The sequence below is a fragment of the Thalassophryne amazonica genome, chromosome 3 (genome assembly GCF_902500255.1).
Source record: "Thalassophryne amazonica chromosome 3, fThaAma1.1, whole genome shotgun sequence".
In the NCBI taxonomy this organism is placed as follows: Eukaryota; Metazoa; Chordata; class Actinopteri; order Batrachoidiformes; family Batrachoididae; genus Thalassophryne; species Thalassophryne amazonica.
Window position 1 is genome coordinate 34,819,302 of NC_047105.1, and position 134,924 is coordinate 34,954,225.

The following is a 134,924-nucleotide window of genomic DNA, read 5'->3' on the forward strand; positions in this document are numbered from 1 at the left end:
CTAGCTTGGCTAACAGGGAGTTCCCCTTTGGCTGACCTGGTAGAGGAACGGTCTTTTGTGCGAGCCGCATGGGTTTGATCCCCCACCGTCGTTCCGGCCACGAAGGTCCTGCTGCTTCAATCTGGTGTCACGAACAGGATGTGGGTCACAGAGTATGCTAACATGCACCTGTGACTTCGGGACGAAGTCAAAAATGGTGGGGAGATGTGTAGCGGGATGAAAGTCCCGGGTCCCAATTGAAAAGACGTTCCCACTAGCTTGGCTAACAGGGAGTTACCCTTTGGCTGACCTGGTAGAGGAACGGTCTTTTGTGCGAGCTGCGTGGGTTCGATCCCCACCGTCGTCCCGGCCGCGAAGGTCCTGCTGCTTCATACCCATCACCTTGTAAATCCGCAGAAATAGAAATGAATGTAAATAAAAACAAGTCAATAATTCAGCTGCACTGGCACACATTAGAACGTTTGATGATGAGCAGAACAGGGAAAAAGGCACGGACACTCGGGCTGACTACGTCTCTGCTGTGTCCCCACTCCATATTTACACAAAGACATGACAGCTGGTTTGTTTTAAACTGAAGCATGATCTCAGTCTGCGGAGTGGCTCCGATATGTATGAATACATACATACAACTAGTGCTCAGTGCAGTGCATACCTCTGCCTTTTATGCTGATTTTTTTATCCTAATCTTGACTTTGATTATGATGTTGACATTTTGTTTTATTACATCTGACAATGAAATCGGATGACGTTATGTTATCGCTCCTGTTTGTTTTCTTCTTTGTCTGTCTGTTTTGTCTGATTCATATCCTGATTGGCAAGAACTGATTCAATTTTCAAGGTCGTAGGGAAGGGAAAAATCAGGAAAAATCTTGGGAAATTGGAAAAATTCCGATCTTTAACCCTGAACGAATTTTCAAAAATGCATAACTTGTTGTGAAAGTGTAGGAACACGGACTCACAACAGGGGGCGCAAATGAACGGACAATGGAGGAGTCAAATAACACTGCTTTTACTGTTGTGAAACAGGCACAACAAACACAACAGACTACAATCTCGAAATTGAGTCCAATTACAGCGGTGTCGTGTGGGCAGGCTCGACGATAGGAGACCTCTGTCCAAGTCGAACCGGAACCAACCCGATTTCCTCTGCCACTGAACCCCGGGAATACTGGAGCCGCCAAGTCCCGAACTCCCAGGTGGCCACTGCCTCCGCTCGTCGGATCCGGTACTGCTGGCGAGGAACAGAAACAGTCAGGTGTGGGCGCGGCTGCACCCAGCAACACGTAAGGTGGAAACACCACCTCCACCTCTAATCACAAAACAACACTGAAGTGTAGGAATATGTGTACTTATCCAAACACGTCCAATATGGTCTTCAGTGTTCTAAGCACAAGCAACAAAGTATTACGTCTCTGAATGAAACAACTGGCTGAGTTCGTTACCTCTTTGATTGAGCGATATCTCGGCAATGAGGTGGAGATGCCATCCAGCTGATATACCCCTCCGCTGATGGATGACAGCTGTCTCAGTTGATAGGTGACAGCTGTCACCTTGGCTGCTCCTGTCAGGCAGCAGCGCCCTCTGGTGCCTGGAGCCCGCACTCCAGGCAGGGCACCCTCTGGTGGTGGTGGGCCAGCAGTACCTCCTCTTCAGCGGCCCACACAACATAACTCTGACAAAAAATATGACATTTTTTTCATATTTGACAGCATTATGTAGGATGGTATCTTTTATTGATTGACAAAGTTTGATCTGGATCTGATCCAGATTACAGATTTTTTTTTTTACACATTTGAATTTAACATTGAAAACCCAATTTAATGTATATTTTACATTATATCTTAATCAGATGTGCCCCAATCACTCTAATATTTGAAACTGAGGTGCAGACTGGCACTCACTATCACCTGACGCAGCCCAGTCTCAAAGTTTGATCCGGATCTGATCTAGATTGAGGATTTTGTGGACACTTGAATTTAATACTAAAAAGCCCATTTGATGTACATTTTGCATTATATCTCAAACAAAACTGTTTCAATCACTCTCATTTGTGAAAATGAGACCAGGCTACTAATTTACTTATTTATTAATTTTCATGGATAATCTTTGATTCTGAGTGCAGAACTTTGATCCAGAGCATTGACCTTTAATCCTGATGGAATGATCCTTATATTTTAAGGAAATTTTACTTTTTATGTGATCGTGTTTTAGCAGTCAGGGTCAAAGTCCAACATTAAGGTCAAAGTCATGATCCATCCTTTGATTCAGATCCACACCAAAATGACATTGCCTATGCTCCACCCCTCCACTATGTTCAGACTGGTTCAGTAGTTTTTTTCATAATCCTGTCAATGAACAAACAAATAAACAAACAATCAAACAAACAAACAGCTGCTAAAGTTTGCAGTCTTGTAATAAGAACAAATACGTAATATAATATTCACCATCTAAATTATATAAATATGTGCGATGCCGGCCTTCACATGTGAACATTGCTGGTTTGAATTTAGAAGAGGGGCAGTTTATACTGGCTATTCCAGAACATGTTCTCCAGAAACCCTGTTTATGTAAAGGACAAGACCAGAAATGTTCTTTAGAAAGAAGCTGTAACACCCATCTATTTGCATAAAATTTTGTTACTTATCATTTTATGTTTTTCCATCTCTACGGGATGATTATTAATATGCTGGTAATAATAATAATAATAATAATAATAATAAGTATACAGATATGAATACTGCGGCTCAGTTCTTCAATAATCATATACATATGCAATTCTGATTTGGGTACTTCAACATCTGTTTGTTTTTTTTTTTTTAATCTATTTAGTTTATCTCATATTTTCGAGAATGAAATTCCTAACGTGCAGTCGTCTGCTTAACATCCAGAAAGTCTCATTCTGAAAATTCTCCAGTAATAACAGAAAGACTTCCAAAGCAGCACGTGAGATTTCAGCAGCAGTCGTCGTACCTTTATCCCCCGTAAACCCAACAAAAACCTCCTTATCGTCATCCACCCCCGTCTGCTCCGTCTACACCATTTATTCTACTCCAACACCCTCATCTTGACCCCGGCTCACTCTGCCCCACTCCCCTAATCCTGACATCTTCCTCCCCTCCTCCCCTGCACCCCCCCCCCTTCCCAGGGTCACATCAGCATAACGAATGCACCCCAATCCTAAAACCCAGCATGCAGCCGAGCCGTGATGGATGTGCACATCACAGTCCCAGTTTACAAAGCCTCCGTGAATGCGCTGCAGCCACCCCAGATCCTGTCAGCTCGGTCCCCATGCTCACCCCTTAACGCTGCACACAGTGGGGCTCCGTGCTTGTAACAACTCTTAAAACCTGATAGTGGAGATGGTGGAAAACCTCATCCATAAATGTCAGCTCTTTCTCTCTCTTTCCTCGTCTCCCTCATACCCCCACCACTAACACCAACAGCAACCATGCAGAGCTGTAGTTCAGTCTCACTCCACTTTATGGGGTCCAAAGCTCTGGAGTGAAACTGAAGATGAATTGTCGTCACTTAAAAATGTGCTGCACAGAGGCACACAGAGTGATTACACATTTAGTTTGTGCTGTAAAATGCCACTTTCCCCTCAAACAGCATTATTTATCTTGCAAAGAAATAGGTTCACACATTTAAACTATAAAATAGGAATTTTGAGAATTTAAGAAACGCTCGTAACTTGCTACCTTTCTACAGCTCAGAGGAAAGTGCCGTCACTTGCAAACTGCTGATGCCTGTTTGAGCTACAACATGCAGGACAGGGCATGTTCTGCACCTGCACAATGCTGTGCTACATTTGCCACGACTGTTGGGGAAGGGTTCTAAGTTTGTGAAACTTGGGTCTGAGGTTGCTGTGACACAGTATATACATACACACATAGATAGATAGATAGATAGATAGATAGATAGATAGATAGATAGATAGATAGATAGATAGATAGATAGATAGATAGATAGATAGATAGATAGATAGATAGATAGATAGATAGATAGATAGATAGATAGATAGATAGATAGATAGATAGATAGATAGATAGGTAGGTAGGTAGGTAGGTAGGTAGGTAGGTAGGTAGGTAGGTAGGTAGGTAGGTAGGTAGATAGATAGATAGATAGATAGATAGATAGATAGATAGATAGATAGATAGATAGATAGATAGATAGATAGATAGATAGATAGATAGATAGATAGATAGATAGATAGATAGATAGATAGATAGATAGATAGATAGATAGATAGATAGATAGATTTTATTGTCATTACAACAATGAGATTTTCACACTCACATTCCACATACAAACAGCAATTGATCTACAATTATTACTTGTTTACCGTAATAATGGCACACATCAGAATTAGGACAACACATATATATTTGACATTGTTTATGTGCACTAAACTTGAAACAGTCTATTTTCCAAATTGAGGTGATGTGAGTGTGTTGGTAGCCGCTGCAACTGTGAAGTCGCGCCGCCTGCCAGAGGGGGGGAGGGGCAGGAAGAGAGGTAAAAGGAGAAACTGGAGCATGCTTCAGTCCATGTGTAAGTCAGTTATTGTCTTTGTGTGTGTCTATTAGACCCCATTCCTACCAGGCTGCTCAAGGAAGCCCTACCATTATTTAATGCTTCGATCTTAAATATGATCAATCTATCTTTGTTAGTTGGCTATGTACCACAGGCTTTTAAGGTGGCAGTAATTAAACCATTACTTAAAAAGCCATCACTTGACCCAGCTATCTTAGCTAATTATAGGCCAATCTCCAACCTTCCTTTTCTCTCATAAATTCTTGAAAGGGTAGTTGTAAAACAGCTAACTGATCATCTGCAGAGGAATGGTCTATTTGAAGAGTTTCAGTCAGGTTTTAGAATTCATCATAGTACAGAAACAGCATTAGTGAAGGTTACAAATGATCTTCTTATGGCCTCAGACAGTGGACTTATCTCTGTGCTTGTTCTGTTAGACCTCAGTGCTGCTTTTGATACTGTTGACCATAAAATTTTATTACAGAGATTAGAGCATGCCATAGGTATTAAAGGCACTGCGCTGCGGTGGTTTGAATCATATTTATCTAATAGATTACAATTTGTTCATGTAAATGGGGAATCTTCTTCACAGACTAAGGTTAATTATGGAGTTCCACAAGGTTCCGTGCTAGGACCAATTTTATTCACCTCATACATGTTTCCCTTGGGCAGTATTATTAGACGGCATTGCTTACATTTTCATTGTTACGCAGATGATACCCAGCTTTATCTATCCATGAAGCCGGAGGACACACACCAATTAGCTAAACTGCAGGATTGTCTTACAGACATAAAGACATGGATGACCTCTAATTTCCTGCTTTTAAACTCAGATAAAACTGAAGTTATTGTACTTGGCCCCACAAATCTTAGAAACATGGTGTCTAACCAGATCCTTACTCTGGATGGCATTACCCTGACCTCTAGTAATACTGTGAGAAATCTTGGAGTCATTTTTGATCAGGATATGTCATTCAATGCACATATTAAACAAATATGTAGGACTGCTTTTTTGCATTTGCGCAATATCTCTAAAATTAGAAAGGTCTTGTCTCAGAGTGATGCTGAAAAACTAATTCATGCATTTATTTCCTCTAGGCTGGACTATTGTAATTCATTATTATGAGGTTGTCCTAAAAGTTCCCTGAAAAGCCTTCAGTTAATTCAAAATGCTGCAGCTAGAGTACTGACAGGGACTAGAAGGAGAGAGCGTATCTCACCCATATTGGCCTCTCTTCATTGGCTTCCTGTTAATTCTAGAATAGAATTTAAAATTCTTCTTCTTACTTATAAGGTTGCTACTATAGACTTAGACTGCTGGGGGGTTCCCATGATGCACTGAGTGTTTCTTTCTCTTTTTGCTCTGTATGCACCACTCTGCATTTAATCATTAGTGATTGATCTCTGCTCCCCTCCACAGCATGTCTTTTTCCTGGTTTTCTCCCTTAGCCCCAACCAGTCCCAGCAGAAGACTGCCCCTCCCTGAGCCTGGTTCTGCTGGAGGTTTCTTCCTGTTAAAAGGGAGTTTTTCCTTCCCACTGTCGCCAAGTGCTTGCTCACAGGGGGTCGTTTTGACCGTTGGGGTTTTCCCGTAATTATTGTATGGCCTTGCCTTACAATGTAAAGCGCCTTGGGGCAACTGTTTGTTGTGATTTGGCGCTATATAAATAAAATTGATTTGATTTGATTTGTGGGTTGAGATAAGAATGGAGCCGAATTAAGGAGATTTTTTTAATGAAAGACACTCCGCCACAGGAAAAACACCTCTGTTGGAAGCCTTAAGGACAAGTTGGAACATGTCCAGCTGTTAAACAATTTCTCATATACTCACTCCACTGAAAGCCATCAAAAGCCACCTGGATTTTACAAATGGTTATCAACACGGAGGTGTTTTTCCTGTGCCGCCGCTCCGCGCCGGCTGCGTCCCGATGCGCGGGCCCGTCTGCACGGGCCCGTCTGCACGTCTTTCATTAAAAAAAATCTCCTTTAACAGTGGCATATCCGGATAAAATGCTGAAACCGACTTCTTCTGAAACTTCTCTGTTCTCTCACGACGTCCTGGATCAATAGAGCCTGAAATGTGGAGGTTTTCAGCTTGAAACAGGCTGATGACGCCGTCTGAGAGCGCTGCACGACGTCTCGCACCGTGGGAAGTCCTTAAAGCGACAGTGTCACCTCAAAATCTCTCATCAGCCGTTACAATTTTCACTGAAAACCAGCTTAATTTTTCGAACCATGTCCACTTCGATGTGTCTCACAGGTTTAGAAAAAATTTTGATCAAACAAAGCGCCAGTCTCTCAGCAACTTCTCAGACAAAGGAATACCGACGAGGGGCTGGACGACTCCTCCCACAAGGAGTGCTCACAGGCGAATGACGTCACCGACAGGCGTGGAAAAACTCACGCATGCGCACGAGGGTTCATGCATGTCTGACGTAAAAACATGAATGAAATCCATATAGTTTTTGAAAAAAATAAAAAGGACCTATACTTTATGGACAGCCCTCGTGTATGTATATATATACTCAACAAAAATATAAACGCAACACTTTTGGTTTTGCTCCCATTTTGTATGAGATGAACTCAAAGATCTAAAACTTTTTCCACATACACAATATCACCATTTCCCTCAAATATTGTTCACAAACCAGTCTAAATCTGTGATAGTGAGCACTTCTCCTTTGCTGAGATAATCCATCCCACCTCACAGGTGTGACATACCAAGATGCTGATTAGACACCATGATTAGTGCACAGGTGTGCCTTAGACTGCCCACAATAAAAGGCCACTCTGAAAGGTGCAGTTTTATCACACAGCACAATGCCACAGATGTCGCAAGATTTGAGGGAGCGTGCAATTGGCATGCTGACAGCAGGAATGTCAACCAGAGCTGTTGCTCGTGTATTGAATGTTCATGTCTCTACCATAAGCTGTCTCCAAAGTCGTTTCAGAGAATTTGGCAGTACATCCAACCAGCCTCACAACCGCAGACCACGTGTAACCACACCAGCCCAGGACCTCCACATCCAGCATGTTCACCTCCAAGATCGTCTGAGACCAGCCACTCGGACAACTGTTGAAACAATCGGTTTGCATAACCAAAGAATTTCTGCACAAACTGTCAGAAACCGTCTCAGGGAAGCTCATCTGCATGCTCGTCGTCCTCATCGGGGTCTCGACCTGACTCCAGTTCGTCGTCGTAACTGACTTGAGTGGGCAAATGCTCACATTCGCTGGCGTTTGGCACGTTGGAGATGTGTTCTCTTCACGGATGATGCGAAGGAGATGTGTTGCACTGCATGAGGCAAATGGTGGTCACACCAAATACTGACTGGTATCCCCCCCAATAAAACAAAACTGCACCTTTCAGAGTGGCCTTTTATTGTGGGCAGTCTAAGGCACACCTGTGCACTAATCATGGTGTCTAATCAGCATCTTGATATGGCACACCTGTGAGGTGGGATGGATTATCTCAGCAAAGGAGAAGTGCTCACTATCACAGATTTCGACTGGTTTTTGAACAATATTTGAGGGAAATGGTGATATTGTGTATGTGGAAAAAGTTTTAGATCTTTGAGTTCATCTCATACAAAATGGGAGCAAAACCAAAAGTGTTGCATTTATATTTTTGTTGAGTATATATATATATATATATATATATATATATATATATATATATATATATATATATATATATACACACACACATAAATTTCAGCGATGGAACAGTGCTTCAAATTAACCTACAAATTTGGGGAATTTTTCAAATTGGATCTAGTTTGGACTGTTTTTTATCTTCACTTTACTGCATTTGTATTTTATTTTGTTTTAACAATTCTTAATTACAACAAAATTATTCTAACAAACTTCATTAGAATAGTTTCTAACTGCCATTCTAACTAACCTAGTTAGTTAGAATGGCCTAAGAAGTGGGTCACCCCTCTGAGTCTGGTCTGCTTGATGTTTCTTCTTCAGAAAACACCAGAGGGAATTTTTCCTGTCCACTGTCACTGATGTGCTTGCTCAAGGGGTTGGTAAGGGTAGACCTTACCCATGTGGCATCTCTTGTGGTGACCTTGTTGTGATCTGGCTCTATATAAATAAACTGAGTTGAATTATTTGATGCGACAGTATTTGTATATATCTTTTTGACATAATTAAGTCAGTTCTGTGTGTAAGTCATTGTGACATCAGTTACATAGATATTTGTAACGTCAAAGTAATTTCTTCAAATAACAGCAGATGATGAATAGAAAAAAGAATGAGATGACAGGTGATTGTGACATCATTTATGTAGAACTCTGTGGTAACATGAGTCAGTTATTTGTAATTATGTGCCAAAATAATAAGAGGTGTGTTTTTACATTATGCAACTAATTAAACAACAACAAAAAAAATTATGAAACAAGCAACAACATTTCAATCTGCAACCCGGGGCTGTGCACGCTGGCAGTCACCTGAACTCTGTCATTATATTGTAATGTTCCATATATGAGGTGTGTTTGTGTAGTTGTGTGTGCACACGTGCATTATGTGTACAGAGCAGGAAGTAGGAGATTGTGGACCAGCGTCAGAACCAAAGCCCCAAGATCAGCCACATGACTGTTATCAAGGGCAGGCTGATAATCCTCTGTGTCCGGTATCTGCCCTTTGACTCCCACAGTCCCTACTGTTTGATCTCATGTTGCCAGTGTAGCTTTCAACAAAACATCTCTGCAGCTCACGGATGGACACACATCGCCAATGACCGACGCAACTATCAGGAGGTCCCCCCGAAGCAAAATCTGTTTTTGTCGTTTTTGCAATCGACATATATTTCTTGAGCGAATTTGAAGTTCAAAACTCGCCACTCCAGGCAGCAGAGAAAATAAACCCGTTTCATGTCTGATGAAGGGGAATTTCTCCACCCGCAAATCCGAAGGGAAGCAGGGAGCAGGTGAAGGCATCAAGATGCAAATCAAGAGAATATGAACCTTGCTGAAGGCTATAATTTCATCATCAAGAAGAAAGACGCAGTGTCACGAGAACTACTTCATTCCAAACCACAGCTCAACAGGTAATTAGACATCATTTAACCAAACCTACAGCAGAGTGTATTACAGACAAAACACAGGAGCCAACATGTCAGCCACCCGCTGCATCCACATGCACCTCCACACCGCATTTTTTTTTAAGCTTGCTCTCCCTTGACCTGTTTTTACCATTTACTCCTGCAGCCGTTCCCAACTGGGGAACTCTATTGCTTAAACGTAGGTAAACCTATCCAACAAGGGAGCCCATTCTTTTGAAGGATCACTAAATTTCAGGTGTAATTTAATTCCCACATGCCTCCTGTCCCATAGCTTGGCTGCGTGTCTCCAAGGGATAACGCCACAGTAAATAATGGCTGGGGCTCCACCTCTATTCACCAGGCTATTATTCCTTTACAGTAGAGAAATCATAAAGAGACTCTAGCCATAAATAAACATTGCCCAACAGCTCTATAAAGACTCCACAGATTGGAATTACAGCCGTGCTGAGGTGTCTGCATAAATTAAACACCATGGAGCCTTGAAAAATGGGATTCCCCATTGTTACAGTGAATTATTACATTCTACAGTAGGGTGGCTAGAATAAACATAGACTGACTAGTCAGCTGGAAGTTCAAGATACAGCACTGGTGGACAAAGCAGAAATATAACAACGCACTTCACGTGAACTTGTGAGTAATCACCGACAGAGTTCAACCGAAGGACAAATATGGTGGACAAGTGGTTAATGTTTTCAAAGTAGAGGCTTCCCACTTCAAGACTCCAGAAATCAGGAAGAGGATCTGGTGTGAAACTTATGTCAAATCGATCGGATCTGCTGTGGCGGCACAGAGTGTAAACATGAGAAGCCGAAAGGACTTACTAGGAAAGAACTACTTGGCTGTTCAGTATAGTGGAGTAGATATCAATTTTAAGCAAAATCATGCAAATGCTGGTACAAGCACAAAATTTGGCACTATGATTCCAAGATAGCACTTTAAACAGTGGTGGGCACACTTCCGATAATCCGATAACAGATAATTATCGAAGATAATGTTTTCATTATCGGATTATCTTTTTAGATAACTTTTTTTTTTGATTTTTGCAAATTTATCAATAATAATAATAATAAACTACTCTGTTTGTGGCCCTGCGACGGACTGGCGTCCTGTCCTGGGTGTACCCCACCTCGCACCCTATGACTGCCGGGATAGGCTCCAGCCCCCCGCAACCCTTAATTGGACTAAGTGGTAGAAGATGAATGAATAAATGAATAAAAAAACAAAGAAATCACATGTACATAAGTATTCACACTTTTTGCCATGAATCTCAAAATTGATCTCAGGTGCATCTTGTTTCCACTGATCATCCTTGAGATGTTTCTACAGCTTAATTGGAGTCCACCTGGGATAAATTCAGTTGATTGAACATGATTTGGAAAGACACATACCTCTGTACATATAAGGTCCCACAGTTGGAGTGGCTTGAGGACAACTCTGTGAATGTCCTTGAGTGGCCCAGCCAGAGCCCAGACCTGAATCTGATTGAACATCTCTGGAGAGATCTGAAAATGGCTGTGCACCTATGCTCCCCATCTGATGGAGCTTGAGAGGTGCTGCAAAGAGGAATGGGTAAAACTGCCCAATGATAGGTGCACCAAGCTTGTGGCATCATATTCAAGAAGACTTGAGGCTGTAATTGCTGCCAAAGGTGCATCAACATAGTATTGAGCAAAGGGTGTGAATACTGATGTACATGTGATTTCTTAGTTTTTTCATTTTTATTAAATTTGCAAAAAAATTCAAAAAACTATTTTCATGTTGTCATTATGGGGTGTTCTGAGTAGAATTTTGAGGGGGAAATGAATTTGCTCCATTTTGGAATAAGGCTGTAACATAACAAAATGTGGAAAAAGTAAAGCGCTGTGAAAACTTTCTGGATGCACCGTATGCCTGGAGTAAGCAGCTCTCACAAGCTGAGTGTGTGTGTGATAAGTTTATTGAAGGAAGCCACCAACACTCTCAAAACAGCTGTGAAGGAGTTACTGGTTTCTCTGCCTGATTGGAGAAACGATGTTGTGTGCAAAGTTTGTCTGTTGCCTCACCATCACAGCTTCATGGTGGAGTGACACAAAGAAGGATTTTCTTACAAAGAAAGTGTGAAGTTTCAGGTACAGTTATATATAAATAAAAATGCGATGCTTACCGTTTACTGTTTCAGCAATGGCAAAATAATTTCCTTTGGGATTAATAAAGTCCTTTCTTATTCTTCTTATTCACACACCAACACACACACACACACACACACACAGCGGGTAAAATAAGTATTGAACACGTCACCATTTTTTCTCAATAAATATATTTCTAAAGGTGCTATTGACATGAACTTTTTACCACATGTTGGTAACAACCCAAGTAATCCATAGTTGCAAAGAAACTAAAACAACAACATAACAATAAGTACAGAAATTAAGTTATGTCTCATAAAACGGAATGACACAGGGAAAAAGTATTGAACACGCTTACTCCAAATTTAATACTTACTTGGTACAAAAGCCTTTGTTGGTAATGAAGCTTCAAGACACCTCCTGTGTGGAGAAACTAGTCTCATGCATTGCTCAGGTGTGATTTTGGCCCATTCTTCCACAAACACAGTCTTCAAATCTGGAAGGTTCTGTTGGCCTCTTCTGTGATCTCTGCTCTTTAGTTCGTTCCATAGAGTTTCTGTTGGATTCATGTCAGGTGATTGGCTGGACCATTCTAGCAGCTTTATTTTCATTCTCTGAACCCACTGAGAGTTTCCTTGGCTGTGTGTTTGAGATCATTGTCTTCCTGAAATGTCTACCTTCGTTTCATCTTCATCATCCTGGTACATATTGATCTAGAATGTCTCAGTACGTTTTTCCATTCGTCCTTCCTTCAATTATATGTCATTTGTCAGTGCAGGATGCAGAAACACATCCCCACACCATGATATTCCACCTCCAAACTTCACTGTTGGCATGTAGTTTTTTTGGGGTGATGTGCAGTGCCATTTGACCTCCAAACATAGTGTGTAATATGGTATCCAAAGAGTTCAATTTTGGTCTCATCTGACCAGACTGTATTTTCCCAGTATTTCACAAGCTTGCCTAAATGTTCTGTTGCAAATGTTGACAGAGCTTCAATATGCTTTTTCTTCTACAATGGAGTCTTGCGTGGTGAGTGTGCATACAGGCCATGGTCACTGAGTGCATTATTTATTGTTTTCTTTGAAACAATTGTATCTACTAATTCCAGGTCTTTCTGGAGCTCTCCACAATTGGTCCTTGGCTCTTCGATAACTGAAAAAATTCTTTCTACTTCTGGATTATGATTCCAACAATGCTCTCTGGAATATTCAGAAGATTAAAAATCCTTCTGTATCCAATGCAATCAGTATGTTTTGCAACAATAAGGTTGCAAAGATCTTGATAGAGCGCTTTGCTTTTACCTATCATGAGATGTTTCTTGTGTGACACCTTGATAAGATGAGACATCTTTTTATAGGTGATCAGTTGAGACTCAACCAGCTCATATTAATTTGGACTGACAAGGCGCAGGATTGCTTTGTAGTTACTGATAGAGCTCAGCTGGTGTCTTGGCTTTCCATTACTTTTTTGCGCCTCTCTGTCTTCAGGTGTTCAATACTTTTACCATGTCTCATTTCACTTCATTACACACCTTAATTTCTGGACATTTTTGGCTTGATTTCTTTGTATGTGTGGAATACTTGGGTTGTTACTGACACCTGGTGATAATTTCATGTCAATAGCACTTTTAGAAATATAATTTCTAAGAAAGTGGTGATGTTCAATACTTATTTTACCTACTTTGCATGTATATGTATGTGTGTGTGGGGGGGAGGTGGCATGCTCTTCTTTGATCCTGTCTGAAGGTCTTCCTCAGTCCCACCCTCCCTCCACCCATCACACTGAGGTTCTGCTCTGCCAAACACCTGTCTGCAGGTATGAAATGAAAGAGGGAGATTTGAGGCTTTTAAGTTGTGCAGTGATCTACTTGCAGATAATGTCTCTTGCTTTTTGTCTCCACTCCTTCCACTAACGCTCTCACTGCAGCTGTCAGCGTATAAAAGTAAGCATGCTTGGAGATGAGAAATAAATGTAATGGTGATTATAATCAGACAAGCAGCACTACAACCAAATCTTCAAGACTTTAGATCAAAGCAATAATCACAATTACTGTATTTTTCCAGAGTATTATTCACTCCAGAGTTTAAGTAACATCTGAAAAAAATGCATTGTGAAGAGGAGAAAAAAAACACAGATATGTGTTCCACTAGAATATGTCGCACCTTTTTTTCTCACCATTTTCCTGGAGGTGAGGTTAACAACAAACAGAAACACAGTGTAGCACATGTGCACACCTCAGCCTCTACTGTTACTTAACATAAGGACTTTTAATTTCCAAAAATAAACAAGATGGATAAATAAACATGCATTGGGCAACATATGATTTTATGAGGCTGTTTGGATGAAAATATCATCAGATGGACACAGAATGCTGGCCCACAGCAATTTGAACAGTGGATTTATGCAAGAAGCCCTCAGCTTGTGGTGTGTAACAAAATTCAATTCAATTCAATTTTATTTATATAGCGCCAAATCACAACAAACAGTTGCCCCAAGGCGCTTTATATTGTAAGGGAAGGCCATACAATAATTACGTAAAAACCCCAAAGGTCAAAACGACCCCCTGTGAGCAAGCACTTGGCGCCAGTGGGAAGGAAAAACTCCCTTTTAACAGGAAGAAACCTCCAGCAGAACCAGGCTCAGGGAGGGGCAGTCTTCTGCTGGGACTGGTTGGGGCTGAGGGAGAGAACCAGGAAAAAGACATGCTGTGGAGGGGAGCAGAGATCAGTCACTAATGATTAAATGCAGAGTGGTGCATACAGAGCAAAAAGAGAAAGAAACACTCAGTGCATTATGGGAACCCCCCAGCAGTCTAAGTCTATAGCAGCATAACTAAGGGATGGTTCAGGGTCACCTGATCCAGCCCTAACTATAAGCTTTAGCAAAAAGGAAAGTTTTAAGCCTAATCTTAAAAGTAGAGAGCGTGTCTGTCTCCCTGATCCGAATTGGGAGCTGGTTCCACAGGAGAGGAGCCTGAAAGCTGAAGGCTCTGCCTCCCATTCTACTCTTAGAAACCCTAGGAACTACAAGTAAGCCTGCAATCTGAGAGCGAAGCGCTCTATTGGGGTGATATGGTACTATGAGGTCCCTAAGATAAGAAGGGACCTGATTATTCAAAACCTTATAAGTAAGAAGAAGAATTTTAAATTCTATTCTAGAATTAACAGGAAGCCAACGAAGAGAGGCCAATATGGGTGAGATATGCTCTCTCCTTCTAGTCCCCGTCAGTACTCTAGCTGCAGCATTTTGAATTAACTGAAGGCTTTTCAGGGAACTTTTAGGACAACCTGATAATAATGAATTACAATAGTCCAGCCTAGAGGAAATAAATGCATGAATTAGTTTTTCAGCATCACTCTGAGACAAGACCTTTCTAATTTTAGAGATATTGCACAAATGCAAAAAAAAAGCAGTCCTACATATTTGTTTAATATGCGCATTGAATGACATATCCTGATCAAAAATGACTCCAAGATTTCTCACAGTATTACTAGAGGTCAGGGTAATGCCATCCAGAGTAAGGATCTGGTTAGACACCATGTTTCTAAGATTTGTGGGGCCAAGTACAATAACTTCAGTTTTATCTGAGTTTAAAAGCAGAAAATTAGAGGTCATCCATGTCCTTATGTCTGTAAGACAATCCTGCAGTTTAGCTAATTGGTGTGTGTCCTCTGGCTTCATGGATAGATAAAGCTGGGTATCATCTGCGTAACAATGAAAATTTAAGCAATGCCGTCTAATAATACTGCCTAAGGGAAGCCTGTATAAAGTGAATAAAATTGGTCCTAGCACAGAACCTTGTGGAACTCCATAATTAACCTTAGTCTGTGAAGAAGATTCCCCATTTACATAAACAAATTGTAATCTATTAGATAAATATGATTCAAACCACCGCAGCGCAGTGCCTTTAATACCTATGGCATGCTCTATTCTCTGTAATAAAATTTTATGGTCAACAGTATCAAAAGCAGCACTGAGGTCTAACAGAACAAGCACAGAGATGAGTCCACTGTCTGAGGCCATAAGAAGATCATTTATAACCTTCACTAATGCTGTTTCTGTACTATGATGAATTCTAAAACCTGACTGAAACTCTTCAAATAGACCATTCCTCTGCAGATGATCAGTTAGCTGTTTTACAACTACCCTTTCAAGAATTTCTGAGAGAAAAGGAAGGTTGGAAATTGGCCTATAATTAGCTAAGATAGCTGGGTCAAGTGATGGCTTTTTAAGTAATGGTTTAATTACTGCCACCTTAAAAGCCTGTGGTACATAGCCAACTAATAAAGATAGATTGATCATATTTAAGATCGAAGCATTAAATAATGGTAGGGCTTCCTTGAGCAGCCTGGTAGGAATGGGGTCCTACCAGGCTAGACATGTTGATGGTTTGGATGAAGTAACTAATGAAAATAACTCAGACAGAACAATCTGAGAGAAAGAGTCTAACCAAATACCGGCATCACTGAAAGCAGCCAAAGATAACGATACGTCTTTGGGATTGTTATGAGTAATTTTTTCTCTAATAGTTAAAATTTTATTAGCAAAGAAAATCATGAAGTCATTACTAGTTAAAGTTAAAGGAATACTCAGCTCAATAGAGCTCTGACTCTTTGTCAGCCTGGCTACAGTGCTGAAAAGAAACCTGGGGTTGTTCTTATTTTCTTCAATTAGTGATGAGTAGTAAGATGTCCTAGCTTTACGGAGGGCTTTTTTTTATAGAGCAACAGACTCTTTTTCCAGGCTAAGTGAAGATCTTCTAAATTAGTGAGATGCCATTTCCTCTCCAACTTACGGGTTATCTGCTTTAAGCTGTGAGTTTGTGAGTTATACCACGGAGTCAGGCACTTCTGATTTAAAACTCTCTTTTTCAGAGGAGCTACAGCATCCAAAGTTGTCTTCAATGAGGATGTAAAACTATTGACGAGATACTCTATCTCACTTACAGAGTTTAGGTAGCTACTCTGCACTGTGTTGGTATATGGCATTAGGGAACATAAAGAAGGAAACATATCCTTAAACCTAGTTACAGCGCTTTCTGAAAGACTTCTAGTGTAATGAAACTTATTCCCCACTGCTGGGTAGTCCATCAGAGTAAATGTAAATGTTATTAAGAAATGATCAGACAGAAGGGAGTTTTCAGGGAATACTGGGAATGCACAAATAAACATGCATTGGACAACATATTGAATGTTACTTGATGATGTTCGTACAAAAGAAATCTTCAGATGGACACAGATTGCAAACCTACTGTGTTGGAAATAGACAAAATGCCAAAATCCTATATGAGCAGTGATTTTTTTTCAGTACATAAGTAGCATTCGAGTATAAGTTGCAGGACCTCCTGAACGAGTAAAAAAAGAAGAAACAAAAAACAAGAAAAAGAAAAAAATTGACTTATGCTTTGTTTCATTGTGTGTCTCAGTGGCACATTTACTCTGGATAATCCTGAGGGTGTAGAGGCTCTGATTTGCATGGTGCTAGATCAGTTTGAACATTCCAGTTGTAGAATCGCTGCTCGCTGCATCTTCAAGAAAGAAATGTTCCTGCTAAGCCTCAACTGTCAAGTTTGTCACTAGGACCTAGGCTGGACATCAGGATAAGGGAAAAGTGAACAGACTAATTCAAAGATAAACACAAGAATCAGTGGCCTCTGCAGGTAGCAACAGTGTTTAACAAGCAAATCGATAGGCCCCTGTAGGGGGATGGGGTTCCTTCAAAGTTCAAGAATCATGATCAAATGACAGACTCTGTGTCTTGATCTAAATCCCCTAATCATGCAATCAGCTCAGAGAAACTTTTTGGACATAGTATTCAAAATTCAGAAATCAGGATCAAAATAGTTTTCAGGATCAAAGATTTGTATCAAATATCAGTGACCAGGATAAAAAGTCAGGAAGACAGATATGCGATCAAAGATGAGTGATCAGGAACAAGAAATGGGCATCGAATGTCAGCACCCAGGAATTAAAATGAGTGAACAGAATAAAAGATCAGGATCAAAGTTCAGCAATCAGGATCAAAGGTCAAGATCCACCCCTTGAGCCTGATTCCTTTGATTGCATAATCAGCTCAGACAGCAAAATAAATAAATAAAAACAGAAGCTACAAAATAATTATTCAAAGATCAGCAAAGAGGATCAAAGATGAGTGGTCATGAGCAAACACCAAGACCAACTGAGAACGACCATGTGAAAAATCAGGAGCAAAGATCTGAAATAAAAGATCAGTGATCAGGACCGAAGGCTGTGATCAGTATCAAAGGTCAGCAATCAGAATCTAATGATGTTTAAGAATCAGATCAAAGGAACAAACAACACTCTTAAAAAGAGATGAATGTAAAATGTAAACAGACATAAACAGAACACTGCTGAAAGCTGACGGTGGTATATACGCTCTATGTTTTATGGCTGCATAATTAATACTGTCACGTGGCTCATCAAAACTGCAAAGATCAAAGTTCTAGCATGCATCAATAACTTGGTAAAGGAAGTGAATAAATATTGGATTTATTGTTCCACACTGGGCCATCTGACAACTCAAATACTCAGTGACCATGTGCAGAGTTGGGCTCCAGCTACGCACTCAGATTCCGTACACTGTCACGGCCAAGTGGGCGGGCGGAGCAGACGCTGGACACCGGCATGGGAGCGGTGTGCACCGCTGATCCTCTAAATCTAAACAAAAATATTATTTGTAAGTCTGGCTGCAAATTTGAAGGATTAAAAGAATTTCATGTTGAACTGAATCTCTGATGGAATTTGGAGATACACTCGTCCAGCACATTAACTCCTCGAGTGTGAATTTAAACAAACGTTGATGTCTGTGTGTAAAACCTGCTGGTGGTGATGTTTGAGAAATGAAAATCACTCGGTGGCTCCCAGCCACCACTGCAGGTCATCAAACTGCTGTCGTTGCCCCTCACAGGTGCTGTCTGTGGTTGGGATCAGCTCTCACCTCTCCCAGCAATCACTGCCACTTTCTTTAATCTCTCATTCTGGGACCTGAAGCCCAAATAGAGACCTCCAGTGGAATGTGACGGGTCATGAGACCGCCATTGCTGCATCACTCCCTTTCCTTTATGCAAACTGTGTCCCGCCCCAATAATGTGGGGGGCATGAGACACAACAGCAGCTGACCTGGGGGTCACTTTCAAATACTTGAGGTGGTTCTGATTTTACCACACGAGGTGGCATTGCTGTAAATGTGAACTGCCTGTTTGCCAAGAGGAATAGCTCAAGAAAAAACAGATAAAACACATGTTCAGTCAATATTTATAAATGTGCTGCACGTATTACATAATGATGGACTTCTGCTGTTTCACGAGGAGCTGAACTTTAAAAGGAATGTGGTGATTTTGTGGCATATCACTCATTAATAATCAGCGGCAGCGGGTGGGTGGTATAAACATCTCAAGTTAGCCTGTAAAAGGTCGAGCTCAACTGTGGATATAATCCAACAGGTCTTTTGCATGTCATGATCCCATCCAGAGCCAAATCTATTCCGCTAGTTGAGGTCGGGTAAAATAATATACAGCCAGATTTGCAAATTGCAACTGATATGGATCCAAATGGCAGACGACAGCGGCGACACAACCCAAGGTTAATGTGTGCAAAGTGCATGCGGGCACATGTGTGTGTGTTTGTTTAAGTGTTCCCACACACACCTCATGCGTATGCATGTGTCTGCGCACGTGCAGCGGATCCATCATCTGGGTCATATTACAAAGCAGTGGGGATCCTCGGTCGATTCTGGCTGACGGATGAAAATAAGACAGAAGATGGCAGCTATGTCAATAACAGGCGTGGCTTTCCCCCCGACATCTGCCAGCCTCGAACCCTCACCCTCTCACCCCATTAGCTCCACTTTGAACACTATGCCAATCTCCCTGCAAACCAGATGTGACTCCTGCCCTCGTGATCTGGTTTGACCAGGTTTAATGAACGGCATCACTTTAACCAGAAAAAAAACTGCAATTTGATGGATGTCAGAGGCAGCCTTTACATTTGCAAAATGCTTCATGTTTGCAAAATATATCTCATCCCCCTATACACACACAGCACCACACGTTGTCTCACCTCCACCAGCCATGAAAATAGCTGCACTCTTCACCTGTACAGTATATTGGCCTGTTTAAATAACATTAGCCGAAATGTCTTATCTGAATTACAGTTTGGAAGCACATCATTGAGGCTTTTGTGCACAACTTGACTTGATTTTCCATTTTGGGGATGATGACATAGTGTAGAGTGTGTTCAAAGCAGTACAAATCAAGGAAACCTCACATAGTATAAATTGAAACACATGTTCGGTCCATGCAAGGACTCATTTAAACACAGAACTAATATGAAACACTTGTGTTCTGTGCGTGAACAGCACATACATGATAATGGATTATTATCTATAATGTAGCTATTTCACAGGGGCTTAATGAAAGTTGAAATATGACAGTTATATATTGGTTTTCTGAGAAAGAGCTGTGCAAGAACAAGCTGTGAGAGTTCACTGGGAGCTTTCAAAAGCACTATGTTACACACAAAAGAAGATTAAAGGAGTGAGAAGTGTCAAATGTCACAAGATAATCTAACTCTTTAGAATTGAGGACAAGGGCAGTTTACATAATGTTTTGCCAAATTGAGTACAGCTACAGCACATTGAGTAGTTATTAACATGGTTTGTAGTTAGCAATCAGAAATCACATGGCAGAGCAGCCCAGCCTCACAGTTTTTTTTTCATGCTCCCGTCACAAAATGATCCATATTTTCGTGGCGGGGTTTTTTTTTAATTCTCTATTACTAAACCTACTCCTTCCCCCAACCTTAACCATAACCACCACGACCCCTGCTTCACTTTTAATTTCGTGCAGCCATCACGGAATGAATTAGAAAGAATTTGTGCTACCGTGACAAAAATGTGGTGCTTTTTGTGACAATATCACGAATCAATAGATTAATGTATATTTCGTGCTGCTGAAATACGACATGCCATAAGACTGGGTTGGGCAGAGACATGGTCAAGAGAAGCTGATTAAGCATGAGGCTAGAGGTCTAAATGGCGTAGTTCAAAATTAGAAGTATTCCACCTTGCGTGGCGTGATGCTATCTTAGACTATAAGCATGCATTACAAAGCGGACCTATTACTCTGATTTGATCAACAAAAACAAGCATAATTCAAAGTTCTTGTTCGACACGGTGGCAACACTTATTCATGGACAACCACCTGTAAGTCGCTCTCCTTTACAGGTTAAACATATCCCAGCATGCTTTAACCCAGCCACTACACCCTACTATTGAGGTGGGCGCCATTACTGAGGCATTACCTAGATTTACAGAATTTGATAGTATCTCACTTGGCGTGCTGACAAAACTCGTCTACAAAAAACACAATCTGCTTATTTGATCCTATACCAACAAAACTGTTTAAGGACCTGTGGCCCACTCTTGGGCCGACTCTGCTGGAAATGATTACTCTTTCATTAACTTCTTGATCTGTTCCTAACTGTTTCAAATCTGCAGTGATTAAACCATTACTTAAGAAATCTAATCTTGACCCAAGTGTATTGAAAAACTATAAGCCAATATCAAATTTATCATTTTGCTCTAAAATTCTGGAAAAAGTGGTTTCACAGCAGCTCGTGGACCACCTTACTGAGAATAATCTTTCTGAGCCACTGCAGTCTGCTTTTAGAAAATATCATTCCACAGAGACAGCCCTCACTGAAGTGGTGAAAGATCTTCTGCTTGCAATGGATTTGGACACCACTGCGGTTCTGGTGCTATTAGATCTCAGTGCTGCGTTTGATACCATGGATCATCATATTCTACTTGATAGGATGGGAGTGCCCTTGCATGGTTGACATCATACCTGACCAGTCGTTTTCACTGTGTTTTGTACAATAACATGACCTGTAACCTTAGTGACATGAAATTCAGGGGTCCATCTTAGGCCCCCTGCTTTTCTCCCTTTATATAGCACCCCTTGGGCACATATTGCATCACTTTGGGATCACCTTTCACTGCTATGCTGATGATTCACACTTATACATGCTGATAACTGCTGGTAATCTCATTCACATAAAATCCTTAGAAGATTGCCTTGCATCAGTGTATATATATATATATATATATATATATATATATATATATATATATATATATATATATATACATATATATATATATATATATACATATATATATATATATATATATATATATATATATATATATATATATATATATATATATATATATATATATATGCAGTATATGCAATAATATCTGGAAGGGAGTTTGACTGGTATAGTATATCGTAAATTTAGAAACTTTGTGGTGAAAGAAAACAAGAAAAAGAAAAGTTTATACTATTATGAGAAATTTAAAACTTATGTTATATGTTATGTTGTGTTAGAAAGTTATGGAAAAGTCTCAATTCCCTCCTGTATGGTAATACATCAACTCCACTGATCTTGGAAACAAATGAGAGATTTTTAACTAAATCTGACGAAATTGCAAATTATTTAAATAATTATTTTATAGAAAAGATAGACACATTCAGAAATAAGTTAAAATCAAAAAATGAAAATCAGTCATTTGAGATCATAAAAGAAAATCAATCAATCAATCAATTTTATTTATATAGCGCCAAATCACAACAAACAGTTGCCCCAAGGTGCTTTATATTGTAAGGCAAGGCCATACAATAATTACGTAAAAACCCCAACGGTCAAAACGACCCCTGTGAGCAAGCACTTGGCGACAGTGGGAAGGAAAAACTCCCTTTTAACAGGAAGAAACCTCCAGCAGAACCAGGCTCAGGGAGGGGCAGTCTTCTGCTGGGACTGGTTGGGGCTGAGGGAGAGAACCAGGAAAAAGACATGCTGTGGAGGGGAGCAGAGATCAATCACTAATGATTAAATGCAGAGTGGTGCATACAGAGCAAAAAGAGAAAGAAACACTCAGTGCATCATGGGAACCCCCCATCAGTCTAAGTCTATAGCAGCATAACTAAGGGATGGTTCAGGGTCACCTGATCCAGCCCTAACTATAAGCTTTATCAAAAAGGAAAGTTTTAAGCCTAATCTTAAAAGTAGAGAGGGTGTCTGTCTCCCTGATCCGAATTGGGAGCTGGTTCCACAGGAGAGGAGCCTGAAAGCTGAAGGCTCTGCCTCCCATTCTACTCTTACAAACCCTAGGAACTACAAGTAAGCCTGCAGTCTGAGAGCGAAGCGCTCTATTGGGGTGATATGGTACTATGAGGTCCCTAAGATAAGATGGGACCTGATTATTCAAAACCTTATAAGTAAGAAGAAGAATTTTAAATTCTATTCTAGAATTAACAGGAAGCCAATGAAGAGAGGCCAATATGGGTGAGATATGCTCTCTCCTTCTAGTCCCCGTTAGTACTCTAGCTGCAGCATTTTTAATTAACTGAAGGCTTTTCAGGGACTTTTAGGACAACCTGATAATAATGAATTACAATAGTCCAGCCTAGAGGAAATAAATGCATGAATTAGTTTTTCAGCATCACTCTGAGACAAGACCTTTCTAATTTTTAGAGATATTGCGTAAATGCAAAAAAGCAGTCCTACATATTTGTTTAATATGCGCTTTGAATGACATATCCTGATCAAAAAATGACTCCAAGATTTCTCACAGTATTACTAGAGGTCAGGGTAATGCCATCCAGAGTAAGGATCTGGTTAGACACCATGTTTCTAAGATTTGTGGGGCCAAGTACAATAACTTCAGTTTTATCTGAGTTTAAAAGCAGGAAATTAGAGGTCATCCATGTCCTTATGTCTGTAGACAATCCTGCAGTTTAGCTAATTGGTGTGTGTCCTCTGGCTTCATGGATAGATAAAGCTGGGTATCATCTGCGTAACAATGAAAATTTAAGCAATGCCGTCTAATAATACTGCCTAAGGGAAGCTGTATAAAGTGAATAAAATTGGTCCTAGCACAGAACCTTGTGGAACTCCATAATTAACCTTAGTCTGTGAAGAAGATTCCCAATTTACATGAACAAATTGTAATCTATTAGATAAATATGATTCAAACCACCGCAGCGCAGTGCCTTTAATACCTATGGCATGCTCTAATCTCTGTAATAAAATTTTATGGTCAACAGTATCAAAAGCAGCACTGAGGTCTAACAGAACAAGCACAGAGATGAGTCCACTGTCTGAGGCCATAAGAAGATCATTTGTAACCTTCACTAATGCTGTTTCTGTACTATGATGAATTCTAAAACCTGACTGAAACTCTTCAAATAGACCATTCCTCTGCAGATGATCAGTTAGCTGTTTTACAACTACCCTTTGAAGAATTTTTGAGAGAAAAGGAAGGTTGGAGATTGGCCTATAATTAGCTAAGATAGCTGGGTCAAGTGATGGCTTTTTATTTAAGATCGAAGCATTAAATAATGGTAGGGCTTCCTTGAGCAGCCTGGTAGGAATGGGGTCTAATAGACATGTTGATGGTTTGGATGAAGTAACTAATGAAAATAACTCAGACAGAACAATCTGAGAGAAAGAGTCTAACCAAATATCGGCATCACTGAAAGCAGCCAAAGATAACGATACATCTTTGGGATGGTTATGAGTAATTTTTTCTCTAATAGTTAAAATTTTATTAGCAAAAAAAGTCATGAAGTCATTACTAGTTAAAGTTAAAGGAATACTCGGCTCAATAGAGCTCTGACTCTTTGTCAGCCTGGCTACAGTGCTGAAAAGAAACCTGGGGTTGTTCTTATTTTCTTCAATTAGTGATGAGTAGTAAGATGTCCTAGCTTTACGGAGGGCTTTTTTATAGAGCAACAGACTCTTTTTCCAGGCTAAGTGAAGATCTTCTAAATTAGTGAGACGCCATTTCCTCTCCAACTTACGGGTTATCTGCTTTAAGCTGCGAGTTTGTGAGTTATACCACGGAGTCAGGCACTTCTGATTTAAAACTCTCTTTTTCAGCGGAGCCACAGCATCCAAAGTTGTCTTCAATGAGTATGTAAAACTATTGACGAGATACTCTATCTCACTTACAGAGTTTAGGTAGCTACTCTGCACTGTGTTGGTATATGGCATTAGAGAACATAAAGAAGGAATCATATCCTTAAACCTAGTTACAGCGCTTTCTGAAAGACTTCTAGTGTAATGAAACTTATTCCCCACTGTTGGGTAGTCCATCAGAGTAAATGTAAATGTTATTAAGAAATGATCAGACAGAAGGGAGTTTTCAGGGAATACTGTTAAGTCTTCAATTTCCATACCATAAGTCAGACAAGATCTAAGACATGATTAAAGTGGTGGGTGGACTCATTTACATTTTGAGCAAAGCCAATTGAGTCTAATAATAGATTAAATGCAGTGTTGAGGCTGTCATTCTCAGCATCTGTGTGGATGTTAAAATCGCCCACTATAATTATTTTATCTGAGCTAAGTACTAAGTCAGACAAAAGGTCTGAAAATTCACAGAGAAACTCACAGTAACGACCAGGAGGACGATAGATAACAACAAATAAAACTGGTTTTTGGGACTTCCAATTTGGATGGACAAGACTAAGAGTCAAGCTTTCAAATGAATTAAAGCTCTGTCTGGGTTTTTGATTAATTAATAAGTTGGAGTGGAAGATTGCTGCTAATCCTCCGCCTCGGCCCGTGCTACAAGCATTCTGGCAGTTAGTGTGACTCGGGGGTGTTGACTCATTTAAACTAACATATTCATCCTGCTGTAACCAGGTTTCTGTAAGGCAGAATAAATCAATATGTTGATCAATTATTATATCATTTACTAACAGGGACTTAGAAGAGAGAGACCTAATGTTTACTAGACCACATTTAACTGTTTTAGTCTGTGGTGCAGTTGAAGGTGCTATATTATTTTATTTTTTTATTTTTATGCTTAAATAGATTTTTGCTGGTTATTGGTGGTCTGGGAGCAGGCACCGTCTCTACGGGGATGGGGTGATGAGGGGATGGAAGGGGGAGAGAAGCTGCAGAGAGGTGTGTAAGACTACAACTCTGCTTCCTGGTCCCAACCCTGGATAGTCACGGTTTGGAGGATTTAAGAAAATTGGCCAGATTTCTAGAAATGAGAGCTGCTCCATCCAAAGTGGGATGGATGCCGTCTCTCCTAACAAGACCAGGTTTTCCCCAGAAGCTTTGCCAATTATCTATGAAGCCCACCTCATTTTTTGGACACCACTCAGACAGCCAGCAATTCAGGGAGAACATGTGGCTAAACATGTCACTAAACAAATATGAAATCAAAAAAGTGTAATTTTTGCCTTAAGGTTCTAAGTATAAATGAAGTTGAACAATATTTGAAGACACTAAAAGACAAAGCTCCAGGAGTAGATGAACTAGATGGGCGCCTCCTAAAACCTGTAGCCTCAATAATTGCACCAGCCATAACCCATATAACTAATCAATGTTTTAATGAAAATAAATTTTTGTCGGCTTGGAAAATATCAAAAATTATAGCATTGCCAAAAAATAAAAAAGTGTCATTTTCTGCAACGAATAGTAGACCTATCAGTTTACTTCCAGTATTGAGTAAATTAATGGAAAAAATTATGTATGATCAGATTAATGCTTATTTTAGAGAGAATAATTTAATAACAAATTATCAGCATGCTTATAGAGAAAAGCATTCAACAGTGACTGCACTGACCCAAATGACTGATGACTGGTTATGGGAAATGGACAAAGGTAACATTATTGGGACAGCATTATTGGACTGCTCCACTGCTTTTGATCTCATTGATCACAAAATTCTTCTAAAAAAACTTGAATGTTATGGCTTCTCCAAATCTGCTGTGCAATTTATTAGTGATTATTTATGTGACAGAAAACAATTAGTGTATTATAATGGATGTTTTTCAAATGTTTTAACTGTGAAACATGGTGTGCCACAGGGCAGTTGTCTTGGTCCGCTTTTATATTCTATCTTCACAAATGATCTACCGTTAGTGCTTGATACAGCAACCATTTCAATATTTGCAGATGACACAACAGTCTATATGGCTAGGAAATCAATTGAGGAAGTTAAAACAAAACTTGAGCAGGAAATTTAAAAGATTGAAAATTGGATTGAAGACAACAAACTCATTCTGAATGTAGGAAAAACAGTAAGCATTGTTATTGGAACTAAACATTCCTTAAGAGCCAAACCACAACTAAATCTTGTAATGAAAAATACAATTGTTAAACAAGTGGAAGAAGTCAAACTCCTTGGAGTCTGTATTGACAGCCAACTGTCCTGGGACAAACAAATAAATAATGTAGTCTCTAAAATGGGACGGACTTTGGCAGTGATAAGAAGATATTCAAGCTATTTAACTAAACCAGTGATACCATAGGTCATTCAAAGTTTGGTGTTGTCTCAGTTGGATTATTGTGCAGTTGTCTGGTCAAATACTTCAGTAAATAATGTAAAAAAAATTACAGCTTGTGCAAAATAAAACTGCACGTGTGGTGTGAAAATATGGCTTTAGGACGAGTGTGGATACAATGCATAAGCGCCTCTCTTGGCTTTTGGTGAGGGACAGGTGGCTATATGCAAAAGCAAACTTTTTAAGAAATATTATTACAACTCAGATACTGTCTGTCCTTTACCAACAACTGCCTTTTAGTAAGGATACTCATTTTTATCCAACCAGGCATGCCAAAGGACTGTGTTTCATTTTGCCTAAATGTAAAACAAACCAGAGTCAACGGATAGTGATGTTTCGAGCCATGAGAGAATGGAATCATTTACCACTAAAGCTAAGGGAATTGAGCAGTGGACTGGGTTTTTAAAAGGAACTTAAAAAGTATTATCTGAGGCAAATGGTTGAAGTATTGTGATGTATTATGAATTGATTATGAATGAATTTATTCTGAATGTATTATGAATTTTCATTATGATTTACAGGCCTTAATGGAAATCGATTATGTTATTGTACTGAAATTGTGATTAAAACATGAATGGACCCCAGGAAGAGTAGCTGATGCAGTTATACTGCAGATGCTAATGGGGATCCAAATAAATAAATAAATAAATCAGTGAGAAGCTGGATGTCTAGAAACTTCCTACTTTTAAACTCTGATAAGACTGAAATGATGGTTCTTGGTCCAATGACATCGGCATCAATTTGACCAGCTAACACTTAGCCGAGGCTTGTGTGTCATACATCACACTGACAAAGTGAGGAACTTTGGGGTAATTTTTGATCCTATTTTGACCTCCACATTAGAGATATTACGAGATCTGCTTTCTTCTACCTGTGAAAAATAGCGAAGATTCATCCAATCCTGTCTATGGCTGATGCTGAGACCCTGATTCATGCATTTTCTCTTCTAGATTGGGCTACTGCAATGTTCTATTTTCTGGTTTACAAAACCAGTCCACCATTAGGGGTCTCCAATTGGTTCAAACTTTGACAGACTTTTGACACGAAGCAGAAAGACCACATTACACCCATTTTGGCATCCCTTCATTAGCTTCCTGTCCCTGTGAGATCAGATTTTGAGGTTCTGTTACTAGCTTCAAAAATTGTTCACGGACTGGCACCTCCCTACCTAACTGACCTAATTAAATCCTATGTATCGGCCCAGGCTTTGCATTCTCAGGGTGCAGGACTACTTTGCATCCCTAAGGTGAATAAAAAGTCTGAGAGTCACAGAGCTTACTCTTATTGTGCCCCTGTTCTGTGGAATGATCTCACTGCATCAATAAAACAGTCAGATTCTGTAGAGAAGTCCAGACTTAAGACGCACTTAATTTCCCTTTCGTATGGCTAGCATACTGGCATAGTATGTTACTATGCTTTTTACCCTTTTAAATTCATTTTATTAGGAAACGGCGCATGTCACGGCCTCAACTTTATCTAAATTCTGGGTCTTTTAGTGAAGCTTAGGCCTTGTGGCCGGTGATCACCTTAGTATTTCTTCTGATTTTCTTGTTGCTTAATGCTGACAAATTATGTTGTATTTGTTGTCTTTCCGATGCCTGATTCTGTTTTTTCTGTTTCTGCAACCCTCCTGTCCTGTACACCGGCAAATTTTCCTGTATATTAATTTTGTAAACTGTTTTGTAAATTGTGTCGGTAACATGGCTCAAGCAGAGGGTCACCCCTTTGAGTCTGATCTGCTTGAGGTTTCTTCCTCAAATCATCAGAGGGAGTTTTTCCTTACCACTGTTGCACGTGTGCTTTCTCTGGGGGTTGATTAGACCTTACTTGTGTGAAGAGCCTTGAGGCAACTTTGTTGTGATTTGGCGCTATATAAATGCAAATAAATTGAAAATTGAAACTGAAATGGTATAATATACAATTTAAAAAAAAATTCTACAACAATTAGAACAATAACTGCAAAACATGGTGTTTTTACTATAAAAATGCATAATTGCTTCAAATATCCACTCTGCTACATCGATGCCAGTACTTAGCCCTAGATACCATCATGTGAAGCAGATGAGAGTCTTCAACTTCCCCTGAATGGCACGCCAGCCCTTCACAGGTTACTTACCAGCCAAGGCCAGTATCCACTTACAGCTGGGTGGATTGAGACAATGCAGATGAAGTGTCTGTCCAAATACACAAGCAGGTGAGGAATCGAACATAAGCAAGTTGTACGTCTTGGTAGAGCAATAATGTTAATGTTGTTGTTGGTGGTGGTGGTGATGGTGGGGGTGGTAGTGGATGGGGGTGGGGGCATCTACAGAGAATGGTCTGTAAAATGAGAAATATCCAGTGGGAGTTCTCTGGGTGACTTGTTGATCGTAGAGCATAATGGTCATATTTGTTTGACCTGATAAAAAGGTACCAGAAGCTTAATAACCACTCATGACAAACAAGATCTGACAAAGAAGGTTTGAACAGTCAGTATGTGGGACCAAATGTATTATATTTTAGTACAACCAGCAACAGGAAGACCTTTTTCAACAAATGTCCAAAATAGTTGATTCAGACAGAAATAGATTAATCATGCTTAACCAGCCCTTTGGTGGTTTGATTGATGTTGCACAAGTCACTAATGGAGATGGAAACTTTGCAGAAATGGAGTGACAGAAGGGCAGCTGGTTGCAATATGTAGCAGAGGAATAAATATACATCTTTCGTTGATAATCATCTGTTAGCAATCTGTGCTTCTGAATTGTTGTCCAACTTTCCCCCAAGTGTAAATATCTGCCAGAGATCACGTTGTCAGTATCATGAGATACATAGCGCCAACACACAGGCCCTTAAACCCTTATCTGAGCTGACAGTGTACCAGTTCAATCAGTGTTAATGACGTGTAACTGCCTTTGATTATTGTTACATCTCTATTTACACACATTTTTATGTAACAAAGAAGAACAACTTTGTTAAGTCAGTAGAAGGTCATGGTTAGGACTAAGGCAGTGGTTATAGTAGGGTGAAAAGTTTGGCTATGTTTTGTTTTAGTTCTCTCTGTCCTTACACACTCAAAGAAACCAACATGGGTGTTTGTTACACGAGCCTATTCTAGCATGTAGCTTCTACGATATAAAATCAAGTTTTATGGGTGAACACATTTAAATAATGTAGTTTTAACATAACATGCACCAAATGAATAAGCCCAAAGTATTAATAAATACATACCCTGAGAGATGCATCCAGCTGAGTTCTCTTCCCGTGTTCACTCACAGCAGCCATATAGAATATTGCTGCGGTTTCAAACGGCTCCATATGCAAACAAAGTTCTGATCTCTATTCAAAACCTCCAAACTGAATGACATGACGATCAGTAAAGATATCCTCACCATCGTGAAATTGTTTTTGCCTCCATCTGTCATTTGTCCATCCACAGTCACTGATGTGGTTATCTGGTAAGAGTGTTAACATGGCTGGACGCTGGTCTGGTGTCCCCGTCACAGCTGTCCAGTTAAGACTGCAACAGCGGCCACTTTCTCTCCAAGTCTTTGTGGCCACACTTATAAAGACATGGATAAAATTCCTTTTTTGGGACTCACTGGCTCCCAGCAGAATGTGGGAGAGACATTTCATTTCTGTGACAGCAGCAAAAACACGTCCCGTTCCACGCTTTTGAGAGAGGCAAAATGCTTTCTTAAGGGCCTTCAACACTGAATGCGTTCAGGGCATTAAATGTGTTGTGCATTGCTCTTAAACCCATTATTTTCAATGAGAAGCATCACAGTGCAATGCAACAAAAACCAAGGTAATGTGACACTCTGTTGGGAGCGTACATTGCCACTTGTCATCAAGCCACCGCGGTCAAAGTTCACCCCAGTCCAACTTCAATGCTGCACACTGTGACGTAGCTTTGCACATCCAATAGAACTGCAGCATCAGGCCAAACCATGGAAGACTAGAGTGCAGAAATGTGCATACACAGCAATTTTCTGAAGAAAATCCTTACACTTTTTTCTTTTTGCCTCAACATTAATTTCATTACTGTACATTTTGAAGTAAAAAAAGTTTCTTATATTAGAAAACTTGCAATTAAAATAGAATACAATAGAAATCTTTGTTCGCCTGTTAATTAAAACCAATTAGGGGAGGTGATGGTATAGTGGTTAAGGTGTTGGGCTTGAGTCCAGAAGATCATGGGTTCAAATCCCCACCTGACTGGAAAATCACTAAGGCCCCTTGTATGTATGTATATATATATATATATATATATATATATATATATAAATATATGTATGTATGTATGTATGTGTGTGTATGTATGTATTCAAAAGTGAAGGATTTCGGGTTGGGTGGGTTTGCTCAAAAACACCGGCTGCTGTGTCTTGCGCTGCCTGGTGTTGTGGTCTGATTGGTCCCCGTCTGATCGGCCGCCCCTCGGCTTGGCGTCACTCCAAACAGTCGCTGAAAAAAGCTTCTCCCAGCAGGATGATGTCATCACTCATTCTTCTGCTTTTTTCTCTTATTATTGTAGTTATGACTGGCAGACTTTGTTTTGCTCTTTTCTTATGTGAATCCAAGATGGCGATTGTCCTGCTTGTTCACCAGGCCCTCAAAAAGCCAGGTAGTGACATAGAAATCTGTGTCCCCCTTGCCACGTCCAATGCATTGAACACATCCAATGTGTTCAACGCATCTAACACATTCAACGCAAACAAATCCCTTAAAATGATCAAATGATGTCTTCAGTGTGAAAGTCCCGTTAGCTTCAAGTGGCCACACAAATTGAGGGAATAGCATCCTTTTGACCCAAGTGCTTCAAAGTCCTTTTCTCACCCTGTGTCAGCTGCAATTTCTTCAGTCCTTCCAGGAGGGGTGTGCAAACCAATTCCACTTTAACTTCAAAAATTTTATCTTTGGGAAATCTGTACAACTAATGAACACAAGGAATGGTATTGCTGGAAACTATAAAAACACACCTGTTCACCATTTTGACATATTCACCATCAAATTCCAGAAAAAACACAGATTTCGAGTTGCAAAAAAAAAATCCAGTTTTCCCATTCCTTTCAATGGAAAAAAAGCAAAGTGGCGCTGGGAAGCAATCCATGAAGTGAAGTCACAGAAATCAATACCCCAGGCTATCATTTCTGAGCATTTATCAGCAGCCTATCAAATCAAGGTAAGTTTCCTATGCCTGTGACTTAAGATCTAAGGGCATATTTTTAAAATAAAACACAATACAGCAATATTTTCATAATTCTTTATTTTCCACAGTCAACTTATTTTTGTCATTTCATTTACCAGCGATATGCGCAAATACACTCATTTGGAATATCCAGTTAAAATGTGGTGACAATCTGATTTTGGTCCATGAGAGATAAACAGAGAAACATATGGGACAGCAGTAGGTATAATACAAGCAGTCAGGTATGAAAGTTCTTGCAGTAAAGTTTCTGAGCTGGTAGGCAGATGTTGCTGTGCATTTTGCAGCACACCCAAGGTATCGTCAGTTCCTGGTTCAAGACCACCTGTGCCCATTGTCCGAGAAATGAGATGTGTCAGGAAGGGCATCCAGTGTAAAGCTTGTGCCAAATCAACAGGCAGAACCATATCAGATCTGTTGTGGCAACCCCAAGCATAAAGGCAGAAACAAAAACAACTTATAGGCAGCACCTGGGTAAAATTGAGGAAGTGCAAACTGTACCTATGTTCATTCATATATCAAATATATATCTGAGTATCATGTGATGTATCACAGGCGTATTCTTTAAGACCACTGCAACCGCACACATTTTCATGTGCATGACAAATGTATACAGACAAGGTTCACTGTGTATGTTGCATCAGAATGTCTAACATGGATAACACCATGTATTCCTGGTCCATCCATCCATCCATCCATCCATCCATCCATTTTCTTCCGCTTTATCCGGAGTCGGGTCGCGAGGGCAGAAGCTCAAGCAAAGCCGCCCAGACCTCCTGATCCACACACACCTCCCCCAGCTACTCCGGGGGAACCCCAAGGCGTTCCCAAGCCAGCCGAGAGATGTAATCCTTCCAGCGTGTCCTGGGTCTTCCCCGGGGCCTCCTCCCAATGGGACGTGCCCGGAACACCTCTCCAGCAAGGCGTCCAGGGGGCATCCAGAAAAGATGCTCGAGCCACCTCAACTGACTCCTTTCGACGTGGAGGAGCAGCGGCTCGACTCCAAGCTCCTCCCGAGTGACCGAGCTCCTCACCCTATCTCTAAGGGAGCGCCCAGCCACCCTGCGGAGGAAACTCATCTCGGCCGCTTGTACCCGCGATCTCGTTCTTTCGGTCATGAGCCAAATCTCATGACCATAGGTGAGGATCGGAACGTAGATCGATCGGTAAATCAAGAGCTTTGCCCCCCTACTCAGCTCTCTCTTCACCACGACAGTCCGATATAGCGACCGCATCACTGCAGATGCTGCACCGATCGTCTATCGATCTCACGCTCCATCCGTCCCTCACTCGTGAATAAGACCCCGAGATACTTAAACTCCTCCACTTGAGGCAAGGACACTCCACTGACATGAAGAGGGCAAAGCACCTTTTTCCCGTCGAGAACCATGGCTTCGGATTTGGAGGTGCTGATTTTCATCCTGGACGCCTCACACTCAGCTGCAAACCGCCCCAGTGCACGTTGAAGGTCCTGATTTGACGAAGCCAGCAGAACCACATCGTCCGCAAACAGCAGACGACCGCAGCAGGAGCTTGGTTCACATTGCCAGTATTTCTGGTCCACTTTTCCTTATTTTATTATTTTGATCACTTACAGAACAATGTATAGAGGTGCAAAAAGTCTGCAAAAATTTCTAGGCAAGTTACACAAACATATAATTTTTTTTATCCTTGGATAGGTCTTTAAAACAATTTAACCAAAATAGATTGAGAATGTTTTTTGTTACTTTAAAAATGTGCAAAACTACTGAAAAATATGCCTAAAAAGCACCTAAAAAGTAACTATGTTGGATGTCTACTTGTCTTTTTTAACTAGATGATGACACATTCCTTCTCTTACTTGCGGTGTAGCATGTTTGGACATCTCCACCAGGGAGGTACTACAACATCTGACAAAAGCACCGTCCCTATCTTCTTATCAGCACATTTAGGAAACATCAAAACAGCATCAGACCTCACCAGATTACACCATCCTACATGGTCAACAAACTCTAAGAATGTGATCTATGCCATTTACAGTGCATCTGGAAAGTATTCACAGTGCTTCACACTTTTTCCACATTTTATGTTTCAGCCTTCTTCTAAAATGGATAAAGTCAATTTTCCTCAAAATTCTACACACAATACCCCATAATGACAATGTGAAAAAAAAATTGTTTTATTTTTGGAAATTTATTACAAATAAAAAAAAATCAAGAAATCAAATCACATGTACATAAGTATTCACAGCCTTTGCCATGAAGCTCAAAATTGAGCTCAAGTTTATCCTGTTTACACTGATCATCTTTGAGATGTTTCCATAGCTTAATTGGAGTCCAACTGGGTAAATTCAATTGACTGGACATGATTTGGAAAGGCACACACCTGTCTACATACACACCTGTCTGAGCAATGGGGAAAGAAGTTTTCGAAGATATCCTAGTCCTGAAGCCAAGATATCAAAGGAGTGGCTTCAGGACAACTCTGTGAATGTCCTTGAGTGGCCCAGCCAGAGTCCAGACCTGAATCTGATTGAACATCCCTGGAGAGATCTGAAAATGGCTGTGCACCGACACTCCCCATCGAACCTGATAGAGCTTGAGAGGTGCTACAAAGAGGAATGAGCAAACATGCCCAAATATAGGTGCACCAAGCTTGTGGCATCATATTCAATAAGGTTTGAGAATGTAATTGCTGCCAAAGATGCATCAACAAAGTATTAAGCAAAGGCTGCGAATATGTATGTGCATGTGATTTATTTTTATTTTTAATAAATTTGCAAAAACTTCAAGAAAATGTTTTTCATGTTGTCATTATGGAATGTTGTGAGTAGAACTGTGAGGGAAAAGATTAATTTACTCTATTTTGTAATAAGGCTGTAACATAATAAAATGTGGAAAAAGTGAAATGCTGTAAATACTTTCTGCATGCACTGTAATTCTTGGTGACACATTAAGCAAATCCAGGACTGGTGCAGTCTGGTTTAGTCTCTTTGGAGAGAGAAATTTTACGGTTAGAGGGAAAAGAATAATGTGCATATGATGTGGGTGTGTTTTTTGTGGTTTGTATGTGTGGGGTGAAGCAGATAAGCAGGAGGGATGTGAAGGTGTGATGACTAAAAAGCAGGAGAGCGCGGCTGCATGTGTGCGACTGTGCCAGGAAAGGCGGCTGCATATTCTGTTTGTGAACCCAAAACCTGAGCTGATTTAACATCCTTTGGGACAAATCAAGACTCAACTCAGTCAACACAAGTCAAGCCTAACATCTTGTCAAATCCAAGTCAAGGCACACAAAATCAGAAATGGAACATTTTTTTCTGATGGTGTTTAAACTGGAACAGAGTCACTTTCAACCAGGCACATTTTTCCTACTGTGTACCCCATTTGTGAACCCGAAACCAGAGCAACCCGATGCCACGAGCTGCTCTCAAAAATATTTTTTGGACTGATAGTATCGTGCTGATTTTGATGTCAAATCATTCCGAACATACAAAATAATTTCCCTTCTGCATTACGCCACCATAACCACCTATGTTGAATCTGAGTCAAGGGATTTTGGAGTGTTGAGACCAGGCCAAGACTAAGTCTTTGGAGGACGTGAGACTGAGCTGAGACCTAAAAAACACAAGTCTGAACTCACAGAACTTACATACTGCACTGTGCTTCTTTTTGAAATATATGTTGCAAATTACATTTTTTGTGATTGACTGGATTGTTCATCATGTTCTTGGTGATCAGTGGGACCAGCGGATTCAAGAGAGCACTGCCATATTAGCTCACCTATCAAATATAGTGCCAGTCAACACAATATGAATTATTAATTATTAATTTATTAGAATTTTTAATTAATGTATATACTTGTTCTAGTCCAAGCCCGAGTCAAGACTGAGTAGAACTGATTTCAATTCCAAGACGAGTCTGAGTAAATGAAAAGGTGGTCTCCAGACCAAGACTGGACTCGAGTACTACAACAATATTACTAAATATATTAAACAATAGACCAGTTCTGAATGGCATTTCCATTTGGATTTCCAAAACTGACATTTCCATTCATTTTATATAAAAATGTTCTATTCGCGTGAGCAGAAATCGGGCACTGTTGACAGATGAAATGGGCCCAAGCGATGGAACAGCAGATGACCAGGATGAATGAACCCAAGCTAAAGTTTTGTGTAAATATGCAATCCATGTGTCAGTATATCTGATTATTCACATGCGTGGGCCCAAGCACACACACACACACACACACACAGAGCCCACCTTGGTAGATAGTTGGTGTTAAGTGGGGAGGTTTTAGTTACAGGATTGAGAAATTATTTGATTGTAAAATAGTGTGAACTGTGTGTTCTTAGGCGCTCCTGCCAGCTCCTATATTTGTGTGCCAGCAGGCCGACCTCACTAATTTGTATGTGTATGAGTTTACATGTTGGGCTCTGGAAAAGTAGAGCACAAGAAAGAGGCAGAGCGCAGAGAGCAGAGGGCACACCGTTTCTGTAGTACTGCACAGCCTCAGTAAGGTAACATTGGTTTTTAAAGTTGATGCAGTTCACAAGATCAAAGCTACGGTAAAACAGACTGACGGTACTCTGAAACAGGCTGAATCAACAACCTTATGTCAGGGTCCAACACAAGCATTTTGATCAACTTGCTCTTCCCCTAAAGAGACCTGTCCTACACCAGAGGGTAAAATAATGAGACGAAGCCAGTGGTGCAAAGTTCATATTAATTAAATTATATTTGAATTAATCAAATCAAATCAAATCAATTTTATTTATATAGCACCAAATCACAACAAACAGTTGCCCCAAGGCACTTTATATTGTAAGGCAAAGCCATACAATAATTACGGAAAAACCCCAACGGTCAAAACGACCCCCTGTGAGCAAGCACTTGGCGACAGTGGGAAGGAAAAACTCCCTTTTAACAGGAAGAAACCTCCAGCAGAACCAGGCTCAGGGAGGGACAGTCTTCTGCTGGGACTGGTTGGGGCTGAGGGAGAGAACCAGGAAAAAGACATGCTGTGGAGGGGAGCAGAGATCAATCACTAATGATTAAATGCAGAGTGGTGCATACAGAGCAAAAAGAGAAAGAAACACTCAGTGCATCATGGGAACCCCCCAGCAGTCTAAGTCTATAGCAGCATAACTAAGGGATGGTTCAGGGTCACCTGATCCAGCCCTAACTATAAGCTTTAGCAAAAAGGAAAGTTTTAAGCCTAATCTTAAAAGTAGAGAGGGTGTCTGTCTCCCTGATCCGAATTGGGAGCTGGTTCCACAGGAGAGGAGCCTGAAAGCTGAAGGCTCTGCCTCCCATTCTACTCTTACAAACCCTAGGAACTACAAGTAAGCCTGCAGTCTGAGAGCGAAGCACTCTATTGGGGTGATATGGTACTATGAGGTCCCTAAGATAAGATGGGACCTGATTATTCAAAACCTTATAAGTAAGAAGAAGAATTTTAAATTCTATTCTAGAATTAACAGGAAGCCAATGAAGAGAGGCCAATATTGGTGAGATATGCTCTCTCCTTCTAGTCCCCGTCAGTACTCTAGCTGCAGCATTTTGAATTAACTGAAGGCTTTTTAGGGAACTTTTAGGACAACCTGATAATAATGAATTACAATAGTCCAGCCTAGAGGAAATAAATGCATGAATTAGTTTTTCAGCATCACTCTGAGACAAGACCTTTCTAATTTTAGAGATATTGCGCAAATGCAAAAAAGCAGTCCTACATATTTGTTTAATATGCGCTTTGAATGACATATCCTGATCAAAAATGACTCCAAGATTTCTCACAGTATTACTAGAGGTCAGGGTAATGCCATCCAGAGTAAGGATCTGGTTAGACACCATGTTTCTAAGATTTGTGGGGCCAAGTACAATAACTTCAGTTTTATCTGAGTTTAAAAGCAGGAAATTAGAGGTCATCCATGTCTTTATGTCTGTAAGACGATCCTGCAGTTTAGCTAATTGGTGTGTGTCCTCTGGCTTCAGGGATAGATAAAGCTGGGTATCATCTGCGTAACAATGAAAATTTAAGCAATGCTGTCTAATAATACTGCCTAAGGGAAGCATGTATAAAGTGAATAAAATTGGTCCTAGCACAGAACCTTGTGGAACTCCATAATTAACCTTAGTCTGTGAAGAAGATTCCCCATTTACATGAACAAATTGTAATCTATTAGATAAATATGATTCAAACCACCGCAGCGCAGTGCCTTTAATACCTATGGCATGCTCTAATCTCTGTAATAAAATTTTATGGTCAACAGTATCAAAAGCAGCACTGAGGTCTAAGAGAACAAGCACAGAGATGAGTCCACTGTCTGAGGCCATAAGAAGATCATTTGTAACCTTCACTAATGCTGTTTCTGTACTATGATGAATTCTAAACCCTGACTGAAACTCTTCAAATAGACCATTCCTCTGCAGATGATCAGTTAGCTGTTTTACAACTACCCTTTCAAGAATTTTTGAGAGAAAAGGAAGGTTGGAGATTGGCCTATAATTAGCTAAGATAGCTGGGTCAAGTGATGGCTTTTTAAGTAATGGTTTAATTACTGCCACCTTAAAAGCCTGTGGTACATAGCCAACTAATAAAGATAGATTGATCATATTTAAGATCGAAGCATTAATTAATGGTAGGGCTTCCTTGAGCACCCTGGTAGGAATGGGGTCTAATAGACATGTTGATGGTTTGGAGGAAGTAACTAATGAAAATAACTCAGACAGAACAATCGGAGAGAAAGAGTCTAACCAAATACTGGCATCACTGAAAGCAGCCAAAGAGAACGATATGTCTTTGGGATGGTTATGAGTAATTTTTTCTCTAATAGTTAAAATTTTATTAGCAAAGAAAGTCATGAAGTCATTACTAGTTAAAGTTAAAGGAATACTTGGCTCAGTAGAGCTCTGACTGACCTGGGTGTTATGTGTCGACGCGGGTTGAGGAGCGGACCTGCGTCTGACGGAACCCAGCGCTAAAACAACCAGAAAGCGGTTCCAATAACAAAACAATTTATTTTCCCCCTTTGGTGCATAACAAAGTGTACAAACAAAAACTGTGTCGGTCTGGCGGAGTGAAGGACGGCACACTCTCCAGCGCCCAAAAGGATCGAAGCCCGGCGCTTCTGGACCCACGTTCACTGCCAAACACCCCCCAGGTGAACACGACAAACCGACTCTGCGAAGGATAGAAAAGGTGAGGTAAGTCAGCAGCTACAACTAATATCCTTCAAAAGGCACACACTATCAGCAACACATTCAGGTCCGAATTCAAGCTTTATGTAAATGAGCAGCTTCTCACAACAGGTGGAGGATCATCAGTCCGCATGCCACGGCAGTGAGAAGCGAGCTGCACAACTCTCATCAAAGTTCAAATATACTGCGTAACAAAATACCAAGTTACTGTTAACAATTATTCAGATAATCAATCACCTCTGATGTGTGCTGACAGCATGTGTCCCTCACCCTTCCTCCTTCACAGGCACGATGTGTCAAACCCAGGCGCGGTCCTCAGCGTCTCACAAACGAACATCACAAGGTCGAGTTCCCGGCAATTCTGCTTGAATCACACATGACTTAAATGCAGAACGCCATCTCATTATCTGCTTCAGCTGAAAGTCTTTAAGGTTGCACGTGAGCACCATCCACAGGTGCTGCACATCATGTTGATGAGGGTGAAGGACTCTTCTGCCAGCACCTTCTCCACAGACAATAAATCAGTTTGCATACCACCTGGAGAGCAAGAAAAAGAAAAGAACACCAAAATGTCCAGCCACACCCCCCCAACACACAACAGTACCCCCCCTTTAACGGGAAGCCTCCCGGCGACCGAACAGACCAGGTCCGAGAACAGCACCACCCTCCGGGGTCCTCGTCAGGAAGCAGACAGCGTAACGCTCCCAAGGTCTACCACAGACAACAGGACAGGGCACCGCAGCTGGAAGGCCGGCTGGCATCAACAAAAACCCCAAAACAGTCCCTAGTACAATCCAACATACAAGAAAAAACTTAAAACCCACCCAAAACCTCCCCAGGGGACCGTCCCATCCAACCCCGGGAAGAAAAGAAAAACTCCCAAATGCAAAAACCCAACACAGCCCCACAAACACAATACAAACATAAATGCATGAAAGAAAAATAACAAACAACCCCCCCCAGAACGACTTGCAGAGCCCAACACCCCCCAGAAGGCCTTTACCGCCAGTTCCAGGAGAAATAGCCAAAGCTGGAATCCCACAGAGGTCCCCAGGTACACATGGAGCAAACGGCGCCCCCCCAGAGGACCGTACCATCAAACCCCAGGAGGCACCCTCCCCACAACCCAGGAACCCCAGACCCGGCCACACTTGGCTAGGCGGCCCCACAAGCCAATTCCCCCCCCAGAGGACCGTCCCATCAACCCTGGAGGTGGAACCTGGAAGGAAACAAAAAAAAAACAAAAGTCCAACCCCCGGAGGACTACATTAAACAACCCCGGGGGCAAATAAAACAACCGATAAGCCCTGTTACCTTCCCCAGCACCCCGAAAGACCCCAGATCCCTCCCAGAGCCTTTCGGCGGCTCATTTTGGCGAACGGCACAAAACATCAAGCCGGGGAAGGGAACAGGAAAAACTAACCCGGCCCCAACCCCAAGGCGCAGCGGAAAACCGGAAATACGTCCGGTGCCCCAACTCGACCATACCCCAGCCTATCGGGAGGGGTGGAACTACCGAAATGGCGAACGGCAACAGATCGGCCCACCCCTCCGACTGAGGTATGTTCCCGCTACACCACACCCCGGCAACACCCATGACGAATGGTACAAAGGCCCACCGAGGCTGGAGTGGAACCGGGCCCTAAACAAACCAGAAAAAACGCCCCTAACAACCCCCCCCTAGATGCAGAGGTCTTCTGAGAACGCTCAGCATGACCAACCTGCACCACCCCACAACCCACAAGACGAACGGTCTTGGGGCGAGTGAGGTTGGGGTTAGGGAAGTAGGGAAATAAAAAACAACAAAACAAAACGACCCCAGACCCAAACAGAAAATACCTAAATATAAATAATAAAAACCAACGATTAACTGAGTCCAGGACGGGCTTCGAATCGCCTGTCGTTCACTCCACCAGATACGCCCCTGAATCCCCAAACAATTTATAACCCTTTTCAGAAAAAAAAAAACATTAGCCCAAACAAAATTTTTTTTGTTTTGCTTTTTTTGTGTATTATTTCGCCTGTCCCAGAACACCTGGAGAGACGTCACCACTATTTTTCTTGACGCTTCTATGACGGGGCAATATAGCGGCTTCAGCTCGTCCGAGCTGCATGGGCTCATCTGCAAGAGGAGCCAGAGGTCCCGTCGGAGGAGTCTCAGTGGGGCGAAGAAGAGGCAGCCCAGATCTGTGTCGGGGAAAACCCCGGGACAAAAAAACCTGTTATGATGGCCGCCCTCTCTCGCGTCCACACTCCTTCATCCGATCATCTAGACGAATCACCAACGATATTAGCTCATCTAAATCATTTGGCTCGTCACGGACTACTAGCTCGTTTTTTAATGGATCATTTAAACCAACCACAAACACTCCGCTTAATGCTGCGGCATTCCAACTGGACTGAGCAGGACAAATTCGGAAATCCACAGAATAATCCGCCGCACTCCGCCTCCCCTGCCTGAGATTCAGCAACCGCTGGGCAACGGTATGAGCAAAAACCAGAGAACATTGCATCAAAAACGGAGCACAAGCTTCAACGTTTCCCGCATAAGGCTCCGGACGACAAATAATCAATTCGGAAGCCGAATCTCTGGGTGACGGAGTTATCTGCACCGGTATCGATGGTGCCGCAGCTGGAGCAGCAGGAAGCGAAACGGCTTGCGCTGCAAGCTCCGTAATGCGAACATCTGTTTGTTTAATTTGGTTTGTGAGATGCTGTAATTGCTCCCATATTTTCTCCAAGTGTTCTTGAACTCTTTCGGCGAATGGAACCGCCTCTGCCGCTGGGTCCATGATGGAATGGCCGGGAACTACTGTTATGTGTCGACGCAGGTTGAGGAACGGACCTGCGTCTGATGGAACCCAGCGCTAAAACAACCAGAAAGCGGTTCCAATAACAAAACAATTTATTTTCCCCCTTTGGTGCATAACAAAGTGTACAAACAAAAACTGCGTCGGTCTGGCGGAGTGAAGGACGGCACGCTCTCCAGCACCCAAAAGGATCGAAGCCCAGCGCTTCTGGACCCACGTTCACCGCCAAACACCCCCCAGGTGGACACAACAAACCAACTCTGCGAAGGATAGAAAAGGTGAGGTAAGTCAGCAGCTACAACTAATATCCTTCAAAAGGCACACACTATCAGCAACACATTCAGGTCCGAATTCAAGCTTTATGTAAATGAGCAGCTTCTCACAACAGGTGGAGGATCATCAGTCCGCATGCCACGGCAGTGAGAAGCGAGCTGCACAACTCTCATCAAAGTTCAAATATACTGCGTAACAAAATACCAAGTTACTGTTAACAATTATTCAGATAATCAATCACCTCTGATGTGTGCTGACAGCATGTGTCCCTCACCCTTCCTCCTTCACAGGCACGATGTGTCAAACCCAGGCGCGGTCCTCAGCGTCTCACAAACGAACATCACAAGGTCGAGTTCCCGGCAATTCTGCTTGAATCACACATGACTTAAATGCAGAACGCCATCTCATTATCTGCTTCAGCTGAAAGTCTTTAAGGTTGCACGTGAGCACCATCCACAGGTGCTGCACATCATGTTGATGAGGGTGAAGGACTCTTCTGCCAGCACCTTCTCCACAGACAATAAATCAGTTTGCATACCACCTGGAGAGCAAAGAAAAGAAAAGAACACCAAAATGTCCAGCCACACCCCCCCAACACACAACACTGGGGTTGTTCTTATTTTCTTCAATTAGTGATGAGTAGTAAGATGTCCTAACTTTATGGAGGTTTTTTTTATACAGCAACAGACTCTTTTTCCAGGCTAAGTGAAGATCTTCTAAATTAGTGAGACGCCATTTCCTCTCCAACTTACGGGTTATCTGCTTTAAGCTGCGAGTTTGTGAGTTATACCACGGAGTCAGGCACTTCTGATTTAAGACTCTCTTTTTCAGAGGAGCTACAGCATCCAAAGTTGTCCTCAATGAGGATATAAAACTATTGACGAGATAATCTATCTCACTCACAGAGTTTAGGTAGCTACTCTGCCCTGTGTTGGTATATGGCATTGGAGAACATAAAGAAGGAATCATATCCTTAAACCTAGTTACAGCGCTTTCTGAAAGACTTCTACTGTAATGAAACTTATTCCCCACTGCTGGGTAGTCCATCAGAGTAAATGTAAATGTTATTAAGAAATGATCAGACAGAAGGGGGTTTTCAGGGAATACTGTTAAGTCTTCATTTTTCCATACCATAAGTCAGAACAAGATCTAAGGTATGATTAAAGTGGCAGGTGGACTCATTTACATTTTGAGCAAAGCCAATCGAGTCTAACAATAGATTAAATGCAGTGTTGAGGCTGTCATTCTCAGCATCTGTGTGGATGTTAAAATCACCCACTATAATTATCTTATCTAAGCACTAAGTCAGACAAAAGGTCCGAAAATTCACAGAGAAACTCACAGTAACGACCAGGTGGACGATAGATAACAACAAATAAAACTGGTTTTTGGGACTTCCAATTTGGATGGACAAGACTAAGAGTCAAGCTTTCAAATGAATTAAAGCTCCGTCTGGGTTTTTGATTAATTAATAAGCTGGAGTGGAAGATTGCTGCTAATCCTCCGCCTCGGCCCATGCTACGAGCGTTCTGGCAGTTAGTGTGACTCGGGGGTGTTGACTCATTTAAACTAACATATTCATCCTGCTGTAACCAGGTTTCTGTAAGGCAGAATAAATCAATATGTTGATCAATTATTATATCATTTACTAACAGGGACTTAGAAGAGAGAGATCTAATGTTTAATAGATCACATTTAACTGTTTTAGTCTGTGGTGTAGTTGAAGGTGCTATATTATGTTTTCTTTTTGAATTTTTATGCTTAAATAGATTTTTGCTGGTTATTGGTGGTCTGGGAGCAGGCACCGTCTCTACGGGTATGGGGTAATGAGGGGATGGCAGGGGGAGAGAAGCTGCAGAGAGGTGTGAAAGACTACAACTCTGCTTCCTGGTCCCAACCCTGGATTGTAACGGTTTGGAGGATTTAATAAAATTGGCCAGATTTCTAGAAATGAGAGCTGCTCCATCCAAAGTGGGATGGATGCCGTCTCTCCTAACAAGACCAGGTTTTCCCCAGAAGCTTTGCCAATTATCTATGAAGCCCACCTCATTTTTTGGACACCACTCAGACAGCCAGCAATTCAGGGAGAACATGTGGCTAAACATGTCACTCCCGGTCTGATTGGGGAGGGGCCCAGAGAAAACTACAGAGTCCGACATTGTTTTTGCAAAGTTACACACTGATTCAATGTTAATTTTAGTGACCTCCGATTGGCGTAATCCGGGTGTCATTACTGCCGACGTGAATTACAATCTTACCAAATTTACGCTTAGCCTTAGCCAGCAGTTTCAAATTTCCTTCAATGTCGCCTGCTCTGGCCCCCGGAAGACAATTGACTATGGTTGCTGGTGTCGCTAACTTAACATTTCTCAAAACAGAGTCGCCAATAACCAGAGTTTGTTCCTCGGTGGGTGTGTTGCCGAGTGGGGAAAAACAGTTAGAAATGTGAACAGGTTGGCGGTGTACACGGGGCTTCTGTTTAGGACTACGCTTCCTCCTCACAGTCACCCAGTCGGCCTGCTTTCCCGGCTGCTCGGGATCCGCTGGAGGGGAACTAACGCCAGCTAAGCTACCTTGGTCCGCACCAACTACAGGGGCCTGGCTAGCTGTAGCATTTTCCAAGGTGCGGAGCCGAGTCTCCAATTCGCCCAGCCTGGCCTCCAAAGCTACGAATAAGCTACACTTATTACAAGTACCATTACTGCTAAAGGAGGCCGAGGAATAACTAAACATTTCACACCCAGAGCAGAAAAGTGCGGGAGAGACAGGAGAAGCCGCCATGCTAAAGTGAATAATGTGTGAATAATTTAGAGGTGATTCAGCAGAGGGAGTGCTTTAGTTAAGGCACGTGAAGATTACACTGTGAAACAAATCGTTATCTAGTTAACTAGATCAATCTAACTGCGCAGATTAAACAGCTAACAGATACAGCAAAACACCGCTGTGCTCCAGAACAGGAAGTGATACAATACCGCAGTGAGAGCCAACCACCATTAATGCAGTCAAATTCTCAGTTAATGGTGTAAGAGTGTTACATGATGCATAACACAAAATGGCTGACGCACATCCAAAATGTCCTTGTATTTAGTAAAACTATCTGATCTTTTTACAGCTGTCTAATTGATAAAACCATCTGACCTTTTTCATAGATGTTTAATTGATAAAACCAAAGTATTCAGGTCTATTTGGAAAAGAATCAGCATGATGGAACATTGTTTTATTGCGTGACACTACACTATATTGCAGACATACACACACTATAAGATTTTTTTACGTAACAACCTTGAATGCAACGCAAGCAGACCCCCGCCTATTTCACCTCAAGTTACAACAACTCACACAGACACTGATTCAAAACACGCTAAAGACTGCCCACGTGGGGGCGGCTTAGGCACAGGAATAAAAGTTAGAGGACAAAGGAAATCGAGGTTCTTTGTTCCAGGTGTTTGCATGTAACCTGGTCAAGATACCAGCACTTAGATGACTTTCTGTATCAGTGTAAAAACTTTTTCAATACAACATCTGAACTTTGAAGTCCATTTCCTGTCCATTTCTTTTGGAGATCACTCACCAGATAAAAGAACCTAACATTGGGCAGCAAGGCGGCTTACCAGTTATCACTGTTGCTTCACAGCGAGACGATCCTGGAATTGTTTCCCATTTGTTCCTTTCTATGTGGACATAGGCCTCTTGCCCTATGACTGCTGGAATGGACTCCTCCCACCCACCTCCTACCCCAGGTGACCATTGATTGCAGTAACCAGTAATTGAAAATGAATGAATGAAATTCTCAGTTAATATGAAAAAATCCTTACTGGTCTACAGTATATAATCAATCTGTCTAGTCAACAACAATGTGCTATTACATGTCTACAGCTTATAACATTGCCATATGTGTTCTAGAAATTATTAAACCAGTAGATGTCATTTGTTCATAAAGAGTTATTAATTGAGACTTTAATTGTTGAAGCTTTTCGTGAAGCAACTGGCTGGGAGACTTGAAATGTCCAGGCTTAAACCTTTAAATTACTTTGTGTTCTTGGTTGGATTTTATTCTTAACATGAAATATTTGTGCCAAATTATCAAATATGGGTGCACACTCTCTTGTTCTTCTAAGTATGCACTTGTATATGTTTTTTCACCTTTTTCCACTGGAGGAGCATCCACAAGATTCTAAAGCCTACCTCTGCAGTCATTGGTCATCAGGCAGGGTCACCAGTCTATCGCTCTGACATATAGTCAGTCAAACTCATTCACGCAGTCACTCAGGCCTACAGTCAATTCCAGAGACAGGGCAAAACAGATCCTGGATAACTGTATCATCACCGTATCAACAGCTACATATCATCAACCATTTGCCCACACACAGCACAAAACCACTCCTCCAACATGACGTAAAGTATGCTGTGCAATATGTCAACACAAACTGCTACATTTTAAACTATGGCGTAACATTAACTCCATCACCCACACCTCCTTCAACTCTCTGCCTCCTTTGTATAAATTCAGTCACTTTAGGTGAAGACTGCAGCACTTTATGAAAAGAAAGTGATGATTGTTTTGTGAAATAAACCAAACACATACCTTTGACCGAGGAAGAGTCTGAATTTGTGAGAGAACATTCGACAGCAGATGAGTTAAGTGACTGTGCAACATTTGATCAGGTCTTGATTATATAAATGTCATTTACAGACTTCTATCTTCTTAATACCTTCAGTTATTGAATTATGTTGAAAGTGGCACTTTGAGGTTGACTGACTGAACCCGCCAGCTGTCTGTCTGAGAGTGTTGGCTGGTAAGTAGGTAATTTCCCCGGTACACAACGGTCTACAAAACTATTCTTGGCATCTTTACATAGTATTTCAATCAATCAATCAATTTTATTTATATAGCGCCAAATCACAACAAACAGTTGCCCCAAGGCGCTTTATATTGTAAGGCAAGGCCATACAATAATTACGTAAAAACCCCAATGGTCAAAACGACCCCCTGTGAGCAAGCACTTGGCGACAGTAGGAAGGAAAAACTCCCTTTAAACAGGAAGAATTTGTTCAATTTTAATTTTTCCAAATGTGACTGGAAACTATTGCTTCCTCTTTGGAGACTTATAGCTGTTTTCTCTACTCTAAAAAGAAGCACTCACCTTAAATGCTGTTTTTAAAAGAAATGAAACGTGATACGTGATTTGGAAGCAAGCTGATCTGACTATCATTGTTTCTAGACTATATTACTTGGTCCTACTTTTAGAATATTTTGTTGTCTTGACTGTTGGTTTAATGGTATTAATTTTCCCCCACTTAAATAGTATTTGGGTGGCATGGTGGCTTCCTGGTTTGTACTGTTGCCTCACAGCAAGGAGGTTGTGGGATCACTTCCCATCCAGGCCTTTCTGTGTTCTCACCATGTTTGCATGGGTTCCCTCCCACTTCCAAAGACATGCAGGTTGGGTGCATTGAATTAAATTGACTGTAGATGTGCATGGGTTTATTTGCCCTGCGATAGACTGGCATCCTGTCCAGGGTATACTCCGCCTCTTGCACTATGACTGCTGGGATAGGCTCCAGCCCCACCCCCAACCTGTGACCCTTAATTGGAGTATGGACTAAGCAGGTATAGAAAATTAATGTATAAGTAGTATTTAAGTTTTTTTAATACTATATATACTATACTATAATACTATATTCCTAATTTTTGGCTACTTTTTCCCAAAATTCATTTCATATATTGTTGATAACCATCTTTTCATTATTTGTCTGTTTTGTTACATCTGCACATTATGTGCATTTCAGTTTGTGCCTTCCATTTTCTGCTGCACTGGACACTCCTGTAGAATATATTCAGTACTGTGTTGACCTCATGTGAATAAAAAATAAATGTAAAAAATAAATCATCTCATCAATTAAAGATGCTGTTGAAATAATTCAGGTCAGCTCAGTATTGGAGCATATACTGGTGGCATGTGGCACAGCATTCACCATGCCACGTAACTGGCTTGGGTGGTGGATGGCAACCACCAAGGCAGGCAACCAGTCCATCCCCAACTCTTGAAAGTAACCCTCAATCTGTCACATTCAGGCATTCCCATGACATTCTCCAGCTGCTGGGGTACTCAACACTGACGCATATGCATTCCAGATCCATATCCAAAAAAACAACACTCCACAATGCAAGTGATACCTGAGATACCTAAATAACTGTTCATTTGACACAAAGTCATACCCAGCCTGAATATTTTGGCTGACCTATCCCATGGTTTTACAAGAATTTCATGTTGATCAATATATTATTCATTCCTATGTGAAGGCCAGTTCCACTTCAATGTGGTGCATGGGTGCAACTGTCCAAATGATCTGAAGGTCATTTGGACATGGTATGGTGGGGAATTTGGTATGGTCTTGACTTTATGTGCCCCAGTACTGCCACAGCAGCCATGAAGGCTGGTCTGGAACCCTGAAACAGAAAGGTTGTTCCACTAGGGACCCATCATTAGTGGTTCAGGGCCTCCCTGATCCTAGTCGTCTTGCTCTCTTGCAAGCCACTTGGACAACCAACTGGAGATAAAGCGGTGTGAGTGAGGGTTGTGCACAACCATTATCATGGGCCAAAACAAGCCTTTCTCATGCTTTGCTCCATTACTCACTGAATATTATCTCCTGCTTGTTTTCTACGTGGAATTATACATTAGACTGTAAATAAATAATTCAGTTTAATTTTTTAATTTTCAATTTATGTTCATTTATATAGCGCCAAATTACAACAAAGTTGCCTCAAGGCGCTTCACACAAGTAAGGTCTAAACTTACCAAACTCTTTGAATCCCCCACTTTTAATTGAGGTTTTTATTCCTAACATTAACATTTAGCCTGTCCAAATGTTAATATTAAATTGGACATTTCAAATTTGATCTTTTAGTGGCATACCAATAAGAAAAACACATCAAAAGTCACATTTAAATCCAGTCAAAAAAAGGGGTGCTTAAGACTTTTGAACAGTACTCTAGCTCACAGGCTTCTTCTGATTTATAAATTATTAGAATGGGTAAATACATCTGGGTGGATTCAGCGATGTTGTGTCTGTCTCCTTTTCACAGAGGACCCGAAAGCCATCAAAGCCGCCAACACCAGTCCTCCTGAAGGAGCCAGCTGTCAGATCTGGGATCAGAGATCAGAGATCAGCAGCGTCTGTCCTCCCTCTTCAGTGCTCTCCGCAGGGTCTGCCACAGCACGTTAGCGCTCACCCCGAGGCACTGATCAACAATCAGATTAGACTCTCCCAAAATAATAGCAGTGATCATCCAAAGAAATGTGTTTGTTAAAAAAAAAAAAGACTCAAAAAGTGCCTCTGCTCCCCTTTTTTTCCAGCCCCTCCATGTGGTTTGTGACCTTGAAATGTGCAGAATAAAGGTTGTCTTGTATTAAACTGTGAGGCTTGGAACAGGGGCGATTCAAGCGCTTTTAAAAGGGGGGGGGGGCGGCATCGTTTATACAGAGGTGTCCAGCTGTGAGAATAAAGTCAAGAAAATTGTCAATTGGCAAGGAAGATGATCCATTACAAATCTGCCATATAAAACAAAATCTGGACTGCTGGTAAGATGAGTCAGCCTGTTCTCGCTTGCCATTGGCTGTGTGTGGAACGGTGTCAGGGCGGTGTGCACGTTGACTGTATGCCATGGTTCTGGTCAGTCCAGCCTTTTGCGGATGTCCTGCCAACTCTCTCTTGGCAGGCACGTTGAAATCCTGCTTTACCTCTGCAGCGGTCAGCAGTGTCAACAGTACCGTCAGACCACATGCACGCAGCAGCAGCCTCTCTGAATCACTAAGCGCTTGTGCGTGCATGTGCTTCTCCCACGGGGTGTGATAGGGGTTTTGTGTGAGCAGCTGCTCCACATGTGTGCCCAGGACAGACGTTCAGTTAAAATCTTAAAAGGGTCGTTCTGTGCAAAATCTGTTTTTATCTCATTTTTCCTACATGCATATGGTCAGAGGTTCATGTTACAACTCACCCAAATCCAACGATTCTACAGCTGCACGTCGAAATCCTCCTGCAATGGCAAAATTTAGTTTTTTATGACAAAGGTGCCTGATACTTGGTTGGGAGACAGCTTGGGAATACCAGGAGCTCTGAGCAGATCTCACCATGTACAACTGGAGTTGCATCATGAAGGACATCCAGCGTAAAACTTGTGCCAATTCCCAAAGCAGATGTTGCAAATCTACTGTGGCAATCTTGAGCAACCAGATGCAGCTGAAAGCAAAAAAAATAAAAAAGTTCTGATTTATAAGAAAGACACAAGTTAGCTCAAGGATAAGGTTCAAGTCTTTCAGTCTTTTGTTTCTTCAGGGATTAACCATGTCTCTGCTAGTCACATGGTTAACACACTTATACGGACTACGGAGAAAGAAGCCACCCATTTCTTATTTGAGGACATGGCAAGCAGCAGCTAATTACCATTTAAAAAGGTAGGGTCTCATTCTTTTTTCCTGCCCTGTCACGAAAATAGGTCTCTCTTTGTTGTGTGGATTTTTTAAATTTTATTATCTGTAATCCTCCCCTTCTCCTGAATCTAACCATCACTATAACACAAGTGTCTCCCTTCCCCTAACCATAACTCCCCCAGACACTGTCACCACACATTTCGTGCTCCCGTCACAAAATTAATTTGTACCCTGTCACAAAAAGCACCCGCCGTGAGACTGGGTTGTCACTCTCTTTCCCCCTGGGGAGGGCAGTATGTGTGTTCCTCAAGCTCAGGTCCTCGACCAGAGACCTGGAAGTTTGAGGGTTCGGTGCAGTATCTGCAGTATCTGTTCCTACGACTGCACTCTTCTGGACAGAGACCTCTGATGTTGTGCCTGGAATCTCCTGGAGCCACTCTTCCAGTTTGGGGGTTAGTGATCTATCACCAATGGGACCACTTTGGACTTTACCTTCCATAGTATCTTCTCCAGTTGCTCCTTCAGCCCTTGGTCCTTCTCGATTTTCTTGTACTCCGTCTTTCTGATGTTGCTGTCAGCTGGGATTTCCACATCGATCTCAAATGCAGTTTTCTTTCACTTGTCAACCACCACTATGTCTGGTTGGTTGGCCAGCAGCTGCTTGTCTGTCTGGAATTTGAAGTCCCACAGTCCCACACAAATCGTAGTCTATCAACAAAACAAAATCTGTCATGTTTAGCTAAACACCCCCCACTAGTGGGTGGTGGTTGCAGCATGCAATGGTACAAAACGTATGGAGCAAAATTTGTACAGTAAATGGAATCAAATTGCACACTAAATGCAATGCAACAAAAACTGGGCGAATAATCCATGTCAAACCACCAATCAAATGACAGGGATTCACTCAGCCGTTATATAAATATTTCTAATTCCAGACTTTAACAGCAGTTTTTAAAACACCATGAGCTCATGTGATTGTGCTTCCACTTCACAGTTTTTTCATTGCTACTCCTTATAACTTGCAGTGTGTACAATGTTTCTGTTTAAGCATGTAAATAATTACTTACAGAAAGTGTCTACACCCACTCATGGCTAAAGATGTGGACATCAGGCAAACCATGGGTACACATGGCCTTTGTGTGGTCCAGAATTGTGTGGTCCAGAATTGATGAGTGCAATGTTTTGTTTTTGGTTTTGTCACTTAAAAGTACCAGGAGTGTTTAAATGATTCAGAATGCAGCTGTTCAGGCTCAGAACAATAAAGCTGAACATATGACCCTGGTGTTAAAATCTCCTCACTGGTTACCTGTTCATTCGAGGGCAGATTTTAAAGTACTGTTGTTGACTTTCAAGATACTGAGTGGTTGTGCGCCCTCTTATTTGACTAAGTTGTTAAAGCCTTATGTGCCGGCTTGTTGAGGTTGGTTGTTGCTTGTTGATTTAAGGTCAAACTGAAGACTTACCTTTTCTCTATGGTATATAACTTTTGAGGGTTGTGATTTATGATTTAGGTTCTGATGTCCTCATTGGTAGTTTTACAATTTTAATCTTTTGCAGCTTATTTTAATATTAGTTTTAGTCATGGTTGATTGTTTTATAAATTAAGCCCATGATACTACCTTTCTGAAAAGGTATATTTTATAATAAGGCCATTTGTAATGCCATCTAATAACGCATCTGTCTGAAAACAAGGAATCTGAGGGAATTATTTTCCACAAGGACAATCATGAAGGTACATCAACCTAAAGAGGTATCGCTCCATGGCACTGTTTTTCTTTTGTTTTCATCTTGAGGTATATTTCGAAGGTGTGTCTCTTTAACTCCCTGAAGGTTACCGATTGTTAAACAGAATGTCTTACTCCCCTCACCCCTCTGTAGGGTGGGAAGACTGAATGGTCCCTTGTCTGTGTTTCTACTTAAACATGACAATCAGTGGGTGTTTCATTATTGTGTTTTGGCTTTGTGCAACACATCACATTTTTCCCACTGCACTCAAATTTCAACCAAATTCAATTCTGACAAACCTGAAGACTACTAACAGTTCATACGTACAACTAATGAAAGAATACTTGATGTAATGTCAGTAAAAGCAACACAGTGCTTCACAACATGTGTTGAATAACAACATGACTTTAATATCACTAATATCACATCCTGATATTAACAGAAAAATGACAGCAGCATCAGCAGCCATCATCAGAGTCTAGATTTTAAACTGTGCAGAACATATGACCATCACAGAAATTTGTTTCAGTTGTTTACTTCTTGATGACGTTGGTTGCTGTGGAGACACATGATTCTAAGGGCTAATTGGGGGGTAAGGCCATCAAGAGTGTAGCCAATAAATGATCACCGGACAGATTACTTTCCATCTGAGCTGTTTTTTTTTTGCTGCACCACATCCACTTTACCATGGAACCACCTTGGGACCTGAATGGTAACCACACAGGCAGACAACTTGGTCCATCTCCATCTTTCGAAAGTAACCATCTATCTGCTACAGACAGGTGAAACCTGAGCATCCCCTTGGCCTATTTCAGTGTCTCAGACACTCAGACAACTGCATTTGATTCCATTCTGGATCATGTCCACAGAAGCACGTCACATGGCCAAAATGTCATGGTGACGTTCTCTCACAACACAGGTGATGCCCCTCCTCTGAGTCTCCTAAAGTCAGCAGTACCCAAGGATCTTCTGAAGATAGCAAGTACCAAAGACATCCACTCATCACCTTTGGTCAGTGGTTGACTTCCAAGTCTCACAATTATGCTGTAAGACAGGGAGCGTCAGAAACTGAAGGACTTGGACCTTAAATCTCTTATGAAAGTATCATCACAAGACACGTCTGTCCAATCCCCTAATAGTTTCAAAAACTCTTCCCATTTAGTCTCAAAGGTGACCAGAGACATGAACATCACTGCCAAAATAAGGGAAACATTTTACAAGTACAACACTTTCCCAGCATGCAGATGCACCTGATGGCCAAGTCAAGGAAGACATTCAAGACCTGGATTTTAGACAATCGAAGCAGAGTCACAAAGCCAGCAACTCAAACTCCTCACTCAGGTTCTCAGTTGTTGCTGTCAGATCATCCCTTGATTCTGCACTGATTACAGGATTATCCACAAATTCAAAGTTAGTAAACCTGTCCTCACCAACAAAGGAGCCTAAGTCTCTGGTCTCCACAACACTTTGCGAAAATCAACATAAGCTGCAAAGAGGCACTGCCAAAATTCGTGATTACGTTCATTGAGTACTTTCAGAGCTAGGATGTGGTCAGTGGTTGACTTATTGGCAATGAAGCCAGCCTGCTCCGGCTGCTGAGCATCACGGTACTCAGCAGCAGTAAAAATCTATGACTGGAAACATTTTTACATAAGGCAGATTGTGACCGCAGTTTGGTCATCCTCAGAACTCATCAGGGTCTGGATCCAGACTCTAACATGTTTTAAACTGATGTGTGACAACAGATATATTTTCAACATACTAGCTTCTCTTCATCTCAGTTCCCCATCATCAATAGAATCTTGATTCCAGATCCTTTTAATGGACTCTGTCATGGTCTAAGGGCAGCCTCCCATTGTCTACATTTTTGGTAAAAAAAAAAAACATACCCATTCAGGGCATGAAATCATGTTAATTGATGGTAAAAATAGCATTGTAAAACACTGTTAACAACCGGGAAAGTTGTAAAGATGTGGAAAAATGTGATACACAAAACATGAATAGTCAAATTTATTTGGTCCAGATTGGAGGTACTCTTGTAGGTGAAAGTGGATGAGCGGATAAAATATGCAGTACTCAACACCTACCATTCTAACCCTCTCCTAGTCCTCCTCTGTAAAATGAAACACATGGTCATGTTACACTCTTCAACAGAAGACAGTTTTGAGTTGTTAACAAAGACAACAGGCAGGATTCCATTAACATCCAAATGGCACCAGTTTGAAGTAGCAAACTGAAAATATGCTTAATGGAAACATGCATATAAAAAAAACCTCAGATGTTGCTAAAAAAAAAATTTACACTTGCATGAAGTGGTTTTTCAGGCAATTAAAAAGGCTATATTTCACAGAACTGTAAAGGAAACACTTTTTCCACTATTACAGATCAAATGACTTACAGAAAGCCCCACATGACGTGGTACTTGTGGACCGAGGAAGTGACACTTTTTAAACCTTATGAGAGATGATGTTATGGCAATACTGAATTCTAACAAAATGGAAAATTTAGTGGGCCTTACCCTTCCATCGCCATGACTACTGAAATGATAGATCTTGCAAGAACATCGCTGGTATGACATTTATTGTGAGAGGACAAAACCTACCCATCCCATCACTCAATGGAAAGGTTGTCATTTTGCTTTAGTGTTTTGTTAACATTCTAAAAATATTGCTTAACTTTTGCTCAAATCTGTAATGGAAAGCCACTGTAGCTTTTTGGAAAAGTGGTGGGAAAATATGAAAGCAGTGTTTTGCACTGACACATGCACAAAACCAACTGCGTAATAAGAATCGTACAGACTCAGGTGTATTCAGCAATAATCATTTACACTCATATATAAGTGGATATAAAATACTAGGTAATATAAGCTACTACTTAAAAAAAAAATCTGGCCTGATTTTTGAGTGTCAGTCCATGTGGGTATTTGCCCTGTCTGCTGCTTGTAAAACAATGCATCAGCCACTTTACATTCTCCTTAGAGGTGGTGAGGCCACATGGAGGTCACACCATGATGTTTTTTTGGGTGAGCTGACCAAGGCCCACAGTTGTAGACCTGGCCATCATGCCCCACCACCCTAGCCTTGGCTCCAGAAAAAGGCCCTGGTTTCCCTAATCGGGGCAAGGTGAGTATGTCCCCTGGTCAATTCCCTAGGGAGGTCTTCCAGACACATCCAACTGGAAACAGTCCCCAGGGAAGACCCAGGACATGCCAGAGGGATTATATTTGGTTGCTGGCTTGGGAACACCTTGGGATCCCCCAGGAAAAGTTACAGTACTTGGCTGAGGATAGGGAAGTGTGGGAGGAGCTGCTTGGTCTACTGGCATCTCAACCTAGGCTGGATAAGTGGCAGAAAATGATTGAATAAATGAATGAATGCCTGAAGGAATGAAGGAGCCTGATTTCCTCTATTTTGAAATCGGGAAGGAAACTGCAGCCAAAAATGGGCAAAGGGAGACCGCTGGAAAAAGAACGGACATCCACTAATATCAATCAGGATCATCTGGAATGTATCATAATCAAGTCAACCTTTCCCTACACCCCTCGCGATGCTCTCCGATTGCTTGAGTGCAGCAGCTCTTATGCATCATCGGACGTTTGCACCTTGCTCTAAAACCTCCCCAAAGGTTTCACTTTGAGATGTTTGGAGCTTGAAACTCCTCCTCCACATACTCTCTGAATTTTTCACTGTCTGTCTTGACTGAAACACCCCCCCAGCAACTCCTGCCGCCCACCCTCAGCTCAAAACTAAAAGCCAGACAGAAGTGTGTGCACACTCACACTGACAAAAAATACTCCTGCACTTATGCACAACCACACTCTCCGGTGCACAGTAAGTACTACACAGCAGTGAGGCAGCAGGGTGTGATTGTGTTGTGTTGGGGGTGGAGAGAGAGAGAGAGAGAGAGAGAGAGAGAGAGAGAGAGAGAGAGAGAGAGAGAGAGAGAGAGAACTAAAAACTCAAGGAAAGCATCAGTGTGGAGAGGTTGCATGAAGCGAGTGGTTCCAACTGAAGACTTTGTTATCAGAACATGGAAACCAAAAAGCCGAGGTAGAGGAAGAGAAGAAAACTTCCCTGCTGGCTGCATAGGAGACCTAGAAGTACCTTTGAGGGATTACTGGGCACTTCATATGTGCTCGTGTCATGGTGATATCCTACATGATTGTCTCTTGTTGACAGGAGCTGCTCTGTTTCTTGGACTTCCCGGGATCAAAGTTTGTTTTCTTAGCAGAGAGCGTGAATGAAGAGCGCGGAAACAGGAAACATGTCCAACGTACGTTTCAATCACCTGTTGAGAGGAGCCTGCTTGATGTGGTTCTGGCAAGGTGAGTTATGACACCGTTTAAAGGATGGCGTTGCTCTTTGAAATCTTCCAGCTCATTATATATCAAGTCCTAGAAACCCAAATACTAATTCAGTCCACTGTGTGCAACTGTTTTTAAGTTTAAAATGTGAGGGCTAAGATGTTATGTAATCACATTTTCTGTATCTGAGCATTAGATCTGCTCGTCTACATCACTACTTTAAAATTTGCAAGGCAATTAATGCTTTTAGAATTGAATCCAGAGCTGAGAAGATTGTTTGAATATTCTGAAGCAGCTCAGTATGAAAAATCAGAGGAACACTTTAGGATGTAACTGGACAACATTGCAAAAATCAAACTTATAATCACAAGGAAGCGATTATGTAATTTATCACAATTTACAAGTATTAGCAGTATTAGCGGTGATCCACAGGTTCAAACCTGTGGATCACCGCTTTGAAAATAAAAACAATCCATCCTGACAGCAGACTTATGAATAGCTGGTCTGTTTCTCTTGCGCCCCATCTGTATGTCTTCAAAGCATCAGTTGGGTTTCGGCTCTAAAGGCATTCAGTCTGGCCAGCGGACAATGGTTTCCTCGGAGCAGGGAAGCGTGGCCCTGGAATTAATGTAGCCATTATGTTAATGGCTACAATAACAGGAGACGGCCATTAGTGACAGTACCTCAAACTGCCACGTGCTTTTGATTGTGTGCCGCAGTCTTGTTTGTTGAAGCGCATCGTTTTGGCCATTAGAGCTGGTTAGGATGATGGATAGGATGACACATATGCCTGTTTACAGCCGTTGGCCAGTAAGAGAGCTGACATTTGCCGTTTGGACAAATATTTTTTGAGAAATTAGCAATTTTACCTAAACCAGTAAACAATGGACATTTTGCTGCAATGCACACAATGGGAGCTTGGGGTTTTGAGGTTTTTAATGTTGTTGTTGTGGTTTGTGTTAGTTTAATAGTGTTGTTAGTGTTAATGATTATTGTTTTTGTGTTTTTGTAGTTCAATTGGTTTTGTCACTTTAGTTAAGTGTTATGTTGCTGTTACCATGAGTGACTTAAGTGTCATGTTGGTACCATGAGTAAAATGTGTATTGCTTTTAATGTCTTCCGCCACCATCTCTGTTTGTCAAATTAAAAGCACCAATTTACAGCAGATTGCAGAAAGACAAAAAGCTGTGTGAGCAATTTTGATCACGCACAAAGTGTGGAGAGCTGACATTTGCCATTTGGTATGCTTATGAACACTGATAGGATTAATATTTTTAGAGAAGCTACATGTAATAGCTACCAACACTGAACACGCCATTCCAGCAGGGGGCAGTAAATCATTTACTGTATACATTAAAAGCATGAGTGCATGTGTGATTTTATTGTGTAAGTTCAATGTAAATACATTATATAATTGTAAATATGTTGAAAATACATGGATGACACAAGAAAGTGAAAACACTTAATTCCATTGTGGTCCCTTTAAAAATCAAATGACAAAATAGAAATAATAATAATAATAATAATAATAATAATAATACAGATAATAATAATTGCAGTGATAATAACAATAGTGTGTGTATAATACCAACAACCTAAATAATTTATAAATACATTAAGACAGTAAATTAAGTAAATTACCATTAAAAATGTTTTTTTAATGTAAATAACAGGAAATAAAAGGGTTGAGTTCTTCAAAAAACTGTTGAGGTCTAAGGTTCTAAAAACATTCTAGACTCACATGTCATTCCAACTCATCATTGAACCCTTGAAAAATGTCAGCTACCTATTGCCCTACCCAATCTAGAACCTGTGGATCCCCACAGGCAATGCGCTAGTTGTCATGTAATGTTTGGATTGTTCTCTTCAGCTTGTAGATCAGAGTATCTTGTTGAGTTATATCATGGGTTAGAGTTAAGTGTTTATTGCAAATTAATAAAAGTCCTTTCCTTGTGGACTAACAGTTGAGTGGAGACAATAACAAATTCTTTTGGCTGCTCCCTTATTGCTCGGGGCCACCACAGCAGATCTGATATGGAGCTGCATGTTTGGGTGGAGCCAATAACTTTCCAAATTGCAGGTCAGAAATGTTGCAGTTCTTCAGAGATTTAGATCACATTTCAATCAGAAATGAGTTCCATCATACTGAGCTTCATTTCCCCGTTTATCACTACAAAAGCCGAGTTCTTGGCGGACTGCTGCTAAAAATATCATGCAAAATCAAAGTTTCCAATTTGTTGTAAGGAAGAAGCTCCAATAAATATTTGAAGAAGATCTGCTGGCTCACTCCATGGGAAACATTTCACCGATTTGTTTTCCTGTGTAGTTGGAACAAAAACACCCCAATCACATTCATTTAAACTAAAATTTGGATGCGTCAAGCTTGTTTCTGATTGATCCAACTTGAAACACTCTGAGTACATGAGCCAGCAATAGACCGGATCTCCCAAAACGAGTTTTGGGATTAAGGTGAAACAGATATAATCTTCACTTTGTAACATCAACAGACCATCAACTTCGTTTGTCTGTTATCTAAATCTTAACCGCTTTGGACTCCCACACAGAAGAAACATCACAATGTACGTTGAGTGCTGTTATTGTCAGATATCCTCCCAACCAGCTAACTCAAAATCCAGTAAAGAAGAACAAATACTTGTAATCTTATTAATTATGAATTGCAGTAGGTTTTTTTTTTTTTTTTTGTCAGGAAGTTAATAACAGAGAGCAAAGAGAAATTAAGTAACAACATTTAGAATCTGATGGTATGAAGCACAGCAAAGGATCTGTGTTGTGCCAACGGGAGCCAGGCCAGAGATGGCTACTGTGTAATTGGCAGAAGCGCCCACTAGCAAAACCCCTGCAGATCCCATCTCTAAGTAAACAAGGCAGCTGGATTAAGCAGCTTAAACTGTGATGAAAAGACAACAGTGGTCTTCCTGATGCCCTGGGGACAGAAGCATAAATCACAGAGAACCTGAGGAGATGCTGGGATTGAAACCCTTAAAAAGAAGGTGGACTCGGGGTGAGATTAACCAAACAGACTTCATGTTCTCTGAGATACTCCTAAACCGTACAACAGTACAACATTAAGCACTGTGGTAAACTGACCCAAAATCAGTTTAAAGATCCTTTGTATTGTTTTGTCGGACTCTGTAGTTTTCTCTGGGCCCCTCCCCAATCGGACCGGGAGTGACATGTTTAGCCGCATGTTCTCCTTGAATTGCTGGCTGTCTGAGTGGTGTCCAAAAAATGAGGTGGGCTTCATAGATAATTGGCAAAGCTTCTGGGGAAAACCTGGTCTTGTTAGGAGAGACGGCATCCATCCCACTTTGGATGGAGCAGCTCTCATTTCTAGAAATCTGGCCAATTTTCTTAAATCCTCCAAACCGTGACTATCCAGGGTTGGGACCAGGAAGCAGAGTTGTAGTCTTACACACCTCTCTGCAGCTTCTCTCCCCCTGCCATCCCCTCATTACCCCATCCCCGAAGAGACGGTGCCTGCTCCCAGACCACCAATAACCAGCAAAAATCTATTTAAGCATAAAAATTCAAAAAGAAAAAATAATATAGCACCTTCAACTGCACCACAGACTAAAACAGTTAAATGTGGTCTATTAAACATTAGGTCTCTCTCTTCTAAGTCCCTGTTGGTAAATGATATAATAATTGATCAACATATTGATTTATTCTGCCTAACAGAAACTTGGTTACAGCAGGATGAATATGTTAGTTTAAATGAGTCAACACCCCCGAGTCACACTAACTGTCAGAATGCTCGTAGCACGGGCCGGGGCGGTGGATTAGCAGCAATCTTCCATTCCAGCTTATTAATTAATCAAAAACCCAGACAGAGCTTTAATTCATTTGAAAGCTTGTCTCTTAGTCTTGTCCATCCAAATTGGAAGTCCCAAAAACCAGTTTTATTTGTTATTATCTATCGTCCACCTGGTCGTTACTGTGAGTTTCTCTGTGAATTTTCAGACCTTTTGTCTGACTTAGTGCTTAGCTCAGATAAGATAATTATAGTGGGCGATTTTAACATCCACACAGATGCTGAGAATGACAGCCTCAACACTGCATTTAATCTATTATTAGACTCTATTGGCTTTGCTCAAAAAGTAAATGAGTCCACCCACCACTTTAATCATATCTTAGATCTTGTTCTGACTTATGGTATGGAAATAGAAGACTTAACAGTATTCCCTGAAAACTCCCTTCTGTCTGATCATTTCTTAATAACATTTACATTTACTCTGATGGACTACCCAGCAGTGGGGAATAAGTTTCATTACACTAGAAGTCTTTCAGAAAGCGCTGTAACTAGGTTTAAGGATATGATTCCTTCTTTATGTTCTCTAATGCCATATACCAACACAGTGCAGAGTAGCTACCTAAACTCTGTAAGTGAGATAGAGTATCTCGTCAATAGTTTTACATCCTTATTGAAGACAACTTTGGATGCTGTAGCTCCTCTGAAAAAGAGAGCTTTAAATCAGAAGTGTCTGACTCCGTGGTATAACTCACAAACTCGTAGCTTAAAGCAGATAACCCGTAAGTTGGAGAGGAAATGGCGTCTCACTAATTTAGAAGATCTTCACTTAGCCTGGAAAAAGAGTCTGTTGCTCTATAAAAAAGCCCTCCGTAAAGCTAGGACATCTTTCTACTCATCACTAATTGAAGAAAATAAGAACAACCCCAGGTTTCTTTTCAGCACTGTAGCCAGGCTGACAAAGAGTCAGAGCTCTATTGAGCTGAGTATTCCATTAACTTTAACTAGTAATGACTTCATGACTTTCTTTGCTAACAAAATTTTAACTATTAGAGAAAAAATTACTCATAACCATCCCAAAGACATATCGTTATCTTTCGCTGCTTTCAGTGATGCCGGTATTTGGTTAGACTCTTTCTCTCCGATTGTTCTGTCTGAGTTATTTTCATTAGTTACTTCATCCAAACCATCAACATGTTTATTAGACCCCATTCCTACCAGGCTGCTCAAGGAAGCCCTACCATTATTTAATGCTTCAATCTTAAATATGATCAATCTATCTTTGTTAGTTGGCTATGTACCACAGGCTTTTAAGGTGGCAGTAATTAAACCATTACTTAAAAAGCCATCACTTGACCCAGCTATCTTAGCTAATTATAGGCCAATCTCCAACCTTCCTTTTCTCTCAAAAATTCTTGAAAGGGTAGTTGTAAAACAGCTAACTGATCATCTGTAGAGGAATGGTCTATTTGAAGAGTTTCAGTCAGGTTTTAGAATTCATCATAGTACAGAAACAGCATTAGTGAAGGTTACAAATGATCTTCTTATGGCCTCGGACAGTGGACTCATCTCTGTGCTTGTTCTGTTAGACCTCAGTGCTGCTTTTGATACTGTTGACCATAAAATTTTATTACAGAGATTAGAGCATGCAATAGGTATTAAAGGCACTGCGCTGCGGTGGTTTGAATCATATTTGTCTAATAGATTACAATTTGTTCATGTAAATGGGGAATCTTCTTCACAGACTAAAGTTAATTATGGAGTTCCACAAGGTTCTGTGCTAGGACCAATTTTATTCACTTTATACATGCTTCCCTTAGGCAGTATTATTAGACGGTATTGCTTAAATTTTCATTGTTACGCAGATGATACCCAGCTTTATCTATCCATGAAGCCAAAGGACACACACCAATTAGCTAAACTGATGGATTGTCTTACAGACATAAAGACATGGATGACCTCTAACTTCCTGCTTTTAAACTCAGATAAAACTGAAGTTATTGTACTTGGCCCCACAAATCTTAGAAACATGGTGTCTAACCAGATCCTTACTCTGGATGGCATTACCCTGACCTCTAGTAATACTGTGAGAAATCTTGGAGTCATTTTTGATCAGGATATGTCATTCAAAGCGCATATTAAACAAATATGTAGGACTGCTTTTTTTGCATTTACACAATATCTCTAAAATCAGAAAGGTCTTGTCTCAGAGTGATGCTGAAAAACTAATTCATGCATTTATTTCCTCTAGGCTGGACTATTGTAATTCATTATTATCAGGTTGTCCTAAAAGTTCCCTAAAAAGCCTTCAGTTAATTCAAAATGCTGCAGCTAGAGTACTGACAGGGACTAGAAGGAGAGAGCATATCTCACCCATATTGGCCTCTCTTCATTGGCTTCCTGTTAATTCTAGAATAGAATTTAAAATTCTTCTTCTTAGTTATAAGGTTTTGAATAATCAGGTCCCATCTTATCTTAGGGACCTCGTAGTACCATATCACCCCAATAGAGCGCTTCGCTCTCAGACTGCAGGCTTACTTGTAGTTCCTAGGGTTTGTAAGAGTAGAATGGGAGGCAGAGCCTTCAGCTTTCAGGCTTCTCTCCTGTGGAACCAGCTCCCAATTCAGATCAGGGAGACAGACACCCTCTCTACTTTTAAGATTAGGCTTAAAACTTTCCTTTTTGCTAAAGCTTATAGTTAGGGCTGGATCAGGTGACCCTGAACCATCCCTTAGTTATGCTGCTATAGACGTAGACTGCTGGGGGGTTCCCATGATGCACTGTTTCTTTCTCTTTTTGCTCTGTATGCACCACTCTGCATTTAATCATTAGTGATCGATCTCTGCTCCCCTCCACAGCATGTCTTTTTCCTGGTTCTCTCCCTCAGCCCCAACCAGTCCCAGCAGAAGACTGCCCCTCCCTGAGCCTGGTTCTGCTGGAGGTTTCTTCCTGTTAAAAGGGAGTTTTTCCTTCCCACTGTAGCCAAGTGCTTGCTCACAGGGGGTCATTTTGACCGTTGGGGTTTTACATAATTATTGTATGGCCTTGCCTTACAATATAAAGCGCCTTGGGGCAACTGTTTGTTGTGATTTGGCGCTATATAAAAAAAATTGATTGATTGATTGATTTTTCTAGGGCTTGGCCAGCAAATACATAGATGAGTGGGTGAGTGAGTGAGTGAGTTAGTCCATCCAAGCTAGCGTGTGTCCATGACCATCTTGTAACTCATCAAATTAAAATAATAGATATTGAGGGAGAGCTTTCGTTTTTTGGTGAACTTTGATACATCAGATCAATCTAAAAAAAAAGCAACTTTGTTTTTCCTAGGTAATATCCCATAGACTGACATTAAGTACATACCGCCACCTACTGTAAAGGAGTGTGTAGAGGGACTAAGCAGAGTATCATTTTGATCTTGCATTGTTAATTAATTAATTAATTACACAATTAATGTAAAATTTTATTAATTAATGACATTAATTTAAATTAAATAATTAATTGAAATTTAGAATTTGCATGTTTTCTATGGTTAAATATAAAAGAAAAATCCATCCATCCATTTTCTGAACATGCTTATTCAAGGTAAGACCGGTGTGGGGCGCGGGGCGTGTTAGAGCCTATCTCAGAGTTTGCTGGGTGACAGATAGGGTACACCCTGGACAGGCCGCCAATCTACAGAGAAACAGACTCATTCACACACTCACACCTACAGCCAAGTTAGGCTCACCAATTCACCAAACTTGCATCTATTTAGAAGTGGGAGGAAGCCAGAGCACCCAGAGGAAACCCACATAAACAAGGAAAGAACGGGTCAGAAGCAAACTGGGGACCTTCTAGCTGTGAGGCAGTAATGCTGTACAAAAGAAAAGTAATAATGTCTAAGGCATGATCTGGGCCTTATAACTAGTAGCTTACAGGCTTCAACCAGCCATGGGGCCATGTTACCCATGACCAAATACAGTGTAGGAGTTTGATAGCATAGATCGCAGATCTAGAGATCACAAGTGAAAAATGGTCTGTTATCTAACATTACAGTCACGTAGATGTGAGGAATATACATAATTTCTTCTGCAGCATTAAAGATTTCTGCTCACTCTCTTTAACACACTGAAATCACATTCACACAACGTCCTTCACCTCAGACACCATAGTCTGTGAGATTGTCCAGGACATACAACTCAGGAAGAAACATCACACCACAGCTCTTCATTCCCACCAGATTCATCTCATCCACCAACAAGAGAGACAGAAAAAAGAACAAAAAGACAGAAAACATAAGGTAGGAGTCTGACATCCATCCAGGAGGAATGACCTGTCAACATCAAGGTTTTCTTTGTTTTCTTTATGTTGTTTCCACCAGGGGAGTGGTGATCAGGGGAAGTAGAGGAGGGCTAAGTTGAGCTAGGTTGGGTCAGGTCAACGGGTCACTGGCCTCACAATGTGAGTGGAAACCTCAGAGACAGCTTAGTTGACTTTTGTAAGGACAGAGTAGTACACTTAGGGTGGCCGCAATGAAAGAAGTTTTTAAGGATGTAGTTTTAAAAAAAAAGCATTTGAAGATGTGCTTAAATTACTGGTAGATGGAACGATTGTGCAGCACACTCTTGCATTCAGCCATTATGTAACTGCACCAATATTTTATATGGGATATAAAAGGGGATGTGTATGTATAGGTGACAAGTCCAAAAATTGGCCCACCAGCTGTTATGAGTCCATACACGGCTTTTACCTCAGTGTGATATCAAAATAATGCACCACATAAGATTTCATCTGCTCCTGTGGAATCAAATCAATTTTATTTATATAGCGCCAAATCACAACAAACAGTTGCCCCAAGGCGCTTTATATTGTAAGGCAAGGCCATACAATAATTACGGAAAAACCCCAACGGTCAAAACGACCCCCTGTGAGCAAGCACTTGGCGACAGTGGGGAGGAAAAACTCCCTTTTAACAGGAAGAAACCTCCAGCAGAACCAGGCTCAGGGAGGGGCAGTCTCCTGCTGGGACTGGTTGGGGCTGAGGGAGAGAACCAGGAAAAAGACATGCTGTGGAGGGGAGCAGAGATCAATCACTAATGATTAAATGCAGAGCGGTGCATACAGAGCAAAAAGAGAAAGAAACACTCAGTGCATCATGGGAACCCCCCCAGCAGTCTAAGTCTATAGCAGCATAACTAAGGGATGGTTCAGGGTCACCTGATCCAGCCCTAACTATAAGCTTTAGCAAAAAGGAAAGTTTTAAGCCTAATCTTAAAAGTAGAGAGGGTGTCTGTCTCCCTGATCCGAATTGGCAGCTGGTTCCACAGGAGAGGAGCCTGAAAGCTGAAGGCTCTGCCTCCCATTCTACTCTTACAAACCCTAGGAACTACAAGTAAGCCTGCAGTCTGAGAGCGAAGCGCTCTATTGGGGTGATATGGTACTATGAGGTCCCTAAGATAAGATGGGACCTGATTATTCAAAACCTTATAAGTAAGAAGAAGAATTTTAAATTCTATTCTAGAATTAACAGGAAGCCAATGAAGAGAGGCCAATATGGGTGAGATATGCTCTCTCCTTCTAGTCCCTGTCAGCACAGAATGATGGCACCAATGCCCAAAATGAGTAAAATACAAGTCTGCCTTGAATGGAACTGAGAATGGGTCATGGTCCAGTTTTGGGACTGGTCTAATATTGGTACAGTTCCCTTAATTTTAATTTACATTTACTAAGAACATTTTTTTTTTTTAATTCAGCCAGTGCATTCTATGTGCCAAATAAGTTGGGTTGCATCAAGAAGGAAATCAAGATTAAATTTTGCCAAACCAAACTCCTTGGTTTGGAAAAACATGGTGGCGGCATGGACACGTAGTCTGGCAGTTTCTGCGCATCTACGCGTTTTATTGCACCTAAAAGGTCGTTCATCTGTTATTAAAACCTCTGAGGTTTTAAACCACAATTATTTCTTTGATCTTCATGCTTATCGTAAAATCTGGGCTGAGTTTCAACGGGTGGTTTTTGCAGTTATGCTGTTGCTCATTGTTGCACTACCTGTGCGTATCTGCTTATCCGGAGCAATTAATGTCAATCACCATGAACGCCAGTGGGATCACTACACAGTGAGACTGTTGGCTGCTGGTATACCAGGTGTTAACATCGGTATATGCTCAGCAAGTGGTCATTCTGAAAGCTTTCATCTAAAACTGAAACAACTAATCGAGTTAATCAATTAAAATTGATTATTAAAATAGTTGTCAACTAATTTAGTCATAAATTAGTTGCTAAATAACTTTGTTTTACTGCAAATGTTTTGTTTCTTCCATATAATCAACCGAGCTTTGCTTTGAATCTTGAACCAATGAAGGAGTGCTTTGAGCTGCTGCTTCGTTGGTTTCATTTGTTTTATTTTGCTTTATCTTAATTTTTCCCCACTAAAACCCTAAAGAGCGTATGTCTGTGAGGAATATTTACCTTTTTTATGTTACACTGACCTGTTATGGCCTTCTGAAACAGTTGATAGATGTATTTTATGCTAACGCTGATGCTAACATGTTAGCATATCTATGGCGTTTTCAATGTTAAAGTTAGCATTAAGCAGCTGGCATTTCAGCCTGTTTGTGCATTTGTTTTCTGTATAAGAATTAATGACTCAGCGTTTGTTGTCGTAAAAGAGTCAAATGTATTATTACAAATTATAATATTTTTTAATTTATTGTTATTTATATATTAATAATAATAGCAACAATAATAATAGTAATAATAACTAATAATGCTACAATACAATTTTAGAGAAAGAGACATGAGTCACATGTTTCATTGTGAAATGACCACATAGTTTACAAGTTACACAGAGAATGTTGCACATATAATGAGTCAGGCTACAGTTTTTGATTTAGGTTTTATGGGTAACTGGTTATGCTAATTGTTCATTTGCAGCAACAAAAATACCTCTTTTTTTTGCCATATATTTTATGACATTTATATGTTTCAGTGTTGTTTTATGGCTACTCATCACTTTGGTAAAGCAATGCCATTTGAAATAATTATTTTTGTTCTTTATTACAAACTGTTTTATTCTTTATTATTTTATATTTCAACAGCCAAGGGACATTTGACGATTGGTCGATTTTCAAGTATTTTAAGTTTTCAAATAATGTTCTGTTATTGAAATTGTTTCCCTGGCACATTTTTTAAAAAAAAATTCTCCTCTAATCCGATTAATCGTGTCGAAACCCCATCAGATTCATCAATGATCCAAATAATTGTTTGTTGCAGCCCTACTTTCATCACAACCTTTTTGGATATTACACAATTTATTCTTCTGTCCTACAACACGGATGGGCCGTGGTGGGCAAAACCGCCGACGGACAGCGGTGAGCCATTTCATCACGTGCATTACCTGGCTTCCTGCTTGTGTTGCTCCTGCTCTCTGGAGATGTACATCTAAATCCTGGTTCAGGAGTTGGCACACCGCAAGTGCAGGACACCAGCGCGGGGCTCCACTGGAGTAATTCCCCTGAGGAGGTGAGCGACCGGACTCCTTTTTTGTGTGGCTCCACTGTTATTGGTCCGAACCTGATCAATGCGGGGAGTAATATAACACACCGCAGCTGCTCGTTGGGAATCTAAGCAAACCCGTGGACTATATAAAATAATCAGAGTGGTTATATGCCCAACCGTTGGTTCAATAAAGTAAATACGCGAGCATATACCCCCAACCACAACCGACCAATGAGCTCGCTTTTAAGTTCACTTCCGGTTTCAATGCGGAGAAAAAGGTCGGCTGTTTTCTCACCGGTTGCGGGAAGGTTCGCAGTGCGTGGAGGGGCTGTAATCTAAAGCGCTTCTCTTTGGCTCATCACACCCAGGGAACTGTGTCAAACTAATGAAGCAGCAGGACCTTCGTGGCCGGGACGACGGTGGGGGATCGAACCCACGCGGCTCGCACCAAAAGACCGTTCCTCTACCAGGTCAGCCAAAGGGCAACTCCCCATTAGCCAAGCTAGCGGGAACGTCTTTTCAACTGGGACCCGGGACTTTCATCCCGCTACACATCTCCCCACCATTTTTGACTTTGTCCCGAAGTCACAGGTGCATGTTAGCATACTCTGTGATCCATATCCTGTTCGTGACGCCAGATTGAAGCAGCAGGACCTTCGTGTCCGGGAAGACGGTGGGGGATCGAACCCACGCGGCTCGCACCAAAAGACCGTTCCTCTACCAGGTCAGCCAAAGGGGAACTCCCCGTTAGCCAAGCTAGCGGGAACGTCTTTTCAATTGGGACCCGGGACTTTCATCCCGCTACACTAATACCATCTTACAGACAACAAGCAGCATTTTGTTCATAAAAACTATTTTGTCATCGTTAACAGGCTTCCGTTCAAAATGCTTATGAAGTTTGTCTGCTTTCATCCATTGTGGTGGTTTTTTCGCAGTGACTAAAGAAAAAAGTAGTGTAAAAAATATAGTTTAGATGGACAAAACATGTCAAATACACAATCACGGTTGGGCGAATAAGACATTATATTTATCTGCCTAACGGTTGGGCGAATAGCTTTTGCCATAAATAATTTATCTAGTACTTCAGTGTGTCGGCAAACCGCTGTGAGGAAGCAGAGGCTGTACAAAACTTTTCAAACTGTCAATCACGCGAAGGTCCTTTGGGACCCTAAGTTAAAACCAAGGGGACTTTTTGGTGGACATTTAAACATCAGGAGTATTGTTGCAAAAAGTGATCAGTTAATCCATTTATTGTCAGACTCTAATCTGGACTTTCTTTGTATTTCTGAAATGTGGCTACAGTCCTCCACTCCCTCTCGTGTATTTATGGTGGCAGGTTATCAGTGTTTCAGACAGGACAGACCTGTGGGTCGGGGAGGAGGGGTGTTAATATATGTAAGAAATGACAGTAAATGTGAACAGGTTGTTTTTAAAGTTGCTAACATGCTGGAATATGTCAGATTGAAAATTATTCTATCCCAGCAAATGTCTTTTACTATTATTGGAGTGTACAGACCCCCCTCTGCAAATGACATTTTATGATCAGCTTACAGAAATACTCAGAGAATGTAATCACAACAAAGAGTTAATTCTTTTGGGTGATTTCAATTTAGATTAGGGAGATAATGTAAGGTGAAAAAAGTTGAAAGACTTGGCAGATAAATATAATTTAGATCATCTCATAAAAGGAGCGACAAGAACTGTCAAAAAATCTAGCACACAACTTGACCTAATCTTTACCAATAAACCAGAAAGAATAACTAAAAGTTATAACCTGATTACTGGGTTATCTGATCATAATCTGACCTTGGTGGCTAGGAGGCTTACTAAAAACAGGTTTAAATTTCTTTCAAAAACTCAAACAAATGTCTTATGAATACCCAAAAGTAGGCGAGCTGTGTTCGACAGTGAAATCACTGAACTAAGATGGGATGATGTAATAGCCTCTGATTATCTGGAGGGCAGTTGTAATATATTTGTCAACAATATTAACTCTGTAAGAGAACATTTTACTGTTAAAATCCAGAAAAAAATGTAAAAGAAAACAAAATCTACCATGGTTAAATGAAAATGTGTGGAAACTCATGAAGGAAAGTGATGCTGTGCTAAAAAAAAAAGCCATTAAATCTAAAGTGAGCACAGACTTGCTCATTTTTAAAGGCCTAAGGAATAAGGTTATTTATGAACTGAGGCAGGCTAAATCTCAATTTTATCTTAATATTCTACATAATGCCAAAGGTAATAGCAAACTAATATGGCAGGGCATCAATAATTTGATGAGGAATGAGCCACTTGTCTCAGAAGATATTCAACTGAACAGTGATGGAATTTTGACAGATGACAAGTCTACTATTGCTAAAATTTTTAATCATTATTTTATTGATTCAGTTAATGAGCTTGGGAGAAACTTCACTGAAAGGGAATTGGATTTTTCATCCATTACTTCTCCTGATGAAGCCTTTGTTTTGGCCCAAACAGATGTCACAGAAGTGAATAAAATTATCAGCTTTTTAAAGAACTCCAAATGTAGGGATGTACTCCTATCTTTAAGTTTGGTGACCATCATGAAGTGAGTAATTTCAGACCAATCAGTATACTTTCGGTGCTTTCGAAAGTTGCTGAGAAGGTTGTAATTAAACAACTGACTACATATTTTGCAGATAGTAAATTTTGTTTACATCCATTGCAGTTTGGCAATGGATGTAAACAAATCACTCCACTGAAACAGCTGTTTTACATCTGATTGAGCAGATAAAATTTAAACTAGATTGGGGGGGGGGGGGTAGTTGGTGCCATATTTTTAGATTTGAGAAAAGCATTTGATATGATAAATGATAATGTTCTTATCTCAAAACTTTCAAATTTTTATATTTCATCAGAAATGCTGCAATGGGTGGCTTCTTATTTATCTGATAGCATGCAGTGTGTTAAAGTTAACAATGTTTTTTCTGTTAACATTAATTGTACAATGGGTGTGCCACAAGGTTCTGTTTTGGGCCCCCTTCTATTTAGTCTTTATATTAATGATCTGCCACAGGTGTGTCAGGGCATGGATCTGCAAATGTATGCCAATGATACTGTTTTATACACACATGTAAAAACTGCTGAACTAGTAGCTAGGAAGCTGACAGCTGCTATGGAAAGGATCACAGAGTGGCTTGACCAGTCATATCTCAGCCTTAACATAAGTAAGACAAAGGGTATGTTCTTTTCTAAACCAGTTTCCGAGTGATGAAATCATTATAAAAGCTGAGAGGATTGATATTGTGAGGGAGTTTAAATATCTTGGAGTAGTAATTGATTCAAATCTTAATTTTAAGTCGCCTGTGAAAAAATGACCAAAACTATCAGATATAATTTGATACATTTTAGACATATTGGAGGCTGTCTCTCAATGGACGCTGCAAAGACCTTTATGCACGCTATGATTCTTTCTCATTTGTCACATTGTATCACATGCTGGGGGCCAGCCCAGTCTCATGTTTTTTGTTTTTTGTTTTTTTATGCTCGCATGATGAAATTAGTCAAATTTTTGTGACAGGGTTTTTTTTTAACTCACTGTGAACTCTACTAACCCTACTCCTACCCCCGACCCCAACCGTAACCATAACCTAATCCTACTCCTTCCCCCCACCCTAACCATAACCACCCCCAACCCTTCACTTTTAATTTTGTGTAGTCATCACGGAATTAATTAGAATGAATTTGTGCTGCCGTGACGAAAATGAGGCGTTTTTCATCACAATATCACAAACCAACAGATTAATGTATATTTCGTGCTGTTGAATCAGGACATGCCGTGAGACTGGGTTGTGGGGGCAGGCTGGAGAAACAACTATTAAACCACTGGAATCTCTGTATAAACAAACCTTAAAAAATCTATGCGATATCACCACTGCAGGATTCTAGAAAAGCTTCATCTGCTTAGTTTTGAGAATTATAAACTGTTTTCTAATTTGTGCCTTACATTTAAGATTTTAAATGGCTTGGCTCCTTCCCCATTACATCAGTGTTAATATTCCTCCGGTGAAGTCTATAAGATCTACCAGAATATCTTCAATAAGAGACTGTTCTGTGCCTTTCCGTCGTACTGCTTTTGGTCAGTCAGCTTTCTCTGTGAAAGCCGCGACTCAGTGGAACGCTCTCCTTGACAGCATCAAGAACTCTGATTCTATTGGAAGCTTAAAGAACAAACTGAAAAAAGTACTGAAAGACACTCAATTCTGTAACCACTGATTTTTGAAATATGTCAGTATTATGGCTTTGTGAATGTGTTTGTGTGTATGTGAGTGTATATGTCTGTGTGGGTGATTTACAGCTCTGCAGCTTTGAGCTCACGTTTTTGTGATGTTTTATTATTTATGTTTTAATTGTGACCTACCAAGGGACTGCAGATGTAAATTAGCTTTAAGCTAACTCTGGTACAATGCATCAAATGGAAACATTTATGTTCTTTATTGTACATGGTCCCTTTACAAATAATCAAATAAAAAAACATGCAGATCACAATTTCCATTGATAGCGGATTGGTCAAGCTCATGGCTAACAATAATCGCTACCATTGCTGTTGTTCAACAGGGTGGTGGTAGACATTGGGCTACTGTTGGGCAAAGAAAAAAAGGCGGAGAACTGGAGGCAGCAGGAGAGGAGCAAAGTCAGAAATGTGGAAGTGAGAGTCGAGACATTGAATCAGAAAATTAGAGCATTAGAGAGTTGATATGACAGTGAGGAGAAGTAGACATAATGTGTGTACAAGAGATCAAGTGGAAGTGAAGTAAGGCCAGGAGCATGGGCATTGGGTTCAAATTACTGTTGGTGTCATTCTAAAGGAGGAGTATATTAAAGCGTGTGTTGAAGGTGAAGCATGTGTCTGACAGAGGGATCTGTGTAAAGTTGGAAATTGAAGAGGTGATGATGAATGTCATCAGTGCATAGGCCCCAAGGGTAGGTTCTGAGATGGAGGACAAACAAGATTTCTGGAGTGAGTTAGATGTGATGGTAGAGAGTGCATCCACGCATGAAATAGTGGTGACTGGAGGAGACTTCAATGGGCGTGTTGGTGAAGGGAAACGGGGTGATGAGTACCGTATTTTCCGCACCATAAGGCGCACCTAAAAGCCTTAAATTTTCACAGAAATCGGCCGTGCGCCCTATAATCCGGTGTGCCTTATGTGCGCACTGAATTACAAAATCTGTAAAAACACCCGACGTTGTCTTTGACCGTCGGAATATCGGACCATTTCCCGCTGACACAAGGACGTAATACGTAAAGTACGTACGCTAGGAGCGTAGAGTACGTACGCTGCCAGCGATAAACCAATCGGAGAAGAGTCTGTGAGTCTGTGGTACGTACACTTACCTCCGCCACTCCTCCGGTAGTTACCGTATACTACAGGTATCCTGCAAAACAACATTTGTTTGTCTAAGGACCCCCGAAAATGGCGCCAGCGAAGAGACATGCTTACGAGGCACAATTCAAACTGCAGGCTATCAGTTACGCAGTTGTTCATGGGAATAGAGCAGCTGCAAGAGGAAACAAGAAAATGAACTGCGCCAAGTTAAAAAGACCAAACCGAGTTTCTGCAGAAACAAAGCGAGGTGGCCACAGCTAGAAGACCAGCTGTTCAATTCAGACACAGAAGATGAAGACTTCGATGGATTTGTGACAGAACCATAATAAAAAATAATGTGAGTAACATATTGTTAAATACCGGTAGTTCAAAGTTGTTAAAAAGATCTAATAAACTCACCGTTTTGCTTCCGTGACCTTTTTTTTTTTTTTTTTTTTTTGTAGACTATATGTTTTAGCGTGCGCCTTTTGTAAGGTTTAAGTACCCGCTAATCGAGGGCGCGCCTTATAATCCGGTGCGCCTTATGGTGCAGAAAATACGGTAAGTAATATGCAGATATGGTGTCAAGGAGAGGAATGTGGAACTGCAGATAGTGGTAGATTCTGCAAAAAGGATGAAAATGACTGTTGTGAATACTTACTGTACAAGAGTGAGAAAAGGTGCACAGAGGTGGACTTCATTCTATGTAGGAGATTCAACCAAAAAGAAACTGAAGACTGTGAGGTGGTAGCAGGGGAGAGTGTAGCTAGACAGCTTTAGATGGTAGTTTGTGGGATGACTTTGGAGGTGAAGAAGAGGAACAGAGTGAGCTGAACCAATGATCAGAGGGTGGAAGCTGAAGGAGGAAGACTGTCGTGAAATTTATGGAGGAGGTGAGACAGGCAACTGGATGGAGCAGAAGTGATTCTGGACAACTGGAAAAGGACTGAAGATATGGTGAAAGAGACAGATAGAACGGTAGTGGGTGTGACATCTGGACAGAGGAAGCTGGACAAAGAGGCTTGGTAGTGGAATGAAGATGTTCAGGAAAGTGTAAGGAGAAAGGTTAGCAAATAAGAACTGAGATAGTCAGATAGATGATGGAAGTAGACAGGAGAACAAGGAGATACTGTGTAAGGTGAAAAGAGAAGTGGCTAAAACAAAGTCAAAGGCATATAGTGATCTGTGCATGAAGTTAAACGCTAAGGAGAAAAGGACTTGTAAGAATTGACCAGAGAAAGGGGCAAAGCAGGAAAGGATGTGCAGCAGGTTAGTGTGATAAAGGGTGCAGATGGAAATGTCCTAACATCTAAGAAGAGAGGAGAAGAGGTGTATTGGTTCCAGTTTTTAAGAACAAGGGTGATGTGCAGAGGTGCAGTAAGTACACATGGGCATAAAGATGGGCAGCCACAGCAAGAAGTTACGGGAAAGAGTAGTGGAAGCTAGACTCAGAAAAGAGGAGAAAATCTGTGAGCAGCAATATGGTTTCACGCTGAGAAAGAGCACTACAGATTCAATGCTAGTGTTGGTTGAGAAGTACATTAAAACTTGCTTAATGGCTTCAGGTGGACCAGTGAATTTTGTCCGTTATAATCAAAATCTCCTATATGTATAAATTGGACAAAACCCTTATATGTAGTGGATTAGGTACATTAGGCAGGAGGCGCTGAACGATCTACAGGGAATCCCCAGCACCAATTAAGCTTACGTATTTCCTTGTTTAAACGCCTGACCTTGAATCGGGACCAGCTTCATTTAATGAGCAAGTCAAAACTTCGTCTGAATAAATAAACGCCTGCGTTAAATAAGCACGAGACATTATGTGCATTAAAAAGGATTACATTTGGTTGAGTCTGCTGCGGAGTGGTACCTTAAAATTCTAAAGGCTGATTTATGTTTCTACAACTCTGTGGTCATGCAATGATGTTGACATGCACGTGACCCTTTTAAAGTTCTCTATCGCATCTTTATGCAGTTTACAGCAGGAACCATGGCTTTTTCTGGATTAATTTGTCCCTCAATGAGCCTCGCTTCTTTATACAATCACCAACCTCTAAACCAACGGTACGTGTAATTTGCTTCCATGAACTGTGGGTCATTTGAGTGTCTTTTTCTGACTCTGGGTTCTCGAGACCAGGCAACAAGCAGTGTTTTGTTAACAATCACCGGCCTTGAATAAAGGCCTGCCTCATTTAGGAACTGGGTCTGAGCATGGTTTGAAAGAAATAAATGCCAGGTCTTTTAATCACGGACATACAGTACCCACTTTTCTCGAATCGATGAGTGTCAGTGCTGAACTTCATTTCATGCCTCTGTTACTGGCCATGTCTAGACTGATCTGTCTGCTATATGTGAGGGGTTTTTAATGAAAATGTATTGCGATCAGACAGGACATTTTGTCCAATGTCAGTGAAAATTCGTTATACAAAATCCATTATGTACAGTATTAAATGGAAAACCATACAAGGGCATTTTGCTTTTGTCTGGTGAGTGCGAATATCCGGATTATACAATGCCGGTTTTGGTGAATTTTACTCTATAGACAAGGCCAGAAGGATTGTGTGTTTGTGGATTTACAGAAAGCTTATGACAGGGTGCAAAAAAGAGTTATGGTACTGTATTGTATGAGGAAGTCTGGAGTGGCAGACAAGCATGTGAGGGTGGTGCAGGGTATGTACAAGCACAGTGTGACAGCAGTGAGATACACAGTAGGATTGGCATATGTATTCGAGGGGGAGATGGGATTACATGAAGAATTGGTTCTAAGTGCTTTCTTGCTTGCAGTGGTGATGGACAGGTTGACGGACAAGATCAGGCAGAAGTCTCCACAGACTATGATATGCTCTGGAGAGAAGGGGAATGAAAATCAGTAGCAGCAAGACTGAGTGCATATGTGTGAATGAGAGGGAGCCTGATGGAACAGTGAGGTTGCAAGGAGTGGAGGTGGTGAAGGTAGAGAAGCATTTATATATCCAAAGTAATGGAGAGTGTGATAGAGAGGTGACAAAAAGAGTGCAGGTTGGGTAGAGTGGGTGTAGACATATGGCAGAATTGATTTGTGACAAAATTATATCGACAAAAGAGAAAGGAAAACCTTACAAGGAGTTGCACAGCTTAGAAACAGTGGCACAAACAAACACACAGGTGGCAGAGCTGATTTTTAATTTGGGAGACACAAGGATTTCTGAATAAAGACTGAATATATCAAAGGGACAGCACAGGTAGGACATCTTGGAGACAAAATCAGAGAGGTGAGATTGAGATGGCTTCAGTAAATGTTGAGGAGGGATCCATGGTATATAGGGAGAAGGATGCTGGGGATGGCACCATTAGACAGGAGGAGAAGGAGGTGAAAGAGGAGGTTTATGGGGGTGATAAGGGAAGACATGTAGGTGGTTGGTGTAAAGGAGGAAGATGCATAAGACAGAATGAGAAGGAGAAGGATGATCTACTGTGGCGACCCCTAACAGGAAAAGCTGAAAGAAAAAGACACTTATGCACACTTTAAGAGTTTTAGTGATTCAACCTTTAAAAGGCTGTTATGACACAAAAAGAGTTCTCAGATGAACCACACACAGGGGTAATCTTAGACATCAAGCACTTGATTCTTGGACCAAAGTGCCTGGAGATTTGTTCTTAATTTCACAGTGCCGCTCAGGTCGCACAAACTGTATTTTGGCAGTGATACTGTAGATGAGACTTGAGGAGAAGAGAAGGCTGCCAAGCCGTAATCACAAATGCAAACAAACAAACAAGGTTCAGCCTGGAGGTCCTTTATAAATGGGCTCCCTTCTGTGCAATAAATCAATGTCTGCAGTGTGTTTTGGTGAACGTGTGCACATGCACGCTTCAGTGTGTACGTGTGCATTACTGAGTGGAAGTAGGATGAATTTGGGAGCTCAAAGAAGAGGAGATTATTTTGGCTGGCCATCAGTCAGCTGAGGGAGAGGCCAACAGCAGCAGCATGTTGGTGGTGATGACAGACTGACCATGTAGACCACACGCAGGTCAGTCTGCAGCACTGACCCCTGGTGGAACAAGAATGACATTGCATGAGGGCAAAACGTGATGAGTAGTGTGTAATTCTGTGGTTGCTAAAGTGACGGTGGACCCTCTTTGGTTTACACAAAATCATTGTTGGAGTAAAATAATAATAATAATAAGAAGAAGAAGAAGAAGAAGTAGTAGTAGTCACTGTTTGTGAACTTCACAGCACCAGTGGTGGTTTGAATCTGACCTGGGCTTTTGTGTGTCGGCTACATCCTGTCGTCATGCCCACTTGTGTTCTCTCCATGTACTCGATTTTCCTCCCAAAATTGCAAAACATGCAGATTGACTCTAAATTGACAGTTCATGTGGAGATTTTCCTCCCAAAATTGCAAAACATGCAGATTGACTCTAAATTGACAGTTCATGTGGAAGTGAGTGAGTGAGTGAGTGAGTGAGTGAGTGAGTGAGTGAGTGAGTGAGTGAGTGAGTGAGTGAGTGAGTGAGTGAGTGAGTGAGTGAGTGAGTGAGTGAGTGAGTGAGTGAGTGAATTTCATGTGTCTAAATTTGACTTGGTTCCTCATGAGACATGGAAATAAGTTGAACCAGTTTTATTTAATTGGTACTTGGTTTGCTGAAGAAAAATCAGTGTGTTCAGTCAAACTGTACAAACCCTGAACCCCAACTAGCAAACATTTTGCCTCAGTTTTCTGCCTACGTTTTCAACGTATTTAAGGAGGGACAGATTTGTGCTTGGGCTTTGCATTTTGATAGTTACAGGACTGTTTCTACATGACGCGTGTCAATCTTGATTTTGTTATACTCATCAGAACAGTCAAATCAGCACTCAAGGTCAGGTGAATGCAGGACTAAAAACCCCACAATTTCAATTTAACTAAAGTTATTTTGAGTTAAGCAGAGAGGTCTTCTGGCATTAACTCAGTCGAAAGTTGAAATAAGTAAGTTGAAATAACTTTTAATAATCTATGCAAATTGTTCCATCAATTTTTCTCACTGAGACAGCAGTTCTTTTTTAGAGTGTAGAAAAATCCATAAACCAATAAATCCAACTAGCCTGTTGCCCGTGGGGATCCACGGGCTGTAGATTGGGTCGTGTTTATAAAACAGGTAGCTGAGAATTTATAAGGGTGGTAATAAATTATGCAAAGTTTCTATAATGATCTTAACTGAAAGTGCAGGAAATTAAAAAGAGAAAGTGTTGTGAATAACTGTATTTATTTGGCACATTTAGTTGATGTCATATTTTACATTTGGCAAGGTTGAGAAATACTGAGATATTTCCTTTGTTTGGTTACCAGGGACTGATTAATGGTGATATCAATGTCCATTGTTCAGGGTTGTTACCTAATATTCCTAATTTCTCCAAATATATTAGTCCTGTCAGCTTTCTGTTTTTGCAGCGTTCATCCTTTACCCAAAATACATAAGCATTCCAAATGAAGCAGCAGGACCTTCGTGGCTGGGACGACGGTGGGGGATCGAACCCTCGCGGCTCGCACCAAAAGACCGTTCCTCTACCAGGTCAGCCAAAGGGGAACTCCCCGTTAACCAAGCTAGCGGGAACGTCTTTTCAATTGGGACCCGGGACTTTCATCCCGCTACACATCTCCCCACCATTTTTGACTTTGTCCCGAAGTCACAGGTGCATGTTAGCATACTCTGTGATCCACATCCTGTTCGTGATGCCAGATTGAAGCAGCAGGACCTTTGTGGCCGGGACAACAGTGGGGGATCGAACCCACGCGGCTCGCACCAAAAGACCGTTCCTCTACCAGGTCAGCCAAAGGGGAACTCCCCGTTAGCCAAGCTAGCGGGAACGTCTTTTCAATTGGGACCCAGGACTTTCATCCCGCTACACAAACATCAAATGTCAGCTCTCCCCAGTTTCTCTGTGATCGAAGTTACATACTCACACATGTACACAAGGCCACTTTGCTTTTAAAATATAGATGATTTACGGCATGTGAGTCCACAATTTTATTAACAACGTCCATTGTTCACTGTTGTTACCTAATATTCCTAATTTCACCAAAAATATTAGTCCTATCAAGTTTCCGTTTTTGCGCTGTTCATCAAAATACATAAGCATACCAAAATGTCAAATGTCAGCTCTCCCCAGTTTGTCCGTGATTGAAGTTCTACACGCACACATGCACATACAGATACACATACATGGAGGCCACTTGGCTTTTAATATATAGATAACTATGGCCTTAATGATCAAGTCTCACATTCATACAGTAAGGCAGGAAACACCAAGTCCCTAAAGAGTTGCACATTCAATCTGCTGAAAATCAGTATCCCCATCGACAAACACTTCTCTCTAGTGACTTCCATAAGGTCTTTCTTGGTGTCTCTTCATCCCAAAGGCCAAAGACCCAGAGCCGTGATGGGGGGAAAAAATGGGTTTCAACCACAGTCGGCCAAAAATAATGGGATTTGATTGTGTAGAAAGTGAATCAGCTAGAGTTTCACGTCTTCAAAGTAAGATGGGACCGAGCTTCCTGTTGGATATTATCACATGCATTACAACACTGCCTCACTTGTGGTTGGAATAGACTCTTATGTAGAAGAACACTTAAAACTCCACAATGAGCAACTTAGTTTTACTAAGCTCTGCTTTTATGAGTACTGTTTAAGTAAATGCAACCATATGCCCAACTGGAACAAGTTCCAAGAGCAGAAAGGGGCTGAATGACAAGTGACCTCAAGAAACACTCTATAGAAATACTTTGGCAAAAACAGAAACGCCAATATAGCAACCCAAATGAGTCCACGTCACACACTATGACGCCTGGCTCTCGGTTCATTCATCGCACTGTGTGAGTAACGACTGAGGCAACATGTTGCACGCAGCTACAAAGGGGAATAACACAAAACAGACCAGCTGGATGACTTGTGAGAAGCAGTGGAAATTTATTAATCCTGATTAGAATTTCTGCTCCGGGTTCCCCCGCGGGAGCACAGCTGACTGGGTTCTCTCGCCAGCAGCAGTGACATGCAGCATAAACAAACACATCAGTGCGCTGGGAAAATTGCAAACATGTTTCACAGCCTGTGATAGACAAATGAGATTAATCAGATCAACAAAATGACAGACTGCTTGCAGAAGGAGAAAAAGCATGCTGAGCCTGAAACTAACTCAGGTCTGTGACCGTGAAATTGAAATAATGAAATAAAATAATAATAATATCCATCATAATAATTCAAGTGTTACTACTGTGTTGCTTCTGGTTTGAGAGGAAACACAAAGAGTACACACTATGACATCCATACAATCTGTCCATACATGAAAATGACTAGTTTTGCAATATTGTACTTGTATTGTAGCAATATTATGCAATTTCTGTACATAATTGTTTGGAGTTTAGTGATCACTTTGTCTCTGGATAGGGCGTACTGTAGTCATGACTGTCCCCCAGCAATCAAAACCAGCACCTACATACAGTGACAGCTAGCCGAGAACATTTTAATTCTGTACATGGAAAGATTGTCTGCTTTCATCGCTATGCAGACGATACCCAAGTTTACATCTCCACCAAACCCAAGTCCACTCTCCCCCCTTCTTCCCTCACCGACTGTTTGCTTGAAATGAAATCCTGTTTCACATCAAATTTGCTGAAATTAAACGGTGATAAAACAGAGATGCTGCTCACTGGCACCAAATCAATCTTAACCCAAGCCCCCAGCTTTGATATCTCCTCCATCTTGCCCTCCCCCCAGATAAAGAGTCTGGGCGTCGTCCTTGACAGCGCACTCTCCTTCACATCTCACATCAATAACATAACCCGCTCAGCTTACTTCCACCTCCTTCGCCCGTCTCTCAACGCATCATACTGCTGCTATCCTGGTTCACAGTCTTGTCACTTCATGACTTGATTATTGTAATTTCCTTTTATTTGGCCTTCCCCACAAATCTCTCCATAAATTAGAGTTAGTTGAATCTCTTCAGCACGCATTATCACAGGGACCCCATTCACACACCACATCACACCCATACTCCAGCAGCTCCACTGGCTCCCCATCACACACTGCATACACTACAAAATACTGCTCCTGACATTCAAAGTCATTCACAACCTTGCCCCTCTTTATCTTTCCAACCTAATTCACGTTGTTACACCTGTCCACTCACTCCGATCTTCCTCTTCTATCCATCTCATGTTCCATCTGTCCACCTTGTTGGAATTCACTCCCTTCTGACCTCCATAACACTAAGTCACTTCCTCTGGTCTCAAAACACATCTCTTTCATGATGCATACTCTGTTTGATCCTGTGTACAGTTCTTTATATTTTGTAATGATTTTTATTTTTTTACTGTTATTTTAAACTATGTTCCTTGAGTTCCTTGAAAGGTGCCTTTAAATAAAATGTATTATTATTATTATTATTATAATAAAAAATATTGTAAAAATTTATAACAATTAAAAAAAAACTGTAAGCATAATCCAAATGTATTAAATACACAGCCATTTACTCAGTTACCACATGAAGACCAGTGTTGTGGAAAGTAACTTTGACAAGTTACTTTTTAGTTACTTTTTTAGTTGCTTTATACAGGTGCTTTATGCAGTTACTTCATTAGCAGCTTTATGCAATTACTTTATTAGAATCTACAGAAAACTTGCAACTAATAAGTAATGTAACTAATAAGGTAACGAGTAATCTAACTTGGTTACTCGTAAGATTGAGCAATCAGAAAAGTAACTAATCAGCAAAGTAACTAATAGTTACTTTTCTGAGTACTAAATCTTAAAAATAACCAAATTAGATTATGAGTAACTTTATTAATTACATTCAGCAGCTACCAACAAGGTGTCCACAGCTGCTAATGAAGTAAATGTAAGAAGTAACTGTAAAATATAACTGTATAGATTAACTAATGAAGTAACTTTCCAAAGTTACTTTCCCCAACACTGATGAGGACATGGTGAAAATAAGTTTCAAATTCAGCAATTTCATGTATTTTGGTTCAGAAGCATTTTAGTAGCAATAATAATATAACAATAATAATAATAATAATAATAAATGGTGTTTTAACCATGGTTGCATGATGTGTACCAAAATGAGTAACCAAAAACAATTTTGATTTTGAGTAGGAGGGGTACATTGTGCACATGCAGTTTATTAGCAATTCTAATCCAATTACATTTTTTCCACAAATCTGATCTGATCTAATCATGTGAGATTTCAGACCATATAATACTGGGTTAATGGTGGCAAAATATTCAGCCGATTCACATTTGAATGTATTACTCCGCGTCCTGACCGGTGTTCTGACAAGATGTCATTCCTGTTGAATATCATTCCTGTCCTCCGCACAGCTGCGCAGAGGACGCACCTGCGCACGCATGCGCAGTATTGTCGGGACGCGGAACTGTCAATTTATGCGACGAGACGCACAATTTGACAGAACACCGGCTGTGCATTGCTAGCTGTTAGCGCTGTTAGCTGAGAATGAGAGACTATCGCGTACCGCCGCCACCACCACCATCACCACTGAAATGGGTGAATTTAAGCTACCGTGCGAAAGTATTGATGTGGATTCTGATACAGAATTATAGTTTCACATTTCATGGATTTTCACGTTTGATGGATTACTTCACGCCCTGACCACTGTTGGAGCGATGCTGCCTCACAGTAAGCCTCTCCAACTGAATCACCTACAGAAAAATAAACCGTGCAAACGCTGGAATTGGATTAGAATGGCAATAATGATGATTTGCAGACATTCGTGCTGTTATATGGTCGCAAATATCTGTTAAAGCTCAATTTGCGACCGTATAACCAGCATGAACATCCTCAAATCATCAGATACAACAGGGTTATTCCATAAATATGTGGAGAGGTGTGAAATAAATATTTTGGTATCACCAAAATGTTCAGGATATAATAACAATACACACTATAAGTGTGCATTCTAATAATAATAATAATTAATAATACCACCATGCTGTGTGTGCATCAGGTGAAACAATGCTAGGACAAGACGGAGCTGTGGTTCTCACCATATAGGAAGAATTCCCAAACCTAGCCAAATAAAAAAAATAAAAAAAATAAAAAAATAAATACATAGAGTCCTTTTAAAATAAAATAAAAAAATTGCTCAATTTAACACAATTTCCTTTCAAAGTCCCCATTTTATTTGAGCTCAATGTGCTCTGCAGTGAGACAGCAACCCCATCTGAGACCCAACGAGGGTCTTAATAGTTGACGTTTCCTCAGCTAACTCCCAGGTCAACTGGAGGCCCATCAGGCAATGTTCTCCCCATGTGCGTCTAAAGGCAAACGAGAGAAAAGTAGACTGAAATTACACCCGTAAAGCTGTCTACCACTGATGACCTTGAGAAATTGGAGAAAGTGAGAGAAGGAATGCAAATAGAGAAGAAAAAAGAGGAAAAGGCAAGACTGATGTGTTGACTTAAGAACAAAAGCAAGGGAGAAAGCCAAGACAGAAACCTTACAGAGAAAAGGAGAACCTGTAAGGACTCATTGTCCTTGCCTGTTGTTGACATTTGTTTTGTTTGTGGGGGGTTTGGTGGCATTGTGGCGGGTGGGGATGAGAGGGGTATTGATTTTCAAATTTTCACAGGTGCAAGTGAACATAGCGGCTCACTTCATGGTGCGGCGATAACGGTACAATCATAAAATCTTGGCACTTGTATCTTGGCTCGACCTTTTCCTCAGCAGATTGTGCAGTTTTGACTCAGATCTGCACCTATTGGAACCATGAATGTTACAGAATGAGAAATGCTTGAATTTGGATTACTTTTGTTCCCATAGTTTTGGGGGAAAATAAAAACAAATAGTCAATGAGCCACTGTTTGTTTCAGCTCTATGACAGAGCTGCTCAGACAACCACATCCACAAAGCAGGGTGGAGCCGAACACATAACCAGGTGGGCACGCCTCCTGCATCCAAGCCAACCCTGAACTATCTAATGAACTGCATGCAGTAGGTTTATATGTAAAAAAAAAAAAAATGTTATTGCTATTATTCATTTCTTTCAGTGATATATGAATGTTGTCGATATTTGTCTCCAAGCCCATCAGTGTTCAATTCAATTTAATTGTACTTTATTTGTATAGTGCCAAATCATAGCACAGTTTGTCCAGAGAGGCAAGGTCCAAATTAGTGGACCAGGCCCAAAGAGTTGACCTTCTCAGCTTCTGAGGCCACTCAAACCAACAATAAAACAGTTAAAATAAAAAAATAAATAAAAAGCTATAGACAATAAAACTGAAGAACAGTGTGCACGATGTACAGTGTTCCAAAATGACAACTCATGTCACCTATATGCTAAAGAAAATGAGTCTTTAACCATGACTTGAACACAGACGCCAAGTGTATTATCTCAACTGGCAAGCTGTTCCACAGTCAGAGTGCATGATACAAAAAATGACTGTGTCCAGCTGACTTCTTTTTCACCTTTGGAACACACAGCAATCATTTGTCTTGAGAATGCAGAGCATGGGTTGGTACATGAGGTGTAAGTAGATAAGCCATGTATGAGGGTGCTAAACAGCTTTTGTAACCAAAATTTTGTATGTTACAAGCAGTACCTTAAAACCAGACCTTACATGATCAGGAAGCCAGTGAAAGGAAACCAAATCAGGAGTAATATGATCAAACTTTCTACTTCATTAGGACTCCAGCTGCAGCATTGTGAACCATCTGAAGACCCGTAATGCTTGTACGTGGCCAACTAGAAAACAGAACATTACAGTAGTCAGTTCTAGATTAATTTGAATCCTATATTATGCAATATTAGGCAAATAGAAAAAGCAGTCTTTGTAATTTTGCAAATATGTAGATCAAAAATTCCCTCTAGAATTTTTTCCTTTAGTACTTTCTTCCATGACATGGGCCAATGATCATCAACTCCATCTTCTCCAAAGTAAAAGAATTATTATTTTATATATATATATATATATATATATATATATATATATATATATATATATATATATATATATATATATATATATATATATATATATCAAAAGTAAGAACTTATAGGACATCTATTGCTTCAGAGACACCAAACCTCCACACTCTCAATCTGAGATGGGTCATTAGCATTGACTGGCATATAAACTGGGTATCATCAGCATAATAATGCAAAGCAGCTCTCAAGTCTTGCAATATCTGTCCTATGAATGTTGTGTATGGAGAAAACAACAAAAAGCCCAGTATAGAACCATGTGGCACCCCATAATTTACCAGCACAAGTTCAAAAATAGTGTTGTTATACAAGATACAGTGAAAAACGTTTGTTAAATGTGATGCCATCTATGAGAGAACCCAACCAGTAATTCCAAAATAATTCTCTAGCCTATCTAAGGGCCCTGTCCCACTGAGGAGAGGATTAATTGCACATGAATTGAGTATACAAATAGCGGGCATTCGTTGTCGTCCGCAACAAAAATGGCCAAAAATGACAAATGTCCCAGTATGAATTATGGATATATTAATAATATATAGCGAATATATGATGAACAATCATGGCTATATAACACATGTAGTGAGGAAACTGATCCGACACATTGAGATTAACACGGCAGTATTACGGGTGTATTATGAATGCATCGCGCACGTGTTGCATGTGCACGGCATCTGCATTGCGGCCATAAAATAAGCGCACTCGGGCTGTCGGCATCACTATTCACACCAACAATACAGCCTCTGGAGCATTTGCTGGACTTGGACAAGTTGATCACAGAGTTTTGTCATGCGAGGGTTAACTGTTCATGAGTTTGGGGAGCAGGAGGGGAGAAGCCGCTCGGGATGTGAGACGGTGTTTTGTTTTGTTTTGTTTTTTTTGAGTGAGTTGTGGATAAACAGCAACTCTTCCTTTTGTTGGTGTTAAATAAAAGTCCTGGAGGAGACACGATTGCAGCAGCTATGTCTTTGTGGATCTACACAGCCAGACAGGCATTGACTGGCAGGTATGTCGCTTTCTGCCACACTTTGGGTTTACGTGACATGTTTGTTATGCATTCACAGATTGTCCACAAATCAGCTGCAAAGCAGATGTAATAAAAACGTTTTATTCGTGGTCAGTTTGTATGCATTCGCTACAACATATTTTAGTTTGTGATGTGGACATGATGGGCACGATATATATCTGTTTTACACACTGTCCCGGTCTGCTGCCAAAGCGCAAATCCCCATCAGTTGCGGATATCAGCAATTAATGGCAGATATACAGCCCATAGAGTGAGTATGTATTGTGTATGAATTGAGTATATATGAAGTATGTAAGGCGGATGTCATCCGCATTCAGATTTTTGAACAGCTCAAAAATCCTGGCTGCGGACATGCGTGCCTCTGCGGATGATCACGGGCGTGTTCGGATGACGGCTGACTCATACAGGCATGTTACATGGATATTGCGGATTTTGGCGAATATGAGCCAATTTTGTGCGCAATCCATACGCAAATCCTTCTAAACGCCAGTGGGACAGGGCCTTAACAAAATACGATGATCAGTCTTATCAAACACAATGCAAAGATCCAATATCAGCAGCACCATGGTAGTGTCCCAATCCATTGCCAACAAAAGATCATTTACCACCCTTGTAAGAACTGTCTACATTGACTGACAAGCTATAAACCCTGACTGCAGTGGTCCCAGAAGATCTTTATCCACAAGGTAGTTCATACGCTGCTGTGAAATTACCTTTTCAAGAATTTTAGAGCAGAAAGGCAAATCTGGTATCACTCTATAATTTGCTAGTACACCAAGATACAAATTAGGTTTCTTGATAATAGATGTAATCACTGCTCTTCCACAATTTTATTGGGACTGGATCAAAAAGACAAGTGGTGGTTTTAATACCATCCACAAGTTGCGACAACATACTTAACGAGGTAGTGTCAAAGTCAGCCTCTGTGGATTTACCATTTGAATTAGGTCCAATCATGGTCATAGGACCAACTACAGTAACCACAGTTTGTGAAGAAATATGTAGCCTGATACCCTACATTTTCTTCCCAAAGTAGTCCAAAAGGTCTTGGGTTGAAAAAGACAAACAGCTTGCAGACAGCAGCTGTTTGTCTTTTAAAATACGTTAATACATAGTATTAAGTTATTTCACTCATGCATTCACTTCTGAATCATCAGCAAAACCAAATTGGATCTTACGCTTACATCAATCAATATTTCTCACATGACAGGAGACTTTGACCCATACATCAGTCAGCCGGGTCATGGTGACAGCAGGCTAAGTGAGGGACTCCATATGTTCCTCTCATCAGTCACATCCTCCAGCTGCTGCTGAGTGATCCCAAGGTGGATCAAGGCCAGATGGATTATACAATCCCTCCGACAGATTTTGGGTCTCCTCCTAGTTAGATGTGCCTGAAAAACCTCCATATGGAGGTGTCCAAGCGCAATCCTCAGATGCTCGAAGTACTTCAACTTGCTGTTTTCAACACAAAGGAGTGGTTCCACTCTGAGCTCCTTCAGCGTGCACAATGAGAACTCAGTTTGGCAACTTTTTTGTTCCATTAGGCTATGACTAAATGTTCAGAGCCATAGGTGACAGTGTGAATACAAATCAACTAAACACCATTAAAGTCCAAAGCAATGACTATATTTCTGCTGATGCCATGTCAACTGTCAAGATTTGTTTCATTTTACCCTCACTCATGAACAGCACCATGAGACAGTTAAATTATTTCACAAGGGGCAAGAACTTGCTCCCAGCCCACAGTGAGTAATCCACCAACTTCCAACATAGCATGGCCTCATATTTAAAGGTTTTATTTGTCATCCTACCCGCTTCACAGTCCACTGCAAACCGCCCCATGAGTACATGGAGCATTCGAGAGTCAGTATCGTTCTGGAAAGTCCAAAATTTGAACTTAAAGAGCAAGCTGAGATCATATAAATGTGAAACAGGTAAAGAACATGCATAGAGACAGATGTTCAGATCAACTGATATCAGGTGATCTGAGAGCAGTTAGTCCACACTGGAAAATAATACAAAGACAACAATCTGGAAAAGGTCACCGGAATCAGTGATTATAGGGTAGGAGTGATGGTGCAAATCCAGAGCAGGTGTGTGACAGCAGACTAGAGGTATGTGGGAGAGTAAAAACACAGAGAATGTAATAAAATAGGAAGCGTTCTTATGTTAACAATGAAGCTGCAGAGAAGTTCCCAAAAGACTATTGCTGTGAAAAGGCGTAACCATTAACCTTATAGACAGGTTCACTATGAAATTTAATTGGAATTTTTTAAAGATTTGTAAAACAATACACTTTTAGAAAGTGCACACAATAGCCAATCAGACAACAATGATGATTCAATTTTATCAGAAGCCACCATGGTGACCATCTTGGATTTATTTTTTAAAATGGCTTGAAATTTGAGATTTTCCAAAATCTCAGCTTCTAGATGACATAGGATCTTGATTATATTAAATAAATACACATTTTCAGAGGCAAGCAATCAAATGGTGCTGATTACAATCAAGATCCTAGATCATCTAGAAGCAAAGATACTGGAAAACTCAAAATTTATGCTACCATTTTTCTAAATCCAAGATGGTTACCATGGTGGCTTCCAGGAAAATGGAATCATCCATTTTACGATTAGTTATTGCACTTGTCAAAAACAAAATGCATAGCTTTACTAATCTCCACAAAATTCAAATTAAAACTAGTATCTAAACAAAGTGAACCAAAGTATAATCACAGTCTCTGCAAGGGCTTTGGGTACCTTTGACTGTAATGCATAACCACCTGCATGGACTTCTCATCAAATACATATTCTTTTGTTATTATATCCTGTTGTTTTGAATTCCTGTTTTCTGTTTCTTCTCCTTTGTAAAGCTTTATAAAAACTTTTTAACTGTTAGAATAGCCTAAGCAGTGGGTCACCCCTCTGAATCTGGTCTGCTTGAGGTTTCTTCCTAAATATCACCAGAAGGAGTTTTTCCTCACCGCTGCCACCTGTGTGCTTGCTCTAGGGGTTAGTATGGTTAGACCTTACTTGTGTGAAGCGCCTTGAGGCAGCTTTGATGTGATTTGGTGTTATATAAATGGAATAAATTGAAACTGATGATGTTTTGTGACGAAATATTGAAATTGTGATCATTTACAGCAAGTTTCCTTTGTTTTTTTTTATTTGTTTGTTTGTTTATTTGTTTTGTTTTTTTTTTGTCTGATCTCATTTTTTTGCTCAGTGACGCCACAGCAGAAACAAACAAAATGCACAAAGAAAAACCATAACCTATTTGACAGGAGCCCACAGAGCATTTCATTTGGTGTCAACTCTTTTTGTTTTTCCCCATTTTTCTCTCCAGCTGTGTTTGCATTTGAAACAGGAAATAAATTATGGGAGGTCCCCACACCTCATTTTGCATCCTCCTCCTACCACAATGCAAGCTGGCACTGGGAGCCCTACAGTGAGTGCCACCACCTCATGGAAAGAGCCAGAATCTCAGCAGATATTCCCCCAAGACTGGATGGCACATGGGTGTCAACAAGGTAAAGTCAGACACACTAAGAGATCAAAACAAAGTCATTGCCAGAAATCTACACATTTATCCCACATTCGTTAATAGGTTAGGTCTGGGAGCATGCACTGGTGCTGTGGGCTACTGTGTCCACCACACTACAGAACCACCCTGGAGTCCGGGTTGGCAACAGGCACATCCCCCAAAGAGCCATCTGTCTGTGCCAGCCGAGCAAAATATGACTATTTCTTTGGCCTTTTCCAGTTGCAGAAATTCTCAGCATTGAGACACCTGTACACTGGATAATGTTCAAAGAAGCACACCACATGACTTATACAACTGCTCAAAGTAGCTGCCTCAATGAGACAGAACAACAGAATCTGTCAGTACTGTGACACTACTTACTGTGACTGTGTTGGAATGAAGTGAAGGTTTGGAGGAAGTTCCTTCAGTTCTTATATAAGGGCACCAAGGGTCTGTTGATTAGACAAGGCGTGTCACCTGCTCACAGATTCTTCAACCAAATGCCTTGTTTACCCTCCATGCCATCAGAGTTCAGAGTTGCATTCCATTCAGCTTATTTGTTGTGTCTATGTCCTCCACCCAGACTGCGTCAAACCTCCTTGAAACAGTTTGATTTTGAAGTCTGTCCCTGAGATATTACTCACTACAGTCAAATTTAGTAATTCTGAATTTTAACCCTTGGTATTATCTCTCTGTGTGTTCAGGTGTGAAATTCGGCCCGGTCCAGAGTTCCTCACCCGTTCTTACACCTTCCACACAAGCCGTCAGTTCCGAGCGTTGCAGCATTACTATACTGACAGCAACTGTGAAGCCCCAATCTACTCACTGATCATTAAGGGCAGAATTCGACTTCGCCAAGCCTCCTGGATAACCCATGGGGGCACTGAAGGTGAACACCACCTCAGCAAGGTGGGCATTGTAGTTCACAGCCTCACAGCCATGCAGAGGCTTGCGTCAAGGCTGCCTCAAATCTGCGTAGATCTGACTTTGAGTCGTATGGTGCCAGGGAAGCTGCATGAGATGTACAACACCCGGGCAGGTAGAGGCTGTCTTGTAGCTATGGGCTTCTCCATGATGGAGATGGGTCTGATTCGGGTGGAGACTAGGCACCACTACCACGGAGGGAAGGTCCAGGAGCTGTTCTTAGGAGACATACACACAGACTGGACACAGAGGACCCACTACAGACCCACTGGGTACCAGCAGCCGCTGCAAAATGCCATGGTGAGAACCTACAGAGTAGTTTTTTTTATTTGTTTATAATTAGGATAGGCTGATAAGAAATGAGGGCAGCACGGTGGATTAGTGGTTAGCACTGTTGCCTCACAGCGAGAAGGTCGTGGGTTCAATTCCCGTGGCCTTTCTGTGTGGAGTTTGCATGTTCTCCCCGTGTTTGTGTGGGTTTCCTCCGGGTGCTCTGGTTTCCTCCCACATCCAAAGACATGCGGGTTAAGTGGATTGGAATCTTTAAATTGTCCGTAGGTGTGTGTGTGGGTGTGTCTGTGTTTGTCTGTTTGTGGGCCTGCGAAAGACTGGCGTCCTGTCCTGCGTGTACCCTGCCTCGTGCTCTATGACTGCTGGGATAGACTCCAGCCCCCCGCGACCCTTAATTGGACTAAGCGGTAGAAGATGAATGAATGAATGAATGATAATATAAACAAGAAACACATTTTTATTGAGGAAATGCACACACCTGTAATTGTTTACTTCTTGACAAGCTTATCATACTCATTCCTTATTGATAATTAGCTCAGTTAGCATTAAGATATGTACAAGGAAAATAACATTAACAGTAAAAAAAAAAAATGCCATTCCCCAAAAGCAAAGGAAGCCAACATCAAGATCAGGGATGTAGTAATTGGATGAGAGCACACATAGGAGTTATCACAGCCATCAACCGCTTGTGTGAAAGATTATGATCAACTCAGATGCTTCAAATACAAATGCTCAGTATTCAAAACATAGATGATAACCATGTTGTGATTTGAAGGGTAGATGTTGCCCATCCTACACAATGGTCATTTTCTCAAATTAGCAGCAATTAGCAGCAATCTTCCACTCCATCTTATTAATTAATCAAAGACCCAGACAGAGCTTTAATTCATTTGAAAGCTTGACTTAGTCTTGTCCATCCAAATTGGAAGTCTCAAAAACCAGTTTTATTTGTTATTATCTATCGTCCACCTGGTCGTTACTGTGAGTTTCTCTGTGAATTTTCAGACCTTTTGTCTGACTTAGTGCTTAGTTCAGATAAGATAATTATAGTGGGTGATTTTAACATCCACACAGATGCTGAGAATGACAGCCTCAACACCGCATTTAATCTATTATTAGATTCAGTTGGCTTCGCTCAAAATGTAAATGAGCCCACCCACCATTTTAACCTCAGTTTAGATCTTGTTCTGACATATGGCATAGAAATTGAAGACTTAACAGTATTCCCTGAAAACCCCTTTTAGTCTGATCCTTTCTCAATAACATTTACATTTACTTTAATGGATTACCCAGCAGTGGGGATTACGTTTCATTACAGTAGAAGTCTTTCTGAAAGCACTGTAACTAGGTTTAAGGATATGATTCCTTCTTTATGTTCTCCAATGCCATATACCAACACAGTGCAGAGTAGCTACCTAAACTCTGTGAGTGAGATAGATTATTTCGTCAATAGCTTTACATCCTCATTGAGCACAACTTTGGATGCTGTAGCTTCTCTGAAAAAGAGAGCCTTAAATCAGAAATGCTTGACTCTGTGGTATAACCCACAAACTCGCAGCTTAAAGCAGATAACCCGTAAGCTGGAGAGGAAATGGCGTCTCACTAATTTAGAAGAGCTTCATTTAGCCTGGAAAAAGCGTCTGTTGCTCTATAAAAAAGCCACCCGTAAAGCTAGGACATCTTACTATTCATCACTAATTGAAGAAAATAAGAACAACCCCAGGTTTCTTTTCAGCACTGTAGCCAGGGTGACAAAGAGTCAGAGCTCTATTGAGCCGAGTATTCCTTTAACTTTAACTAGTAATGACTTCATGACTTTCTTTGCAAATAAAATTTTAACTATTAGAGAAAAAATAATTCATAACCATCCCAAAGACATATCTTTATGTTCGGCTGCCTTCAGTAATGCTGGTATTTGGCTAGACTCTTTCTCTCCGATTGTTCTGTCTGAGTTATTTTCATTAGTTACTTCCTCCAAACCATCAACATGTCTATTAGACCCCATTCCTACCAGGCTGCTCAAGGAAGCCCTACCATTAGTTAATGCTTCAATCTTAAATACGATCAATCTATCTTTATTAGCTGGCTATGTACCACAGGCTTTTAAGGTGGCAGTAATTAAACCATTACTTAAAAAGCCATCACTTGACCCAGCTATCTTTGCTAATTATAGGCCAATCTCCAACCTTCCTTTTCTCTCAAAAATTCTTGAAAGGGTAGTTGTAAAACAGCTAACTGATCATCTGCAGAGGAATGGTCTATTTGAAGAGTTTCAGTCAAGTTTCAGATTTCATCATAGTACAGAAACAGCATTAGTGAAGGTTACAAATGAGCTTCTTATGGCCTCAGACAGTGGACTCATCTCTGTGCTTGTCCTGTTAGACCTCAGTGCTGCTTTTGATACTGTTGACCATAAAACTTTATTACAGAGATTAGAGCATGCCATAGGTATTAAAGGCACTGCGCTGCAGTGGTTTCAATCATATTTATCTAATAGATTACAATTTGTTCATGTAAATGGGGAGTCTTCTTCACAGACTAAGGTTAATTATGGAGTTCCACAAGGTTTTGTGCTAGGACCAATTTTATTCACTTTATACATGCTTCCCTTAGGCAGTGTTATTAGAAAGCATTGCTTAAAATGTCATTATTACGCAGATGATGCCCAGCTTTATCTATCCATGAAGCCAGAGGACACACACCAATTAGTAAAAACTGCAGGAATGTCTTTCAGACATAAAGACATGGATGACCTCTAATTTCCTGCTTCTAAATTCAGATAAAACTGAAGTTATTGTACTTGGCCCCACAAATCTTAGAAACATGGTGTCTAACCAGATCCTTACTCTGGATGGCATTACCCTGACCTCCAGTAATACTGTGAGAAATCTTAAAGTCATTTTGGATCAGGATATGTCCTTCAATGTGCATATTAAGCAAATATATAGGACAGCTATTTTGCATTAGCTTTCAGGCTCCTCTCCTGTGGAACCAGCTCCCAATTCGGATTAGGGAGACAGACACCCTCTCTACTTTTAAGATTAAGCTTAAAACTTTCCTTTTTGAAAAAGTTTATAGTTAGGGCTGGATCAGGTGACCCTGAACCATCCCTTAGTTATGCTGCTATAGACTTAGACTGCTGGGGGGTTTCCCATGATGCACCCAGTGTTTCTTTTTATTCACCTCTTTTTGATCTGTATGCACCACTCTGCTTTTAATCATTGGTGATTGATCTCTGCACAGCATGTCTTTTTCCTGACTCTCTCCCCTCAGCCCCAACCAGTCCCAGCAGAAGACTGCCCCTCCCTGAGCCTGGTTCTGCTGGAGTTTTCTTCCTGTTAAAAGGGAGTTTTCCTTCCCACTGTCGCCAAGTGCTTGCTCATAGGGGGTTGTTATGACCGTTGGGGTTTTTCTGTAATTATTGTATGGCTTTTGCCTTACAATATAAAGCACCTTGGGGCAACTGTTTGTTGTGATTTGGCGCTATATAAATAAAATTGATTTGATTTGATTTCACTCCCCATCTCACAATTTACACAACAGAGTTGCCCATTAGGATTTAGAGTGGTACAAGACGCACTATTAAAATAATATACAGTACATCAATCCATTTTCCACAGTAAGTTAGCCCTGATATGGTTTTATACAACTATATTCCCCACCCCATTCTGGGGATCTCAAACTGTTTCAGTGCCCCATGGGATATTTAAGGAAAACATGTATCAGAATTATTAAGGATTATTTAAAATCCAACATGCAAACCATTTAATCTTGATTCTAAATAAATTGCTTTACATCTTCTTCACTTTTGGCAGCATCACATCCATCCCTGCCCTGTGTGCGCCCTGGTGTACCGCTCCTCAGAGCATCGCCCTCCATTGTTATCCCACTCTCCTACAGCGCCACTGTCTCTGGATGGTTTATGGGTGAGCCACCGCTGTGAAGCCCGACCTGCCGTCCTCTTTCTCACCCGAGAATTCACTTTCAAACCTAACAAACACGCATGGGAAGGAACCTACCGGCACTACTCAGACCCAGCTTGCTCCCAGCCCACTTTCACCCTGAGAGCATCTGGCCACTACGCCCAGGGAAACCCCTCCCCGAAAGTCTCAGGAGCAGTTGAGTTAGTTTTCAAGGTCACCCAAGTGAAAGTCACAGCCTTAGAGGCATCCACAGCTAAGATGCTGAACAGGGCGAGGCCAGGGAAATGTGGCTGGCCAGGAGACTGGGAGATCGGGGTGGAGCGGGATTTGGCCCCCACCGATGGGTGCACTGTGCTGGGTATTAAACTGCCACATAAGGAGTATGAACTCTTCAAGACTGAGCTGAACCACAGGAAGAACCTGCTGCTGTTCACTGGAGAGAGGCCAACTGATGGGTCCAACCCTGACCGTCCACAACGGAGGCCCACTTCATTTCAGGCTCCCATGGTCCTTTGCAGTGAGCGGGAGACACCGCCCACATATGGTTCAGGTTTTAATAGCAAACAAGTCCAGTCAACAGCCAGTGGGACAGAGAGGTTGGCAGAGCTGGTAATACTGGTGTTTGGACTGACAATGTTCAACTACTTCTGTGTGTATTAGAAGCTATTGATGGACCTTTCTCTAGCAGCTTTTGCTCACTTTCTGAACCATATGGTCAAGAAAAAGACAGACTTTCAGGAGAGCTGAATAATATCAGTTTACTATTATGCAACAGGCTTATGCATGTAATACAGTGTGGCTTGTGTGTTAACTCCAGTGATTCAAATTCAGTGGTTTATACTCAGTTGCTACCCACAAATCCCTGTTTTTCTATGGAAACCTGTTTTGGTGGTGATGGTGCAAGTGTGTTGGGGGGAGGAGGCACACAACATGACACAACTAGGGTTGCCTCCTTTCAAAAATGAAAGTAAAGGAGCAATCAGACAATTAGGCAGCCCATGACAGGACCAGAAAGGTGGGCACACGGAGATACAGACATGAAAGTCTGAGGTCTATCCGCTGTACCTCATGTTGGGTCCTCGCTACAGGACCCAACATGAGGTACAGAGATGTCATTGGCAGCCCGTAATATTTCCTGTGTTTGATTTTGTTCATTATTCACTTTTGATGAGTGTGTGTGGGACATTTATGAAAATACAAAACAATTTATGTCCCATATTGAATCAATATGGGATGCAACAATTAATGGTCAGATAAAGGACAATCCAATATTTCAAGGGACAAGGTGGCAAGCCTAGACACAACACGTGATAAGAATTCCAATCAAAAGGTTGACCAAAAAAGTCTGAATTCCATCTTTCTAAGTGATGATTTTGAGATACATGGTCAAAATGCCAACTTTAACTGCTATAGGGCATAAAATCAAACTTTTAACCAACTAAATTCAAAGGTTTGGCTTTTAAAGGCATACCTTTGATAGAAAATGGAAAATTGTACTTTATAAGTCATGCGGTGCATCCAGAAACCATTCACAGCGCTTCACTTTATTCACATTTTTTATGTCACAGCCTTCTTCCAAAATGGATGAAATTTACGTATTTTTTCCCCTCAAAATTCTGCACACAGTACCCCATAATGACAATATGAAAAAATGTTTTTCTGAGATTTTTGCAAATTTATATAAAAAAAACTAAGAAATCACATGGACATAAGCCTTTGGCATGAAGCTCAAAATTGAGCTCAGGTGCATCCTGTTTCCAGTGATCATCCTTGAGATGTTTCGACAGCTTAACTGGAGTCCAACTAGGATAAACTCAGTTTAATGGACATGAAGTGGAAAAGCACACAACTGTCTACATATAAGGTACCCACAGTTGACAGTGCATATCAGAGCACAAACCAAGCATGAAGTTAAAGGAATTGTACATCTCAACTACGACTTCAATTTTTAACTGTGGATCTTTATAATTATGTCTTGAAAATTTAACATGTTAGTTTTTAATCATAATTATGACATTTTGTAATTTTTTTATATATATATATATTTTTTTTTTTTTTTTTTTTTTTTTTTTTTTTTGCTGTATCACTGTGGTTGAAGACTTCAGCTTCAGCAGTGGATGTTGCTCCCTGGGAGAGTTGGTCTCTTTAAGGATCTGCAGTGGAGAACGGACATCAGATGTCACCCCCCAGTTGTAGAAATGGGGTTCAATAATAAACACCAAATATATAAAAGCATCTTCATGACACTATATAAAGTGAGGAAAATAAGTATTTGAACACTCTGTGATTTTGCAAGTTCTCCCACTTAGAAATCATGGAGGCTTCTGAAATTTTCATCTTGTGCATGTCCACTATGAGACATAATCTAAAAAAAAAAAAAAAAAAAAAATCCGGAAATCACAATGTATGATTTTTTAATAATTTATTTGTATGTTACTGCTGCAAATAAGTAGAAGAAGCCCTCTTATTCTGCATTCTTTACCTGTATTAATTGCACCTGTTTGAACTTGTTACCTGTATAAAAGACACCTGTTCACACACTTAATCAATCACACTCCAACCTGTCCACCATAGCCAAGACCAAAGAGCTGTCTAAGGACACCAGGGACAAAACTGTAGACCTGCACAAGGCTGGGATGGACTACAGGACAACAGGCAAGCAGCTTGGTAGAAGACAACAACTGTTGCTTATTATACTGTTGCTTGATTATTTATTAGAAAGTGGAAGAAACACAAGATGACTGTCAATCTCCCTCGGTCTGGGATTCCATGCAAGATCTCACTTTGTGGGGTAAGGATGATTCTGAGAAAGCTCAGAACTACACAGGAGGACTTGGTCAATGACCTGAAGAGAGCTGGGACCACAGTCACAAATATTACATTAGTAACACATGATGCTGTCATGGTTTAAAATCCTGTAGGGCAGCAAGGTCCCCCTGCTCAAGCCAGCACATGTCCAGGCCCGTTTGAAGTTCACCAATGACCATCTGGATGATCCAGAGGAGGCATGGGAGAAGGTCATGTGGTCAGATGAGACCAGAATAGAGCTTTTTGGAATCAACTCCACTTACCATGTTTAGAGGATGAGAACAACCCCAAGAAAACCATCTCAACCGTGAAGAATGGGGGTGGAAACATCATACTCTGGGGGTGCTCTTCTGCAAAGGGGACAGGACGACTGCATCGTATTGAAGGGAGGATGGGTGGGGTCATGTATTGCGAGACTTTGGCAAACAACCTCCTTCCCTCAGTAAGAGCATTGAAGATGGGTCATGGCTGGGTCTTCCAGCATGACAATGACCCCAAACACACAGCCAGGGCGACTAAGGAGGGGCTCCGTAAGACACATTTCAAGGTCCTGGAGTGGCGTGGCCAGTCTCCAGACCTGAACTAAATAGAAAATCTTTGGAGGAAACTCCAAACCTGAAAGATCTAGAGAAGATCTGTATGGAGGAGTGGACCAAAATCCCCGTTGCAGTGTGTGAAAACCTGGTGAAAAACTACAGGAAACATTTGACCTCTGTAATTGCAAACAAAAGCTACTGTACCAAATATTAACATTGATTTTCACAGGTGTTCAAAGCAGCAGTAACATACAAATAAATTATTAAAAAAATCATACATTGTGATTTCTGGATTTTTTTTTTTAGATTGTGTCTCTCACAGTGGACATGCACCTAAGATGAAAATTTCAGACCCCTCCATGATTTCTAAGTGGGAGAACTTGCAAAATCGCAGGGTGTTCAAATACTTATTTTCCTCACTGTAAAAAGTAAGTCCCTTCGGCTGCTCCCTTGTTTGCACTTGGGGTCGCCACAGCAAATCCAAGCTGGATCTGCATGTTGAATTGGCACAAGTTTTACGCCGGATGCCCTTCCTGACGCAACTCCACATTACATGGAGAAATGTGGCAGGGGTGGGATTTGAACCCGGAAACTGAAACCAAACACATTAACCACTTGGCCACCACCCCTGCTCACTTATTTTCCTCACTGTATATATATATATATATATATATATATATATATATAAATTTTTCACTAAGCTACTTTTGTATAATGATCAAACAGGTGTTTTCCCTTCACAAATCAGCTTTTTCTTCCTGTTCTAAATGATTGCTGCTTTTAGGTAACGTTATTACAACATGTGGATTTGGCAACAAACTGCAGGCTATGGACATTATATCAGCCAGCCAGCACACTGTACACTAATGCACTTTGTATATAACATTCAGAAATTACCAACTGTGTACTGGAGAATCTAAACGTTAACATCTTCATAAGAATAATACCACTGTAGCATGAAATTTATGATTAATTTGTACCCTCATTCACAAGTTGTGCATTAGTCTGCTTTTCTGCAGCCTTTTTAATTTGAATATTTATTGTAACCATTAATACTGTAACATTTTGATAAGATTTTTGTTGAATATTTTACTTTGTTTTTGATTAACGGAGGTGATTTTCCCCCCTATGTATTAAAAATTACTTTACATACATCTGATGTTACTTTGTTTGTTTTTTAAATATCACATTAAATTATGAAATTTCTTATTTCAAGAGTCAAAGAAAAATGGTGGCTGCAGCATCACCAAGGTTGGATTTTTCTTCTCTCTGTTCATGCTGTGCAGTCTGAATCAAAGCACAGACGGTGGGTAACTGCTATTTGATAAATAACTGTCATATGGCTCACACATTACACACAACATTCCAGTGCAGGTCTGACTATCTAAAATGCACAGACGGATATGTGATTGGACAGAGAGGCAGCCAAATGGATGCATTTTACAGTTGAACTGACAAAAAATGAGGCAAAGAGCAGCAGTTAGAAGATGAGCTGTAGCTGTAGCTTTTAGGTGTTAAGTCTGAAGCAGGCAAAGCATTAGAAGAGTACACCACAGGGGGATAGATTCACTTTGTACGTCTGCAACTGTGACATGACTGCAGGAGCTTAAATGCATCAAATTATCAAATGTGCAAGTCTTTATTAACACCACCAAGGAGTTGATATTATGCCCATCTTCGGTCATTTGACCAAAAAAAACAAAAAAAAAAACCCAATAAAAAAAACAATAAGGGACACAGACAACACCCATACAGAACATACAGAGACAGGGTTGTTGAATTTCTCTTTTTTTCTTATTCAGAGACACAGTTAATATGTTTTCTGTGTGGGCTCAATATTTCATCAATTCTGTCCAAAACTCGACCAATTTATTCATGACTAAAACAACAACCCCTCCACTGTTCTTATATGTTGGCTCCAAATGACTTGAACTAAACAGTAACCCTGTGTTTGGCCATTCAATGTTATACAAGGTCAAAAGGTCAAGTGACCAACAGAAACAGGAAATATAATTTTATATTACGATAAGTATATCAATAACAAGTTCCTCAAAATAGCCATTCTAAATTAGTTTGACCTTTTAAGATCACCCAAGGTCAAATGTCACATGCCTGAAAGGAATATATGACTTCATATCAGTGTCAAATAGTAACCACAACCAGTTCCTCAAAAAAAGCCATTCTAAATTAGTTTGACATTTCTAGGTAATCCAAGGTTAAAGATGATATGTATGCATGCATGTATCCAGGAAAAAAGGCGGTTTCGTGGCGTGGTGGATGTGGGGATGTATAGCACCAATGCATACTCCCAGACTGGACGTGAGACCTGGCCACTGGGAAGGTGGAGTTTTTAAACTACCTAGTGAGAATACATTACCATGTATACAGGATCTTTTGGTTGCTGCTCCACCTCCTGGTCAGCAACATTTACAAGAAAAGACTTTCCTCCCAATGCCTCAGTATGAACAGGAACTCATATTTTAGGGAATTCAGACATGCACAATATTAGTTTTTCTTCCATTTTGCCATTCTTCTTGGGCTAGAAGTTTTGTTTCTTTAGGCAGGTGGAGAATTTATCACAGTGTTTCATAAAGCCCCCGTCACACATAGCAAGAATGTGGAGGAGCCATGACCAACACAGCAAATACTGTCATAATCCAACGCAGTCGGGAGGAAAAGAGGCGTGGCTAGCAGTGTCAGAACTCAGACAGACTGCCTCATCCACACCTGTCAGATCGCACCCAAAACGTATGTAGACGACACAGACTGCTGTCAGATGGCCATAAAAGGCGCTGCAGACTGCCCGATCTACAAATGTCTGGATAGCAAACATAGACCAGAGCGCTGTGTTCCTCCCTTTGCACAGGACCTGTACTGGACATCAAAGAACAACCAATGTCTGGACCAGACTCCCGCCATATGTGTCCATCCCTGTGGTCACCCACTCCCATTCAATCACTCCTTCATTCGTCCTCATTCACCCCACGGTCACTAACTTCATGTGCGTGTGTGTGTGTAAAAGTGCTGACATGAGGAAATGACCGCTCAGTGTGTGTGTTTTCATAATAAGGTGCTACGTGTGCACACGCACGCGCGTGTGCTCAGCTGTCAGTGGACAGTTTTACTGTCAGCTAAACTTCGCTGCATGTGCACAGACATGCACATGCGCACGCAGCAGCAAACCTTTACTGACAGTCAAAGGACACCTTTGCTTTAAAAAGGTTGCAGTGAGTTTTCACACTATATTCTGGAAAAGGTGTTTTCGGTTTGTTCGCACTGTGTTCACATCCCCTGCACATGGATGGCTGCGTGCCACATACATATCAATGATCAACGGTTCCTTTGCGGGGGGACAGTGGAGGTGGACATTACAAGTGGCATGTGCAGGTCATACCACAGGCTTTGCCATGCCCAGTCTATCTCGAGGTTCCCTCATACGAGCTCAAATCATTTTGGATCCTGTTTATGTTGCCTTCAGAATATGTAAATTGCAGTCAGTTGGTGTTCAGACCGTCGTCGGAAAGGTGTCCCACCTCGATGGCGCCCGGAGAGGTTTGAACATGTGTGTCACACTCGGGGCCGCCGACCAATTTATTATACGACCGACATATTATTCGAGCGGTGCACGTAATTTTATATTTTATACTGCACTTCCACTGGTGCAAGTAACTTTATCCAAGTTTTATCAACTATAAGCACCAGTAGAATGAACCAATAAAGGAATAAATAAGGAAAAAAACAATTTACAGTGTGTTGTCTTTGTCTTCCCTGCGTTTTATGACTCTCACACATGAAGCGAGTTGCTGTGCTCTATTTGTTGTGGAAAGCTGACAAACGTCGCGAGCGGCGCGCGCACATGAAAAAAAAAACTGGCTGCCACTGTGGTTCCTTACCGAACCCGGGAGAGGTCACTTAAAGTGATATTTTTTCTGGCCATGATAATTTGTACACACGTTTTCCTTTAATTGAGCCCACGCATTAATAAAACGTGCTCTCAAATTAATAAAACGTGCGCACATTTTCCTGGCCATGATAATTCATGTGCACATTTTCCTTTAATTGAGTCCTGAAATTAATAAAACATGCGCACGTTTTCCTTTCGTTCAAAATGAACTCCATAATATGACCTAAATTGTCATCCTCATGATGGGAAGACGCTTCACACTCAGCATCCTTTTTAATGTGCTTAAACTCCAGATGATGCCATGCTGGGTAGCTGGAGTTCTCTGTATGTCCTTGTGTGCCCAAACTATGATGATATACCCTGACGAGATCCATTTCTAATGGGGAAATGTATTACACTGTCTGCTGGTTTGTTGACTAATAGTCAACATTTATATGTCAAGACAATATTGAATAATTGAGTGCAGGTTTTACAAATTGTGGCCACGTTTAAGTAGATCGTGCCCTTGTTTTACTCAAACAATACTTAAAATGTGCGCACAATATAATAAAATGAGCGCCCAATATAATAAAACGTGTGCACAATATAACAAAATGAGCACACAATATAATAAAACGTGTGCACAATATAACAAACTGAGCACACAATATAATAAAACATGTGCACATTCTCTCCACATGCAAAACATTTTGCGATGACACTTCCAGGGCTCAGTAGTTCCTCGCTCTCTCTCCCCTCAAACTCTGTCACAATTGTGTTATAAACCAGTCACCAATAATCTTCACGGATGATTCGTTCGTGCGCGCACGTGAAAAAAAAGCTGTCTGCCGCTACTGCTCTCCCCTCAAACTCTCCCCAGAGAGGAAGAGTCTGACACATCAGAGGAGGAGTATTAGGGTTGATATAAGACTGACTTTTGGTTGTGCAAGTAGCTTTTTTGGTGCAAGTAATTTTTTTGTTACTAGCAACAGTGCAAGTAGGTTAAAAAAATGTATTTTGACACCTGACACCTGAAATTGGACTATTGTTGGGCAAATAAGAAGAACAGGTAGAGAATGTGGCTGGAGGCAGAAGGTAATCAGAAATGTTAGAATTGTGGAAGTAAGAGTTAGGATGTTGAGTTTTGGCAGCATTACTGGTAAAGGGAGAGTTGGCTGATATGAAAGGAAAAAGGTAGATATAATGTATATGTACAAATCAAATCAAATAAATTTTATTTATATAGCGCCAAATTACAACAAACAGCTGCCCCAAGGCGCTTTATATTGTAAGGCAAGGCCATACAATAATTACGGAAAAACCCCAACGGTCAAAACGACCCCCTGTGAGCAAGCACTTGGCGACAGTGGGAAGGAAAAACTCCCTTTTAACAGGAAGAAACCTCCAGCAAAACCAGGCTCAGGGAGGGGCAGTCTTCTGCTGGGACTGGTTGGGGCTGAGGGAGAGAACCAGGAAAAAGACATGCTGTGGAAGAGAGCAGAGATCAATCACTAATGATTAAATGCAGAGTGGTGCATACAGAGCAAAAAGAGAAAGAAACACTCAGTGCATCATGGGAACCCCCCAGCAGTCTAAGTCTATAGCAGCATAACTAAGGGATGGTTCAGGGTCACCTGATCCAGCCCTAACTACACTCAACAAAAATATAAACGCAACACTTTTGGTTTTGCTCCCATTTTGTATGAGATGAACTCAAAGATCTAAAACTTTTTCCACATACACAATATCAGCATTTCCCTCAAATATTGTTCACAAACCAGCCTAAATCTGTGATAGTGAGCACATCTCCTATAACTCCTTTAACTGAAGGCTTTTCAGGGAACTTTTAGGACAACCTGATAATAATGAATTACAATAGTCCAGCCTAGAGGAAATAAATGCATGAATTAGTTTTTCAGCATCACTCTGAGACAAGACCTTTCTAATTTTAGAGATATTGCGCAAATGCAAAAAAGCAGTCCTACATATTTGTTTAATATGCACATTGAATGACATATCCTGATCAAAAATGACTCCAAGATTTCTCACAGTATTACTAGAGGTCAGGGTAATGCCATCCAGAGTAAGGATCTGGTTAGACACCATGTTTCTAAGATTTGTGGGGCCAAGTACAATAACTTCAGTTTTATCTGAGTTTAAAAGCAGTAAATTAGAGGTCATCCATGTCTTTATGTCTGCTGGGTAAAGCTGGGTATCATCTGCGTAACAATGAAAATGTAAGCAATGCTGTCTAATAATACTGCCTAAGGGAAACATGTATAAAGTGAATAAAATTGGTCCTAGCACAGAACCTTGTGGAACTCCATAATTAACCTTAGTCTGTGAAGAAGATTCCCCATTTACATGAACAAATTGTAATCTATTAGATAAATATGATTCAAACCACCGCAGCGCAGTGCCTTTAATACCTATGGCATGCTCTAATCTCTGTAATAAAATTTTATGGTCAACAGTATCAAAAGCAGCACTGAGGTCTAACAGAACAAGCACAGAGATGAGTCCACTGTCTGAGGCCATAAGAAGATCATTTGTAACCTTCACTACTGCTGTTTCTGTACTATGATGGATTCTAAAACCTGACTGAAACTCTTCAAATAGACCATTCCTCTGCAGATGATCAGTTAGCTGTTTTACAACTACCCTTTCAAGAATTTTTGAGAGAAAAGGAAGGTTGGAGATTGGCCTATAATTAGCAAAGATAGCTGGGTCAAGTGATGGCTTTTTAAGTAATGGTTTAATTACTGCCACTTTAAAAGCCTGTGGTACATAGCCAACTAATAAAGATAGATTGATCATATTTAAGATCGAAGCATTAATTAATGGTAGGGCTTCCTTGAGCAGCCTGGTAGGAATGAGGTCTAATAGACATGTTGATGGTTTGGGGAAGTAACTAATGAAAATAACTCAGACAGAACAATCGGAGAGAAAGAGTCTAACCAAATACCGGCATCACTGAAAGCAGCCAAAGATAACGATATGTCTTTGGGATGGTTATGAGTAATTTTTCTCTAATAGTTAGAATTTTATTAGCAAAGAAAGTCATGAAGTCATTACTAGTTAAAGTTAAAGGAATACTCGGCTCAATAGAGCTCTGACTCTTTGTCAGCCTGGCTACAGTGCTGAAAAGAAACCTGGGGTTGTTCTTATTTTCTTCAATTAGTGATGATTAGTAAGATGTCCTAGCTTTGCGAAGGGCTTTTTTATAGAGCAACAGACTCTTTTTCCAGGCTAAATGAAGATCTTCTAAAGTAGTGAGACGCCATTTCCTCTCCAGCTTACGGGTTATCTGCTTTAAGCTGCGAGATTGTGAGTTATACCACGGAGTCAGGCACTTCTGATTTAAGGCTCTCTTTTTCAGAGGAGCTACAGCATCCAAAGTTGTCTTCAATGAGGATGTAAAACTATTGACGAGATACTCTATCTCCCTTACAGAGTTTAGTTAGCTACTCTGCACTGTGTTGGTATATGGCATTAGAGAACATAAAGAAGGAATCATATCCTTAAACCTAGTTACAGCACTATCTGAAAGACTTCTAGTGTAATGAAACTTATTCCCCACTGCTGGGTAGTCCATCAGAGTAAATGTAAATGTTATTAAGAAATGATCAGACAGAAGGGAGTTTTCAGGGAATACTGTTAAGTCTTCAATTTCCATACCATAAGTCAGAACAAGATCTAAGATATGATTAAAGTGGTGGGTGGACTCATTTACATTTTGAGCAAAGCCAAATGAGTCTAACAATAGATTAAATGCAGTGTTGAGGCTGTCATTCTCAGCATCTGTGTGGATGTTAAAATCGCCCACTATAATTATCTTATCTGAGCTAAGCACTAAGTCAGACAACAGGTCTGAAAATTCACAGAGAAACTCACAGTAACGACCAGGTGGGCGACAGATAATAACAAATAAAACTGGTTTTTGGGACTTCCAATTTGGATGGACAAGACTGAGAGTCAAGCTTTCAAATGAATTAAAGCTCTGTCTGGGTTTTGGATTAATTAATAAGCTGGAATGGAAGATTGCTGCTAATTCTCTGTCTCGGCCCGTGCTACGAGCGTTCTGACAGTTAGTGTGACTCGGGGGTGTTGACTCATTTAAACTAACATATTCATCCTGCTGTAACCAGGTTTCTGTAAGGCAGAATAAATCAATATGTTGATCAATTATTATATCATTTACTAACAGGGACTTAGAAGAGAGAGACCTAATGTTTAATAGACCACATTTAACTGTTTTAGTCTGTGGTGCAGTTGAAGGTGCTATATTATTTTTTTCTTTTTGAATTTTTATGCTTAAATAGATTTTTGCTGGTTATTGGTGGTCTGGGAGCAGGCACCATCTCTACAGGGATGGGGTAATGAGAGGATGGCAGGGGGAGAGAAGCTGCAGAGGTGTGTGAGACTACAACTCTGCTTCCTGGTCCCAACCCTGGATAGTCACGGTTTGGAGGATTTAAGAAAATTGGCCAGATTTCTAGAAATGAGAGCTGCTCCATCCAAAGTGGGATGCATGCCGTCTCTCCTAACAAGACCAGGTTTTCCCCAGAAGCTTTGCCAATTATCTATGAAGCCCACCTCATTTTTTGGACACCACTCAGACAGCCAGCAATTCAGGGAGAACATGCGGCTAAACATGTCACTCCCAGTCCGATTGGGGAGGGGCCCAGAGAAAACTACAGAGTCCGACATTGTTTTTGCAAAGTTACACACCGATTCGATGTTAATTTTAGTGACCTCCGATTGGCATAACCGGGTGTCATTACTGCCGACGTGAATTACAATCTTACCAAATTTACGCTTAGCCTTAGCCAGTAGTTTCAAATTTCCTTCAGTGTCGCCTGCTCTGGCCCCCGGAAGACAATTGACTATGGTTGCTGGTGTCGCTAACTTCACATTTCTCAAAACAGAGTCGCCAATAACCAGAGTTTGATCCTCGGCGGGTGTGTCGCCGAGTGGGGAAAAAGGGTTAGAGATGTGAACGGGTTGGCGGTGTACATGGGGCTTCTGTTTAGGGCTACGCTTCCTCCTCACAGTCACCCAATCGGCCTGCTTTCCCGGCTGCTCGGGATCTGCTGGAAGGGAACTAACGGCAGCTAAGCTACCTTGGTCCGCACCGACTACAGGGGCCTGGCTAGCTGTAGAACTTTCCACGGTGCGGAGCCGAGTCTCCAATTCGCCCAGCCTGGCCTCCAAAGCTACGAATAAGCTACACTTATTACAAGTACCATTACTGCTAAAGGAGGCCGAGGAATTACTAAACATTTCACACCCAGAGCAGAAAAGTGCGGGAGAGACAGGAGAAGTCGCCATGCTAATCCAGCTAAGAGCTAGTAGCTGCGCTAAGCTAGCGGATTCCTAAAAACACACAAAGTGAATAATGTGTAAATAATTTAGAGGTGATTCAGCAGAAGGAGTGCTTTAGTTAAGGCACGTGAAGATTACACTGTGAAACAAATCGTTATCTAGATCAATCTAACTGCGCTGATTAAACAGCTAACAGATACAGCAAAACACCGCTGTGCTCCAGAACAGGAAGTGATACAATACCGCAGTGAGAGCCAACCACCAGTAGAGGCAAGCAAGCAGATACAGCAGATACAAGAGACCAACTGAAAGAGAAGTAAGGCCAGGAGCATTGGAGGTGGGTTCAAACTGTTGTATCTGTTGTTGTAATTGTGGGGATGGAAGGAGAAATGGTGTTGGAGTCATTCTAAAGGAAGATTATATTAAGCGTGTGTTAGAAATTCACCGGGTGTCTGACAGGGTGATCATTGTGAAGCTGGAAATTGAAGTGGTGATGATCAATGTCATCAGTGCATATGCCCCACAGGTAGGTTGCGAAATGACAAAACCATTTCTGAAGTGAGTTACATGAGGTGGTGGAGCATGTATCCAAGCATGAAGAGTGGTGACTGGAGTGGACTTCAATGGGCATGTTAGTGAAGAGAACAGAGGCCATGAGAAAATAATGGGTAGATATGTATATAATCAAGGAGATGAATGTGGAAGGGCGGATGGTAGTAGATTATGCAAAAAGGATGGAAATGGCCATCTTGAATTTTTATTTTAAGAAGGAGCACAGGGTTATGTATATGAGTGAAGAAAGGTACACAGAGGTGGACTATATTCTGTGTAGCAGATGGCACCTAAAAGAAATTTAAGACTAACTGGGTGGTGACCGGGGAAAGCATAGCTAGACAACGCTGGATGATGGTTTGTAGGATGAATTTAGAGATGAAGAAGAGGAAGCAAGTATGAGCTGAACCAAAGATCAGGTGGCGGAAGCTGAAGGAGGAAGTCGGTCATGTGAAAATCAGGAAGGAGGAGAGGCAGACACTGGATGGAAGTGAAGTGATTTTAGACAACTGGAAAACTACTGCAGATGTGGTGAGGAAGACAGCTATGAATGTTCTGGGTGTGATGGAGGGACCAAGCTGGAAAGGATATGCAGCAGGTTAGTGTGATAAAGGATGCAGATAGAAATGTGCTGACAAGCAAGGATAGTGTATTGAGAAGACCACCTTACTTTGAGCCACTGCAGTCTGCGTTTAGAATGCATCATTCCACAGAGACAGCTCTCACTAAAGTGGTAAATTATCTACTGCTTGCAATCGATTCAGACACCACTTTGATTCTGTTAGCATTGCATTTAATATGCTGGATCACTGTATTCTACTTGATGGGCTGGATAATCATTTTGGGATTACTGGGAATGCCCTTGCCTGGTTCACGTCTTACCTAACCAGTCACTCTCATTGTGTTCTTTACAACACCACCACCTCTAAGCTTGGTGACATGAAATACAGGGTTCCACAGGGATCCGTCTTAGGCCCCCTGCTTTTATCCCTTTATATTGCACCCTTTGAACACATACTGCAACGTTATGGGATTACTTTTCATTCCTACGCTGATGACACTCAGTTGTGCATGCCGATAACTGCTGGTAATCTCATACACAAAGACTTTAGAGTAAGGATGCTCCGATTGATAGGCCAGCAATCATTATCAGCTGATTTCCGTGAAAATGTGATCGGCATATGTCGATCAATCCCTTTCATTGCAAATCACAAAAATCATTGCCTGTAACTCATACATTGCAGCCTGTAGAGGCACTTTGGGCAGTCTAGTGTCTTCCCCCTTTCTCCCCTCTCCGCTTTCTTCACACTGCACAGGCGCGCAGCAGAAATGCTTCAATAAACATGTCTGCCAAGTTTGCATCCTGCAACACATGTAAATAAAAAATATCTCATGGGGTAAGTACGGTAAAATACTTCAATACAACTAATTTAATCAGACATTTAAAGAATAAACATTTGTCGGAGTATGGTAAATTTTCGAGGCTCACAACAGAGAAAGAAAAGAAGACAGCCGGCTCAGCAACGGTCAAAAGGCAGTTAACGCAGCCCATGCTTAGCAACACTCATCCGTATGAGCGTAACAGTCAGAAGGCTAAGCAAATAACGCGAAAAAATTGAATTCATCGGGGTAGATGACCAGCGTTTCTCAGTGGTGGAAGACACCAAGTTCTGCTGATTGCTCTTTCACTTGAAGCCCTGCTATGTGCTACCAGGACATAAAGAAAGATAAACACTTGTTTTTTCTTTGACAATGCACAACAGACTTTGTTCATGTACAAAACAGCAAGGCGTGCTCTCAGGTATTTTTGATTTACTTATTTGAATGCAATCTGCATATGGCTTTGAATATATCCCTTTTTACTTGACATTAATTGATTTATGCGATGTGAGATATAGTTTTTAATTTATTTAACGTGCTGCACTTTTTGAGAGCCTTAATGTTTCCAATCTGTTAAAGATTGAGTAACTGATAGCAGGTAAATTTAGGTGTTTTTCAGTTGTCCCTTTGACTTAATAGTTTGTGCCTGCAAGGTTTTTGGAGGTTTTCCCTTGAAGAAGTAAGTAAAAACATGTTTTTTGTCTAAATTAAGGTGACTTTATGGTTCCTTTTTTCCAGATCATGTAGCCAGTAGCACTCGTATCTAAATTGAAAAATTTAGAGCCAGTCTATGCGACCGGTATAAAACCTGATTGGAGGGAACATCCCTACTTTAGAGGACTGCCTTGCCTCTGCCCTTTCTTGTAGCTCTGCCCAAAACTTTTATGCTTTTTATTGCAGGTCAAACCCAAGCATCTCACCAAGTACAGTACAAATGGGTTCAGCACGTTTTGAGTAATCCTGCTAACAATGTGCATTGGGCCAGTAGTTCTCAACCAAAAAAGAAAGATAATGAAATTTCTTTTTGGTTGCCCCATAAATTTTCAGATCAATTGCATTTTGGACCAAAACCTTTTAACTCACATTACAGCATTCCTCCTAGTAACTGTAAGCTAGCTATAAAATAAGGATATGATGAGGGTAAATGTTGATTCTGAGAGAGAGGCGGTCCTTTCCAGAGGCTACATACTGTTTCTATTAACTCCTGTGAGAATGGTGATGGCAGCTGCTAGCCCCATGAGGTCATCCTTCAGGCTTGGATGAAGAATATAGGTCTTTAACCCCTATAAGCAAGCCAACAAAAAGAGCAGAAAACTGAAGCTGACGGTGTGAGTGGCATTTATCTGTATAATAATGTCAAGAATCTGTCATTAAACACACTCTGAATCTGGATAAATGTCTCCTCCACAAGGATCCACCCAGGTTGCGCACTGGAGATGACTACATGGTGATGACTGAGGGGAGGGCTGAGGGCAGCGCAATTTGTCATAGTCTGCTTGCAGATTCTGTAGCACGCTGTAAACTACAGACTGTCGAAGCCTACAGGAGTCCAAGGCCAACCTGTTCATCAATCAGCAATCAGGCGCATAGCGGCTTATTAAACGTATCCAATTATCACAAGCAAAACAAGATAAATACAGCTCCAGCTCTGTTAGTAAAGTCAAAAAGCAAGCAGGGCTGAATCTGGATTTATGGTTTTATGTCTACAGTCTGAGCTACTGAGACTTGATCTATGACGCTGCCCTTTTATGCGGATTCAATCCAAAAATGTAATAGGTTGTGTTCCAGGCTAGGGTCAGGGCGTTGTTGTTTTTTCATTTTCAGTTTCCTGAAACAGAGGTTATACGCTCGACCGTGTTTGTCTGCAACCAAGATACTGCAAAAGTGGTGGACAACTGTGAAGACATGATCCAGAGCAGCCTGAGAATTTTCCGTATTTTCTCTTTAGTTTTAATCAGTAGTTTTTCATTTTCAGCTCTCTGCCTTGTGACATCACAAAGGAGGTGGTGATGACGTGATAGCTTAGATGCATAATTGATGCCTTGGAGGTTAAAATGGCGAGTGTGTTGCCCAGAGTACCAAGTTTTAGTCCTGTAAGACGGGAAAAATATTGAAAACAAGGTCCTTAACCCCCAAACTGCACCCGATACACCTCTGAGCACCTTATCTGCATCCACTGGAAAAGCACTACAAAAATGCAGCCCATTTACAAAGCACAAACAGGTTAAAAATGTCAGAATTTTGATTTAGTGTGTTACTTAACAGGGTTTTTTTTTTTTTTTTTTTTTTTTGCTATTCCTTTTTTGTTCGGGTTCCATGCAGCAGATCTGAAACAGAGCCACGTGTTGATTTGTCAGATGTTGTATGCCAGACACCCATCTCAAAACAACTTCATATTACATGGAAAATGGGAACAGATGGTTCTGAACTAGGAACCTTCTCTTTCTGAAGCAAGCACACTAACCTCCTGCTCCACAGTGCTGCCCTCCTACTTTATAATGTGTTTTTTTGTTTGTTTGTTTGTTTTTGAAAAATAAGCAATATTATGAGTTAAAGACACACAGGGAACCTTACATGACTGTAAAATTTAGCGTCTTTGTAGGCAAAAATAAATGTAGTGACAATGTTCAAATGAGAAGAGTGCTCATATTTCCTCCAAAGCACAAATAGCACCGTTCTATAAATGTCAGATTCAAAATTTGCGCAACTCAAAAGTGTGTTCTGCATATATTTACAGGATTAATTTATATTCACCACTCTAATTACACAAAGGCACAAATGTTCTTGAACTGCTGTGTCACAGATTAAACAGACCAATTACAGCTTAGTTTACATTTGAACAAGCCAATCACAAGGATGGAGGACAGTGTTAAGGGTCTGGCTCATTTGCTCTTACATTTTTCGATGAAGAGAGAGCACATGTTCAGACAGGCAAAAAGCAGAGAAACATTTGTGATATCCACTTTTGCGATTGATCTGAATCATAGAGTTTGCTGCATTTTGTCACGTTGAGCGATAGTTTTTCTACTCCACAATCGCTTTGTCTGTGCGAAAACCACTAACGACGATGACATAGAACCTGATGTCATCACGAAGATCCAATTAATTTATGGTTCATGATACTATCACGGGAGCAAGAAATGTGGGGTGATGCGGGGGTCCCGAGGGGTTATGGTTAGGGTTCAGGGATGGGGCGGAAATGGTGTAGTTCAAAATTAGAGATGATCCACCTTGCGTGGCGGGATGCTATTTTAGATTATAGGCATGCACTATTGGCTACAAAGCGGGCCTATTATTCTGATTTGATCGATAAAAACAAGCATAACGCAAAGTTTTTGTTTGACACGGTAGCATTTCTCATTCATGGACCTGTTAGTAGTCGTTCTCCCTTTTCAGCACAGGACTTCTTGGATTTTTTCAAGAAGAAAATAGAAGGTATTAGGTTGAGAACACCTTGGCACAGCCACTGCTCCTTGCTACAGAAGTGGGTGCTACCACTGAGGTGTTACCTAGATTTACAGAATTTAATAGTATTTCATTAGGCGCACTGACAAAACGTGTGTCGTCTACAAAAAGCACAACCTGCTTATTTGATCCTATACCGACAAAGCTGTTTAAGGATGTATGTCCCATTCTTGGGCTGACTGTGTTGGAAATTGTTAATCTCTGACTAACTTCCAGATCTGTTCCTAAATGCTTTAAATCTGCAGTCATTAAACCATTACTTAAGAAATCTAATGTTGATCCTAGTGTATTGAAAAATTATAGGCCAATATCAAATTTATCATTTTGTTCTAAAATTCTGGAAAAAGTGGTTTCACAGCAACTCATGGACCACCTACAAATCTTTTTGACCCACTGCAGTCTGCTTTTAGAAAATGTCACTCCATGGAGACAGCTCTCACTAAAGTGGTGAATGATCTTTTGTGATCAATGGACTTGGACACCGCCACAGTTTTGGTGTTGTTGGATCTTTGTGCTACGTTTGATACTGTGGATCATCATATTTTACTCGATAGGCTGGAGAATTATTTTGGGATTACTGGGAGTGCCCTTGTGTGGTTGACATGATACCTGTCCAGTCATTCTCATTGTGTTTTGTACAATAACACTACTTCTAATCTTAGTGATATGAAGTTTGGGGTTCCACAGGGATCTGTTCTGGGCCCCCTGCGTTTTTCCCTGTATGTAGCACCCCTTTGGCGTATACTGCGGCACTTTGGGATTGCCTTTCATTGCTATGCTGATGATACTCAATTGTACATGCCGATAACTGCTGGTAATCTTATTCATATAAAATCCCTAGAAGCTGGATGTCTACTAATTTCCTGCTTTTGAACTATGATAAGACTGAAATGATGGTTCTTGGTCCAGCAAGACATCGGCATCGGTTTGACCAGTGTTATACACCATACGGACAAAGTGAGGAACCTGGGAGTAATTTTTGATCCTATGTTGTCCTTTCACCTCCACATTAAAGACATCACAAGGACTGCTTTCTTCCATCTGCGAAATATAGCAAAGATCCATCCTATCCTGTCTATGGTTGACGCTGAGACCCTGACACATGCATTTGTTTCCTCTAGATTGTATTACTGCAATTCGGGGTTTTCACGTATCCCATAATCCCTTGCGTGCCAGAGAGTTGCTGCAGTCAAAACAACAGAGAATCCACATGACAACAGTTGTAAATGAATATTATACTACAAAAATGTCATTTTTTTATACTTTTCATCACGTTAATAAGAGACTGCTGCATGATACCCTGAAAACTTGCTAAAACAATTAGAAGAAATAATCTGTGTCTGTTACGTTTAATCTGCGTGGAATTTAATAAGCGCAAACCAAATTTCAGACATATTATATATATTAGTCTAGAACAAAGAGGACAAACAGTGTTGTAAAGAACAATAATCAAGACGTTAAAGAGCAAACTTCACTTTCCTCCAGAACAACATGAACAGGAAGCGAGCGGAGTTCACAGCAGCTCCCATTGAAAATAACGGAGAGACAGCCTGTGATTTTCGCATGTTTACAACGTTTAAAAACCCAGAGAATATATTCACAAGAGTTTTAGGCACAATATAAAAATAGTTTTATGTTGCAATGTTAATTGTGTTGTCCATGTGCAGCGGTTAAAGTGAAGCGTGATCAGAGGGTATCAATGCAGTTCTCAATGTTACTGAGATCTCGCAGCGCAGCGACCTCTCCGAGGTTTTGCAGGATTTGAAACCTGAAAAGCCTCAATGTTTTATTTTCTGGGTTGCCGCAGTCCAGAATCAGGGGTCTTCATTTGGTTCAAAATGCTGCTGCCAGACTCTTGACATGAAGCAGAAGGTTTGACCATATTACTCCTATTTTGGTGTCTCTTCACTAGCTGCCTGTCTCTGTGAGATCAGATTTTAAGGTCCTGCTACTGGCCTATAAAGTTGTTCATGGACTGGCACCGCCCTACTTGGAGGCTCTACGTAAGCCCTACGTACTGGCCCGAGCTCTGCGCTCACAGGATGTAGGATTGCTTTGTGTCCCTAGGGTGAATAAAAAGTCTGTGGGACATAGAGCTTGAACCTTTCGTGCTCCGGTCCTGTGGAATGATCTCCCTGTTTTAGTGAGGCGGTCAGACTCTGGAGACTTTTAAGTTGCATCTGAAAATGCATTTTTTGCTATTTTATATGATTAATATATTGTTTACTATGCTTTTATTCTTTTATTTTTTTTTACCTTTTTAACTTTATTGTGTTTTTAACCTTTTCATCATGCTCATTAATTTTTTTTTTTTTTTTTTATTTAATTTGTTTTGGTTTTTAATGTTGAGTTGTTTTATGTGAAGCACCTTGAGACGACGCTGTCATGATTTGGCGCTCTATAAGAAAAACTGATGGGGTAGGGTTAGAAGTAGTAAAATTTAAAAAAACACGTCATGAAAATGTGATTCATTTTGTGACAGGACCATGGAAAGAAAGTGTGAGACTGGACTGGATTTAGCCTAAGATGGCACCATCACCACTTCACAATTGACAAACGTGGTTGGAACAAGCGCGTCTTTTTTTCCACTGGGAATGCAACACACTGGTCACACACACGTTTTATGTCTGACTATCAGAGGGTGCTGTGGAATGTGTGCTATGGTGAAGCAGTTTCTGGTCGAAAATATCAGAGGAGAAAAATTTTGGCTGTTGACAATGTAGGATTCCATCGCTAAACTACCACACGATTTGAAACAAATCAAACTATCATCGTTTCCACAGCGCCCTCTGATGGGCATGATCCCAAAAGCATCTACGTTACCCATCTCATGTTCAACTCCTGCGGAGGTCCTGCAGACTCGGGGCGAGTCTAATCAAAAGGCGAGAGAAAACATTAAGTGAAGAAGTACCAAAACACCATTGTAGCAGATTATTTTTATGTCTTAAAATTGCACAGATTAGTATCTTTAATGTTTTCCAGGCTTTTTCACAAAGGTTGATGCAATTTGTCTCAACATAACGTAATCCTGCAGAAAACCAAGAAATAAACACACTACCTCTTTGGCAGAAGTTACGCTGCAGTTCAGCAACAAATAAGCGCTTCAGTCCCAGTCTCCAGATGAATTTTTTTCTCATTTCTGGTGATTTTAATCACATCACCTTGGATACTATTCTTGCCTCTTTCCACCAATATGGGAGTTGTCCCACAAGGAGAAATAGGACAATAGATCTGCTGTATGCAAACATCAGTGATGTCCACTCAGCTTTCCACCTCCCTCCTTTGGGGAAATCTGATCATAACCTTGTCCATTTGCAACCCATATACACTCCCCTTGTGAAGAGGCAGACTGTAACAAGAAGACAGGTCAGAAGGTGGTCCCCTGAAGCAGAAGAAGCACTTAGAGACTGTTTTGCCACCACTGACTGGAGTGTATTGGTGAAGTTGCATGGTGAGGATCTTGAGGGGGCATTGGGTTGCATGACTGACTATTTGAACTTTTTTGTGGATCAGGTGGTGCCTGTTAAAACAATTAAGTGCTACGCTAACAACAAACCGTGGATTACCGCTGATGTGAAAGAAGTCTTAAATAAGAAGAAGAAGGTATTTCGGAGTGGAGACCGTGAGATGGTGAGGGAGGTGCAAAAAGAAGTGAATCTGTCTGAAGGAGGCTAAAGAGGCATACAGCAAAAACCTGGAGAGGAAGCTCAGGGATAACAACATGAGGAAGGTCTGGAATGGTATGAAAACCATTACTGGCTGTAGCAGTAAAGGCAATGTTGGCTGCATGAACATCCAGAGAGCTGAGGAGCTGAACACTTTTTTTTTTTAACTGGTTCAGTTCCCCCCTGACCACCTGTTTGTCCCCACAGTCTCCCTCTGGCTCCTCTGACCATCGTCATCCTGCTTCTCCTTCATGTGCCTCTCTCTTGCTCTCACAAGTGACTGCCACTCCCGTCTCGACTCCTCCCTCCATCAGGGCGGACCAGGTGATTAAGAAGCTGCAATATCTCCATCTTACGAAGGCTGCAGGTCCAGACCGGGTCTGTCCATGGCTCCTGAGGGCCTGTGCTGCTGAGTTGGGAGACCCTCTACAGCACATTTTGTACATGAGCCTGTGGTTGGAGAGTGTTCCCTCACTGTGGAAAACATCCTGCATTGTTCCAGTCTCAAAGAAAGGTCACCTTCAGGAGCTGAATGACTACAGGCTGGTCGCGCTCACATTGCACATGATGAAAGTACTGGAGTGTCTGGTCCTGCGGCTCGTACAACCTCCGATGCAGGTGGGGAGGGACCCTCGCCAATTTGCCTACCAGGAGAAGGTGGGTGTTCTCTATCTCCTACACCGTGCACTTACATACTTGGATGTGGGGGGTGCACTGTGAGGATGTTGTTTTTTTACTTCTCCGGTGCTTTTAATAAAATCCATCCCAGCCTTCTGCAGGAGACACTTAACATCATGGCTGTGGACCCTCACCTTGTGCGCTGGATTTCGGGCCATTTGACAAACAGGCCACAGTTTGTTCGTGCTGGAGGGCTGTAGGTTCTCCACATTGATCTGTAGCACTGGAGCTCCTCAGGGCACGGTGCTCTTGCCCCTCCTCTTCACCCTCTATACTGCTGATTTCCAGTACAACTCAGGTAGATGCCACATGCAGAAGTTCTCTGATGACGCTGCAATTGTGGCATGTATTAGGGAGCGTGAGGGGGGGAGTACAGGGGCTTGGTAGAGGATTTTGGGAGGTGGTGTCAGCGGAATAAGCTCCTGCTGAACACCACCAAAACGAAGGAGGTGGTGCTCAATTTTCGACGGAGGCCAACCTCTCTGCAGCCCATCATTATCGATGGATAGGAGGTGGAGGTGGTTTCCACCTACAAGTACCTGGGGCTGCAGCTGGACAACAAGTTGAGCTGGACAGCCAACATGGACGCTGTGTACAAGAAGGGGCAGAGCAGGATGTACTTTCTTAGAAGGCTGGCTTCTTTTAGTGTCAGTTTGAAGCTTCTGTACATGTTTTATCAGTCCATTGTGTCCAGTGTCTTTTTTTATGGTGTTGTGTGTTGGAGGGGCAGTTCTAAGAAAAAAAGACAGTCTCCGGCTGAGACGGCTCATTAAGAAGGCGGCTCTGTGGTTGGACTGGGCCTGGACTCTGTGGAGAAGGTGGTGGAGCACAGGACGTTCTCCAAGATCAGGGCAGTCTGTCCAATCAGAACCACTCCCTGAACTCGGTCTTCTCTCACCAGAGAAGTTCCGTGAGCAGCAGATTCCTGTCAGTGAGGTGCTCCACTGAGAGACTGAAGAACTTGTTTGTTCCTCACACTATCAGCCTGTATAATGCAGCCACTTCAGCCAGGAGCAGAAGATGTGAGCCAGAAATATCTCGTATAGTGCCTTAAAGTCCTTCTATTTTTACTTTGATTTTAATTGTGTTGTACTATTTATTGTTACTTTTATATGCACTTTTAATGTGTGTTTTTATTTGTATGAATGTGAACCGCCACATAATTTCCTTCAGGATTAATAATTTATTTTTCTATCTATCTATAAGGAACCTGTTACGCTGCACAATTACCACACCAAACTACCACAAATATACATTGGACATGCTTTTATTTCTCTTCCCTGCCCTGCACCCTACTGTGAACTGGGAATACGTCTACCGATGTCCAATACAACTTAAGGAAGAATGTTCCTATAGACTGGAACCCACCACCCCCAACTCCAAACAAACTCGAAGGAGTTTCCTTTCAGTTAGACCAAGTTTCCAAACCACAAACACTTGGTGGTTCAGGCCTGACAAATGTTCTGGTAAGAGAAACACAGAGCACTGCTTTTGGATCAAGACGCAAGAGAAAATGCAGCAGAGGTATGTTTTTCTTGCCATCGTTTTTCTTCCATCTCCTGTCTTCTCATAAAAATCCTGCATATGCTGTCATGCACAGGCACGCACACACACAAAACTGGAATGACATCACCGCAGTAGTACGGATAACTTCCAGCCTGGCGTTCTTATGTCAGTCATTCACATTTCAAATCCTGTTAAAGAAAATCCTATTATGTCTGTAAGAATCTGAGCTACAGCTGCCTCATACAAGATACCATCAGTTAGAAATTGGCTGGCGTAACTGAAACAAATGAGTTCCTATTGAACAATGTGGCCACTTGGCGCTGGGACAAAGGAACAACGTGTTTCACTTGCTCACAGAGCTGCAGCACGCTGAAGAAACAGCATTATTCTGCAGGATCTGATGCCAAATACAAAATGACCCCTTCATGATCATGACCATGTTTAAAGCTACAGTGTGTAGGATTCAGGGGTGTTTATCAGCAGAAATAGAACATGGCATTCAGAACCATCTGTTCACGAATGTACAAGGATTTGATGCACATTCATAAGCCTAGAATGAGCTCTTATCTACATGGGAGCAGGCCCCCTCATGATATAGTAGACCAAAAAGGACATACATACATACATACATACTCTGCCTTTTTGCATTTTGCAGCACAGCTGGATGACTGAAGCAAAAGAAGAATCAGTGGTTGCTCACCTATCCACTGTCTACTGGTCGCTAGAGCAGGCTAACAAGTTTGAGAACTGTCGTTTTTGTGAGATCTAGGATCACACAATATTTTCCTGAGTACATGTCACACCTATAAAAAAAATGCCCCTTGAAGGGAAAAAAAAAGCCCAAAACAAAAACAACAAACCCATATACAAGTTGCACTGGAGTATAAGTCACACCTTTTTCCTGTATCATCAGGCCTTTAAATTGGAATTATTGTGTGTTGCCATTTTACTTTATTACTAGTATTAATGATGTTGTGGCAACTTCCAATGAAAAATGGGAGAAGCTGAAGGACTTAATTATTTTATTACTGCTTTCATTCAAGGAAAGCCCTATAGTTATTATAACTATTATTAATAATAAGGAACATGTGAAGTTGCACTGAAATATTTCTAATTTAACCAGGTTAGTCCCATTGAGATTGAGACCTCTTTTGCAAGGGAGACCTGGACAATTATAAAGTTTCCAATTCACCTAACCTCCATGTCTTTAAATTTGGGAGGAAGCTGGAACACCCGGAGGAAGCCCACTCAAATACAGACAAAACATGCAAACTCCACACAGAAAGGCCACAGGTAGGAAGCAAACCCATGACCTTCTTGCTGTAAGGCAGCAGTGCTAACCACTAAGCAACCGTGCTACCCAAGTATAAGTCGCAGGACCTCCCCAAAACAAACTTAATCAATTTCTATACCCACTTACGCCAATTGAGGGTCACGGAAGGGGGAGGGTGTAGTATGGGGGCAATCATAAGGCGAGAGGTGGGGCACACACTGGACAGGATGCCAGTCTATCGCCGGACCACATAGAGACAGACAAACCCATTCACACTCGCACGCATATGTACTGACAACTGAAAGTCACCAGTTCACTTAACCCGCATCTTTTTGGAAGTAGGCGGTATCACGGAGGGCGGGTGCCAGGCACCCAAAGAGGTAGGACCCGCAATGCAGAATCCCGGACTAGACTTGGGTGTAAAAGAAATCACGGTCTTAAATTCAGGCTCAGGTACGGTACACAGGTGATCAGTCAGTGAAGCAGGAGCACAAACAGGGTCAGGCAAAAACGCAGTCATGGTTAAGCAGGGTTTGGAGGCACGAGCAGACATGGACATCAGAGATGAGGCAAAAAGGTGCAGTCAAAAATATGAAGCAGGATCTGGGTACACGGAAAAACAAAAACAGGACTGGATAAAGAGCTGGTGAGTGCGCAAAGACAACAAACAAGCAGGGGTGTGGTGGCTGGGAGGAGATTAAATAAGAAAGGAGTTAACAAGGTCCACATGCAGGTGAATGATCTAGAAAGGGGGTGTGGCTGGAAGACAAAGCTAATACACAGTGCTAGAGAGTGAGGGAGGACAACACAAGGTGGAGTGATGTAAGACACGAGGATGCATGAACAAGTGCAAGAGCATGAGTGGAAGACAAGACAAAGCAGAAAGGGTCACAGTGAGAGATGAAGACAATGCAGGTGCAGTGATATGAACCAGGCATGAACATGAGAACTAAAAAGCGAACCATCAGATAATAAACATAGAAGATAAACTACATAAGAACCAATCAGAGAAATAATAGGAAAATAAACACTAAGACAAAGCTAAACTGGAACTGACTTTACGAATGAAGAATACAATAAGAGATACCAGATGACAAAACAAACACAAGACTAAATAATTAACAAGAAACAAAACCCGATACTACAGCATAACTGGTATCACAAATGAGATGAGCAAAATAAACAAGTGATAAACAAATGATCAACAATGAAAACACAAACCGACTGAACAAAACTAGAACGGAACTGAACAATGGCTAAAGAATGAAACGTAACAAAGAAACAAAGTGACAAAGCAAAACAGAACAGAGAATAAACACATGATGAAAATTAATTAACAAATAAATTAAAGCTGGAGCAGATGGTGATAAAAGGAAAGAGGGAAAAATCAAATCAAAGCCCCGATCAGGGCAACATCATGACAGTACCCTCCCCCACGCAGACATCCCCAATGGATGCAGAAAGGCACAACTGGCACACTGACACAGGGAGGGAGGCGGGGGACCCAGGATGGAGGGCAAACAGAGGCCAGAGAAACACAACTGGGTCCAAAAGGCAGGAGACCCCAATGATAACCGACAATGTGGCTGAAAATAGGTGCGGGAACCCCTGGGCACTAAACATGATGGGCATTACGTGGAACGTGCTGCAACAAAAGGTCGGGGGACCAGCTTAAGGAATGGTCTGGGGGGTGATCAGGAGGCTTTTTAAAATATATAACAACATCAGGGGGCCGATTTATGGGGACAATGGACTCAGAGGAACATGAGGGGACTGACTCAGGGCCAAAACATCAGGAACCACAGACAGAGAGAGCCTGGTGCCTCAAGGTGGAAACCACGACACGGAGAAGTGTGAAACAGACCAAGAAACAGAACCCAGAATATTCCATAAAACCAATGAGAAGAAAACACTCTGTGTCTCCAAATCCCAATCCCAGACAACAACCCGCTCCAAGGAGCTCGGAAGCCAGTTAGCGACAATATTTATATGAGATTTTATCAATTGAATTAAGGTGCTAATGAGAGTGCCAAAAGCGAGCTGACAGGAGGCACTGAGGCGCTCAATCCAAAAACATAGAGAGTTTAACACCCAAATTATCCCAAATACACCATGAGCTGGAAAATCACATTTCATCACACAACCCCAAATCCAGACAACAAACCGTGCTAATGAGTATGGAAACCAGTGATCAAATACACACAAAAGAGGCTTTAACAATTCTAGTAGAGTGTTAAGGTGAGCAGCAAAAGAGAGGTTAAATGAGGCACACAGGTGCGTAATCCAAAACCATAAACAATGTAGCGCTTCATTAAATGATTCTATGCCCAGCCAACAGGAAGAAATCCCAGCAATTAATGAGTTCATTTGGAAAATCTCTTCCAGGCCCTGAAGCTCTGGGAAAATGTCAAACAGCCAAGGGTTCGATTACATTAACTCCCAGGCTTGCTCAAGATAATCAAACATTTCCCTGATAGCATAGCAGTCATGAAAACATATAAAGAAAAAGGAGAGGTCAGCAAAAAATCTCCTTAATCACCCCAATGTCCTGGTTAATGGTGGAGGAGTCTGTGGCAGGGGTGCAGCCTGCGGCGTCCATGTTATGGCTTGTTTGTTCTATCACGAAGGCTGGGTGCCAGGCACCCGAAGCGGTAGGACCCGCAATGCAGACTCCTGGACTAGGCTTGGGTGTAAAAGAAATCACAGCCTTTAATTCAGGGTCAGGTACGGTACACAGGTGATCAGTCAGCGAAGCAGAAGCACAAACAGGGTCAGGCAAAAACGCAGTCATGGTTAAGCAGGGTTCAGAGGCACAAGCAGACACAGACATCAGAGACGAGGCAAAAGGGTGCAGTCAGAAATATGAAGCAGGATCTGGGTACATGGCAAAGCAAAAACAGTACTGGATACGGAGCTGGTGAGTGTGCAAAGACAACAAACAAGCAGGGGTGTGGTGGCTGGGAGGAGATTAATAGGGTTTACAAGAGTTAACAAGAGATTAAATAGAGTTAACAAGGTGCACGTGCACAATGTAGGCGCAGTGATGTGGAGGGAGAACACAATCAGATGTGCTTGAGGAAAACAGAGAACAAAGATCAGACAGACTATAACACAACTATGAAGAAGAACTTGAACCAGGCATGAACATGAGAACTAAAAAGCAAACATCAGATAATAAACATAGAAGATAAACTACATAAGAAATGATCAGAGAAATAACAGGAAAATAAACACTAAGACAAAACTAAACTGGAACTGACTGACGACTGAAGAATACAATAAGAGATACCAGATGACAAAACAAACACAAGACTAAATAATTAACAGGAAACAAAACCCGATACTACAGCATAACTGGTATCACAAATGAGATGAGCAAAATAAACAAGTGATAAACAAAGGATCAGCAATGAAAACACAAACCGGCTGAACAATAACTAATAAATCAAAGCTGGAGCAGATGTTGATAAAAGGAAAGAGGGAAAAATCGAATGAAAGCCCCGATGAGGGCCAAATAGTGACAAGAGGAAACCGGAGCACCCACACGAACACGGGGAGAACATACAAACTCCACACAGAAAGGACCAGGCGGGAACTGATCCCTGGACCTTCTTGCTGTGAGGCATCAATGCCAACTACCAATCCACCGTGCTGCCACCCATGACTTACACCCGAGAAAATAAGGTGCTTCATACTGCTGGGATCATACTGGTTCTCACAAGAGAAGGCAAGGAAGCCTGAATACCCATCACTAAAGATGCAACAGTTTGAAGAAAAACACAATCATGACTGGTGATACAAAATCCTACACACTGTAGCTTTCCTCCACATTTAAGAGTACCTGGAGTTGATGAAAATGCTACGGGTGGGAAACACACCATGACCAATATTCTCTTTAGCCATTTGTGTGAATTCAATAAAAGAGAGAGCTGTAGGTATAAGAGGATACTATCTTGAAAGTATCCTGCAACCTTTAGGAAGAGACAACCTATTTAACATTCTTTGAGGCGTATTTTGACAGAAGGATTCCCTGGTGAGCTATCTCTCAGCTCTGGTGACTTGTTAAACCAGGTCATGTTTGTATTCTAAGGTTAAGATCACACAAATGATGGAAAAGATTATTGCCACAGAGGCTGTTCTTCCAGACTGCATCACTCTCTGCCAGTTGTCCTGCCTCCAACCCTTCTGGAAAACTGCAAGTACTTTTCAAACAGTAACAGCTCCAAAACTCTTACATGGACCTCTTGGCTTCACTACACACATTGGTAGGGTGAGGAGAAGAATTACTTGTATTATTGCTGAAGCGTATGTCAAAATGTGCCTTCAAGGGGTTTCTGTACTTCCTTTTGCAACTTTAAGAAAGAAAATAAACAGTGTCTTTGGTTTTTGCCAAATGTATTTAGCAAATGTTAAGTAAAATAACAGATGCTATTGGAGACCAAGGATGGCTCTCAGAGTACTTAATCAAATGTTTCAATCATAATGTATTCTTTAAAGCACATAGTGAACACATAAGGTGTGCTGTTAAAGTGTAGCAATCAAGGTGTTTATGTGGCCATCAGATGGAGATGGTTAGAAGTCCAACGCATACTTTACAAGCAGTTTACTTTTGGCAAGACCTGAAAACACATTACAGTTTGACTGATATTTCAATGAGCAAAGTTTCCCTCATTTCCCTAGTTGCTAAATAACTTTGGTTTACCGCAAATGTTTAATTTCTTCCATATAATCAACCATTTCTGCAGCATGGCCTTGCTTTGAATCTTGAACCAATGAAGCAGTGCTTCAATCTGCTGCTTTGTTGGGTCTTTGTTTCGCTTTATCTTAATTTTTCCCCGCTAAAACCCTAAAGAGCATATGTCTGTGAGTAATATTTACCTTTTTATGTTAAACTGACCTGTTACGGTTTTCTGAAACAGTTGACAGATGTATTTTAGAACTTAAAAGTGGGACCGATGCTAACGCGTTAGCATCTCTATGGCGTTTTCAATGTTAAAGTTAGCATTAAGCTGCTGGCATCTCAGCACATTTGTGTGCATTTGTTTTCTGTATAATGTCTAATAGCTCAGCGTTTGTTGTCGTAAAAGAGTCAAATGTATTACAAATTGTAATATTTTTTAATTTATTTTTATTTATATAAATAATAGCAACAACAACAGTAATAGTAATAATAACTAATAATGCTACAATACAATTTTAGAGAAAAAGACAAAAGAACCTGATAAAACAAAACACAACAGAAAAGATACAACCAATTAACAATTAACATAAATATAGAAATAAATAACTGTTTCCTGTGAACACCTAGTGACTCTTCCACCTCCACTTCATCCCTGTTTTATTTTAGTTTAATGACCATTTGTTTTTGGTCAAACCACATTTAAGCTGTTTTTACACAAGAAAAAATAAAATGCAGTTAACTGCACATTTGTGTCTTTTTTCAAGAAAATATCTTATTAAAGATTATAGTTGCTGTAGGCATCTAAAAATGCTCATAATCGAGTGATACCTGAAGGAAATCTCTGTGGTGTGTCGGTGATGTATGTACGTATATGAAAAATAAAACACAACCCTACTCCAGGTATGTTTTTGACGAGAACATAACCTAACTTTGTTACAAGCGCAAACGTTGATGTTGTGTGATAAAGGCCTTTTAATAATCACTCACTTCAAGAAATAATGGCAAAACTCGCGTGTAAGTAAAAAAAAAACAAAAAAAATATTGACCAATTAATCGATTACTAAAATAATCTGGGGGACCAAATGGTGCAATTTGGTCCTCCAGCTCCCCAACTCAATATTGCTCCCCCAACTTTAAAAAGGATTCTGACTTCCAGATGTGATCTAAGGTAAACATGATTTAGACCTGGTTTGACTACGCATTAGAAATTTGTTGTTTGCATTAATAAAAAAGAACAGTGTGTGTGTGTGTGGGGGGGGGGCTCCAATATGGCTAGTACCTAGGGCCCAGAATATGGTGTTACGCCCCTGAAGGACGGCATATATGCACAAAAATGCACCACCAGTATAAAGCTACAGTGTGTAGAATTTATGGGTGTTTCTTCACAGACAGAATATCGTATTCATCATCATCTGTTCATTATTGTATAATTACCCACAACAAGAAATCAACCTGTTTTCATCAGCTTCGAATGAGCTCTTCATCTAGATGGGATCGGACCCCGTTATGGAGGCCGACACACTGCAGCACGGTCTACTGATCACTAGTGCAGGTTAGCAAGGTTGAGAACCATCATTTCTGTGAAAGGGAGGATCATACATATTGCTTACAACAAGAAAAGGTAAGGAGCTTGACTCCCCATCACCAAAATGAAAACATGAACAGAATGACTACTATGAAGGGACTATACCATCATCATGACGTGATGGCATAATGCAATCTGCAACCTCGCCACTAGATGACACTGCATCATACACACTGTGGCTTTTATCTTCAGCTGTTTTTCATATACAACAATGCATCTCGTTAAACGGAACATTTCATCTTTCACCTCATGAAATATTCTTTCCATTGCACAAATGAAAAAACATTATTGTCCTTGTCATTTGATATTTTATTAATTTATTAACAAGAGAAAAGGGACTTGCATTTTGGTGCAAGTCAAGAGGTTCCAAACACTTTAACATGAACTTGAAATAGCAATCCAATCCAAAATTGCTCTCAGTAGTAATAACATCTCTCACAGTCTTAAAATGGCGATGTAGTCCGTACCTCAGGCCGTGTATTGATTTCTTCGTGTACAGACTGACATTTACTTTCCTCAGTCCAGCGAAAAATCGTGACAGAAATTTGTCGAGCTCTTCATCCACCAGAGTTTCTACTTCACGTAGAGATGTCCCAGCGAATAAGCCACCTCACACTCTTGGGTGACGCACTGCATTGTGGGAGAGGTGAGAGGTCATTTGACCGAAACACAGCCAAAACGTGTGAGCTGTTATTTAAATCTAAGTAATTTCTCTCTGTTTATCAGTAATTTGTGTCTGTCTGGTACCAGCAGCTGTGGCAATTCCAGTTCCAATAGTGTATCTTAAAGTTGCTGCAGTTAAAAACCTCGTAGTTGGATCTCAGGATTGAGCTGATGGCTCACCGTGATGCGAGTTGCCGTCTGTCCCAGCCCCTGCCTCTTGGTGCCTCCTGGATACTCTTAACTAAGTGTCCTGCGGGGTCCAAAGAGGAACATCAACAATCACACTTCAAATCACCATTTTATTAAAACTATTTATTAGTTTTAATATAAACGGACTTTCATTTGAAAAGGCTGCTGTGTTTCTTTAAAGTCTTTTGGGGAAATATTTAATCAAAAGTCTCACCTTCAGTCCCCGTCTGACTGTCAGACTTTCTCTTTTTGGCCTGCAAAAAAAAAAAAAAAAAAAAAAAAAAAGACACTTGAGACTTTCAACATGGATGAAATCGTAAAAACATGTGACATTTATCACGGACTGTTTTTAACACACAACGTGTTGGATGTGTTTGCTCACAGTCTTGGTGGGCCTCCACTCTGCGTGCAGTGCGTAGTCCCGGTCGCTCTCCTCTCTCTGCTGTCGGTGATATTTTTCTTTCTCTGTTTCAGAGAGGAATTTCCACTGCAAACAGACGAAAACACGTCGTCAGTCCACACGCTCACTGACACAACCACAAGATCGTGCACGTGCAGGAGCGTACACACAACACTCACCATCTGTCCCAGAATCTTGTTCACAGCAGCAGTCTGTGATGCCATACTGCGCAACCTCAAGGGGGCGCTGCTACTGAAGAAACAACATGAAAGAGTTTGGGTTTTTTTTAATGTGAGCTTTGGGCGGGGAAGGAGTGCGGGGACGGACGCTGCTGACTGATGGAGAGGGAGTGACGGGGGGAGTGACAGTGATGGCGGGGACGACACATGGTGGCAGAGCAGGATTGGGGGAGGGTCAGTGCAGGTGGGAGGAGCATCTGTGTAGGGAGGGACCATGGGAGGGACGCTATCTGTGGGCAGGAAAGGAGCATCTTGAGGGACATCCAGAGGCCCATCAATGTCCTCAGGACAGAAAAAGTCCTCGATCGTAGGATCATCCCAAACCTGGAGAAACAAGCAACCAGTTATTAGAAAAATGTAAATATAACACTAAGCTCGGTTACTGACATTACTGTTAGCAAAGTTAAATAAGAACTCTGGCTGTTCATGTTTCCAGTAATATTTCACAATAAAAGTTTGAAAGCAAAAAGCAGGCGAACGACTTTTACTGTGAACGTCAGAGAGATTGTGTCTAACTTGACAACACTGAGAAGTTAAAAATCGGGTCGTTTTCTTAAAACGACCAGCAGGAACAATCCACAATTTGTATCATGTTTCAGTAAGTAGGTCAACTGAATAAAATCCCATCTTTGCTGTGGGTGAAACACTGAAATTGACGGTGTTCAGAGTCAGATCCACGTGGGGGGGAATTCATTTACTTTTTCAAATATTCTATATGTTTAATTCATGTCTCAGTCCCTCCAAATAATCTGTATACTATGAATTATTTATATTTTCATAAATTTTATAACACAAACAGCAACAAACCTAAGTCAGTTTTTACAAACAAACCCACAATTTGCACAAAATATACTCTGATATTAACAGTAATATTTTATCTGTATCTTTTATTAAAAAAAACACTGTTAAATGTCAAGAGTCTCACTTCTGTGGTGTGTACACAGTTTAAAATTTCTGCTTTTGTGTTTATGACTTCTCTCTTCAGCACTTGTGGCAGAAATGATTCCAGAATTAATAAGAGCTTCATTTAATAAGATGTTAAGGCGATGGTGTCAGAGCGATGGCCCCGCCCACTCATAGACGGTTTCATGTCTCAAACATGGTGTCAGAAAATATCTGTCATAAACTGATCATTTTTGACACAATACATTTAAATTAACATGATAATCAGTTTAAATTAAAAAAACAAACAAGACAAAACCATTCAAGTTGTATGATTGTAACATTTGATAAAATAAAGAGAAAAATTATCAAGGTACAAATGCCTGTACTTCTATTTGATTTATGAAAGGAACATTAAAGTTTAATAATATATTGGGAAAATTCAATCTGAAGCTAGAGGAACACTCAGGCAGGAATAACCAACCAACTTTTACTGTTTTTATCTTTTCTCACTCACTCATCTTCAACAGCTTACTCCAGTTAAGGGTTGTATTCTGTTCAGTGTCTTTATCATTTTTACACACTTTATGATCTCTGATCCTTAAAGTGCTTTAAAAACAAACCTTTATGATGCAGTCATCTGATGTGTGTGTGTTTTTTTAAATAACTGTTTCTTATAGTTCTTATAATCATTTTATTGTTGAGTCACCCTCACCACCTGTCTTGTGTTGTTTTTCCACCTACAAAAATGAAATATTTAAAAAAATTAAAAGTAAATCAACTTTTGTTGTGATTAGTTTTTTTTAGTCAACGGAAACCCCTATATATGAATGAATGAATGAATGAATTTATTTGGCACAAAGACAGCAATAATAAAAAACTCATAAATAGGACAAATTGTGACAAACAGTGAACCCGTGTGACCAAAAGGGTGTGGACAGAAGCAGACGCAAAAGCTTAATATATGACAGAATCATCACACCCATACATAATTACAATTATTTTGGAATCAGAGAAAGTGTGTAAGACCGTGTAGAAACAGAAAATAAAAGTGAAGCACAGTGTGTGTTATAAAATAAGTGTCCATTCATTTTCTGAACAGATAAATAACATTTTTTATGCCTGATGTAAAAATCTATGATAAATATCCCATCTCATATAGTTACTAACTAGGTGGCTTAGTGGGATAACACTGTGCTGTCATGTTGGAGGCGCAAGTTCAATTCCCACTCAAGACACCTGGTCTGCCCAGTCATTATAGGTGGAAGAGTAATCCCAATCATCAGGTCCCCATTTCAAGTACAACCAATGAAGTTGGGATGTTGTGTAAAATGTAAATAAAAACAGAATACAGTGAATTTGCAAATCCTCTTCAACCTATATTCAATTGAATACATCACAAAGACAAGATATTTAATGTTCAAACTGATAAACATTATTGTTTTTGTGCACATATTTGCTCATTTTGAAATGGATGCCTGCAACACGTTTCAAAAAAGCTGGGACAGTGGTATGTTTACCACTAGAATATAATATAATATACATATAATAAAACAGTTATAGACTTTTGATTTTGGTGTACCGTGATTATGCGGACCTGGTCAGGATGGGGTTCACCAAGGACTCAGTGAACCCCATCCTGACCAGGTCCGCATAATCACGGGTACACTTCATCAAACGTCTATAATTGTATATTACATCACCTTTCCTTCTAACAACACTCAATAAGTGTTTGGAAACTGAGGACACTAATTGTTGAAGCTTTGTAGGTGGAATTCTTTCCCATTCTTGCTTGATGTACGACTTCAGTTGTTCAATAGTCCCAGGTTTCCGTTGTCGTATTTTGAACTTCATAATGCACCACACATTTTCAATGGGTGACAAATACATTTTTGTGTTGCATGTTATTAATGTCCATACAATTCATGTTGTAAAAGAATATAATCAGAATGAATGTATAAATGTTGCGAAACATAATTCTGCTCTAACAATACTGAAAGATTTCTGAGGGCCCTTCAACACCTCTGCACAGTTGTACAATGGTTCAGCCCAGGCGCACAGGAGGCACACTGCCACACACAACACACACCCCAAACTGGATCTGACAGAAAGAGGAGGGTTGTTTAGTAGAGCTGAAACAACTGAGTTAATCGATTAAAATCGATTATTAAAATAGTTGTCAACTAATTTAGTCATCTGTTAGTTGCTAAATAACTGTTTCACCGCAAATGTTTCATTTCTTCCATATAATCAATCGTTTCTCCAGTGTGGCGTTGGTTTGAATCTTGAAGCAGTGCTTCGATCTGCTGCTTCATTGTTTCTTTGTTTTATTTGGCTTTATCTTAATTTTTCCCCGCACATGTAAGTAATATTTACCTTTTTTTTTATGTTAAACCGGGTCTTCTGAAACAGTTGATAGATGTATTTTATAACTTAAAAATGGGCCGATGCTAACACGTTAGCATGTATACAGTGTTTTCAATGTTAAACTTAGCATAATGATTAATAGCTCAGCGTTTGTATGTATGTGCAAAATAAAACAAAACCCTACTCCAGGTATGTTTATGATGAGAATATAACATCATAACTTTGTTACAAGCTCAAGCGATGTTGCGTGAAAAAAGGCCTTTTAATAATAACTCAAAGAAATAATGGCAAAACTCAGAAGTAAAAAAAAAAAAGATTAATCAGTTAATTGAAAAAATAACTGACCGATTAATCGATTGCTAAAATAATCATTAGTTGCAGCTCTAGTGTTGAGGCTGAAATAAGACATCTTTCCTAAAAAAAAAAAAAAAAAAAAAAATATCAAACTCTGGATTTAAAAAAAAAGAGCAGGGAAAGAAAACTAAATGAGGGAAAACAGATGCTAACATATTCTTTGAGAAGAGAGGTGAGCTTGAAAACTAGCTATCTTGAGTTGTGGGGGGGGTCTGGCGACAAAACTGCACCATTTGGTCCCCCAGACCCCACAACTCAACATTGCTCCCCCAGCTTTAAAAAGGGTTCCGACTCCCAGATGTGATCTAAGGTAAACATGATTTTGACCTGGTTTGACTACACATTAGCATACTACACCTGTACTTTGCGTACTCCACTGGTTTCCAGTTCATTTTAGAACTGATTTTAAGATTTAAATGTTTGTTTTTAAAGCTATTAATGAACTTGCACCATCCTACTTGTTTGAAATTTTAACTCTTTGCACTTACAGTGGGCATTGTGGTCATTGGTCAAGTGTATTTAGATGTTTTGAGGTCAAAATATAAACTTTGGGGTGATTGTGCTTTTGTGGTAGCTGGCCCAAAACTGTGGAACAAGTTACCTCCTGATTTACACACCATTTCTGATCTAGCACTTTTTACTCATTTAAAATGGCTTTTTAGTGGCACTGTGACATGTTTTGTTTTATGTACCTTCTTAATTCTACTGTATGTTTGCTTTTAGTCTTGTGAATTTTCATTTAGATTTTATTTCTATAGCACTTTGTACACTGTCTGGCTGCTGTAAAGGGCTATATAAATAAATGTTGATTGACTGACTGAAGGTGTAAATTGTCAGACGGTCCCTTATTTGTTGGCTTGGGACTGCTGCAGACAGTAGCATGTCTTTGGAATGCTGTATGATCCGCAAAGGTGCCGGAAACATCCTAGCAATGTCTGGACAGCTGAAGATATCATAGACAACCATCATAGGTAGGGTTAAGCTATGGGTGAGGGCTACTGTCGCAACTCAAAAATGTATAACATCAACCATGAAGGTGTAAATTGTCAAACACTCCCAGACTTGCCCAAAAGAGTTAATACGTTCTGGCTTTGAGAGTGTCGCAGAGGATCTTTTTTGGAACACTGTATAATCTGCAAAGGTCGTAGAAACTTCCTGGCAATCCCGTAACTGCTTAAGATAACAAGGTTACAGTTAAGGTATGGGTTAAACAGTCTCATTATTTTGGCAAATCAAGAAAATGTAAATAATGTTAATATTAACAATGGACAAAGGAGACCTACAAAAGTAGTGTTAATTGTTTAGATTTTTGGTAAAACTTGTGCAAAATTTGGCCAGATTTTATATGGCATTCCTCTCAATTCTGGTGCCCATGTGTTTCAGCAAAATCCATAACTTACTTTTTGTTTCAGTTTTATAACTTTCCAGTTAGAATTGAAAGCCTACACATTTCTTCTGCTCCATGATGCCAAACACTAGTGTAGGTTCAAGGGTTGGCCCCCGTCCTCTGTAATGGTGCCAAAGATGTCATGGTGTTTTGTTGCTGTATTTTAACCCACATGGGTTAAAATTTTGAATAGTTTCTAACCAAAGTGAATTTAGATCAGATTGCCAATATAAGATTGCGACTCCTTTTGTTAAACTACTCAGCAACAAAATTATAGTAGTGCTGAAAATTATTTTTATGACCTAAAAATTAACAAATCGAAAGGGACTACAGCTTTAATTCTTGCACACTATAATTCTGATGTGGTCCTGATACCATTCCAAAAGTTTCCAATTTCTCATGCTGTTCAGAGAATTTAACAGTTTTAATGAAAAAAGATACTAAATAATTTATGTTAAAAATGTACTTTTGGCTATCTCCCTAACCTCAAAGTGTGATTTTTTTTTTGTTTAAAGGGCCTCACTGATGAAGTCTGACCTCATTGTGATAATTAGTTTTTTAAATATATTTCTCATATATAATACAGTAACTTTGGCCAATATCAGACCAATAGTCATCCATTTTTATATCCGCATTACTCCAATTAAAGGTCACAGGGGGTGGGAGGCTGGAGCCTTTCCCAGCAGTTATAGGGGGTGAGGAGGGGTACACTCTGGACAGGACGCCAGTCTGTCGCAGATTGGACCAATACCAATTCAAAATTTTACATCATGTGGCCAAAGTATAAAGTCACATATGGAAATCAACTCTAATTCATCTCGTTCTGGGGATCACAGGGTCTATCACTCTAGAACAGCAGCTTCCTGTAATACAACAAATTTTAAAATGGGAACTGGGATTACATTTAGCACAGTGGGAACATTCATAGCATATTTATCTTGAAGAATGAAAGGGGGGTACCTATCAAACCTGCACTTTGGCATAATAGCAAAATTAATAATAACCAACAGATTCCGAATCAGTTTTCGCTTGTTCCGGTAAGTAGCCAAATGGGGCCAATGGATAATTTTCACCATCATGGTATTTTGAAACATTCTTTTATGATTTACCTTGGAAATGGATAACTTCCCAAGTGAATGTAAAAATGCTAATTAAAAGAGGTTGGTTTCCAGCTTGCTAAGGCCAAACTAAACAGCTGAGGAACTACCAGGTCCAGGTGCACACTGGTTCTGCAGACTTCTCATTGCTGTCTCCACAGGGTAGCCTGACTCAGCAGCAGGTTATTACAAATAGAGTAACACTTGGTGAATCACCAAGAACTCTGCGAATTTCTAGACAAAAATACAGAAGTACCAATAACTAATACACACACACAGAGCATACAAAAAGTACCCAAACTTTGGCCACAAAAAAAGTAAATTACTCACCTGGGGGTGTGAAATCCTAATTCCCTTGTGTTCTCCTTGGGAATGCACACGTCTGCCAGCGGTTCTGCCATTGTTGGAAGCATTTCTGGAAGGCCTCTTTTAGAATGGGCTATCACGTTCTGTATGACGTCTTCTCGCCATTTAAATCAAATCCCTTTTAGTGTCATTTTGATCTTGGGGAACAGCCAAACATCAGAGCCATGTCAGGAGAATAGGGAGCTTGATGAATCACAAGTGTCTTGTTTGGCCACAAAAGCCTGAATCAGCTGAGCAGAATAGGAGAGTAAACTGTAATGATGAAGCAGCAAACTTTTCACCACCCACAGATCTGGTCATTTGCAGTGCACAGCATCACGAAGGAGACATAGACCCGCCCTGTAATACTCTTTGGCCAGCCTGTCTTTGACATTGCTGCACACTGGCCATGCTTTCGTTGGCCTCAGGGATGTTTCCATTGTGA

General features: G+C 40.8%; 2 protein-coding genes across 4 annotated transcripts; one reads left to right on the forward strand and one right to left on the reverse strand.

The window, feature by feature from the left end:
* Window positions 1-56,472: 56,472 nt before the first annotated feature.
* apcdd1l (adenomatosis polyposis coli down-regulated 1-like) lies at window positions 56,473-96,849 on the forward strand. 3 transcript variants are annotated; one of them, XM_034166028.1, is made up of 5 exons: window positions 56,473-56,533; window positions 56,882-57,027; window positions 89,905-90,088; window positions 90,786-91,305; window positions 95,112-96,849. In XM_034166028.1, the coding sequence occupies exons 2-5, from the start codon at window positions 56,943-56,945 to the stop codon at window positions 95,877-95,879; spliced, it is 1,557 nt and encodes a 518-aa protein (XP_034021919.1). In that variant the 5' UTR covers window positions 56,473-56,533; window positions 56,882-56,942; the 3' UTR covers window positions 95,880-96,849. The 3 variants fall into 3 exon arrangements, with proteins under 3 accessions (XP_034021919.1, XP_034021918.1, XP_034021917.1); XM_034166027.1 differs by lacking the exon at window positions 56,473-56,533 and adding an exon at window positions 56,639-56,752; XM_034166026.1 differs by lacking the exon at window positions 56,473-56,533 and having other exon boundaries at window positions 56,639-57,027.
* Window positions 96,850-127,559: 30,710 nt separating this feature from the next.
* LOC117507895 (transcription factor 7-like 1) lies at window positions 127,560-128,529 on the reverse strand. The gene is made up of 3 exons (XM_034167660.1): window positions 127,988-128,529; window positions 127,791-127,895; window positions 127,560-127,662 (listed from the first exon to the last, which is right to left on the reverse strand). The coding sequence occupies exons 1-3, from the start codon at window positions 128,261-128,263 to the stop codon at window positions 127,606-127,608; spliced, it is 438 nt and encodes a 145-aa protein (XP_034023551.1). The 5' UTR covers window positions 128,264-128,529; the 3' UTR covers window positions 127,560-127,605.
* Window positions 128,530-134,924: the final 6,395 nt, after the last annotated feature.

Coding starts and splice junctions, on each gene's coding strand:
- apcdd1l (XM_034166028.1), top strand. CDS start 56,943: ATGAAGAGCGCGGAAACAGGAAACATGTCCAACGTACGTTTCAATCAC. Junction 57,028..89,904: donor CTTGATGTGGTTCTGGCAAG/GTGAGTTATGAC, acceptor TTTTCTCTCCAG/CTGTGTTTGCATTTGAAACA. Junction 91,306..95,111: donor AGCCGCTGCAAAATGCCATG/GTGAGAACCTAC, acceptor CACTTTTGGCAG/CATCACATCCATCCCTGCCC.
- LOC117507895 (XM_034167660.1), bottom strand. CDS start 128,263: ATGGTCCCTCCCTACACAGATGCTCCTCCCACCTGCACTGACCCTCCC. Junction 127,896..127,987: donor ACAAGATTCTGGGACAGATG/GTGAGTGTTGTG, acceptor GTCTGTTTGCAG/TGGAAATTCCTCTCTGAAAC. Junction 127,663..127,790: donor AGTGGAGGCCCACCAAGACT/GTGAGCAAACAC, acceptor TTTTTTTTGCAG/GCCAAAAAGAGAAAGTCTGA.